General features: G+C 31.0%; 5 protein-coding genes and 2 long non-coding RNA genes across 7 annotated transcripts; 3 read left to right on the top strand and 4 right to left on the bottom strand.

Annotated features, from left to right (window-relative positions):
- Positions 1–1029: 1029 nt before the first annotated feature.
- Positions 1030–6814, bottom strand: LOC8269755 (disease resistance-like protein DSC1). The gene is made up of 5 exons (XM_048374355.1): positions 5989–6814; positions 3643–4735; positions 3157–3456; positions 2046–3059; positions 1030–1944 (listed from the first exon to the last, which is right to left on the bottom strand). The coding sequence occupies exons 1-5, from the start codon at positions 6474–6476 to the stop codon at positions 1153–1155; spliced, it is 3687 nt and encodes a 1228-aa protein (XP_048230312.1). The 5' UTR covers positions 6477–6814; the 3' UTR covers positions 1030–1152.
- Positions 6815–6965: 151 nt separating this feature from the next.
- On the bottom strand, positions 6966–11478 carry LOC8269756 (protein LEAD-SENSITIVE 1). The gene is made up of 2 exons (XM_002530514.4): positions 11204–11478; positions 6966–7916 (listed from the first exon to the last, which is right to left on the bottom strand). Exons 1-2 carry the CDS (start codon positions 11295–11297, stop codon positions 7210–7212), a joined length of 801 nt encoding a protein of 266 aa, XP_002530560.1. The 5' UTR covers positions 11298–11478; the 3' UTR covers positions 6966–7209.
- A 49535-nt stretch (positions 11479–61013) lies between these two features.
- On the top strand, positions 61014–71801 carry LOC8276592 (probable LRR receptor-like serine/threonine-protein kinase At1g07650). Its single transcript, XM_048374626.1, has 24 exons — positions 61014–61306; positions 61520–61694; positions 63967–64038; positions 64160–64228; positions 64299–64370; positions 64710–64781; positions 64883–64954; positions 65348–65419; positions 65506–65577; positions 65665–65736; positions 65842–65913; positions 66074–66145; positions 66233–66298; positions 66602–66667; positions 66763–66801; positions 66961–67013; positions 67628–68013; positions 68089–68284; positions 68862–69005; positions 69560–69678; positions 70136–70346; positions 70451–70691; positions 70786–70936; positions 71139–71801. The coding sequence occupies exons 1-24, from the start codon at positions 61186–61188 to the stop codon at positions 71559–71561; spliced, it is 3108 nt and encodes a 1035-aa protein (XP_048230583.1). The 5' UTR covers positions 61014–61185; the 3' UTR covers positions 71562–71801.
- Positions 71802–82219: 10418 nt separating this feature from the next.
- On the bottom strand, positions 82220–86730 carry LOC8276591 (probable 2-oxoglutarate/Fe(II)-dependent dioxygenase). The gene is made up of 4 exons (XM_002532940.4): positions 86127–86730; positions 83326–83573; positions 82770–83094; positions 82220–82690 (listed from the first exon to the last, which is right to left on the bottom strand). Exons 1-4 carry the CDS (start codon positions 86397–86399, stop codon positions 82430–82432), a joined length of 1107 nt encoding a protein of 368 aa, XP_002532986.2. The 5' UTR covers positions 86400–86730; the 3' UTR covers positions 82220–82429.
- LOC125370063 lies at positions 84192–85537 on the top strand. The gene is made up of 2 exons (XR_007215742.1): positions 84192–85192; positions 85336–85537. It is a non-coding gene; the product is annotated as an uncharacterized LOC125370063 (long non-coding RNA).
- A 27170-nt stretch (positions 86731–113900) lies between the features above and the next one.
- LOC8276598 lies at positions 113901–114831 on the top strand. Its single transcript, XM_002532938.4, has one exon. It carries the CDS (start codon positions 114064–114066, stop codon positions 114667–114669), a length of 606 nt encoding a protein of 201 aa, XP_002532984.2. The 5' UTR covers positions 113901–114063; the 3' UTR covers positions 114670–114831.
- A 5270-nt stretch (positions 114832–120101) lies between these two features.
- LOC125370225 lies at positions 120102–122229 on the bottom strand. The gene is made up of 3 exons (XR_007216196.1): positions 121580–122229; positions 121107–121171; positions 120102–120340 (listed from the first exon to the last, which is right to left on the bottom strand). It is a non-coding gene; the product is annotated as an uncharacterized LOC125370225 (long non-coding RNA).
- Positions 122230–144179: the final 21950 nt, after the last annotated feature.

The following is a 144179-nucleotide window of genomic DNA, read 5'->3' as shown; positions in this document are numbered from 1 at the left end:
GCTAGACTGCATCGATAAGTACACTATCTTAGATTGTAGCTACATAGATAGCAACCATCATTTTACATCATCTATACCACTACAAAAAATTGATAGTTTACCGACAAAATTTTCCATCAATAAATTCAACAAATCCGTCATATTTCTATTTACTGATCGATTTTTAATTGGTAAATTGTTATTTAGTTGTCGGTAAAATGATTGTAATTTTTTAAACAATATAGACAATTTGGCTAGGACTTTTTTGTTAGTAATCTATGAGTAAATTTTTAATATTTTTTAAAAATTTAAAAATACATCGATAATTCTTAAATATTTTTCAATGAATTGAAAAAATCCATCGGTTTCTCCTTTTCAAATTCTTTGTTATATTCTTATGAGAATCAGTTGAGATATAGTATAATCAGTGCCATTTAAAAGAATAACCATTTATTTTTATTTTCAATTTTAAACTCTTTAATATAATTTTTTTAAACCTTTTCTTTTTCAAACTTTTTGTTATATTTTTTTTTAAATATTTTTATTTTTATGAGAATTAGCTCATACTTAATTGTCTATTTAGTGCAATTTGAAGGTACAATTTTTCTATTTCTCTTCATTCATAATTTTTAATTTTTTTTATATTTTTATGAGAATTAATTACTTTATTAATTAAATAATTACTTTTCAATTTAATGGTTATATATTCTCTTATTCATTTTCTGTCTCTTATTTCATTTTATCTCACTATTTTATTTTTTTAAATTAAAAATATTATAATTAACGATTATTAAAAGTAATTACATCTAGTAGTGATAATAATATTTTTTTATTTTTTTATTTTTTTAAATTATTATTTGTTATTTATAAATATATGATTTCATTATTATTAAAATAACCCAACTTATCGGGTAGTAATCTAGTTTTAAACGAAATTAATATCAAATTAAAAAAAAAATTGTAATATCATTTAAATAATTAACAAGAAAAGAAATTAAATTCTTCTCCTACATATTCAAGTTAGGATGGAAAGAAAAAAGAAAAAAGGAATTAAAAAGGATAAGATTTCATAAATAGTGGCGACATGATGACTAGGATTATTACATGCATAAAAGAGCAAATTAAGATACAAGCAATTCTGTGCAAAACCAGCGAGTATGACTTACCAGTGAGTTAAAGAGAGAAAGCAAATCCATGGAGAGATAGAGAAGAAACAAAGGACAGCAAGTTCATACAGACAGTGAGCATCATCAGAGTAAAAAGAATCTGGGTTGGATGGGGTCTGTCTTGGCTTGACGTAGCTAAGCAGGTATTTACCATCAACAGAAGCCTAAACGAGGCACTGAGATCGGAGCAGTTCAGCTCTCGGCTCTCTTTCCTTTGCTGAACTTCTTCCTCATTTTCATTTCTTAGGAGACACTTCGCGAGCTTTAGTACGAGCTCATTTACTTGTTCTTCGCTTTCTTTCAATCTCTTACGAGGAGGTTCCTCTTCAATATCCATCTCATCGCCTTCCTCATCCTCATCATCTTTCCTCCTTTTGTCTTGGTTATAAATTGGATGAACCCCGCACTTCATTATCATCACCTCATTGGTTGAAAATTTGAGGAAGAATTGTAATGAGGCCTTGTTGAATCGGAATCTCGACGTGAAATCAAAGATTGGATCGCGCCAGAGGAATACATTTTCTGATTGGAAATCCATTTCGCGACCTTCATCTCCGAACAGATAGAAATCTTCATTACGACTATGTCCAATATCATCTGAGAAATTTGCTGTACATCTAATATCAAATAAACCGCGACGAGGATACTCTTTCGATGCTACAACGACGCAGAAAGAGAGACCGATCAAGTCATGCCGCCCCAGTCTGAATGACAAAGAAGATCCACTATTATTCTGATACCTCATCCTCTGCAGCACTTCACTTCCAGTAATATACAAGGCAATAACTCCGTAGTTGTCCTGTACAAGAAAATAAACAAAAGCTGTATTAACTACTGCATCAAGTCTGCTTAGAAAGAATACTCGTGACAATTTAGTAAAGCCAGAGAGGAAATAAAGACCTGATGTGTTACCAATACATCGTCCATAATTTTACTGCATGATTCCTCGTTTAAATTGATGCAGTTGCTGAAATCTATAATGCCTAACCACCTCCGCTCTGTCACTGCTGTCAGTAAGAATGAAGTTGATACTGATTCCAGAGACGTGCAGTTTCTTGCATATAAATCATCTAGAGAAGATGGAAGCTCTTGTAAATATTTAAGTCTCTTGCAATTTCTTATATCAAGCAAACTCAATCCACTAAGTCCTTTGATGCTGGCCGGTATGATCTCAAAATCATTTCCATCTAAATATAATTCTTCCACTGTCTCAAGAGAGCAAAGGCTTTCCGGAAATTCTAACATACGACAGTCGCTTAGACGAACACGTTTTAGACATGGCAAATCTGTTAAAGGAGGCAATAGTAAACCTTTACACCTCGAACAGTTTAAGTACCTCAACTGCATCAACTGATTCACGGAGAGTGGTAAGCTTCTAATACCAGAAGATATTACACTCAGCTCTTCCAAAGAATCTAAATATCCCAAGTCCTCGGGCAATTCATTGAGAAGCACACAATTTATCAAAGCAAGTTCTTTAAGAGATTTCAGATTGCAAATGGTGTCCGGGAGACTCGCCAATTTTGAGCATCCAATTATACTGATTTTTCGGAGACATGTCAATTGACCAATGCTACTTGGAAGACTCTCCAACCTCAAGGCTGGAAGACTAACTAATTCAAAAAGTTTAGAGAGAGATCCAATTGATGAAGGCAATTCCTCTATAGCAGTTCCACGTAAATGCAGTTCTTTTATATTCAGAGGAAGGCAGCTTGGCAACTTCCGAAGACTTTTGCACCCCGATAAAATCAATCGAGTCAGTTTGCTCAGATACTGGATAGACAGGGGAATCTCAAGCAAACTTACACAGCCATGCAAATATAAAACCTCAAGATTTGGGACTCTAGACAAATCAGGAATACTGATAAGCTCCGTAGAGTTTCGGAGGTCAATGAGTTTCAAATTTCCAAAAGTCTGAAAATGAAAAGAAAAGGCAAATATAGATTATTACATTTGAACTTCAAAGGGGAGATAATCTAAATTTAATAAAAGAAGCTTGCTAAAAGTGTACCTGATCTTCAGTCCAAAATTGCCTGATTTGGCTTTTGGGCATGTGAAGTTCAACGAGATTTTCAAGACGAAATTGTAATGGCAAACATTTTAAAGGATATTGATCCCAATGGAGAAATCTCAACTCTTCAGGAAAATATTCAAGGCCTTCAGGAAGGAGTACTTTATTTTTCTTAAAGTAATTTTTCTCATAAAACTTGAGGACTCTAAGATTACACAACTTCTCAAAAGCTGTAGAACTTAAATGTATATACCTGATTTGGGACATGTTCAATAACATTCCTTCAACACTTTTAGTCCCCTAATAAAAAAGAAAAACAGAAAATAAGCACAGGAAGAAGCAATAGGCATGTTGAACCCAACAACCAAAAAAAAAAAAAAAAAAGAAATCAAAAAATATGAGCATTGAATTTTATTTCATATGGAGAGATGCATTTCTTTTGAAGTTTAAATATAAAGAAGAAAGTCAAAAGCACTTGGCTCTTACCATATCTTTTGCCAATACTTTGTATACATCTTCAGAATTCCACAACCTAGTACGTCTACCAAGTTCTTTCTCTTCCGAAACAATGTCCTTACCCATTGTTTGTAACAAGTCATGCATGCCTAACTTGTTGTCCCTTGAAATGGTTACAAGAGACTTATCAATGAGATGGCTTATTCCACTTTTTGCAAAGAAACCACAGCCATTTAATACATTTGTGACAATATCTTTATCGTACCCTTTAAAGAAACACGCAATATCAAGAAATATTTCCTTCTGCTTCTCATCCAATCCATCGTAACTTATTCTTAATATTTTTTTAACTTTTGTATCAGAAGAAACTTTGAGTTTCTCCAACTCATCTTCCCATTCTTCTACACTCTTACCATACAAATTGGAACCCAAAACTTTAAGAGCTAATGGAATGCCTTGAGCATAATTAATCGCCATGCGTAACAACTCCATATATTCTTTCTTCGGAGGATTTTGTTTAAAGGCATGCAAGTTAAAGAGATGGAGAGCTTCAAAGTGATTTAATTTCTTAACTTCATATACTTTGGCACCCACATTCTTGAGCAATTGTCTGTCCCTGCTCGTTATAATGATTCTGCTACCTGAACCATAAATAACGTGACTTCCTACTACATGTTCTATTTGATCCAAATCACTCACATCATCAAGAACGATAAGAACTTTTTCTTGAGAGAGCCTTCTCCTCACAGAAGAGTTCAACTTCATGGGCATGCCTGTATTTAAATTGTCTTTGCCTAGTAATCCATAAAGAATTTCACTTTGTAGACTACACTTCGTAGAATTTTCGAATTTTTCTCTTACATCTGCAACAAAGCATTGACGTGGGAATTGTTTATGAATCTGACTGAACAGTTTATAAACAATAGTGGTCTTTCCTATACCACCCATTCCCCAAATCCCAATAACTTGCACATCTGTTGACTCAAGGCACAGTAATGAACGAACATCCTTACTGCGTGAATCAATTCCAAATAACCCATCCTCGCAAACATCACTTGGAGTCAGATGATCTAATTCCTCTAGAACATGACTTACAATTTCTCTTATCAGCCTAGAATCAGGCCTGACCTTACAAACAGCACAAGAATTAAGTGGTAAGTCGAAATCAGTATAAGCATCAGCAAAAGACAAAGCGAATAATCGGCTAAATGCATATTTGACATCTGAATTTTGTCCATTTGATTATTTTAAAGCTTTAACTTTTGACATAATTTAATAAATATTTTAATTTATTTTTTTACGATACTTAAATATTTTTCTGACATATGGCTTCATCAATACGTCCACACATGTACTATTCATGACTATTTAAATATTATTTAAAAAATAAATTTCTTATATTTATTAAATTAAATCAAAAATTAAAAATATTTAAGAGCTTAAAAAATATAATTTAAATATTTATTAGGTTAAGTTGAAAATTACATTAAAATGATTAAATGAGCAAAATGATAAAAAATAAGCGTTTAAATATGCATTTCCCCTATTAAAACTCACTAGTGTTTTCCATCTTCCGTTTTAAAGTTAGCATTAGTATCAACAAATAAAACTTAAAGTGATTAACAAACTTTAGGAGTAAGTTTATTACTAATATTGAAGTACAAAATAGTATAATAAAACCAGTATCTAGAGTACTTTAGATCTTTAAACTATGTATAATCTGTTATCATTTTATAAATTATAGTCATACATTTGAAATCAAATAAAATTTATAATTATGAAGAAATAATTAACTTAATAGAGGTTTGAACACTAAGTTTTTTTTTTAAATATTTAATTTTATTGGTAAAATAATAGCAACCAGAGATAAAATACTTTAATATCTTATCATATTATATAAATAAAATTGATGCGATAAAATTATAATATAATTGAATATATCATAATATATATTTTTTTAAAATTATATATACAAATATTATTATATAGAGGAATGTTTTCTTAAAATGTGATATAAAAATTTACAACTTATTAAAATAGAGAATTTATTTCTATTTACAGCTAATTCGTATTGAGATCGAAATTTTTTATAATTATAGAAAAAATATTTTTTTATAAAGTATTACTATTCGGAGTTATTACTATATCAATTACAAATTTAGATTTCAAAAACATCAATTGTAATCATAAGAAAGGCAGATTAAAGTTATATATTCTATTAAAATGAAAAGAGGAATTAGTGTTTGGGCTGGTTTTAATTCTAAGTTCATTACCAATAATCGAACTAATTTTAAACTTGCATAAGATAAAAGCTAAAAGAGCATGGAATTCATCTCTTTTAATTGTAAAGTTAATAAGAATTGATAATTGACTTACTTAGTAGTCCGTGAATCCCAGCCTGATAAGTTGGAAATTTCCATCAAAGCATCACTCCAACTCTTCACCTTGTCCAAACAGTCACTAGATTCTTGTCTATGCTTATCAATTGCATCCCCATAATTGCCAGTCAACTCTTGAACATGACTTGGATCCACACGGTAAAAGACCGGTACCACAATCTGCTTCATCTTTTTGTAACATTCAAATATCTTCACAAGCTCATCCAAACACCATGGAGAATCTGCATAATTCTTGGAGAAAATGACAATTGAAACATATGATTTTTCAATTATTTCCAAGAGAGATGATGTGATCTCCTTTCCTCTTTTAAGTTTTTCATCCACAAAAGCATTTACTTGGTTTCGATCCAATGACTGATGAAGATGGCTGAGAAATCCATCCCGGACATCTGCACCTCTAAAACTAATGAATACATCATATATCTTTGCTTGATGAGTGGTTGAAGAAGAAGAAGAAGAAGCCATGATTAAAGGCTGGTAAATGGAAACAAGTCTTGAATCTGGAGAATAGAGAGTGAGAAGCTAAGCAAAAAGGTATACTCAATAGAAAATGAGAGGAAGAAAATTGGTAATTGTTGAGAACTTCATAGGAATTTCTTGTGCTTGACAAGTTCAATTTAAGTTTAACCATCCAGGAAGAATGGTGATGGGTTGACTTCTCAATCTGAGGTTGATTCCTACTTTATTGACTTTAAGAGGTTATATAAAATTTCAGATTAAATTTTACATTTTACCCTATCATTTCCCGTAAAACATAAATATGATATTTGTAAAACCAAATTTTATGCATAATATTTTCTTTTCTTAGTGTATTATTAGTTTCATATGCTTTCAAGGGATGCTGCCCAGCGGGCAGGAATGGAAATGGCAAAACCTGTCACACCCGCCTCATTGCTATTGTCATTCCTAATTATTTTCAACAGCTGATTCAGAGAAAGCCTCTATAAGCAAAAGTTATGATAAAACATGATTTTTATTGCTAATTTGACCAAGTACAGAAGGAAGCACAAGTGCAACATAAACTGTTAGCAAAAGTAAAGTCCATGAATCAACAATACAGGTAATAAGAATTGATAATATAGGCTATGCAATTTACCCACCGAAATTCATAGCCGAATTGCTTTTCTGCATTTAGTATCACAACTAATGATTTTCTGCACTTGTACTAGTCCACACAATTTGCTGTTGGTAAATATGATTACTGTTCCTTAGCCACATTGGCTGGAACTTCCGACCATTCTAAGGTGGCCACATTCGCGGGAACTTCCAGCTCTTCTAAGGTAAGACTAGAAACAAGCCTCTCAACTGGCACTTTGATTACATCCCGACGTATTCCAATATCAGAAACATATCGGCTGACACAATACATACCACAACCCACAACTGCCAGCCCACTAAAGCTGGTTGTTAAAAATCGCAACGGTGAAGAAATGACAGCACTGACAGCAGCTAATAAGGATGCTGCCTGCCCACTTCGGCCAACGCTGATGCTCGTGAATACTAGAAGACCTGTCTTACAATAGATAGCAAAATCCTCGCAATTGTTCTTGAAAATGTGATAGACACCAAAGCCATTTTCAAGGAGGTAAAAAACACGATAAAGGACATCTTCTGGTGGATCAGATTTAGCAAGTGTGCAGGTCCCTCCTCGGGCTTTGGCGAGAAATATAGCTGGTGAGACACCATATTCAAATAGGTACAGATTCCCACCTGCAAGGAAACAATCTAGGCAGGACGAGATGACACCATCAAGCTTTGACTGGTCAATACAGTTTGGGCATGGATTATCTGAAGGATGAGAAGGAGAGGAGCTAAAAATAATTCGGTCTAGCACAGTTCCTGTCCCAGTTTCCTGACCTGCTCCACGAGTGAAGTGGATCACCTTTCCATCACCAACATATATCCCTGGCATGAAATCAAATGCACATAAGCTAGGGTGAAAGTTTTCAGGTTATTATTTAGGATAGCAGTACTGAGACAAAACACATGCACAATGCAAAATGTTGATTATGCAAGAAATACATCAAACATTCAGTTTTAAGAAAAAAGTTGCCATAAACAATTTCTAACATACTGCTATCAACAAAACGAAACAACAAAGTTCAACTAGTATAAAATGGTCATTAATCACAGAAATCTGAAAAAGAATCACACATGAGCTAAACTTGATTTTTCACAATTTCCTACATGTAATCTAATTTCATTGCATTCTTTAAATTCTCTTCCAATCCCTGCCTCACTTTAATAGATACAGACACATTGAGCACTTTCATTCCAAGAAATCCACAAAATACCATACTCAAAATTAGAAAATGTAAATCACCTGGTGAAATTGATTGTTTTTATTTTGCAACATAAATGTAAAATTGGCCTTAGACAGAACAAAATGGAGGAAAAGAACCCAACTAACTAGCAATGGAATCTTAGGGGCATTTAAATTATTACTGTTATTATCATTAACAAACTATTTAACATATCTCTCAATTCAAACAAGTTCTATATGTTCCACAGGATTCAGCCCAAACATGCTTTCATGAGATGATGATGGAAACAAGCATTTACAGTGACCAAAGTATGTCTTCCACTAAAATGATGAAACATTCCAACCATGAGATTCTTCCATTCTAGCTTGGCAAAACAAAAGTGAAAATTGAAAAGTGTCATTTCATGGTATTATTTATAGTCTAAATCTTTCCAGAAATCATAATTATGTAAAACACAATTAACTGTTCCCTTTGGTCTTTTTGTTGAATTATTTCAGGGGATATTCTTATTAACAAACTTGTCCTTTTTACCATAGTTAATACTCAATGAGCTTTAAAGAGAGCCTTTTACATCATATAGAAATATATTTAAGACCCTATAGCCTTTGTACAAAAATATCTTCAAATCAACCCCTTTCAAACGAACATCCAAACAATCTTTCAATATGATCAAACAAAATCATTCACCTCTTTACCAAACTGTTTCCTATATTAGCAAAATATACATTTATGATCTTATCCAATCTAATTGTGCAATAATTAAGCTTTTCTATGAAAATGATCTTCAGCTCTATCTCTCTCTCTCTCTGTGTGAGAAGAAATTCTGTAACAGGGATAGTGAACCAATTCTGGGTCTACCTTGAAACAATTTTGATCCCTTATTTTGAACGATAGCAATCTGGATATTATGCCAATTGTAGGTTCGGATTTTTCAGATTTCTAATATGCAGTACTGATTTAAAACAGATATCCATACTGCATCTGTTCTACTAACCACAGTTCCCTATTAATATAAAATTATTCGCTGTTCTGTTTGATTTAAATGGAAGGAAATTGCCGGCAGAAGAACTATCACTAAAAAAAGTTATTCAAGCAGCTTTGAAAGTTTTGCAGAGCACATGAATTCCTACCTTACTATGGAAGCGCTGGGTGCAACTGCAGGCACTTTTTTTACCTTCTTCCTTCTTGTTTTACAGTTTCTTACCACATAAGAAAGACATATTTGTTATCTATATACCATCTCCAAGATATCTAGACAGGAATTACTGATTCATGTGACCATAACTCTCTCGTTAAGAATTGACTGCAGCTTTCTGACAAAAAACGAAAGGCAGAGCACCAAATTTACTAATTAAAAATATAAATAATAAGGTTATCTGCAATAAGAGAATCTACAAGTCAAAATATTTTAACCACCAAACAAAAGACTTCCCAAAAGACCAAAATACATTCAGTAGCCATCTTTCTCTGCAAGATGGCCTGCTCTTTCCTTGAAAACCTGTATGTTCCATTTCCTCCATCCAAATTCCCAAAAATTATGGCAACGGTGACCAGATACACTTTTCCATTCACACAAGAATGCCTTCCCAAGCCCATAATTCCTTCTCCACTCACTCTGCTTCCACCCACAGAATGCCCAAAATCACATATACCTAATTCCATATTAGTTTAATCCAATTACAAAACAATAAGATGAGTTTCACTGCCCCAGCAACAGCCCCAGAAAGCAGGCATATATTATCCAAAATCTAATATTTTGATGTTTCTCAGCAGTTATTACTTTCTCTAGCTGCTTCAAGTTCATAACAACCTACCTCTAAAAGAGTTATCGTCCATTTCTATGTAAGCTTTGACCATTGATCAGCAGCATCTCATAAATGGTACTGAAGCTCCTCTTTACTACCCCAAAAATCACCTAGGATCCCCTCTGCCTCAAAATAGTGTAGCAACAAGTTAAAACCAGACAAAAGCCCTGCTACGATCAGCTACCAACAATTTTTTCAAGGACTGTCGTTTCAAGAGAAGCAAGGACAGAAAAACTCCAAGCCAGAGGCCCTGCTAAGGATAATAAGAAAATAATTTTAAAAAAAAAAACGAAAAGGTTGAAACTTACAGAGACTAGAAATCATAGGGAAGAAAATAGATTTATGGATGGAAAATGTTGATGGAATAAGTTCAACCACACCTTAACCATTGCAAGACCTTTATGTCCAATTAACTGTCGTCTTACTGCCAAAAAGAATTCAAGACCTAAACCTTTTACCTAGTGGACCTAATCCATATTTCCATGCACAACCATGCCGAAGGCTCTAGTTTCCTGACCCCATTCCTGAAGCTTAAAACCAGAAATTAAATCCTTTAAAAATTATTCTCAGATTTTAGAGATTCAATGACACATCTTAACCACTCCTAAAAATTCCAGAGGACTTTAAATGGCCCTAACCGCTGTATTGTACAACTTAGCTCCCTTCTGATCCAATTTCACGTAACATTGTACATAACCACAAAACTTGACAAATGTAATCAGTTATGCAATGATGTTTCAAACACAAAGATATTGAAAATAAGAAAACACAAGGTTAATCACCAAGATTGACTTACAGATTAAAGGTCTAGATTTCCTCAAATCCCCTCAATCACTACACTCCAGCATTTAACTAAATGCCAGTCATAATAAACAAAAGTAATCACAAATGCTAAAGATACTTATCCTGGTATAAAATTAATTAAGATTCATCAAATGGGTAATCTCACATTTGATTCAAAATCCAAAACCCACAAAAATAAAATTGCTAAAATCTACAGAGTAACAACTCAGATTTCTATTAACTACCAATTTAACATTCAAATGCATGTATAAATAATCTGGAGAAATTTAAATTAAAAAAAAAAAAAAAGAAGGTACAAACAAGAAGTGGAAACACAGACCGTGATGAGCGTAGATATAAGCGTGTCTCCAAGAGTAGATGTGATCGCCTGGCTTCAGTTCATCTCTTTGGATAATATTTGATAAAACTCCCATTTCTTCTTAGTTTCTTTCTCTCTTATTGATTAATATTTTACAGACTGAATAAGTTTTAAGTTTCAAACTTTTAAAAGAGAGATGCAATGCGGATTGTTCCCTTCGGTGTTAAGGTGTTGCCACACGCCCATTTTATTATTCTTCCTTCAACCAAAAAGAAGCGTGCAGTGATGGTTCTTTAATTAAATTTTGAGTTATAATTAGATAAAAAGAATTTGCCCTAATCACTACTACGAACATACTTTGAAAATTACTAGCTAATCCCTTGAATATACTTCTTTATATTATTTTGGACAAATATATATTTAGGTCTTTAAATTTGTATAAATTAATCAATTTAATATTTTTATTTTTATTTTAAGTTAATAAATATCTGAATTTTATCTTTGTTAATATCTAGACGTTTTTAACTTTCAATTTAACATGATATACACCTGAATTTTATTTTCTTATAATATTTAAGTACCTTCGTATAATATATGTGAATTTATTAAATGAAACGCATATATTAAAAAATGTTAAAATATTATAAAAAATAAATTAAATTATTTATTAGATTAACTTAAAATTAGAATGTAAAATTGACTAAATGATCAAATATATAATGGTAATATTATAAATATAATTTCCTTTTTAGTTTTAAGAAAATAAAAAGCAATTCAAATATCTAAATTTATTAAAATTATATTATTTTCAATTATAATTAAATATAAAAATATATAAAATAGCAAAAAAGATTTTTTGATAACTGATTATTAATATATATATTTTAATTAATATATTGAATGAATTTTTATATAAACTCTTTTTATAAACAGTTGCTAAGTGGAGAAAAGCAATAGCAAAGAATAATGGATTCTTACAATAAAGTTAAAAGTTTGAGACAACACTTAATAATAAGACTTGCCTAAATTTACCATAAAAAATAAGCACTATTTAAAAAGAAAAATATAAGTAAATAAAAAGCAAAAAGCATGTAAGTCAAAGCTAAACTAATTTAAAGATAGAGGCAAAAAATAAACATAAAACAGGGCTAGTAGAACTTCAAATGAGTCAAGTTATTCACGAGCTACTCAAAATCTAGTTCGATAAAAATTCATTCGAGCTCGTTTGTCAAGATAAATGAGACGTGCTTAAGTTTTATTGTCGAGCTTATTTAGTGAACGAGCCGAGCTTGAACTTCATTTTCGAGCTCATTCACTGAACGGACCGAGCTCGAGTTTAGTAGTGCTCGACTCATTTAAGCTCGGGAGTGAGCTCGTTGATGAGCTCACAAGTTGAATTCATTTTTTATATAAAAGATTTAGGCTAATTATTTTAGGTTTTGTGTAATACCCGAAATTTTTATATATTTAATAATGAGTTTTTATTTAAGTTAATTTTAGCTTTATTTTTATTCGGTTTAATTAGAATGATTTAAATATAAATTTTGAATTTTAATGTTAGACAAATAAATGAATTATTTTTCTATATCCAATTAGTTGAAATTTTAAGAATTAATTAAGTAAATTATTTGAAGAGTAGAATATATTTTTGGTTATTCAAATTTTTCCCAAATGCATATTTATATAAGTAAAATTATATATTGGAAAAATTATGGTAGAAATTGTAAAGGATGTTTATAAAAGAATGTTGGAAAAAATTGGTATTATAATTGATTAGTAGTATTAAATTTTAAGTTGGAAATTTATTATTTAAATTAATTTTATGTTAGGACAAAATTAAAAATTTATTTTTGGATGAGGATTAAAAGTATAATTTCATTAAGATGGGGTTTTAATGGAAATTTCTTGTAACACCCGGAATTTTTATATGTTTAATAATGAATTATTTTTCCATATCTAATTAGTTTGATTTTTAAAGAGTTAATTAAATAAATTATTTGAGGAATAAATTATATTTTTTATTTAGTTATTCAAAATTTTCCCAAATGCATATTTATATAAGTAAAATTATATATTGAAAAATTATGGTAGAAATTGTAAGGGATGTTTTTATAAAAGAATTTTGGAAAAAAATTGTATTATAATTGATTATTTAATTTAATTTAATTGTGTGTAGGATTTAATTGGAGGATTATTTTGGAATAAGGATTAAAAGTATAATTTTATTTTTATGGGGTTTTAATGGAAATTTGTGAGCTTGGTATTTTTGTAAATAAATATGTCGGTCAGGGGTATTTTTGTAATTGTGTATTTTCAATAATTCGGATTTGACCCAAATTAAATAGTTAGGGGCTTATTTGAAAGGCTAAAAAGAAGTTTGGGGGTCAAATTGGAATTATGCAAGATGAAATTGTAAGTAATTAAGAAAGTTGAGGGACCAAGTTGTAATAAGGAAAAGTTCAGGGGTCAAATGTCGATATTGAAAGGAATGGGATCGGGGAGAGAGAAAGTAGATCGGGAGAGAGAGAGAGAGGGTGATGGCCGAAGAAGAAGAGGAGGAAGGCGGCGTAGGTCAAGTAGCGGCCCGGAGGCCGTTCCTCCGACAAGGGCTCTCTTTTGGCACTGTGGTGGCCGGGAGACGGAAGATCCGGTGGAGAGAGAAAGTAGGGGGCGTACTTTTCCCGAGCTCCCATGAGGATGGACGATCGGAGGACGTATCCCGACTCTCCTCACCAAGCTTTGCATTGGCACCGGTTTCGTGGGCGATCGGGCTTCGTTCGCGAATCGACGGTCGAGATCGTCCGCAAATCTCTCCCGGATGATCGGGTGTCGGATCGAAAAATCGGGCGGGGATCGTCATCGGTAGCGTCGTTGTGAGTCCGATGGTGTGTTCGGATCGTCGATCTGACCCGGGAAGTCGGCCGAGCGTCTCGGTAATTTTCTTTAGCCGGTTAATTTTAGAAATTCTTGGTTATTTGTGTTTATTGGATTATATTGAGTATTTGATGTTATTTGTGAGTTAAAAATAATTGTATGTCAGTTTGCCTCGTATTTTGTCTTTGTGTGGCGAGTCGGAAATAGTGAAGTTCGGGGACCCGACTCCTATTGTTTGAATCGTTAAGTATTTGAAGTGTTCTTCCGGCAGTCCTGGACCCGTTTTACTGGGGGGTAATGTTCGTGTTGTAGGGGAGGTTCACGGATTTTCGGTAGAATTCTCCCGAGTCGAGATTCTTAGGAGTCTAGACCTAGGATTAATGATCGATTGTCTCGGTATTGATAAATTATTTTCCGTGATTAGATGATCTGTCTGTTCGGCTCGCTCCAACCGAGGCACCGGAGCAGAGCTAGGAGGTCGCCCAATCCTGTGAGTTAAAGTCATTTAATCATTGCACTATTGTTAAGTCCGATTTTAATATGCTATTTTGGAAGTTTATGTTTAACATGGTTACTAATATCTCAACGTAATTAATTTCTTTGGATTATTAATTATTGAAGATAATATGAGTATTATTATAGTAATGTTATAATAATTCCAAATATTATCGATTTTCCACCGAATTTCGATGTTTTACTATTAATTGTTAATCATTAATTTGATATGGTTGAATGACTTCATTATACAATGATATTTATTAAATGGATGATTGTGTCTTGGGAAACGTGGCTTGTAGAACATGCCGCCTGATGGGTTACATCGGACGTAATGATCATGGACATGTAATAAGATTTTCATGGGTTTGCCCTGGTCGAGCATGGCTCTCTAGTCGATTTGTGTAAATTGTCGGAGGTAAGGTCCCCGGTCGAGCATTGCTCTCGGGGCGCCGACTTATTTGGATACTTAAGTGACTAGACTGGAGGTAAGGTCCCTAATCGAGCATTGCTCTCGGGACGCCAATCTTATTGGATTAAGAGAGCCGAATGGCTACTAGATTTCTTATTTGGATATTTAAGTGACGGTGGAGGTAAGGTCCCTGGTCGAGCATTGCTCTCGGCCAGTCTTATTGGATTAAGAGAGCCGAATGGCTACTAGATTTTGGGGTTTAGGGTTCTACCGAGCCACTCGTCCCGTAAAAGTAAAAATATATTTTTATTTATTCATTTATTAATTTATTGTGGTATGATTATAATATGGATTGTATTTACGTGCATGGTTGATATTTTGATTTGAATGATTAATATTTTATGTGAAGGAAATAGTAGGGTATGATTATAGTATGGTTTGATATATCGATTTGAATAATCTATGTTTTCCGAGAAGAAGCAATAGTCCATAGATTATTTGATTTTAACTCACTCTAGACCCATACCCATTTATGTTTTTTCGGATTCGTGATCGTTAGTTCTCCCATGACTCTTATTCAAGAATCCGACTCCTTCATCATCGGGTGATGTATTTGATTTGGTATGTAAATTGGTAAATCTTAGATTCTCCGCAGTAGTAATAGTAAATGTATCAGTTGTAAATTTTCTGAGCTTCGGGTCTCGCCTAGTTATTTTGGTAGACCGAAGTAATTTTGTAAAGTGTAACTATTAAGATAAATTATGGCTTTAATAATATTAATTTGAGATGAGATTTGTTTAAATCCGGTGAGTGTCGGGGCTTACTACGGGTTTCGGTGGCCTTAAGCCTACCCATTCCTAGTCGCGACATTTCTGAGTTTGGTATTTTTATAAATAAATATGTCGGTTAGGGGTATTTTTATAATTGTGTATTTTCTATAATTCTAATTTGGCCCAAATTAATTATTTAGGGGCTTAATTGAAAGGCTAAAGGAAAGTTTAGGGGTTAAATTGGAGTTCTGCTGGATGAAATTGTAAATAATCAAGAAAGTTGAGGGACCAAACTGTAATAAGGAAAAGTTTAGGGGCAAAATGTCGATATTGAAAGGAAAAGAATCGGGGAAGAAGAGAGGAAGAGAGAGAGAGAGAGAGAGGTGTCCTTCCCTGGACGACGGTGGGCACGGTGTGCGATGTCAGCGGCGGAATCGCACGACGTGTGGCAGCAGCTTCCGAGCGTCGTTTTGGCCATTTCCGGCTGCCTTTCCAGCCGATCTTGGTGGCGATCGGCTCCCCTCGAAGAGAGCTTTCTTTTGGCAGCAGCGGCAACGCCTGTGGTGGCCGGAGACGGAAGATCCGGTGGAGAGAGAAAGTAGGGGCAGCCGCATTTTTGGGCTTTTCCGGCGAGCTCCGGCGGAGGATGGGCGATCGGAGGACGTATCCCGACTCTCCTCAGCTCAAGCTTCGCAATGGCACCGGTTTCGTGGCAATCGGGCTCCGTTTGCGAACCGGCGGCCGTGATCGTCTGAAAATCTCTCTGGATGATCGGGTGTCGGATCGGAAAATCGGAAGCAGGGATTGTCATCAGCGCGTCGTTGTGAGTCCGATGATGTGTTCAGATCGTCGATCGGACTTCGACGGCTGGAGGCGAGTCGACCTAGCGATCGAGCGTCTCGGTAATTTTTCTCTAGCCTGTAATTTTAGAAATTCTTGGTTTAATTGTGTGTCTAATGGTTTATATTGATTATTTGATGATATTGTGAGTAAAAAAATAATTGTCTGTCGGTTTGCCTGCCTTATGTTTTGTGCTATGTGACGGAGTCGGGAAAATAGTGAAGTCTGGGGACCCGACTCCTGTTGTTTGAATTGTTGGGTATTGGTAGTATTATTCTGGCAAGTCCTGGACCCGTTTTTTACGGGGGGTAATGTTCGTGTTGTAGGGGAGGTTCTGCCGAATTTTCGGTAGAATTCTCCTGAGTCGAGATTCTTAGACAGTTAGTCCTAAGAGTCTAAACCTAGGATTAATGATCGATTGTTTCAGCGTTTTGATAAATTGTTTTCCGTGACTAGATTGTCCGTTTGTTCGGCTCGCTCCAATCGAGGCACCGGAGCAGAGCTAGGAGGTCGCCCAAATTCTGTGAGTTAAAGTCACTTAATTGTTGCACTATTGCTAAGTCTGAATTTAATATGCTATTTTGAAAGTTTATGCTTAATATGGTTATTAGTATCGCAACGTAAATAATTTCACTGAATTATTAATTATTGAAGGTAATATAAGTATTATTATAGTAATGTTATGATAATACCAAATATTATCAGTTTTCCACATGAGTTGCATGATGTCTTACTCTAAATTGTTAATCGTTATTTTGATATGGTTGAATGACTACTTTAAACAATAATATTTATTAAATGTGGTGATTGCGATTTGGGAAATGTGGCTTGTAGAACATGCCGCCTGATGGGTTACAGTAATGATCATGGACGGGTAATAAGATTATTATGAGTTTTGCCTTGGTCGAGCATGGCTCTCTGGGCTGATTTGAGTGAGATGCCGGAGTAAAGGACCCTGGTCGAGCTTCGCTCTCTAGGCGCCGGCTTATTTGAATATTAAGTGACCGGACTGGAGTTAAGGACCCTGGTCGAGCTCTCTGGGCGCTAGTTCTATTGGAATGAGATGCCGGAGTAAAGGTCCCTGGTCAAGCATTGCTCTCTGGGCGCCGGCTTATTTGAATACTTAAGTGATCAGACTGGAGGTAAGGTCCCTGGTCGAGCATTGCTCTTTGGGCGCCAGTCTTATTGGATTAAGAGAGCCAAAATGGCTACTAGAATTTGGGGTTAGGGTTCTACTGAGCCACTCGTCCCGTAAAAGTAGAAATATATTTTTATTTATTTATTTATTTATTTTGGTATTTGATTATAATGTGATTTGTATTTACGTGCATGGTTTGATATACTGATTTGTATAATCTATATTTTCTGAGAAGAATGCAATAATTCCCAGATTATTTGATTTTAACTCACTCTCGAGACTGACAGTCTCAATTTACTTTTTTCTTCAGATGCGTGACTGTTAGTCTTCTCGCGACTCTTATTCAGTAACCCGAGTCCTTCATCATCGGGTGATGTATTTAATTTGGTATGTAAATTGGTAAATCTTAGATTCTCCGCAGTAGTAATAGTAGATGTATCAGTTGTAAATTTTCTGAGTTTCGGGTCTTGCCAAATTCTTCTGGCAGACCGAATTAGTTATGTAAAATTTAATTGTTGAGATATTTGTGGCATTGTTACTAGTAAAATTTGAGATGAGATTTGTTTAAGTCAGTGAGTGTTAGGCTTACTACGGGTTTCGGTGGCCTTACGCCTACCCATTCCCTAGTGCCGGTCACGGGCCCTCGGGTCAGGTTGTGACATTTTAGAATTTAAATACATATTTTACTTTGTGTACAATTTATTTTAAGATATTAAATTTACAATTGCATATTTCATAAGCTTAAGCTTACTTAACGAGTTTTACTCCGAGTGTCAGTTCGAGCTTAAATACAAGCTCGAGTTTAGTTTGTTTATATACAATACCGAGCTAATTTATGAGCCAAATTTAGATTTAGCTCGTTTATATAATATATCGAGCTAATGAGCCAAGCTCGAGCTTATTAACATCGAACTCGAGTCGAACTCAAACTCTAAAATAAATAAAAAATTATCAAGTTCAAACTCAATTAATTTTACGCAAGCCAAATTCGAATATTGAAAAGCTCAACTTGGCTCAACTTATTTGCACTCCTAGACACTAGCATGCCTTAATATTGGGTTTTGAGATAAAACAGAAAAAGAGAACACCATCCTTTTAGAACTAAAAACTATGGAATGGTTTTTAACAATGATAAATACAAATATCAATAATATAAAAAAATCACAAAATATAACATTTTGTTATGATAATATTAAAGTATGTGGGTTGTATTAGATATTTATCATTATGTCAATGGATAAATTTTCTTATATAAATAGAACTTTATCTTTGAAACTCTTTATACCTATAAATAGATATTACAATTAATGGAATGATAAAAATACATACATACATATATACACATCAGCAAATTACTCTCTTCTCTCTTTATTTTCTTTGTTCTTAATTTTTATTTTACAACACTCTTTATTGTTCTTATTATTTTTTATTTTAGAACATGTTATCAATACAATTGTTTAAAATAAGATTCAAGGTATAACTATTTTTAAAAAAAAAATTACATGAGGCTATACTCTATCTTTATTGAGTTCATTATTGAATTGACATGATCCATTTTGGTAGTCCCAATGAGTATATAGCACATATTTCTTTATTTTGATTTTTTGCCTTTTAAATCTCTACTAAACTTTTTTATCTTAGCCAAAAATAGTTTATGTTGTAATTGTAATTTTATCTACATACTTCGTATGATCATAGTTTAATTTTATTTTTATCTTATTTTATTTATTTATTTCTTATAGATATATTATCTGATATTAGTTAATATTAATTAATTTTTAGTCCCTAAAGAACTAGTGTTATATATAATTTTTGAAGAACTTATATCATAAATTTTAGTTCCTAAAGAACTAGTACTAGTTTTAGTTCTTGAAGAACTAATTAAATAAATAACTAAAATATAAATTCCTAAAGAATTTTAACCATAAGTTCTTGAAGAATTTGACATAAGTTCATGAAGAACCAAATATCTTAAAATCTAATATCTCAATTTATTAAAGAATTAATATTTTTATGTTCTTGAAGAACTAAATATAGTAGTCTCTAAAAGATTGATACTAATTGACATTTTTTTTTTGTATAGAAAGGTAAAATATTATGGATCTTACTCAATCATTAGTAGGATTAAGAACAAATAATGCAGATTTATGTCTTGTAGACAGTGCTACCACACACATCATATTAAAAGACAAGAAATATTTTTCTCACTTAATAATGGGAGAAACTTATATCAATAAATTATCTTGTAGTAAAAGAATAATTGAAGGCTTCGAGAGAGCAAATATATTACTATATGGAGGTACATATTTCTTTATTAAAAATGTATTGTTCTCCCAAAATCTCATAGAAATTTATTGAGCTTTAAAGATATTTACCGAAATGGATATCATATTGAAACTACAAATGTGAAAAATATTGAATATCTCTATATTACAACCCTAATATTGGAAAAGAAATATATATTACATGCTTTCTCATCTGGCTTATAGTACACATATATGTGTACTATTGAAACAATTGTAGTAGTAAACTAGAAGTTTACTGATCCAAATATTTTTCTTATTTGACATGATCGATTAGGTCATCCTGGATCAATAATAATGTAAAAAAATTATTGAAAGCTCATATGGTCATCCATTGAAAACGAGAAGATTCTTAAATCTAATGAAATTCTCATGTTCAGCTTGCTCTTAAGGAAAGCTGATTATTAGGCCTTCATCGAGCAAAATTCAAAACGAATCACCTAAATTTTTGGAACGTATATAAGGTGATATTTGTGGATCAATTCATCTACTATGTAGACCATTTAAATATTTTATGGTGTTAATAGATGTTTCAACAAGATGGTCATATGTATATTTATTATTAACTCAAAATTTGGCATTTGCTAGATTACTTGCTCAAATAATTCGATTAAGAGCAGAGCTTTCAGAATATGATATTAGGACAATTTGTCTTGATGATGCTAGTGAATTTACATCTAAGGCATTTAATAATTATTGCATGTCAATTGGAATAACTATTGAACATCTAGTAACTCATGTTCATACTTAAAATGATCTAGCGTAATCTTTTATTAAATATCTCCAATTAATAGCCAAATCATTGTTTATGAAAATAAACATTTTAATAATTGTTTGGGGACATGCAATTTTACATGCAACAACTATTATTCGCATCAGGCCAAGTAGTTATCATAAATTTTCACCATTACAGTTGGTTTCCTGCCATGAACCAAATATTTCTCATTTGAGAAATTTTGGATTTGTTGTTTATATCCTAATTGACCCCCCCCCCCCCCCCCCCCACATCGTATAAAAATGGAATCTCATAGGAGATTAGGAATATATATTGCATATGAATTTTCAGTTATAATTAAATATCTTGAGCCATGAATGAGGGATGTCTTTACTGCTAGATTTAATGATTGTCATTTAATGAGGCTTTGTTTCCTAAGTTGGGGGAGAGAAAAGGCAATTAGAGAAACAAATTGTTTGTAACGAGCCAATATTAAATCATCTTGATCCTTATTCAAAATAATATGAACTAAGATTTCAAAGGATAATTCATTTGCAAAGTATAGCAAAACAATTGCTAAATGCATTCTGTGATCCAAAAGAGCTATTAAATCTCATATACCAATTGAGAATGCTCCAATTAGAGTTAATTTCCTAATAGGACAATACGTTAATATTATAACAAATGAGTCAATGACATACCAGAAGCATGGTAGACCACCTAGTTCTAAGGATACAAATCCAAAAAAGAAAAAGGAATAAAATAAACCAAATGACATTCCCAAAATTGATGTTCCTAAAAAACTATAACATAAGATATAGATGAACAAGTAATCCTATAAGAGGTTCAAGTGTCTAAAGATTGTGAAAAAAAAATCAAGCATTTCACTTCAGGTCAAAAATGGAACCGAAGTAAAATTGTTATTAACAATGTATTTACATATACAGTAGCAATTGACATTGCAAAAGAAAGTGAGGATATTGAACCTAAGTTTGTCATTGAATGTTGACAAGAAAATGATTGGCCTAAATGGAAAGATGTACTAGGTTTTTGTGTATATACACAATAAGAAAAATGAAATTGTGACATATAAAGCACAACTTATAGCACAAGGGTTCTCACAAAGACCTAGCATTAATTATGAAGAAACTTATTCTCCAGTTGTGGGTGCAATTATATTTAGATTTTTAATTAACATGGCAAGTTTAGAAGGATTTTGTATGCATCTTATGGATGTCGTTACAGCTTATTTATATGGATCACTTAATAATTACTTTTATATGAAAGTTCTTGAAAGACTAAAAATGCTTGAAGCATGTAGCTCAAAACCATAAGAAATGTATTCAATTAAGCTACAAAATTCCTTGTATGGATTAAAACAATATGGACAAATATGGTATAACCGCCTAAGTGAATAGCTTTTGAAGAAATGATATATTAACAATTCAATTTATCCATGTGTTTTCATTAAGAAAATAGATTCTGATTTTGCTATAATTTCAGTTTATGTTGATGATTTAAACATCATTAGAATTCTTGAAGAGTTGACAAAAATAATAATTTATTTAAAAAATGATTTTGAAATGAAAAATTTGGGATGGACAAAATTTTATCTCGGCTTGTAGAGCGAACCTCTATTTGGAGGGATTTTTATTCATCAGTCAACTTATATTGAAAAGATATTAAAACGTTTTAATATGGATAAATACCTGAATATGAAAATGGACCATTTTCATTTTGAAAAGATGGTGAAGAAATACTTAGTCTAGAAATACCATATTTTAGTGCTATTGGAGTATTAATGTATCTTACTAATTATACAAGATCTTATATGTCATTTTCTATGAATTTGCTAGCAAGATATAGTTCCTACCAAATTGAAGATACTGGAATGGTGTAAAATAAGTTTTTCGTTATTTACATAGTACATTAAATATGAGCTTATTTTATCTACAATACTCGAAGTCAGAATTAATTAGATATGCAGATATTATATATTTATTTGATCCATATAAAGCTCGATCACAAATGAGTTACTTGTTTACATATGATGGCACTGCTATAACTTGGTGTTCTACTTAGCAAACTCTAACTGTCGCATCATCTAATCATGTTGAAATATTGGTAATGCATGAGGCTAGTAGAGAATGTATATGATTGATATCTATGATCCAACATATCAAAGAAACATGTAATCTCTCATTTGATAAAGGAAGTTCAATAATGCTATGTGAAGATAATAATGCTTGTATTGTACAACTCAAAGGAAGATATATTAAAGGAGACAGAACCAAGCACATTTCATCAAAATATTTTTTCACACATGAACTTCAAAAGCAAAGAGTTCTAAATGTTCATCAAATTCAATCTATTGATAATTTGGCAAATTTGTTTACAAAAGCACACCCTAAAATGAAATTTGAGAAGTTGGTGAACAAAATTAGCATGTACCGACTAAGAAATCTTTGTTAGAAGTTATGTTTTCATGAGGGGGAGATTTTGATGTATTATACTCTTTTTTCCTTAACTTAGGTTTGTCCCATCAGGTTTTCCTAGAAAGGTTTTTAACGAGGCAGTATTATGGTGCAAGTTTCCACATGAATAATATACTATTTTTCTTTCACTAAGATTTTTTTCCATAGAATTTTTCTTAGTAAAGTTTTAACAAGACATATTCATTATAATAGACATTCAAGGGGGAGTGTTATGATAATATTAAAGTGTTTGGATTATATTGGATGACTATCATTATGTCAATGGACATATTTCCTTATATGAATAGAACTCTATCGCTGTAACTCTTTACACCTATAAATAAGTGTTACAATCAATGGAATAATAAAAACATATACATACACATATACACATTAGAAAAATTACTCATTATTCTCTCTTTATTTTTTTATTCTTGATCTTTATTTTACAACACCATTTATTCTTCTTATTCTTCTTTATTTTACAACACACTTTATAAAAAGATTGAATGTGTTATTAATTTCTTACTTGAAATATGAAAAGAATTGCATATACACTTGTTAATCATTAATTTGTCGTATATTATATCATTATTATTACCTTGATTGATTCAGGGATTAGTACCACCCAATGGATTTTATCAACCTCTATGAATGATAATCATAGATCTAACTGTCTAATCGGAAAACTTGAGTCTTATGTATAGCTTTGTACTAGTTAGGTTTACAAGTTTGAGATAAGCATACTCGAACTATTAACATATGCTACAAGAAGACCATTGCCTCTTGCACTCCTGATTATTCAATCATCGAGGCTCGCGATAAATAATAACTCCCCCTTTTCACTAATTCTTTAGTTTTAATAATGCTCATTTTAAGAATGAATGATTGCCTAATTTGCTATTATTTTGATTATAAATCACAATATAAAATGAATTTATAAGAAAAGTTAATGAAATTTTCAGTATTTTATAATTATTTACTGTATTTATAAAAATAGCAATAATTTAAAATAATTGAATTTTTTTAAATATCTTCCTCAATAAAAAGTTTAATAATAAATATAAAATTATTTCAGATATATAATATTTATATTATTTCTATTACAATTATTATCAACAGGCTATTTTTTAGGATTATAATTATTATATAATTAAAAAAATTGACTTATTAATTAATGTAATATCAAAAATATAATCAAAATGTTATTTTTTTAAGATTTAAATCATTTTTTAGTTAGGCATATAACTTATTAGTTAATATATTAATATGATAAATATAAAAGTTAAATATTAGCATAATATTTATATTCGAAAATAAATAAAAAATAAGTCAAAAAATTTATATGTAAAAAATAAGTACAAATATAAAAAAAAATTATATTTTAATTTATTAGTTATATGTATAATTTATATATTTTCTAAAATTAGAAATCATAATATATTTAGAAAAGCTAATTTGTTAATCATACTATTTATATTATAATTAAAATATTATTTTATAGGATTAGAATCATCATTTAATTAGAAAAGTAACTTATTAAATAATAAATTAATAAAAATAAAAGATTACACATTTTATATGTCAAAAGTAAATAAACATATCAAAAGAAAATTTCTACATGACATTATATGTCAAAAACTTTTTGTTTAGAAAGTTATATATATATATAATAATTAGCTATAAAAGTCTAAACTTAATTTAGTATCGATTGAGTCGAATATAACTTTTTTATTTTTAACATTTATCTTCTTATATTTGATTAATTCTTATAGTTGTTCTTTTAGGAAATTTTTATCATTGTAAATACAATATTTAAATAGAGTATTATAAGTCTCAACATTTTAACGTTATTTCATTATTGTAATTTTTGTTAATTATCTGTTATTTAAAAAATTAATAGATTTTTTTTTCAATGACCGAATTCTAATAAGATTTAAATTTAATTTTTTTTTCTAACTTAATACTAAACTAATATAAATTAAAATCACAAAATTAAATCAGAATTTGCATGTACCCTTTTCATTTTTATATATGTTATAATATTATATATATAATGTATTATATATAAATTAAGTTATAAATAGTTTTCTGACACTTATCAATAACTTTAACTCAGAAACATAGTGATGAAAACATAGTGATGAAATGTAACTTCTATATGTATTGTATGGCTAATCTGTTAATTAATAAATTATTTTTGAACAAAATAATAACTCAAATTTTAAAAGAATAGCACCTTAATTATATTAATTAATAAGTTACTTTTCAATTATGCAATAATTTCTAACTCTATAAAAATTTGTAATAATTGTATTATTAGTATCAATTTTACAATATATAATTGATTTATTAATTAATAAATAATTTTAACTTAATTCTTGTATTTATTGTGTTAATAGAATCTTAAAGTATAAAAAGTTTTATTAAAAAAGACAATTAGGGATGGTTCGGCATTCCAACCTCACTTTTTACTTTATTTATTTCTTAAAGTTTTAAATATTGCTTTTGAAAAGGTAATTTATTATTACTTTTTTCAAAAAAATGTTAAGAAAAGCAATTTATAAAAAATTGAAACATCAATTTAAATACTGCTTATGAAAAGTAATTATAAAATATTAAACATTCTATTTAACTTTTTCTACTAATTTATATTATACAGATTTTTATAATATAAAAGTTTAGACACAGTAGATGACTTGTTATTTCTTTGAACTCAGTAGATGACTAGTTATTATATCCTATATTTCATGCAATATTAGATGTTAATTTGGAAATCAAATTATTTAAAATAAGGATTTAGGGAGATAATGAAACATATATGTGGTATCTAATAAACCTTATTCAATTAGGATATCGATAAGATTAGTCTTCTTCATTAAGGAAAAAAAGGAATATGACTCCACCTTGAATTAAGTCTTAACAAATGATTACTTATATTTAGGAATATAAATAACTCAATCTATAATCTTTAGCCCCAAGTTTGAACTCAATACTTGCTTTTGCCTCTGGTTTGTGAATAATATATTAACGCAAAGTCTCATAGCCTCAAATTTGACAGCGCATTTACTTGCAGAATCAGATCTGAAGGCACAAATGGAGAAGGAGAGTAGTGTAGAGCACAACCATGTAATCATGGTTAACCCATTATTCATGGACTATGATGAATGTAATATATTGACTACAACCCCAAAGAATACGTAACTACATTTGTGGTTATGAGGGAGTGAAGAAATGAAGACAAAGTAATGCTGGACAAATCTCAGCTTAATGAACTGAGGAAGAAAGCTTTCATTATACAAACATATACTCATTACAAGTGTTGCCCTAAAGGGATAAGAAAAGAATTGGTACACGTCAATACATCAACCGACTACATTGGATCAAGGGACAAGAATAACTAATAACTTCCACCAAAAAAAAAAACTAATAACTAATAACTAGAAGACAAAACTATACAGCTAATAAATGAATATTCCATGATGCAAGGAACAACAATGACTGTCACTCTAGGAACGGCATGTAGCTTGCTCATGTACACTGTCGTTTCTTGTTCTAACAGAGGGTCATTCTTGGGTGCATTGGGACTTCAGGCTGCTATAGATTGTAAGTTCCATCTGTGTGATTTTTATTTTTTTGTTGGAAGCTATTTGGGATGTTTATCTCTTTATATTATCTATTTTTCTGCCTAAAATGGTTAGTAACTACTCTGGATTTTGTGTTAAATTTACGGAAAAATATATATGAGAATTTAATTCCATTTATATATTACTGGAAAAGAGTCGTGGGGACATATTGATGGTACTACTTCAGGTATAAGATATGCTACTCAATTGGCTCAATGGAAGATCAAAGCTTCTAGGGTGATGTCTTGGTTTACTGGGTCATATGATTATCAAATTGCTCTTAATTTACGCCCCTTAGAAGTGCTCAAACCATGTGGGACTATTTTAAAAAACTTTATAATCAAACAAATTCAGCTAGGAGATTTCAATTGGAGTGTAAAATTGCAAATTATACACATGGGAGTCTCTCTATTCAAGATTACTATTCTGATTTTTCAAAATTTATGGGCTAAATTTCCTGATATAGTGTGTGTTACAATGTCTAAAGATTCTCTTCCTGATGGTTTGGCTATTCATGAGATTAGCAAGTGTGACCACTTTTTGATGAAGCTACAATCTAATTTGATGAATCGTCATCCTCCTCCTATCTTAGACGTGTGTTTCAGTGAATTACTTCATGAGGAATGACACCTTCTTACACGAGCCACTCTTGAACAAGAGAAAATAACTTCAACACGCATGACATTTTTAGCTCACGGAAAAAGCAAGGTAAAGATATGAGTAACATTTAGTGTTTTAGTTGCAAGAATTATAGGCATATTGCAGGACATTGTACCCAGAAATCTTGCAATTATTGCAAAAGGCATGGGCACATTATTAAAGAATGTTTAACTCGCCCTCAAAATCGTCAAAACACTACTTTTCAAGCAATAGTTGGCATTTCTTCTATACATCAGATTCAAACAGAGCCCTCAACTATGCCTGAAATGTGCAACAAATGATTGTTTTAACCTTCTCAACTCTAAAACTCCAAAGTAATAAATCAGCGCAAGCAAGAGATAGGGACAAAAAAAACCAGTGGTGGCAGCAAAACCTGCGAATCAATTCTTTAACTAAGATGAGTATAAACCTAAAGGAAAGCAGATGTGCTGAAGCTGAAAGTTTCAAGAAAAGTAATTTTAATTTTCACAAGCTAAAAGTACTTGTTTGTAGGAAAATATTATTTATTTATTTGGTTATCAACAAGAGGCCGATCTTAATATTTTTTTTTCTTTATTAGACATACTCTGTTGAATACTACTTTCTTTTTTCTTCTTCTTTGTGTGTAAATTATTATTCAATATTGTTTATCATAGATATCTATAATTTTTATTATTGTCTTGTGATAGATTTAAGTGCCAACAAATAAGCTATTAAATAAACAATAAGTAAAGGAACACCAAAACTTTAACGAGCTTCGGCCAAAATTATACTTACTTCCTCGGGCACTACCAAAATAATATTTTTTTAATTTAAAAGAATTACAAGGAAATATTACTAAAAAGAAAAAGAAAAGAAATATAATTTAACCTATAGAAATATAAGATCAATTGTTTTTCTTGATAATGGAAAAGGAGAGAAGGCCTACTATTTATAGACTTGGTACCACTTCTTCCTTTTCTTAGCTATAGGAAAGGAACTAAAAATAACGGATGTTACAGTGTCTGATAATGGTTTGTGTGAGACTGTCATGCATACTAATGCGGGAGAAAGAAAAGGTGGGTGATCAGGGGTTTAAGAAAATCATAATGTCAGGATTATTTTTTGCTTTGAAGAGATTAGCCATAATAGAGAAGGTGTTCAGGACTATGCAAGCTTGGTTATGTTAACCATGTATTTTATGTTTCTGATTTTTTTAGCAGAGTGTTGTGGCTTTGTTGCCAACAGCTTCGTTTGTTTTTTCTGGTGTACATATATCTTTTTTTCTTTTGTACATACATCTAGAGTTAAAGAGATAGCATGTTGGATAGGACTTTTACGGAAGCATTATTTCAAGTTATACTTGCAAGATAGATAGGCATGGCTGCTTTTGTAAATTTGTAATGCAGCAATCTCTGAAGGAACTGAAGGTTTACTAGCTCCGCTTGCCATTCTTATTCAGTACAAATATGCACTTTTTCTTCTCCAAGATTATATAATTTCTTTGCCCTTTTTATTGGCAATGCACATTCCTTGTAGGTCAGAGATTTGGTGTTCGGAACTATTGATGGCTCTCAATATTATGACATATGAATGATACTAGCTCCACTATGTTGTGCCCTCGATGGATTCATCACTTTGAAGCAGTCTTAGGAATCCAATTGCAGGTTCTGAATTTAAAAACTCCTGTAACATTGTACTTTCATGTTTTGCAGCGTCAGGAGAGGATACATGTGTCTAGCTTTTCTTTCTCCAGATACACACATGGAAACATCAAACATAGCATTGACGCTCATGGTGCTATATAAAAAACCATCTTTGGTATGATCCAGATTTGATTGGATTGGTAGCTGGAGTATTTCTTTCACCATATTCTTTCCTTGTAATGCTTACCTTCTGCAAGGATCTTTGAACTTCTAGACCAAGTAGAAAGATTGCAGGCTTTACAATAACAAATCAAAACTTGTACCTACAGAAAGAAGCCATCAGGAATACAAAATATGTATTGGTGGCTATAGTATAAGGTTTATATTGTTCTTTCTGAAATGTAGATGCTGCTCATTATTCTGATACAAGAAGTTTATTTCTGGGTCCAGGGAGCTGCTGATCAAAGTTCTTCCTCTTTCCCCTCTACTTGCAGATGTTATATCCTCTGTCCATAATTGGGAACATGTGCAAGGTGATCAGGTCATAATGCCACAATCTGCTTTCGACCGTGCCCTTGATTTGCAAATTGATTTTCCAATGCTATCCAAAATCCTAAAAGATAACAAGGCTTTAGCATTGCGGAATTTATGAGTTCACTGCAAAAGAAGGTTTGGTGCTCTTGCCGAATTGCATGATGAAAAACTTGCAACTGCAAGAAGGTGAAAATCGTTATCCTGAAGATATCTGGCCTGCAAATGGAACTTAAATGAATCTACAACCTCATTCTTGGGAATTCCTAGTCCAAAAGCAGCCTAGAAGCTTGAGTTCAGGTTTTCCATACCATTGGAGATAATGTTATGATCAACAATAACTATAAGGATCGTGTTATTGACATTATCAACCAGGCCGAATTCTGCTGTTTGCATTCTTGATACAGATTGTGAGGTTGATTTTGCTACTCCCCTGGATTATAAAGAGTCTATAAAACCTGTGGAACAGATAAAGAAGAGGAAGACGAGGAGAAGTCGAGCAAGAAGGGAGCCAAGCTGAATCTTATTGCATTTACAGGTAGAGATAGACGTTTGGATGAGAAGCCTGGAGAAGGTTTGGTTTCATATTTTGTTCAGGAAAAGAAGCAAACAGTTGATGCAGGCGCTAACGTGGCAACTGAATAAGTGTTCAGTTAAAGGAAATTGTCCAGGGAAGGTAGTTTTTGGTTCCTCTGATGCCAAGAACAAATCAAAGAAGATTATAAAAAATGAAGCTGCAAAGAAAGAACAGTTTCGGCCTTTCACAGGGAAGAAATATTCATTGGCAGGATGGGCTTCTATTTTATGCTTATTTCACAGATTTATTTACTGCAATGGTGTGGAAGACATGGTTCAATTTTAAATACCTCTTCCTTTAGCAGCATTATCATTTTCCAGACTTGTTACTATGATATTATGAGCAAATTAACTTACACTAGATTTCATTTTTAAATCCCTTGTCCCTTAATTGTCTTTATATTCCTTAGATTGATTTGTTTTGCATGGATCTAGTCCTATAGGCCCTCGCAAGAAGCTGGATAGCTAGAGCTATTTTATAAAAAATAAATTAGAATCTAAATAAATATTTTATTTTAAATATTATATCAATTTATAACAATAGAAGTGGTTATTTTTATTTACAATTAGTAGTTGCTTTATTTTCAATTATACATACAATAATCATCACGAATAATTACCAATACAGCATATAGATCCAAAATTAATATATAAACTAGTCGTCTATCCGTATATTGACTTAATTAATTGTTCAATATTTAATATTTAATTTATTATAATTTTAAAAATAGCAGACTAACTATTTTAAATGTTTTTAATTTTTTAAAATTTTATTTATATTATTGCATTATTAATATTATTTTTAAATTGATACTATTTATTAACTCTAATATTATATAAATTAAGATTATCAATGTAATTAATATTACTATTTTTTAAAATTAAAAATTATTATATAATTAAAAATTAATTTATTAGTTAATATAATATTAAAATATAATTAATGCTATTTTTAGAATAATTATTATCTAATTAGAAAACTAATTATTATTTAATTAGAAAACTAATTTATTAGTAATATGTTATTTCTTAGGATTAGAACGAGTGTTTAATCAGAAATATAATTTATTAATCAATAAATTAATAGAAAAAATTATAAAATTATATAAATTTAAATTTTATATGTCAAAAATAATACACATGTCAAAATAAATATTTTACTTGTCAAAAATTAAACATACGTGTTAAAAAAATTTTAAAACTCAGAAATTAATAAATAGATATAATTATGGATGAACATTTTTTTAATAATAAAGCAACTAAAATTTATTAAGAACTAATAAAGATAATGTCCTCTAAAATGTTTGACATAAGATAAAATATCTGTCTACTCTAAATTTATAGTTTTCTTGTACCTTAAAATCGATCCATTGTTTAATCGTGTATTCAAATGGTCAGATTTTATTTCTTAATGTACCACATGATCTATTGTTGAGTTAAATATAAAAAGAAAATAGACACAGCTCAAAAATAGTATTTTTATTAAAATAGTGTGGCTTTAACTATATTTTCCGTGACAAGAACCTGACCCTTTGTGGGAGTATTGATTAAAGTTTGAAAGAACGAGTGGAGCGGTACGTCCGAGTCAACGTTTTTTTTTTTTTTTGAAAGCAGTCAGCGATTTAAATTGGACCAGAAGATAAGAGCCAGCTAGCAATCACACAACATTCCTCCCATCAACGCCAAATATTAGAGCCCACAAACGATACGTTTCTTTCGTCCAGAAATGTCATTATTATTATTATTATTATTATTATTATTATTATTATTATTGCTATTACGATAATTATTATTTATTTTTATATTTTCTATATTATATTAGTTATTTTTTATATTTAAAAATATATTTTTATTTTTTATTTTATATTATTTGCTCTCTAATTTTTTATATAACATACAAATTGCTTCCTATATTTTATTTATTTCACTAAATTTTTTTAAAATTTTAAAAGTCAATATAAATAAGAATCTATATTGCTAAAATAAATATAATTTGATCTTTAAGTTTTTATCAAAACTAAAATTCTACTGTAATAAAATTAATAATAATAATAATACTATCTATTTTATTTTAACAATGTAAAGTTAAATTATATGAATTTTTAATATTTTGATTAATATAAATACTTTTAAAATATTTAAATTTTATTAAAATTTAATTATGCTAAATATTATAGTAATTAAAAAATACTAATTAATTATTTTTATACAAATACTAAAATTAATTTTTATATAAAAATCAGATAAGAGGATTTTAGTATAATAAATAAACTATAAGGAGCAACTTATATATTACACCAAAGATCAAGAAGCAAATAGTATAAAACCAAACCTAGTTAACAGTTGTTTAACGGAAATTCTAACGTAATGGATTTTTAATATAGAATTACAAAATAGAAAAATAAAAAATATATTTTTTAAATGTCAGAAAGCAACTAATATAATATGAACAAATATAGAAAGTAAATAGTAATTACCTTTTATTATTATTATTATTATTATTATTATTATTATTATTATTATTATTATTGTGTTCTTTCCATTAATCATAAGCCAGCACCAAAAACATCCATCAAATTGCTTATGAGAGTTGAGCATTTTATTATTTGTTTTTGATGAAATTGCCTCACATTTAACAAAACTCTTTATTACTAAAAATCAAATCGATGAAAGTAAGAGTAAAATAAATATATGAAACATAAAATTTATTAATAAATTTTGATACAAATTCAGTTAATATCAAATGACTAGAAATAGTCACTTAATTGGATGGAATTTAATATTTATAAATTGATTATCAAAAATTAAATTAATAAAATTGAGCATAAAGAAAATAGGTAAAATATTAAGCCATAAATAATTAGAAGTAGCTATTTGATTAATTGGAATTTAATATCTATAAGTTACTCATAATTTCTTTTTATTATTTCTTACAGAGAGAACCCTATATTGTACCGCTGTATCATAATATTATAAATTGAATTGAATAAAGTGATACTTAAAGTGCTCAATAAAAAAAAAAGAACAAAAGCGGACTTTATTAGAATTGGATCCATCCATAATAATAATAATAATAATAATAATAATAAAAATAAACAAACTTTTCCATATACTAAATCAACAAAAAAAGATTTACTTTTATGGTGTAAATTCTTTTTTTTTTTTCTAAAATATAGTTTTTCTAACTTTTTTTTAGTTATTTTTTAATAGAATAAAATCTAATTTGGCTACTGACTTTATTGTTTGGGTTCAATTTAACTCTTTTCTAAATTTAAGAACATTTTAACTTAAATTTTTGTATATTTAGCTCGAATTAATCTATTTTTTACAAAAATGAAAAAGTAGTTATACATTTTCTAGAAAAAGAGTAAATATATTAAAAAATATAAATAAATAATTTCTTACATTAAATGAAATTATTTAAATTAGAAATTATATATTAATATTTAAATAAAACATAATAAAAAATAAATATTGCTACTTTTCAGTATTTTTATTGTGTTTTTCTTAATAATGATAGTGAATGAGACGATTACAATGGTAGTAGTGCCGAAAGCAATGGCGGTGAGAGCATTTTCAGCAAGAATAATAGTGGTAATAATTACTTATTGCTTAATTATATCAATTGTACTAAAATTATTAAACAGTTTATAAATATTATTATAAATTTTTTAATTATTTTTTATTTTCGAGAGAGAGTGACTTATAATTTTTTTAAAATAGAATTAATTTAAGTCAAATATATAAAAATTCAGGCTAAAAAGTCATAAATTTAAAAATTGACTAAATTAAGCCCGCGGGATAAGATCGCTCGACCAAATTGAACTATATTTTTTTTTAAAAGTTTTTTTCGGTTAATTTTCCGTAAAACAGTTAAAAGAATCAATAAAAATCATAAATTTAAAAAAAATTAAAAAAATCCTATTTCCGATTTTAACACAATAAAAACATAAAGAAATCTATAAATTTTGATAAAATAATTAAAAGCATGGGAAATTTAGTATTCTTAATAAAAAAATTTGAAATAATTACTTGATTAGTTGAACATTAGCATTAATAAGTTATTTATATTTATTAGCAACCTGAAGTTTCTAACAATGTCATTTATCAACAATGGTCAAACTTAATTTGTTCCTTACTAGCTATGGATTGAGATAATTAATTTTCAAAACTAAGACAAATAATAATTCACTGCATAAGATCAAGCTGTTTCGTTTGAAAAGGATGCTCTTGTATTAACTGCAAGAAACTTCCGAAAATACAAGACCAAACAAGAGATGGCACTTTCTCCATAAGAACTTGCTCTGTTAGTTGACCTAATTCTCATTGAGCCATGAACATATTGAAGAATCAAATTTCCCACTAACATAATCAAATCTACTTTAAATATACACTATAATAAATAAATAAAAATGACACACATATATGAAGTGTTCTTATCTTATCAAAAAAAGAAATCAAAGTCTTTAGATATAATTTATATTTCTTATTTCTTTTCACATATATATCACCAGTTTCAAATGCAAAATTATGACCGGAAATCATTTAAATTATACTAAAACTAAAACACATCACTCGGAATAAAACAAAAATGCTCTGGCAAGTTGAAATCAACAGCACAAGAAATTGCAGTAATCATAATCCGAGCATGCAATTTTAGTGACTGGCTCTCACATTTAAAAAAAGGAAAATCAAACTTTTCAATCTGAGTCAATATCTTCATGCAGACTGTCCAAATAATCCAACTACAAAAATAATAAATAATAATAATTAAGTAGTACATTAGGTTGACCTTAATGAAAACTGAATCATATATGTATGTGTTTTAAATATATAAATTCCAAAATAGGTATCTAGAAGAAGGATGGACATATAGACTAATGTCCCCGTCAATAGCTGCATGGATGCTACTGCCAGTACTGCTTGAAAACGCGTAGAGCTTTAATGATAATGAAGAGGACTGTCTGCTATCTTTGTTTTCTAGCTTTACACTAACATGGACGACTTAAGATTGTTGATTGGTATAGGTCATTGTCTTTTATGGATCCCTATAGAAAAGTTCATTAAGAAAAACAAAAAATAGTAATGGCATGTAAATTTTAAATTTTAAATTTTAATATATATTTTAATATAAATCTTAATTTTAATTTTTTATAAAATTTATCGACTGAGTTCGTATTTTCATTATTAAAATATTACCGTTTAAACATATGAGATTAATTAATAAAACCCTAAAATTAAAAAAAATAAAAATTTATGTGTTTAATTAATAATATCTTAATAATAAAATGAATTAATACTTTTAATTTTGACTCAGCTTTTTTTGTTGTTGTTAAAATTCATATTATGTCAGCAGATTAACTGATAATTTTATTAAAAATTAAAGTTAAAATTAATATTAAATTATAGTATTAAAATTAACAATTTAAAAACTATTTGTTAGATTTGATAACAAATATAAAGTAAATGATGTTTTAGCAATTAAACTTAAATAATAAATACATTTCCACAATGTTTTTTATTTAGACACCAAGCTTGAAAGAAAGAAAAAGAAAGTTCATGGAGATTATTAATACCATGTATAATTGGTTGATGCATGTAAAATATATAGTTAATTTGAAGAGGATCGCAATCATGTTTATGATTATACTGTGATTAGCATTAATTTAATATTAAGAGAAAAAGAAGAAGAAAAGAAAAAGAAAAAGGAAAGACCCACCAATGCCGCGTGAGAGAGCGATGGAATGACTTGGATAAATAAGGTTTCAATCTTTGGAAGAAAGGATTTCATGTTCACGTAGTTTTGGAAATTTGCGTTAGTTCTTTATTCGTACTCGTGAATTGCACTGCTGGCGGCTGCAGATGGGATTTTATTGTAGCATTGTGGGACTCACATTTGGATGCAATGGCTGACATGAGAGCCAGGCTACGGCAATCTCTAAAACTGGACATTTAGTAAGTAGACATTTTAAAGGCTCTCCAAAAAAAAACAAAACAAATAGTATACCTCCAATAATGTTATTTTGGCAACTTTAAAAAAAACAAGTCTATATATATACACACACATGAAGAATCAATAAATGATTATATATAATATTTATTTATATCAAATGAATAAAATAATGAAGTTTCAATATTCTTTTAATATTTGGAGCAAAACTTTGAGAGTACACATTAATTATTTATTGATTAAAGCCTTAGAATATAAGTAAATCACTTATTAATTAATATATGATAATTATCACCTCCAACAGTTTCGGAAAAAATAATAATATTAACTCCAATATATACAATTAGAGAAAAAAAAAATAATTAAAACGAATGGCCAAATCAATTTTGATTTAACTGTTCATCAACAATAAAATTTGGAGTCCATCTTTATTGTTTTATACAGATGTGCAATTTCAATAGCTTGTTTTCCTTTCTGACCTTCCAATATTTTGGTGCACTCTGTAGAATCTGTTCTTTTATAATATGGGTGAAATTAAGAAGGAATTAATCCTTTCTCTTTGGAAATCCTAAATGATTAAATTTGATGCATTTCTCGTATTGGGAAGTGTAACAGTGATAGATAGGTATTGAGGACCTCCCAAAGAGAAAGCAAATCTTTTCAAGCTCTAGTTTTAATATATGAGAGAGGTGATTAGACGACTTAAAATAAGTTTAAAGTTAATAACTTAAATAATAATTTTATAAAACAAAACAGAAATTGAACAGTTCAATAAAATAAAACTAATAAATTTAAAGACTTAATAATATATTTTGCCATTTTAAAAAAGAGGCTTTCATATATATGTAGTTTTATAAATATGTTTTAAATCTTCATTTGTATATTAGATAGATCACTTGCACAATGCTGCAGGTTTTATTCAGTGTTTTAAATAATAAAGCGTTTCCAACAAGCTAATGAACCTAATTAAAGACAGTCCCAACTGTAAGATAGCAAAAAAAAGTATTAAAGCGCATGAACAGATTCAGACATGTCTTTAACCTTTGGATGCAGGCAGCAAAAAGTAGTTAATAATACAGTTTAGATTAGATATGCAAATTCGACCTATTGTGGCATTAACCTTCATCAAAATCATGTTGAGTTTCTCATATTTTCTGGTCAAGTTATGAAACTGAGCGAACACATCATCATAGGCCTATTTCACAGCCCTATCTTTTGATTTCATAGTACTCGCAATTATACTTAAACAGAAGCATGTTTCAGTGGTTATAATCAATAAGTTCCAAATTAAAAATAGTAGTTAAGCGATCAAGACCCCTCATGCATCAATGCTTTTAGCATTAGTAGCACAAGCAGGAATGATCCCAACTATATAAGATATATATTTTCTTCCATCAAAGTCATAGTAGGGATAATACACAATGCATGTAAAAAGATTTTGCTCACTTTGTTGAATGTCATATGTAGCAGAAAGGAGGCTCAAATTATGTAAGGCAGCTTAATAGTTACCAACTTACAATATGCCAAAGTATGCAGAAATCGATATTCATAGAAAGGGAAACAGAAAGCAAGATATCCTTTTATTGCAAAAGGTTTTGGAAAAATATTTGACCAGGTAAAAATAAAAATAATATTAAAAAAGAATAAAAATGACTTGCAATATTTTAAGATTTTAAAGAATGGAACAAAAATACAGAGAACAAAGGAGGACAATATAGTCACCTTGCAGAGACCCATTGATAAGAGGAGAAAAATCCACATCACACATGCAATAAGACCTCCCAATAAGAGCCATTTGCACGTGCACATTTAAAGAGTAAAGTTAGACATTTTGAACATATTAAAAAATAATAGAAAATATTTTAAAAAATTAAAGTCCTAGGATTCTATAAAATAGATAGAAACATGAGATTGAAGCACAAAGACTGCAAATCGCTCATAAAATTATGATCGCTTTGTAAGATAGGAAAAAAAAACATGCATAAAAAGCACTCTCTCATGCGCGCTAAATCTACAAAGAAAAATAGAGATCTTAAAATAGAAAACTATTAGATCCGAGTAATTACTAAATTCAAATACTACTCTAATGATAATGCAAGAATGGTGTTTAGCTTTTTAAGGGAGAGAAGAGTGGCATAAGAAGAGAGAACAAGAAAAAAAAAGTACCAGTTAGCCTAGATGCTTTGTCACAAGGTTAAAGTCCCTAATTTTGATCTTGACAAATAAATAAAGGTCTTGATCTAATATTTATATAAGTGTTGTTGTAGCATTAGTCAAAATTAAGAACTGAAGATTGCCTCAAAATCGCGACTGCACCTCCTATCATACAAGCATGAAATTAAAGTATGAAGGCAGAAGGAATTGAAGTCTAAAGACTGAAAATTGCAACTGCACTATAAGAGGCACGACTGCAAAAATCAATATTTTCAAGGCAGAAAGAAAAGAGTTACAAGGGTAATATATCGCGACTGCACCTAAGGAAGGCACAATTATGAATTTCAAGAAGCATTATGACTGTTACAATCTGTAAAATCCTAATCAATACGTCGATTTGTCAATTGAAATAGATAATTAAGCAATCAAAGGAACAAAAAAACTCATAGAAAAGACTAATTTCATTAACTTTGAATCAATCCATACAAAACAAATTAGGGTTCATTAAAACCTAAATAGCAAGAAAATAAGTTCCTAGACATTACAATAAAGAAATAAAAATTAGGGAAAGAACATCTCAAACTAGTCATGGAAGAGTACAGATGAAAATCTTCAATCTTCAATCTTAAAAAATAACGAAGGAATTGATGTTCTTCCTTAAGAAATGACCAATCAAAATTGTAAAAATGAAAGAAAAATGAAGTTTCTAAGTGTTTCTCTCTTTAGAAATAAAAATATGACGGAACTCTCTAAAGCAAACCTAAAAGTTCCTTTAAATAGTGTATTTTATAATCCACACAGGGGCCGGTACCACACGGTCGTGTGGCACCCTTAGCTAAAACTCGTTCTTGAGAAAATCCTTTGGTCATACGGAAAGGGCACACGGGCATGTCCTTTTCCCATGTCATGTTTTCGACAATCTGTCATTTTTTCCATCTCACATGGGAAAGCCACATAGGTGTGTGCCTCCCGTGTCTTGCACTCCTTCATTTTGCCAATTTTTGCACTTCACATGGGAAGGTCACACGGGAAGGTTCTTCCTGTGCCGTGCCCTTGTGATACTATATTCCTTGATGAACAAATGCTCCTTGGTTGATTTTTCTTATATTTTGAAGCTAAAACTTCCTCTTATCATGCAAGCTTGCTAAGTACCTAAAAAGGGCTGAAAACAAACTCTAACAAATAAATTAAACTCAATTTGATGTGAATCGAGGTAAAACAAGACTCAAAAGTAAGTGCTTCTCGCACTTATCAATGGAGATGTTTTAAAACATATTAATAATATCCAAATGAATAAAATTATTTATTCTAACTTGGATGGTTATGGGGAACTTACTTGGAGTTTCTAAGTTCATTAAAAGTGAGCAAGAGACATGGAGGAGCTTTAGGCTACTTTGGCATCTCCTTCAATCTTTTTGGACAAAGATACTCCTTTACAAGAAGTAACTTTTGAAGTATATTAAACCTTCAAGAATAAGGGATCACCGCTTTAGGAGATTTACAAGTAAGTCTGGTCACCTTTTGGAAATCTATTTCTATCAAAATCAAACTTGACAAAAACCCTAACTCCAAACACATCAAATCTCTTCTTCATTAGATCCTCCATAGACTCATCACCCTAACCATCCATGGAATGTGTAATAGGAATGAGAAGATAACCCAAAAGTATTTGTGCATCCTCTATTACATGATCCATAATAGACCTATCTAACTTTCTTATTTTCTTATTGATCATTTTATCCATCTCGTTAAGTCTTCCCGTGGATGCATTCTTGTTTCCTCCTATCTATCCTGATATGTGCTAAAGGCACATACTTTTGAGCTTTATTTTATATTAATTTCACTTTCAATTGAGTTTGATTTGTTTACTCAAGCTCGATTTTCAGTTCTTTTAGGTACTTTGAGGATAATACATGTCAAGGAGTCAAATGGAATCGAAAAGTATGAGACTCAGGTAAAGAAAAGGCATATTTATCCAAATTTTTGTCTGATGCGGGAAGCCACACGGGCATGTGGCCTTTCCATGTGAATTGTGAAGAATGGTAGAATGCATGAAGGGTCCACACGGGAAGCCCACATGGGCATGTGCTTCCTGTGTCAGACTAATATGCAAATTTCAACATTATGAAAATTTGATCGCATTAGCTTCAATATAGTTTTTCATGATTTTACATATCTATAATTGAAAAGTTGTCTTCATAAACTTTGTAGAGGACTTCCTAAGCTATAATTCTTATGAATGGCTTAACTTATATTACGTTGCTAAGGATGAGAAAACTTGGATTGAAGTCAGATGTTGTGCAATCTGTCTATATTTGGGTCAATCTCAGTGTTTGGGCCTTATCTAGAGCTATAGAGGTTTGATTAAGGTGATTCAAAATCCTAAAATGAACTACTCTTCAAGAGCTATAACTTTAATGAAGAGCGTAAGCTTAACTCAATTTTGAAGATGCCTTAAAATAGCTCACTAACTAAAGAACGGATGAAGACACATATTTAAGCTACAAAAAGATAAAAGGACGTCACATGGCTGTGTGATGCCCATGTGGTCCCTGAGTAAATCATAATAATAAAAGATTTATAGGAACTTTTAGGGTTGTTTTAGGAAGATTCAGATATATTTTCATTTCTAGAGAGAGAAATACTAAAAAACTTCATTTTTCTTTCATTTTTAGTGTTTTGATTGGTATTTCTCAAGGAAGAACATCATTTCCTTTATTGCTCTTCAAGATTGAAGATTTCCATTTCTATTCTCTCATGATTAGTTTTAAATCTTATTCTTCTCCTAATTTTTATTTCTTTATTGTAATGTCTCGGAACTAATTTTCTTGCTATTTGGGTTTTGATGAACTCTAATTTGTTTTGTATGGATTGATTCAAAGTTAAACAATTAATATATTCTATAAGTTGTATTGTTCCTTTGGTTGCTTAATTATCAGTTTCAATGGATAAGTCGATGTATTGATTGGAATTTAGAGATAGCTTTTTATGAATTGATCACATCTTAGGGATTGAGAATTAATTGGGATACTAGAGATAGATCTACAAGATCCTTTGATTTAATAGTTTCTTAATCTTAATATATGACCTAAGTGAGTGGGTTTGAAAAGAGATTCATTTCCCTCCTCTTAGGAATTAGGGTTTAATCATTAGAGAAATGTTTAAACCTAGTTTTGTGGAATGCCAACTCAACTCTTGATTTGAATTAATTGCTGTTTGTTTCATGAAATACTTAACTTATTAGAGGAATTCACTGCCTAAATAGGCTTTATCCTAGATAATTTTACCAATTGTTTTAATCTTTATTTTCTAGATTGTTTTACTTTTAAATATAATTATACTCAAACAACATTTTAATTGCTAAACATTAGTGTATAGTCGAAAGTAGTACTCACAATTAGGTCACCAGTAGAACGATACTCTTATTCATAATTATATTATTTAATACGAATGGTGCACTTTACCATGTGCGAATAGCGCGCATCATTATTCATGATTATCAACTACTTCAAAATTCTTACCTTCACTAACCTAGCATACTTGAGACATCCTTTATCTATTAGCATCAATACCATCATCCTTCATATTTTCTTCACTCGAAGATGATAAAAAAAATGGTGATGATTCCTATGAAGTTATTTTGGATGCTATTGCTATCTCTACCATGGAGCAAGCAAGGAAGAAGAAAACGACAAGGCTAAATATTAGAGAAGGGAAAGAAGAGGAATAAGAGGTTGAGGACCCTTAGTGAGAAAGATGATATTTATGACCTTGAGACATAAAATGATTATCTTTATGACCAAGCAAGCCAAAAGAATTGAAAAATTCTATAGGCTTCTCAAGCATGTTATAAAGACCTCATTGAGATCCAAAAGCATCATGGGATTCCCCCTTGCCATCTATATTCTTGGCAATTTTCGGATGATAAAAGTAGCGAGGAAGATGAAGAGAAGTCAAGTGGATCTCAAGACATTTAGAGTCCCTCCTCTCTTCATTCACTTTATTCATATACATTTTTTTTTTATGATTTTCAACTTTGTGTGTTCTTTTCTTTTTGTTTGCTTTCTATATCCTCCCCACTTATTGTGTAATTCTACATTTATTTTAATAAACCTTCATGTGCTTGATTGTTCTATTTATCTATCCTTATTTATTTAATTCTTTTTGATATTGACAAAGAGGGAGAAAATTATTGAGGAGATATTTGGAAGACTAACCATACTTAATATGTCCCATATGCACACATTCACACTTTAAAAGTACTAAGGGGGAGCAACAACAAAAGAGAACCATACCTTTGAAATTCTCTTTTACAATCTTCTATTTTTAATAACTCAATTTGTTTATCAAAATTAAAAGGGGAGATTGTTAACCTATATGCTTTGTCGCAAGGTTAAAGTCTCTAATTTTGATCTTAACACACAAAATGATGTCTTAATTTAATATTTCTATAATTGTGTTGTAGCATTAATCAAAATCAAGAACTTAAGATTGCTTCAAAATCGCGACCGCACTCCTATGGCGCAATCACGAAATTGATAAGTTTGAAGGCTGAAGGAATTGAAGTCTAAAGACTGAAATTGCAACCACACCACAAGAGGCGCAACTACGAAAATTAATATTTTCAAGGCAGAAAGAAAATAGCTACAAGGGTCAGAAATCGTGACTGCACCCAAAGAAGGTACCACTGCTAATTTCATGAAGTGTTATATAATTGTTACAACCCGCCAACGGTTATATTTTAAAGCCGTCAATACCTCAATGCTACATCAGTTAGCCATTAGAGTATTTTCAAGAAATGCGACTGCGACACAAGAAGTGCGACCGCGATTTGCACTCTGATATTTCATTTATTGCACTGTCTAAAAGCAAAATCTGGTGAAATTTTTGGAATACATGAGCAACGACTCTTTAAGATTTCTAGGATATAAAAACCATCTCATATAGTCTTTAATGGTTGATTAGCAACCTCTAAAAGCTTTCATTATTGTGCATTCAATTTTTTTCTTCTTATAAAAACTGTCGTTTTACGTCTCAAATTTAATTTTTCTTGCCAATTGGGTCTAAATTGATTCTAGAAAATAATTTTTGGTTCAATTATTCTCAATCCTAACTTGGATTCACCTGTCCTCAATCTTTTGAGACTCAAGAAAGGTAATAACTTTCATCATATAGGATTTTTCATAATTTTCTCGATATCTAAATCCGAAAAATAGGAGCTGACAGCATCATCTTATCATTAGATTCAAAGTTATGAGTTATCTCATCACTAATGGATTCCTAAATAGGCATGAAGCAAAGGTTTGCAACTTCACCATTCAAGTCACGATCATCAGAGTTACTTGAATCATCTTAATTAGTTTTGGATGCTTTCTTCTTATCCTTCTTAGGGAACTTCTTAAGCTTGGGGCACTTCGATTTAATGTGTTCTAGTGATCGCTTAAAACTTCATTTGTAAGTGCATAGCGCAATTGTAATATAGAATTATCGATCAAAGTTGATTCTATGAGGATAAGATTTAATATATAAGTATAAGAAGTGTGTAAAATGGAATGTAGAGTACATAGTGAAAATTATAAAGATTAAGAAAACAATTATAGTAGATAGATTAACAAATTTAAAATACTAGAGAGATTTCATCTAATGAATTTAGTCATGGATTATCAAGTCTAGAGTTTATTCTTGAATTCAATCACTCCCAAGATATATTAATTCTCTTCCAAGCTGTTAATCTGTATTTAACGAAACAATTATCAATTCTCAAGGACAATTACCTAATTAAACCTATTAAACAACAATTCTTACCTCATAACAAACAGATATATTTCTTTAACTAATTTGTCATGTCTATTCCCCTAGATCTAGATATATAATTCTCCTTATAATTCATCTTACAAATTTCATAATAAAAATACTAACAAGATCAACTAAAATATTCACAATAATTTGAAGAAGAATAAATTAAGAATTAATAAACTCTATATTGAATATGTAATTGAAATCAATCGACTACATCTTGACTATATCCTTCTCTCTAGAAGGAGAGTCTAGTTACTCATAGTTATAAAACAATTAACACAACTAAAAATTATCCAAAGATAGTTAAGGTAAATACTACTCTAAATCTTAAAAGTTGGAAAGCTTCATTGGATCACGTAGCTAACAAGAGAATCTCCTTTAAAACAGTGTGGTTCTTTATCTAAAAACTGTCTAACCCCCCAAATATCATAAATAAAGAATATATATATAGTATAGGGTTAGGTTAAACCTAAAAACCCCCTAAAACTCTTAATTAAAATGCTCAAAATATGTGCAAAATAACCTTTCTCGATCGAATCGGTTCATGAATCGAATCTTGCATCTCCATGGTAGTGAACCAGTCATAGGACGGGTTCACAACAACCTCGTTTCTCCTTTCTTCGCCTCCAATTGGTTCTCCAACTAGTCCTAGTTGTATCTTGCTAGAGAATCAATTGTAAAGCCAGGTCATGCTAGTTCCTCTCTTTTTTGGACTAGTGCTCCAACCGGCTCTTGGTTAATTTCTTCAAATGAACTAGTTCAAGGACCATTTTGCAACAACATATCAAAATCTTATAGTTCTATATCTGGTTCTCTGATCGATCCTTGCTTCCTTGACTCCTCTAAATCGACTCTAAAGCTAGTTCAACTTAGAACTCCAAATTTCAAGACTTGACTCCTTCACATCAACGTTATCCTAAATCGAACAGAGAGTTGATTTATGCTTCGAAGAACTCCATAATTGCTTGGTTTTGCTAATATACCTTAAAAACAAGTAATTATCAACTCAGTAATAAATCAAATAAAAATACTATAAAATCATAGGTATATTGATTAAGAACACACAATAACAATAATAAAATATCTTTATAATTTAGGGTTATCAAATTCCCATACTTGAATTGTTACTTGTGCTTAAGTAATGACAATCTAAGACTATCAAACAACAACTTACTTGGATAATTAAGATAATAAAAAATTATGAAAACGATCTCATAATTGTCAACCAAAATAAGTTAATACAATCAACTCATTTCATATGGAACATGCAATTAAAGCTTGAATGTGTGTGTGACCTTGACATAAAATCAATACAAATAATGAATTAAATCACTAATGAAATTATTTTATCATATTACAATGGTTTCTAAAGCATTCATCTCAATTATATCTTTTCATTTGATCTTTTTTCATTACTAAGAGATTACTTTCTATCATCCAAATAATTTTTTTGAGTACTTGGATAATAACTATCGCTTTTACTTAAGATGTTTATAGTCTTTTTTTACGTAAATACTAACACTTATAATGAAAGTACAAAGTTACTCAACATATAACAACCTTAGGTAGGTTTGTTTACTCATATTGATTAATTACTTTTTGACACAAAGATCAACACTTATGATGAAGACTCTTGTTTACTTAGTAACTAGACAACAATAGAGTAGAATTTTCCAGCATAGTCGAATTATTTTCGATTTCACAACATAAAAGAAGAGATAGTCCAAAAATTCCAAAATAGTATAAAAGAATAATTTATAAGCAATAAATTCATCACACGTACATTATGAGATTCATAGATTACAGTTTAGAAATTTATAATTTGAAAAACATATTCATATTTTAACTAATGAATTTACAGTTTAGAACTGATAAATCTACAATTTATATTTGATGAACTTATAAATATTACTTAATGATTTTGTTGTTTATAACTATATTTAACAGTAAATCTTCAATGAACCTATACTGTACTACCAATGAACCTATAATTTATGTTATAAACCTACAATCTACTACCAATTGAATTATTTTCGATTTCACAACTTAAAGAAAGAGATAGTCCAAAAATCTCAAAATAATATAAAAGAATAATTTATAAACGATAAGTTCATCACACGCACACTATGAGATTCATAGATTATAGTTTAAAAATTCATAATTTGAAAAACAGATTCATATTTTAATTGATGAATTTACAGTTTAGAACTTATGAATTTACACCTTATATTTGATGAACCTATAGATAATACTTAATGATATTGTTGTTTATAACTATATTTAACAGTAAATCTTAAATGAACCTACACTTTAGTACCAATGAATCTAGAATTTATGTTTATGAACCTATAATTTATATCTAATGAACAATGCCTGATAGTGAAAACTCAATGTCTTATAAAAAATAAATATGATATTTTATAAAAAAATAAGAACTATCGTTGAAGTCATTAACAAAACTACCAAAAAAATGTTAGATTTTGTAAAAGAAAATTACATTAAGATTTTAAATCATAAAACTACAAGTTCGTAAATTACCAGTAGGTTCATAAATTATAAACTATAAGTTCATTACAAGTATACTTGAAGTTCATGTATAATATCCTAGAAGTTCATAAAAATATACAAATTCATATGTAATTTATAAATGATAAGTTCATCATACGTACACATAAGATTTATAGACTATAGTTTAGAAATTTATAATTTGAAAAACAGATTCATACTTTAATTGATGAATTTAAAGTTGAGAACTGATGAATCTACCATCTTATATTTGATGAACCTATAAGTAATATTTAATTATTTAATTATTTATAACTATATTTAACAGTAAATCTTCAACGAACATGCATTATACTACCAATTAACCTACAATTTATGTTTCATGGACCTAATGAATAAACGTGACAGTAAAGATCTAATCTCATATAAAAAATAAATATGATATTTTATAAAAAAAATAGAACTATCTTTGAAGTCATTAAAAAGACCACTACCAATGTTAGAATTTGTAAATAAAGATTACATTGAGATTTTACACAAATAAAATTTTAATTATGTATTATTTCTATTAATATTTGTTATACTAATAAAAATATTATTATAAGAATCGACTATTGATAAAATTACTAATTTTAAATAATAAAATAAAATTTAAAATTTAATGCTTAATAAAATGATTAATTTATCAAATATTAAATATAACATTATATTGTAAAATTTATAATTAACTAGTTTGGGACATGATTATTTTGTTCTGCAAAAGACTAAGAGAGCAAATAAAAAAAAAAACACATTTAGTACATACGTTGGTTTAAAAAAAAAAGTATTATAAATTTAACTATTAGCGACACATGTTAAATGACTCAAGTTTACATTATTGCGTGTACTTGGGTTATGATATAATTTACCTCAATGTATTTTATAGTACCAAAATATCTCCTTCAATTTTATTATTTTTATTTTACTTTTTCTCTCATGTTTTTTCTCAAATAAAATAAATTCTTTAAAGAATTTCAACCAAACAGAATAAACTATTTGGAAAAATTGACAAGAAAAGAATAAATGATTTTTCTAGAATATATTACAGATTTGTATAACTCTCATCCTCTCTTTTTTCTTGTGACAGAAATTCTGTTTAAATAGATCAATAAGAGTGCATTCTTTTAGCACTATATCTTATGTGGACAAAATTTATTCTAAACATATAATAAATAAAATGTGTACTTTTCTTTAACACTTAATTACAGAATAAAACTCTAACACATTTTAACATATAACATAAAAAGAAAATTAAATCAGCCCATGATTGAATTAATTTTAATGTTCTCTCCTTTCATATATAAACTTTTGGAATAAAGTCATTGATATTGCAGTTTGGTATAATTTAATATTTTTTTAAATTTATAAATATTTGGAATAAAGTACAATTTGACTACTAATTTTGTCACACAGACCCAATTTAGTTATTTTTTAAAACTAGATTTTCTAGCCTAAATTTTTATAAATTTGGTTCAAATTAATCATATTTTGAAAAAAAAAGACTATCTTGAAAATAAAAAATAATTAAAAAATTATAATACAATTTAAAAACTATTTTATAATTTAATACAATTAATGTAATTAAGCAACAAGTAGCTATTGCCACCATTATTCTAGTTGAAACCGCTCTCACCTTTACCGCCTCGACACCACTACCACTATAACTATCTCTTTTACTATCATTATTAAGAAAAGAAACAGTAAGAACACACTAGCAATATTTATTTTTTTCTTGTGTTTTAATATATATTTTTTAATTTGAATAATTTAGTATAAAAAATTAATATTTCTTATTTCTTATTATATCCACTCTCTTATAATTTAGTATAAGAACACTCACTCTCTCTCTTTTTTTTAAAAAAGGGGTTAATTTCAGCTAAATATGCAAAGGTTTGGGCTAAAATATTCAAATATTTAGAAAATAGCTAAATTGAACTTGAACAATAAAGTTAGTAGCTAAATTGGATTTTATTCCTAGATACTTTAACTCAAACTTTTGCATATTTAGTTCAAATTGAACCTATTTAAAAAAAATATTAATATTTAAATAGAACGCAACAAAATTCAAAATTGCTATTTCTCATTTTTCTTACTAATTTCTTTCTAAAAATGATGGTGAAGAAAACAACTACAGTGATGATGCTGAGGGCGATGACAACGGTGGGGATGAGAGCGGTTTCAGCGAGAATAATGGTGGTAATAGTTACTTATTGCTTAATTATATTAATTGTACTAAAATTATAAAATAATTTTTAAATATTATTATTAATTCTTCTAATTACTTTTTATTTTCAGAGAAAGTGACTCTCATTTTCTCATTTTTTTTTTCAAAATAGAGTTAATTTTAGCCCAAATTTTAAATTTGGGTTAAAAAATCTATATATATGACAAATGGCTAATTGAATCCAAATAATAAGACCGCTAACCAAATTATAATTTATTCTTAAACTTTTTTTATAATATATATGCTTTCCTATAATCCGATTATTATAGATCGCTAAATATATCAGATTACATCATGCACTACATAGCAAAAAAGTTAATATATCAAAAAAATGAATTCTAAGAGAAATATTTACCATTTTAGAAGTAAATGTTATATATACCACTTTTAGTGTCAGTTAAAGAATCGGGCATAATCTTATAATTTAATGCATCAATTGAGAAATTTGACATAATCTTACTAATGTGACATCTAAGTTCGTTGAGATACTTCACGTAAACGTCAACAATCATACCTTCTTCTTAATTGTAAATAAAATTATGAATTTCTTTTTACAATTTTATCACGATTTCTTAATTTTGGCAAATTGATATACAAAATTAAATATTTAATTATTTAAGATATTGTTCAATTATAATAAATAAATAAATAATTTAATTACAATTATAAAATAATAGAAATCAAAATATTTAGTAATTAATATAAAATTTATTTTTAATAAGAGAGTTATGTATTTAATTAGAATAAAATAAGAGCTTTTGCTCTTGGAGTTATAAGTCCCAATTTTAAGACATTCCTTCGCCCAATACAGGATTTATCTTTCATAGAGTAACTAGATAAAATGTGAGACCCATAGTAACTCACTCGAAATATTCTCCTACTCTACTAACACTAATAACTAACATATTTAAATCATATTTTTAGACAAAACTAGAATAAAATCATAAAAAGTATTTATTCATAATTTTTTTAAAAAAATTTAAATAATGTTAAGTAATTAAGCATCGATCATGCAATATAAATATTGATTAATTGTTAAATCAATTAATATTAATATTAAAATCATATTTATAATTTCTTATACAATTTTAGTAATTCAAAAATAAAAAAATTATCACTATTTCACGCCTGTTATATTATTATTATTTATCATTTACGTGAACCAATTTGTCAAAATTAAAATTTGTGGTAAAATTGCAAAACAAATCAAAATTCATGATGTTATTTGCAATTAAGCAAATGTAGGATTCTTGAAGTGATATCTATGTGAAGTAGTTCAGTCAACTCCAGCAGCCCATCAACAAGATTATATCAAAATTTTTAACAGTGTTTTAAATTGCAAAGATTATAAAACATTTATATATATATATATATTATCAAAATTAAAAAATCATGTTAAATTGGTAAAATAACTCTAAAGGTGATAATCATTTTTACAATTAATATTTTTCTAAAATAATATTAAATAAAAAGATCGTGTATATATATATATATATCCGTGTGTGTGTGTGAATTCAATAATACCTATTATTGGTTAATATTCGAGGGATATATTTCAGTAAGAAAAAGACTTAGAACGGTGAAGTAATTTATAAGCTAAGATTAACATAGCTTTAACTTGGAAGATGAATTCATAACTTCTAAGCTAATATTGACACAATTCATAAGCTAAAATTTATAAGATTATTTTAATTTGGACCTTACAAATATCAACATGTAACCTAATGATAAAGGTATAATCTTTCAAAATGAGCGTTACTGTTTTTCTACTTCCGATTAAAATCTTATTCTTCTTCTTTTTTTTTTATAAATTTATAGTGATTTGATGTGTCTAATTTAGTACTTGCAAGTGCACGAATTGTTCCTATAGTAAGGGTAATTCACCACGAGGTCAATATCTCAAGGAACTATGAGATACTTATTATAAAGACTAATTATCAATAAAAAAACAATAAAAGTAAATCTAAACACTCCAAATTAGTATGTTGAGAGGATAATATTCATAAAATAAAGTAACTAAACAGTAAATAAATATGCAAATGCTTATGATTTAAAACTATATGCTAAAGATAATATTTAGTCTAGCTATTTACTTAGTAATCTCCTTATTTTACTTTAAGCCTAGATCTAATGAATGAGATATTGATGTGCCTTTTCCCTAAGTCACTCAAGCTAATGATGCAACCTAGATTTCTTATACCAATATAGATTAAAGTAAAGATGATGTTTCTAATACTTTTAACCTAAAAATTTTCATAATAAATATTACTACTAAATTGATATGATGGTCAACCAATGATAATAGATGAAATTAATATATATATGAAGGTAAATAAATCATTCATTAAATAAAAAAAATAATAAGATTCGTATAAAAATAAAAAGGCTAAACTAAACACTTATGAAAACTAGCATAACATATTTAACCTAATGATCATGGTATTAGATAGAAAGACATAAAACAATAAAGTAAAACTCCCTCTAGATCTAGAATTTCTTCAAGCAGGAAGATGATTGGTCCTCACTCTCTACTTCTTGAAAAGCTCCTTAGATTTTAAAAAGAGTAATAAAAATAAAACTAAAGTGTTTATGGAAGAACTGTAGAGAATTATGGAGAAAAAAATGGTGAGTGGGTGTAGAGAGCAGATATGAGAAAACTCTCATCCTCCTAGAATTAGGTTTTGTAGAGATATATATAGAGAAGAGTCATCCTCTAATTAAGTCTCTCTAGAGATGTATACTTAATATAAGTCTATCTAATAGATAAGATTTTAAGTATTTTTATTTTCACCAAATACTATCCCATATATAACTCTTAATATAAATCATAATACTTATACAAAATAACTAAAGTGTCCCTTGAATCTTGTAATTAGCAATCTATGCGTCTTAAACTTGGGTCTTGACACGAACATATCCAATTAAGCTTCTTTTTGAGTTTAGCTCTATATTTTTCTTTTTTGGCTAATACTACCTGAAGATAGACAATTAAGTTTAAGTGAGGTAAAAGCATAGATTTTCGCTATATTATATATAAAAATATATCATTAAAGCTCTAAAATACCTTAAATATCTATATATAATTTGGACAAATCATGATTACTCTATCAGTTATTGAGTTATATAAATTTGTAAAAATACCATACTCAAAATGACTCCATTATAATGTGTTTGTAAAGTTTAAAATGCAAGAATTTAATTGAATAAAATTTTATTTCATTGCTTTTCGAATTTGAAAAGTTATAATCACTAAAATTTAACATTTTTCCTTCTAAAAAAATAAACAAAAATCAGCTTAAAAATAAAACCATTCTAGAAAAATTAAATCATGCCAAAAGTAATTAGTTTTACAAAGTCAAGTTCCTGTAAAATGATTTAATTTCAATCAATTCACCTCTCCCGCTTGCAACCATAGTGATTTATGAATGTCATGTGGTTGTCGTTTTACTATTAGTCATGTCGTTTACTCATTAATGTAAGATATTAATTGTTTATTATGAGAGACACATATAGAGTAGTGCTATTTAATTCCTTTCTTTTAGCTGTTAGATTATGTGAGTTGACAGTGAAAACAGAGACTGCAACAGTATATTGCAGCTCGATGTCAGTGTAAAGAGTGTGAAGTTATCATCGAGTAATCATTTCTTCTTTTGGATTCTTTTTCTTTCTTATTTTCTCTTTTCTTATTTTATTTTTCAGCAACCATTTGCTATTAGAGCAATTCTGATCCAAGCTTCTTCTCTAATTCTTCTTTTTCCCATCAAATCTAAAATGATATTCACCGTGTCTATTGCTAATAATACTCATTCCTAGGAGATGAAGAAATTAGGGAGAGTATTAGGAACATGGTGAAGGAAATGCTGCTAGAACATAATAAACAATAAGAACAAATTCTTATAGAAATGACAAAGAAGCAATAAAGCTCAATGTTGAATGAGCTAAGGAATCTTATGACCTATATATTACTAGGAACACAAAACCAACCTTCTTCTTCCTCACTTGAGGGATCCACCCACCATAGCTCACCAGTTGACCCCCCTAATGTATTTGTGGATTTAAGCCAAAATAATACACGAGCTCAAAAAAGTAGCTATCAACTAGCTAGTCAATTTACTAAGATTGAATTCCTTTGGAACAGATTCAAAAGGGTGATTATTCAGATGTGATGGTTTCTTCTAGATTGATTACACCCCTGTCAATGCTAAAATGAAGCTTGCTACCATTCACATAGAGGGCAAAGCTTTTCAATGGCACTAATCACTCCTTAAAACATAAACAAGCCGAAAGAACCACCTTGGGAATAATATGTGGAGGCACTCAAGGGAAGCTTTGGAGAAACGGTCTATGAAGAACCTATGGCAAACTTGAAGGGATTAGCACAAACAGGGTCATTGTAGGAATAATGAAGGAATTAAATGTCCTCTCACTCAAGATAACATAGTCAAAAGAATATGCATTGAGTTGTTTTCTTAGTGGCCTAAGAGATGAAGTACGTGTACCATTGAGAATGTTTGGACCTAAAACACGAAAACAAGCCTACCCCCTGGCTGGTATGCAGGAATCTTACCTCACTGCGACAAGAACCGACAAATTCGTCAGAAGAATATGTCTTGAGTTATTTTCTCAATGGCCTTAGAGATAAAATATGTATACAATTGAGAATTTTTGAACCCAAAACACTAAAACAGACCTATGCCTTAGCTCGTGTGCAAGAATCTTACCTCATTGCAATAAGGACCAATAACTCTTACTATAACAACTCACCAAACACTACACCTTCAGCCCCACCAACCACTTAAAATAGACCTATAGCTTCACTACCTCCATTGTTACTAACCTCTACTTTTCCTGCTAAGCCTAGCAACTCCTTCCTTACTAATTCCTCCACCAGGCTTTAACCATTCAGTCATACTAAAGCATTCCAATCTAGAACTAGAAGATTCACATATGCATAAAAGGATGTGAATAGAGCCAAGAATTTATGCTTTTGGAATGCTAAAAAGTCTACACCAAGGCATCAATGTAACTAGAATAACCTAACAATTTATCGATGAATTAGTCAGTAATGGAGGAAAACTCGTCGGTAAACTTGATTAGTTATAGTTTGGAAATAGAAAAAATATGTTAATAAACCTATTGTTGAGAAAATATAATCAATGGAACACCTGATCGTCAGTAATTTATCGACAACAATTAGTTAAAGTGGCTGTCGCTAAATTGTCTTCCTTTTGTAATTAGAGACAATAATCGCTGGAAAAACGTAGATACATTGTTATAAATTAGCGACGGTTCTGTTTGATGGTAAACCATTGATAACTAATTTATTCGTTTTATATAAAAAAGAAAAAACTGTCTAGAATCAGTCAGCAATCTATCGGTAACTTGGTATTTGTAACAATAATTTTTTTCAGTAATCTATCAGTAAGTAGTTAGATTTATAATATAATAATTTTGATTGAATTTTTTGTATAGTTGAATAATTTTATTAAATGATAATTATCAATTAATGCTAAATGCTTGAAAAAACTAATTGTATATTAGAAAAAAATTTAAAAAAGTAAACAAGTGTGGAAACATATACATTACAACAATATAATAAATGATAAGTGTCAAAAGTTGTAATACAGTCAAAATGTTAAAAATAAACTAATGAGTTGGTGACTCATCATCACCAAGAGACTAGGGAGGATGCTGAGGCTGAGCTAAGTGCATCTTTTGGATCTGGCAGGCAAGGTCCTGTAAATGTTGTTGTAAGTCTCAAATCTGCACATTCTGCTCCTGAATCTGCACATTTTGCTCCTACAACTGCACATTCTGCTCGGATACTCTCATTGCAAGTCTTAAAGCTCGGTGAAATTTGTACTACCATCAAGAGGATATGTCATTAAAGAAGAGGCAGAAATGCGGCCATAAAGCTTACTAGCCTGCAAGTCGAGATTGTAGACCGACTCTTCTTCTCCCTGCCGACAACTGAAAGAATAAAGAGTTGTCATCCACAGTCTCAGAACTCTATATAAGCTGCTTTCCCCTCATCTTATACGTATCCTGAAAATATTTTAAACATTTCAAGACATGTCAATAAATTACAAAATTGAATTAAAGACATTTTACTATAAGTACGTAACCGTACATGAACAACTTTAGACTTTAAGTCTACAAAAGTCTAGCTGTTACCCTTTTTGATATGGGTCTGTAAAAATAACTCTAGAGCAGTAGATGGGCATATTAGAGATTGTGCTTGATTAATAGAAAGTAAATATAATTCATAAAAATATATACTATACTAGAAAAATTCAAATAATAATACTTATAGTCATCTCTGATACTCGTGATGGGTTGTGCCTCCTATATAGCTAGATGGTCCAGAGCCATCAGAAGCATGTGACAGACGATTATGGAATATTGCTTCGATATCAGCTTGGCTTCAAGCATGTTCCATTACTGTTGCCATCTCTCCTAGACTTTTGGTTCCATTAACTCCAGCTTCTTGCCCACTTTCTTTATCTCACATATCATATCACGATATCGAGTTGAAACTTTCTTCTTCCACGCCTCTCGAACAAAGGCATCTACTGCTTCCTCCCACAAGCACTATTTATGTTATAATATAATGAATTATAATTTAGAAATGTTATATATATTCTACACTTTTTTAAACAACATTTATTAAAAATACCTTAAATTCATCAAAGTAGAAATCCTCAGTTTCCTTAGAAATGACTTCCACATGATCCTTTTCATGTCTATCTTCTCTTTAAAATTTTTTTGAGTCTTACCGAGCAAGGCCAAGACGGCTCCAACCTATAACAGAAGATATAAAGTATAACACATGTTAGTGCATACGAATCAATAAAGTAATATTTACAAAACTTATACATAATAAAATAAATTATATATTGCTAACATATTATTGTGCAAGTGAACTTGTAAGCTACTATGAGTCGACCTAGAATCAGTATGGGCTACGAACCCAACTGTAGATGGTGTTTAAGACACAGTAGGCATTAATGGAGGTAGAGCTGATACATCCACCGATATAGGTGATGATGGAGAGTGCATACTAGGAGGGCAAGGTGGATATGATGATGAAGATTGTGAAGTCAAGCATGTGTAACAGGTAGATATGGAGGTATAGGAGGTGGTGGTGCAGTATGTGCGATAGGAGGTAGAGGATGTATGGTGGTAGGTGGAGATGGTATAAATGTAGTAGATTGATGTCCACTAGCGCCTCTTCCTACCTGCCATGTGTAAAACTTACATACACTTACAACATTTTAATTAGAAAACTAAATATAAACGATCAAAAAATATATATCATATAAATAAATTATATCAAAAGAAATTGTTTAAAATTACAGTCTTACAAACATACTTAATAGATAATTTAGAATAAATATAAGAAATACATAATCAAACTAATCACTATCATTAGCACATACATCCTCGTCTTCATCTTTATCTTCCGAATTTGATTCAAGTATTTGTTCATCTAAATTTTCATGTTCATCATTAACTAAATTAACAAATGCTCCTTTAACGTCATTCATTAATGATTGTAGATGTGTCATTGATACGCAGATTTATTGGCTCATCTTCTTGAAAAGTTGTATTACCGATTATTGGTGGCTTAATTTCAGTAGGAAAATCAACAATCGTCCTCGTCTTGATTTTGCACCCAACATTTGACTTATCCCTTTTTAAGCTGGGATAAGGGACATAATAGACTTGTGCAGCTTGCATAGTGAGAATAAATGGTTTATACTTATTGAGTCTGCGCCTTTGGCTAACATCTATTAAAGGATATAATCTATGCACCTTCATCCCGACATTATTAATAGGATCAAACTATTCACATTTGAATAGTACAATTTGCTTAATTAGGAGCCTTATATATTTAAAATGTAGAATCTCTATTGATAGTCCATATATTCATTCTCAGTTTTCATTGTGATTTGAACCTTTTATACAAACTCTATGGTTGGAAGTTGATGTAATCGAACCATGAGCCTCCGTATGGAATTTATAATTATTAACAAAATATACTAGATAAGATTCAACCATATGTAAAGCAATAGGAATGAACTTCTGCATAAAAATATGGTAATCGTGGCTTTTCATCCCAAACATCTTCAATTTTTCATGTACATACATCATCCCATGTTAGAAACATAACCATCAAGGAATTTTAAATTTTTTACCCACTCAAACAAAAATTGATTGGATGATTTTTCTAATGTGTAGCACGACTTTCGGATATTTTCCTATTGCTTAATTTTTTTCCAACTTAGACTTTTTGTATAATTTCTTCATGTCTTCTCTTGCCTTCTCTTTATCTTTAGTTTTCTCCTTAATGTTCACAACTGTGTTAAAAATATTCTCAAAGACATTCTTCTAAATATGCATCATATATAAGTTATGTTTAATGATATTCGATCTCTAGCATGGCAAATCCCAAAAGATACTCCTTTTCATCAAACCACAGTCCTTATAAATATGCTCATTTATCTCTTAAAATACTCATTTTTTGAAGCATAAAGACGTTGAAACCTCAGAGTTAAGGGAAAAGTAATACATAACCTTAAAAATAAAATTTTTCACTGATTCCCTATTCTTTCTGAAATGAGGCTGGTTACAACTTTGCAACTAGTCAATTCACTGTCACCTTCCCAGTATATCATACCTCCATTCTTGTAACAATCAATTTTTTCTACTGGACGACCTAGTAAGACCTGTTTGTAAAAATAGACTTAGTATGAAGTCATCAAAACATCTTTCCAAAAAGGTGCTCCGACAAATGTGGTTCAATAAGATTATAAGGAAACCTGACAAGCTTGCTTAGGATGATGTGTTTGTATGGATAAATGTGGCTCAATAAGCTTTTGAGACTCTGAAAGCTATATTAACTTCAGCACTAGTGCTAGCAATGCCCTCTCCAAACAAGGAATTTATCATTGAAATTGATGCTTGCAATGTTGGTATAACGGTAATATTGATGCAGGAAGGTCATTCCATGCATACATAAGTAAAGCATTAGCCGTGAGGCACTAATCCTTTTTCTATGTATGAAAAGTAACTTTTGGCAATAGTATATGTAGCAAAAAAATGGGATGATTATGCCATACACGTGCATTTTCTCATTAAGATTGACCACAAAAGTTTGAAATTCTTACTGGAGTAGAGAATCACCATTACTCATCAACAAAAATATATAACTAAGTAGTTTGGCTATAATTTTGAGATTTCATACAAGAAGGGGAATGGAAAATGTAACTATAGATGCCCTGTCAAGAATGTCTGCTTCAAAATTTGTTGCCTTGACCATCTATACTCTAGTTAGTAGTTTACTTCCTAAGCTAGAAAGTAGTTGGAGCAAAGACTAATATTCAGAGCATAATTCAGGCATTAAAGAATGGAAAAACTGAATAACAGTCGTTTTACTTGCACTGGTGACTTGCTTAGAAGGAAAGGTAGATTAGTAGTGGGGCATGATCCTCAATCAAAGTATAAATTGCTCAATTTGATGCATGACTCAACTCTGAGAGGCCATTCTAGGGAACAAGCTACATTTAAAAGGTTGGCATAGAAAGGGATGTCAGGAACTACATGAGGGGTTGAAGTTTTTGCCAAATATGTACACCATAAAACATCAACACTCTTGGATGACTGCAAGAGTATTTGGATGAACATCAACATGGATTTCATTAAAGGTTTCTCCAAATTAGGAGGGTGAGAGGTGATCATGGTGGTGGTAGAAAGCTTAGTAAGTATGTCCACTTCTTAGCCCTAAGTCCTCCTTATACTGCATCTACTATTACTCAGTTCTTCTTGGATAACATCTTTAAATTACATGGGTTACCTTCCATAATTATAAGTGATAGAGATTCGACTTTCATTATTTCATTTTAGAATGAACTGCTTAGGCTGTAAGGAGTAAAGTTGCCTAAGTCCACTGCCCACCATCCTAAGATAAATGGGCTAACTGAGGCGGTTAACAGATGCCTTAAGACTTACTTAAGGTGTATGACAAAAGAGAATCCTAAGCAATGATCGAAATGGCTTCCCTTGTCTCAGTGATGGTACAACACCAACTACCATTTATCTACTCACACTACTCCATTCGAAAGTGTGTATGGAATTCCACCTCAATTAGATGTTCCTTACTTCTTTGGTGATTCTCGAGTTACTGTAGTGGATCAAGGCCTCAAAGGTAGGGAGCTAGCTTTGAAAATTATGAAGCATCACTTTAGTAAGGCATGGAATAGAATTAAACATCAAGTTGATGCCCATTGTACTGAGAGATCATTTTACATAGGTGACTGGGTGTATGTTAAGTTGCAGCCTTAAATGCAATAAGGTGTGGTCCTTCAACTTAACCATAACATTGTGGATAAGTAGGGATAGTTGCATACATGCTTAATATACTGTCCAACTCTAGCATCCATCCAGTGTTATATGTCTCTCAGCTCAAGAAGACAATTGCTCCAGTTGTAGTTCCCTCTCTTTAGCTGCCAATTCCTCTTGTTGTGCCACCAGTTCAAGTTGCAATATTTGATAGAAAAATGGTCAAGAGGGGTGATCGAGCTGCTACTAAAGTTTTAATCCAATAATCAGACATGATTCGAGAAGAAGCTAAATGAGAATTTTTATTTGATATTGAGCAGTGGTTCCCTCAAGTTAATCTTGTGGACAATGTTTCTTTAAAGGAAAATGATTGATATATGGCAAATGTCTTATGGTTGTCATTTTACTACTAGTCATAATATTGTTTAGTCGTTAATGTTAGTTATTAGTTGTTTGTTATGAGAGACATGTGTATAGTACTCTTTAATTTTTTTTTTTAGCTGTAATTTTATTAGATTGTTTGAGCTGATATTAAGAATAGAGATTGCAATAGTATATTGCAGCTTAGTGCCAATGTAAATGGTGTAAAGTTATTATTGAGTAATCATTTCTTCTTTTAGATTATCTCTCTCTCTCTCCCTTCTCTTTCTTTTTCTTCTAATACGTAGCAACCAAATAGTCACCATTAACGTTTTGATTTTGTTATTCTATTATATTTATCTTTCTTTTAAGTTTTATTGTGTTTAGTCTGTATATGTAATATTTGTTTCAGAGCTCTAGTGTCTTGAAGATTATTTATCAACTATCATTTATACAAATATTTAACTTGTCTTATCTGATGGTTCAAATTATTTCTATGTATTTTTTTTTTATTGAAGTTTTTAAATAGAAAAATTTTGTAATAATCATCTATCTTCGGAAGTTTGAGCTTTATCTTAATATATACTATGCATACATAGAAGAAAATAGAAAAAGAAAAGAGAAAAGAATAAAAAAGAATATTAAAATATTTTAAAAGAAAAAAAAATAAAAAAAATACTCATGTCCGTTTCTTTTATAAAAGTCAAAATTAATTACACCTTAATTTAGAATGTAAAAAATTTCAATTCATAAAAAAATTACTAATTTAATTAATTATTATTTTAATTTCTATGATTTCAATAAAAAATAAAAAATAAAAATTTTAATTAATTTTTATATTTTTTCTTTAATAATTATTTATTATATAACTAAATATAAATTAATAAATATTTATTTCTTTTACTTTTCTTTTAAAATACTTTCCGCTTCCCTTCCACCATTATTGCCATGCATAGCATTAAGTTTGTTCTCTCCGGTATTAATGTTCACCGACAATTTAAGATAGAAATCTAAAGTCCGCACCGTCATTTTTCTTTCTCTTGCGAGAGATTTTAAACTTCTTAGACTTGTTCTCATTTGTAAGAAGTTGTACCTTAAAGATTCTCTTTTCTTTTCTTTTTCGTGTACTCTGATTTTACGAATGAAATTTTATTCAATAAAATAAAAAAATTAAAATCTGCTAGCTTGCCAGCCGTAGAAAGTAGGTGAAGTGTGCCTCCTTTTTTTTATTTATTTTGAAAGGAGGTAAGTGTATACTTAATTCCAAGATTACTGAATAAAAAAACAGCTTGGCTAAGCAATGAAGGGGAATTTGACCACATTTTAAATACTATTGGAACATAAAGAAAAAAGAAAAATCCCTTTGAATACAAGTATTATAAAAATTGTACTATAGCTAGATGCTGTCATTGCCATATTGGATTAACTTATATATACTCATTATTTTTATCAGTCTTGAAAATCAGTAAGTGTCAGAGTTGGTGCATTTTGCACCACTTTCTATAATAAATCTTCTCTCTCTCTCCCTCCCTCTCTCTCTCTACTGAGACAAAGAGGAGCTTTTAGAGCAAGAAAAGAAGAGAAAGGAAAGGAAAGGAAAGGAAGGGAAAGAAATGGGAGCAGCTGATTTGTCAAGTTCAAAACTAATTTTGCTACTCATCATTTATTTCATTACATTCTCTTCTTTTGCTTCCTTTGGATTTGCAGCTACTGCTAAGCTTCATCCAGCCGAAGGTAACTAAAATTGCCAAAGAAACACAGAATAATAGCAGCTCTCAACTATAAGTTTCCTTCTTTTGGTATTTTATACTCAAAATGGTTTCTCTCTTCATTGTTCCTTAATTTGTTAGTTGAATATGAATTCAGTCTTGAAGCTTAGTTGAATATGTCAGTGATTTCCCATCTGGGTATTCAAGATTGTGGAATTTTTTTCTTTTTTGGTTGCAGTGCAGGCATTGAAAGATATAGCAAAGAAAATAGGGAAGAAAGATTGGGATTTTGGGAAGGATCCATGCAGTGGAGAAGGGAATTGGAATGTTTTGGATGAAAGGAAAGGATTTGAAAGCAATATTACTTGTAATTGCAGTTTCAATAACAATTCCACTTGCCATATAGTAAGCATGTATGTATACACACTCTTCTTTAATTCCTTTTTCTTTTTACTCATGTTTTCTTGTTTTGTTCCAATTTGTTCCAATATTTCTTTTTTTTTTTTTAAATGATGTGATCATAATTTGATAGGCAGGGGGTGGAAGTGAAATAAATATTTTAAGGGTCAAAATTAGACTATATTATTATGATGGAAATTATTTTTTTTTAGTAGAAATAAGGAGGGCTAAAGTAAAAATGTGAAGACTTTAAGGGGCTAATATTTTTTTTTCTTAAACAAAGTACCTCAAAATTATAGATTAACGTTTTTAATCTCAAAAACTTTGAAAGGGATGGGCCCCACACCCTTTGCACCTAGTTTTGCCCCTGGTGATTTTAAAATATTCCTGTTAAGAGAGAAAGGGTATATAGTACATATAACATGATTATGCAGGTAAGTATTTATCATTTACCTATTATTTTATTTATTTATTTTAGGAAGGGCAAATTTGGGGGATACAAAAGAACATGGTTGTGCTGATTAGGAACAGCATGTGGGTTTTTGAATAAATGGCTATACTTAAGTTATTGCTTTATTTGAGTAGAAGGGAACAGGGTCACTTCCTTTGTGGGCCCACCAGATATTTGGAGTTGAAATATTATTTATTTATTGTTGTTATTAATGTGGGTTTGAGATAGAATTTCATCTTTGTAAAATTAGTGGTTAGGCATGAGTTAGAGGTTATCATGTCTCTATTACTCAATAAGCTCATGATTGATAATTTAAAAAAATGTACTGATCATGTAGTGGACTTAATTATTTTTAGACTTTGGGAGCTTGTCCAAATAAATAAATAAAAATATTTACAAATCATTATATGTTAATTCCTACTTTCTTTACATATAATATTTGATTAGTATTTTACCAAATTAGACTCAAATGGATAAATAAATTCATCAACAATTCGATTAGGACCACTAGTTGTGTAATGATTTGACTCATTGTTGACTCTTGCAAAGAGTGCCAAATCATCACTCACGAACAACTATTAAATCCAGAAAATTATTATTCTTATGAATTATTACTGAAAATTGAATTTAGAATATTATAGAGAATTATATTACTAATTAAATTATATCTAATTAGTAATATCTATTATATACTCGAAAAGTCTAATTTCAGTGATAAGAGCATTTATTATTTTTGAAAATAAAATTCTTAAAGCCTTCTATTAACAAAAGAATAGTAATAGTTTTTTCTTTTTTCTTTTAAACATGCCCGTGGGGGTGACAATTAATTTGGCTGATAGGTTAATCAGTTTATTTGTTAATAAACATTTGGCTCTTTTATGGTAAATAAAAAAATAATTTGTCAAAGAGAAGCATCTATCAAATAAACTAAAAGGAAAGAAAGATTAGTCGGTGGTGGAATAACGCGTAAATTAGACTTTGTGGAGTAGTTGACTTCTTCTTTCACAGTAAATGCAACAAATAATTTTCCAATTCTGCAGGTCCTTAAAAATTACAATTCAGTAATGCATTCTTTTAAATAAAATAAAAAATTAAAAAATATACTATGAACTTTTTGAAATTATTGTTTTAGTTCCAACAGTTTATTATTAATTTTTGTCTTGAATTGTGAAGAGAAGATATTACCTTCAGTCCTTATAATATTTTAAAAGCACAACATACTTTAATTCTTTTAAAAATATTTAATAATTCCAAATTAAGTATAAAGTTTGAATTATTTGTGTACCAATTAATTATTTAGTCCTTGAGATTGTATAACTGGTCTTTTATATGTTTTAGTTCACATTCTTACACTGCACAAGACTGAAACTGAAACTGAAATCTTTTTCTGCTATAATGTTATCTTGTCTATAGCTATTATAAAAGAGGGCAATTGGCTATATATATAAATAAGCTTAGTTCAGTAGCAATGGCCAGTAGTTGTCATTATGCGTTTTCATAACTTGTTTAAAGTATGTGCTTCTCAATCTAAATGATCTCTTTAGCTAATGATGTTGATAGGAAATAGAGCTTTTTTCTTTTCTTTGAAAGTCTGCTTAAATGAGCTTATGGATGAGCAATGTACTTTTCTGTTAACATTTCTAATGGTTAGTATTACATGAAAATATAATGATTGGGCTCCAAATGAGGTTACAACTAGTAGCTTCATAGTTCTGAATACGTATAGGAAAGTTTGGAGTTATCATATATTTTGAAGAAGTTAGAAAAACTGTTTGTTCCATTGAGTTCTTGAGGATTCTTAGTTTGGTTTTGTAATTTTCTATGAATGTCGGCAGTGCTTTGAAGTCTCAGAATCTATCAGGAATTGTCCCACCAGACTTTTCCAAGCTGCATTACATCGAACTACTGTGAGCATATCTGAAACATTTCTTAAAAAGATTCAATTTCTGAGTTATTTTTAGATTTATAAATGCCTTGGCATAGACATCATTCCCATGTTGGTTAACCTTCCACTTAATTGTCAAACAGGGACCTCAGTCGCAACTGCCTCACTGGTTCTATACCTTCCCAATGGGCTACTATGCGCTTAGTCGATCTGTAAGGATCTTAGCCTGTTTCATCTATTTAAACAATGGTAATTGATCTCAAATTATATTCTTTCTTGCAGCTCTTTTATGGGGAATCAATTGTCTGGTCCATTTCCAAAAGCTCTCACCAACATCACAACCCTTAAGAACCTGTACGTTCATTTATCTTTTCTCTGTCCTCATTCTAATCTTTAATGACCATTAAAACTGGTTATGGACTGGTACTGGTGTTCGGCTGGGGGTCTATTTACTCTTTTAGCATCTCCAAGTGTGTGCAGACCAGCTACTTTTTAAAGGTTAAATAAACTAATGTACCAAGTGAATCACACTAATAGACTGGGAGTCTCTCAAAAGAATAAAAGAACTCCAAAATTATTTAATAGTTTTAGCTGAGGAAGCGAATGGGTGAAAATGACATGTATGATATAATGATACATGTATGTTATTCAGATTGTTTTGCATGAAGTGAGTTCAGCACATTCATTTTGCAGGAGCATTGAGGGAAATAATTTTTCAGGGCCCATTCCTCCAGAAATTGGAAAGCTGATCAATTTAGAGAAACTGTAATTTCTTATCTTCTTCAGACTCATTGATTCTTGATCTTGTGCTGTCAGATTTTGCTTTGCTATTGTTAATGTTATAATCATTGTCATCTTTTCTTCAGTACCCTCTCATCAAATGCATTCACAGGAAAATTACCTAGAGAACTTGCCAAGTTGGTCAACTTGACTGATATGTAAGTAGAAGTTTTTTCTGTATCTTTTTAGTTGAAGTGACATGGGATGAACCACATAAATAACATATATATGACCTTTTTATTGTCTGTGCTTTGAATTGTATTTGACAGAGAAATTAAGTCAGATTAGTAACCAGCATTTTAATTTGATGGAATTTCACATATAGTGTGCAATATTTTTTTTTGGTGTGCATATATCTAGAGTTAATATAAAGCGTACCGAGCAGGACCCTTACAAGTGGTGTATGCAATATTTTAATACTCTCAATGTTATTAGAATTCCTTCAATCAGTGTCTTCAAATTTTCAATTTTCTTCTATGGTTTACTTGCAATCTACTAGATTATAATACTTCCTGAAACAACATTTAAGTCTTTCCTTTGACACCATTTAGGAGAATAAGTGATGCTAATTTCTCGGGGCAGATACCTGATTTCATCAGTAGATGGAAACAAATACAAAAACTGTGAGTTTTCTGAAGCTTTTTTTTTTTTTCACTTTGCTCTTATTTGGAGATAATTAAAATATTCTTAAATTTTAATTTTCTTACAGGCATATACAGGGTAGCTCGCTTGAGGGACCTATACCTTCTAGCATTTCTGGCTTGACACGCCTAAGTGATCTGTATGCTATTTTGCTGGCTTAATATAATTTTTAATCATGGACGAGGAGTTCGTTAAGGTTATGATTTTGCTTTTCTATGGTTTACAGGCGGATCAGTGACCTGAAAGGCCAAAGTTCAAGTTTCCCACATTTGGATAATATGGAGTCCATGAAAACACTGTAAGTTAGAGATATTCTTATCGAAAACATTCTTATTCTTGTACTATTTCCTTCGGTGTTCTTGTGGTGTAGTTAATAAATATGTACATCAATTGTCAAATGCAGGATACTTAGGAAGTGCTTACTGTCTGGAAAGATCCCAGAATATATAGGGCACATGAAAAAGCTGAAAAATCTGTAAGTGATGAAAGGCTTTAATGAGTCCTTAAGAGTGGATGATGCAATTTGCTTCTATTGTTTACTTACTTGAATAAAAGCTCTTCTAAATCCTTGCTGTACTATTAGAAGTTTTACTGATTTTAAAATAGTTGACCATCTGTTTTCTTTACCAATGCAGAGATCTCAGCTTCAATAACCTGACTGGAGAAATTCCTGCAACATTTTCCCATTTGGCGAAAGTAGATTTTATGTAAGTGAATGTCCCAAGTAAATGGCATAAATATTTTCCTGTATGCTCTTGAGTTAACATTACAATTGCTATTTATTGTTTTCTTAGGTACTTGACGGGAAACAAGCTCACAGGACCTATACCTGAGTGGGTGCTTGAGAGGAACAAGAATGTGTATGTTTATTTCCTTTACATTTATTTTCAAGCTTAAATTTTCACTTCTCCCCAGCATAGTCCTGTTCCAACAACAATCACGCAATGCTTCTTTTTCAAAACATTTGCTTCTCAAGCACCTTAAATATGCGATCGTAAAGACGTGAAAATGGTGTCAGATAATTGAATATAAACATGGTAATTGTGATGTCAAATTAAGCACACACTGACATTGAAAATTGTATGAATATAGTGTTTGCTACAGCTAAACATTTGGATTCTATAGATCATAAATGTTGATGCTTTTCCGGGGTTCTTCTGTAGGGATATTTCTGATAACAACTTCACTTGGGATAGTTCAAGCCAAATTGAATGCCCTCGAGGGAGTGTGTGAGTATAATAAAAATGTCTTCATATTCTTCTTTATCCTTTGATCTTATTCCTTATTTATCAGAAACTTACTGAAGCGTTTCCTATTTTTGCAGGAACTTAGTGGAGAGTTACTCTTCATCTACAAACAAATTGTAAGAATCTTGTGTGCGCTATATCAAATGTTTGCACCTGAAAAAGAAACTGTTATTGCCCATTTCTATTTTCCTTTTCCCTTTAGATATTCGCTTTTGAAGTCCTATATAATTTCAGCTGATGGAGAGTACTTGATATCACTTTTTCGTTTGTCACAGAAGTAAAGTCCATTCATGCCTGAAACAGAACTTTCCATGTTCAAGTAAACCAAGTGAGTAAATAGTGTTCATAAGGTTATGCATATACATATACAAAATGCACTGCATTTGTTAACTGGCAAAGTCAGTTTATTATTGGAATTAGGGAGGAGAAAGGACTTGAATTGGAGTAGTTGAATCTTTACATACCTTAATTCTCTACCTTATCCTCAGGCGTGAATACTAAATTAATACAAGTAGATTTGTGGGTTTGACTTGATATTTCTTAAATTCTCATTGAAGAATAATGGTAATTTTCAATTGAGGAATCTCCAAGTATTTTTAACATCATTTGATTGTAATATAAAATGCTCTTTGACCATGCATAGTCCAGGAATGATTGAACTGCAGGACATAATTACGATTTTACTCATTAATAATATTCAATTGCTGAAGAAATGGGAATTCAGGATTTGGTTTAATCATGTTTATCAATGCTGAGAAACTAAATTAAGCAGGAAAGAGGGGAAATTGGGCTAAAAAAGCTAGCTAGTCTACAGTTAAACTGGATAGATCCTGTTAGCTCTCATTTGATTAAAATAGTTTTTCCACTTTGACTTCATTTCATCTTTGTCTGACAAATATTTATGCATCTTAATTCTTATTTTTATTGTCATTTTGTTATCAGATAATTATGCCTTGCATATAAATTGTGGAGGCAAAGAGATAATTGCTGGTAGTAACATCACATATAATGCTGATTTGGAAGCAAGAGGTGCTTCCATGTATTACTCAAGTCAGAACTGGGCATTTAGCAGCACTGGGAATTTCATGGACAATGACATTGATGCTGATCCCTATATTCAGATCAACACTTCTGCTATATCCAATGTCTCTGCTCTTGATGCACAACTATATAAAACGGCCCGCGTTTCTCCTCTCTCTCTCAGCTACTATGGACTTTGCCTCATAAATGGAAATTATACTGTAAAGCTTCATTTTGCAGAGATTGTCTTCACTGATGACAATACATTCAATAGTCTTGGGAAGCGTATATTTGATGTGTACATCCAGGTAACTAAATTTCATTGTCAAAGTATGAACTTTTCATCCATAGATGTTTATTAGTTACGACTTGTACATATGCAGGAAAAGTTGGTTTTGAAAGATTTTAACATTGCAGAAGAGGCTGGTGGCACTGGTAGGCCTATTGTAAAGATGTTTACTGTGGCTGTAACGAGCCATACATTAAAGATTCACTTTTATTGGGCTGGAAGAGGGACAACAGGCATACCAGTTAGAGGAATTTATGGGCCTCTTATATCAGCTATATCAGTAGATCCGAGTAAGTGCAACTGAAGTTTCTTCTGGTTTTACTATTTTTGCACTCAAATAGCCTGAGCTTGAAAATGTCTAAAGATTATCTGGACCAGTAATGTCCCGTCTCACAACCTACATTGGTAGCATGAAAATTGCCATACTAGAGATGCTTTGCATCTTGTGATATATTCTAATGAGGTCTTTTTTTTTTCTCTCAGATACTATATTTGTGATATTCATTTTATATCCATTGTGTGATGTGCCCATAGAAGTGTAACGAAATCTCACTAATAATTTCCTTTCTATTCTTTTTTCCCCATTAGAACCTCACTATCTACTTTTTGTTCGCATAGTCAGTAAATAGCATAGTTAGCAGGTATATACCCTCATGTTTGGAATTTCCTGATGACAATTTACTTTCAGCAAGGTGTGCTGAATATGCTGACTGTAGACTGGTTTAGAAAGAACACAAGGGACAACTAGTGATGACATCTTAATCATGACTTTAGCAATTCTAAAAATCAGCTCTTACCTCTAGGTGAACTTTGTGTTACTATCTCCATAAGATTCATTGATCAGCAGTAGTTCATCTTCTTTCACAGACTTCAAACCACCTTCAGATAATGACAAAAAGAATGTCATCATAGTGGCTACCACTGTGTCTGCAGCAGTATTTCTTGTCCTTCTGATCCTGGGCATCATGTGGAGGAAAGGCTGCCTAGGAGACAATGTATCTGCAGATAAAGGTATTAAGAATTCCACTTGAACTATTTGTTTGGATGGGTAAAAGAATGAAACTTAACCGAACCCTTCCCTTCAAACTTATACCTTTCAGGTTTTCTGCTTTCTCTGAATTCTGAAAGTCTCTTTTGTACATTGCATTGCATGCTTAATTATTATTTACATGGAATTTGTGTGTCCAACATTACATAAGGTCAGTTTCTAAATTCTCAATCATTGTTAATTTTATATGTTATTGAACTTTCTTGAACCAAAAACAGTAAGAAAACCTCCTGCGAGCCAACTCCAGACAATTATGCATTGAGTGTATGTAATTGGACAATCACATGGATTCATCCAATGCAATATTTTTTCCTATCCTTTTTCAATTTAATAAAGAACCATTTCGTTTCCTCTTGGGAGCTTACGAAATAATTTGCATCCACAGTAAAATAAGTTGTAATAGCGCAGAAACACTGAAGAGAGTGGGTTAATGGGCATTTGCTTTCTTTATTTGCAAAAGATCACATGCAATAAAATGATATACTGTCTACTGACTTACAAAAGTGCCTTCTGGCAGAGCTGAGAGGTCTAGATCTCCAAACAGGAATATTCACACTAAGACAGATAAAAGCTGCCACTAAGAACTTTGATCCAGCAAACAAACTTGGTGAAGGTGGTTTTGGTTCTGTTTATAAGGTAACTTCACTATTTTCATCATTTATGTTAAATGTTCTCTCTGAAATGCAAATTTAAATAATCCTCTTTGCGTTGACATTCATAAATTGTCTCAACTCATTATTTGATAACATCTGGAAGTTGTAGGAAACAAAATTGTAAAGAAAATATTGCAGAGTTAATTTACAGAACATATGAATGTTCACCATATTATATTTGAATTGCAAGTTTCAGTTTTGTCTTAAAGTGTTTCAGACAGGCTACAACTCCAAGAAAAATGGATTAAGGGCCTTCTGGATTTATCTCTAAATTAAGATTAGATTCCCCAAAGCATTTTTGGCATATAAAGTTATTTGTCAGTATGAATCTGAATAAAAACCAGAAGTGAATCAGAGAAAAGCAGAAGTATCATGTTCAGCTGAAAATATGCAGTCAACTAACAATTCCAGATTGGAACTTATATAACTATTGAATGCAGGGTCTACTATCAGATGGAACTATAATTGCGGTTAAGCAGCTCTCCTCAAAGTCTAAGCAAGGGAACCGTGAATTCGTGAATGAAATTGGGATGATCTCTGGACTGCAACATCCAAATCTTGTAAAGTTATATGGATGCTGTGTGGAAGGGAATCAATTGTTGCTTATATATGAGTACATGGAAAATAACTGCCTGTCCCGTGCTCTTTTTGGTGAGTTTTGGACTTGTATTTAAGCAAAAATGCCTACAACTTTAAATAATAGTTTTCTTAATGCTACAGGAAAACTAATTGGCTCTTGTTTCAATTATTCACAGGGAAGAATTCAACAAGCAGGTTGAAACTGGACTGGCCAACCAGGCAGAAAATCTGTCTAGGTGTGGCTAGAGGATTGGCATACCTCCATGAAGAGTCGATAATAAAAATTGTGCACAGGGACATCAAGACAAGCAATGTGTTACTTGATAAGGATCTGAATGCCAAGATTTCAGATTTTGGCTTGGCGAAGCTAAATGAAGATGAAAACACCCACATCAGTACTCGGATTGCTGGAACTATGTAAGTTCTTGTGTAAGAATATTCTATGTTATTTTCCTTTAACTGTGGTTAAATATGAGCTCTGTATCATATTCTGTGACTTTGAATCTTGCAGTGGTTATATGGCACCCGAGTATGCAATGCGTGGCTATTTAACTAACAAAGCAGATGTTTATAGCTTTGGAGTTGTTGCATTGGAAATTGTCAGTGGAAAGAGCAACACAAATTACAGACCAAAGGAAGAATTTGTTTACCTCCTTGATTGGGTAACAAAATTGCTTCAAAACCTTTTCTCCATTTCTCCATTGGACCTTTTCTAGTTTCTTCCTTGTTTAACATGAAAAATTCGAGTATCCATCAGGATTCATTTCCTTAATTTGTATTCTATGTTTTTGCTCAGCTTCTAAGGTCGTGTTGCATTGAACTCAATATCGCATCCTGACTTGTTTGGGGTTCACTCAATTTCAGGCTTATGTTTTGCAAGAGAGAGGAAGTCTGCTGGAGTTGGTTGATCCAGAGTTAGGGTCAGCCTATTCATCAGAAGAAGCAATGGTGATGCTAAATGTAGCACTTTTATGCACCAATGCTTCCCCAACACTAAGGCCTACAATGTCTCAAGTTGTCAGTATGCTCGAAGGTCGAACTGCTGTTCAGGACCTTCTTTCTGATCCTGGATTTTCAGCCATCAACTCAAAATACAAGGCTATAAGAAATCACTTCTGGCAGAACCCAAGCCAGACACATAGCCTATCCACAAATGGTCCATACACCGATTCCTCAAATTCATATATAGACATAGAAGAGGTTGATCGAATTTTAAGAGTTAGTTTAGCAGAATCCAATTCACATCTAGAAGCAGAAGAGACTGTTAATCTTTTAAAAGTTGCTTGAGTTAGCCCAAAATAGCTGTTAGTGTTGTATATCAGACTATCAGTATGTGTCTTGGGTACGCCAGAAAAATTTTCAAAGACAGGCAGGCGTTGAGCCACCAGGCCATTTGGCTCAATGGCTGTACCAACTGTCAAAAATGTATAGTAGTTGGGAAGGGCCAAGTAAATTATGGACTGTATATAATTACACGTTTACCACATTACATGAAACCAAGCAATTAAGAAAGTGTTGCTTATATTATTGATTTCATAGCCAAAGAATACCATTTATTCCTGATTCAGTTTAGCATTATTCTCATTTCTTCTTCTTTCCCATAAAATATCTGTAGTACTAAGCAAGGTCTGACTTTAAGCAATTGCCTCCTTTGAAAAGGTAATTAACTGTTACTAATAAATTTATGTCTTAGCCGCACAAACAAGTTCATTAGTTATGTTTAAGTGGCATGAAATTTAAGATGCCTATATAGGTAACGTGAATGGAATGTAGATTAATCTTTTTCCTCAATTTGACGGAGCATGTAGTTCGATAAGAGTAGGGGTGGCCACGGTTCAGGCCAGAATCGGGGGTTCACAGTTCTTTCTATTGAACTAGAAGGGAACCGCCCTTTGGGTGCTTTAGGGCCAGTTTGGAACAAGCTAGTTTCGGTTTACGGATTCGGTCCAGCTAGTTCAAGTAGACTAAATAAAATATTTTTTTTTAAAATAAGAAAAATAGAATTTGAATTTAATTTTTTTTATCAAAAATTAAAGTGTCTACCTATATCCTCTTGGAGTTTAAAGGAATCAAAACTCACAGTTCTTTCATCTATTTTTTAAGAACTTATTACCTCCTTAATTATTTCATATGCTGGAAGTTGAAGTCTCTTCACTTGTATGGTCGAATAAATATTCATTTTCTTCGTTTATAAATTTTATTTATTTATTATTATTGTTAACTTTTTGTTCATTATCATTTTTCATTCATCAAATATTTTTTAATATTATTTATATTTATTATAATTATTATTATATGTGTTATTATTAACATTTAAAAGAAGTCAATTTATTCTTAATTAAAATAATAATCAAATTATATTTTAATAAGTACTTTTATTATTTACTGTTATTAATTTTTTTAAAACTGGCAGTTCAAGATCAGGATCGCCAGTTCCAGTAAGTATTGAACCGGCCCTGAACCACCCCCTCTAGTTTCAGTTCCAGTTCGAGCCTGTTCTAGATTTGACTGGTTCTGGTTCTGAACCGGCCCGAGGCCATGTCTAGATAAGAGATCGTCATACGACTAAAACTTATGGTTCAAGTTAAAAAAGAAAAACTCATAGAGAATTAGGCACCAAAAGGTTTGAATAATATTTTATAAGAGTTGATAAAGTCTTGGTACAAACCCTAAAAAGTAAAAAGTACTTATAGTATTCTTGTCAATAATGGCAAACTTGTGAAAAGGAAACAACTTAAATAGGTATAGCCATAACTAAAATATATCGTAAAAAGCATAGTCTTCATGCATAGGACCAGCATTGAGTCATTGGATGCTCAAGGCGTTTCATTACCAGCAATTTCGCTCCCTTCTCCTTTTCCACTCAGGCCGAGTGGCAATGGACACTAGAACTGGTTCACAAGCCGGTTTATGCACTAACTCCATCAAAATTTGATGCACATTGTTGCTTTTTTGGTTTGACATGGTTCTGCTAAGTTTTCTTTTATAGATTGGTTGTAAAAGCATATTTGAAATGTTAAAATCTTTGCATTGTCAGCCTATTTGGATGGAAGTTCTTCAAGATTTTTTAGGGTTTTATAAAGTACTGAAAACCTCTGATCCTTGTTTGGGAATGAAGTACTATTTAGAAAGTAAGATTTTTGAAATGCAGGATGTGACTTATAAATTTATTAGTACTCCTCCTACCCAACTAAAAGAAAGCACGCATTTGTTTCTTTATAATATTAGCATTTGACGTAAAAGTGTTAAAAATGGGTAAAACATAGAAAGGTAAGGAAACATCTGCCAAAGAAAGAGTTTCTGTATGTCTAGAAAAGCTAAAGGTTTATAATTTTGTTTATGATAGAGTTCCACCAAGTAAAATTCTATGAGGGGAGGCACCAAGAAGGAGACTGTGGTAATTGCAGGGCTTGCAAGTGAACAACTTTACAAAATAAAGTGGAAGCTGCTATAATCATGAAACCAAATGAAACTCTTATGCCAATAATAGAAAGAGCTCTTATAAAAACTCACTTTAAAGCCCGAAATTCAGTATTCTAGCTAAGTCTGCTAACTCTCAATTTTATAGAGTGATAAGTCTAAATTATACATAGTTTATTTAGAATTTTTGGAGCTTAAATTATGTAATTCTATGTTTAATTTGATGAATATTGGAAAAAAATATCTCACTTAGATGTATTTATTAAATTTCAAGTGATTTGGAGTGAAAATGAAGCTTTTGGACCAAAACGAGAAAAAATGAAAAGTTGAAGGACCTAAATTAAATCTTGTAGTCAAGTCCCGCTACCTAGCAGGAGACACAAGCCTTCAAGCTGCTGCTAAAGGCGCGGGAGGCATCGTAGATGCGGCCCGCTAGCTAGCAGAAAATTTCAGCTTTAAGGAATATCGAACTCTAGCATTCTTTTTGAGTATTTTAGTCATTAGGAAATTGTAATTAGGATTTTCATCATGCTCTTATTTAAGGATTGATTAAGGAGGCTAGAGAGTCTCTTCGCACTCTCTAGATATTTTTCTAAACATTTTTCTTCATTTTCTTAGTGAGTTAGTTTTCGTTTTAGGAAATATTTTTCATTGTCTTCTAAGGTACTCCCTTTGAAGATTAAAGACTCTTGAAGGTTGAAGATTGAAGATCATCATCTCTATTCCGATGAAGATTATCTTGGATCTAGAGGGAGTTTCTCATTTCGTTTCTTTGACTCTATGTTTGATTCTTTGATTACCATGATCTTGGGATTTAAGATGTTAGGCTAAATTCTCTTAGGTATTTAGTTAGCTATTCTATTTTGTATGAACCTTGTTGAATCTTTTGATTAATAAATGATTTTCATTTCAATATTACTTATTAATTTCAGTTATTATTTATTTTGTGTCCACCAATATTGATGATTGGAATAAAAAAAAGTTCGAATTAAATCTTAAAAACATCATCTATGTTTTAGCCTAATATTGAAATTGGACTCTAATCATTTCATTGGTTAGAGTAGTTAGGGAAAATGAACATTACATCTCATCTATTTCTATATTCTTAATTTAATAGTCAAGCGTAATATAAAATAGATAGTGAAACTAAATACTATTTTTTTCATATAGTTTTTATAATCATTTGCATCTTTTATTTTAATTTTATTGCTTAGTGTTTTATAATTCTCAATCTCATCAAAACTTGGATTAGAGTGTTTATATTTTATTTAAGTATTGTTGATTTGATGATTAATTAGTATAATAGATTTACTACAATCGATTCATTGCGAGATCAATCTAAGAGTGTCTTTTCGCTATATTCTTATACGGTTTGTGTACTTGTGAGTATTACTTTGAGTTCATCAATTATTAAGAGCTACTTATTTTTTTAATTATATTCATTGTATTAAATCTAATTTTAAAATTTATTATAATTTTTAATTATTTTACACTTATCAAGAGAGAATGACTCACTCTTTTCTTTTTTCAAAATAGACTTAATTTGAGCTAAATACCTAAAAATTTAGACTAAAAATCAATAAATTTAAAAAAATAACTAAAATTGAGCTCGAATAATAAAATTAATAGCTAAATTGAATTTTATTTTTTTTAAAAGAACTCTATTAATTTTTGAAATCTTCATGTAGCATCTATTATTCCAAACAAAGTAATTAAAAACTCCATTTTACCTTTTCAAACCTTATCTTCATTTATTTTATAAACCTTTACTCTATTTAACTCTCATATTTGCTAAACATAATGCCAGAAGTAACTAATTTTTTTTGAAATGGAGGATGGGACTTATAAAATTATTAGTACTGCTCCCGCCTACCAAAAAAAAGAAAAAAGCACTGATATGTTTCTTTATAATATTAGCATTTGACATACGAATGTTAAAAATGGATGGAAAATAAAGAGCTAAGAAACATTTGCCAGAGAAAAGAATATTTGCCTTTCCAAAAAGTTAAATAGTTTTTAACTTTGCTAATGATAGGGTTTCACTAAGTGAAATTCTATCACGAGAGGCACCAAGACGGAGACCTAGGTAATTGCAGGGCATGCATATCAACAATTTTATAAAATAAAGTGGATAATTATATTTTTTGGTGTTTAAACTTATTAAAAAAATAATATTTAAATGATTGAACTATTAAAATTAATAATTAAGTGAGGTAATTTATAAATGAAATATTATAATGGTGTTTTTAACAGGTTATATATTATAAATGCTAATATGAATTTTTTTATGTTAAATGAGATAGAAATTAAGAGACATGTGGTAATGATATATTGTAAGAATAATAAAATTATAAATTTGTCTATCATATACAAACACGTTTTTACCAAATCATTAGAATTTTATAGTAAGTAAAATATATTTTTTTAAAGGAAATATATAATACAATAAAATATTAAAATTTATGAATTGGGAATTAAGGATTATGATTATTAATTTGGGATTAGGATTTGGATGATTGGATTTCTAATAGTCTATGATGTTTTCTCCACACAGTGCTTCTAACGCAAGAAAATATCGCCATCAATCCCGTAGTCTTTTTCTTACAACAAAAATAGAAAGAGTGAAATGAGAGATATGGAAATAGAGGTTAGAAAAAAAGAGTTGAGAATGGATACCAATTGAATTTTTATAGAATAGAAGAAAGGAAGTAGAAGAAAGAACAACACACTATTTATAGTGATTCAAGTATTAACCAACCCTACATCCACTCCCCAACCTCCAATTGGATGTTTCATTAACTCTAACTTATTTTCAAATAGAGTTTTTCCAAGCTCACTCCCTACTTAGTGTTTAGGGTTCCCACCAAACCTTTAAACTTATGTTTTATGGCTCATATACAACCCTTAAAAGAGTTTTATTTAGATTAACTCTCAAACTTAATCCCACATATTTAGACTAATACTCAAACCTCATAAGAGCATTCAAACTCTTACAATAACCAAAGATTGAAGAAATTGTATGCAAGAAGAAAGAAAACTAAAGTACAGTAATTATAGGCTTTTGAAGGTTATTGATTAACCATTTAAGACCTTTTGAGATGGTTTTTATTATTTAGAAACCTTAAAGACCCGTTATAAAACTTTTTCCAAAACACTCAATCTTTTGCTTTAAGACAGTGCATTAAATGCACATTCAGAGTGCAAATTGCGATCGTGATTCTTGAAATGTCCTCGACAGCTATTTGACGTGGCACATGGGGATTAGCTGCTTTAAAAAAATCTATTGGCGATTTTACAACGGTCATGAATCTTCAAGAATGTGGTCCAAATCTTCATGAATCTTCTTGAAATGTCCTCAATAGATGGGTGATCCCAAAGTTCATCTAAAACAATATGTAAAAATCATAGGAACTACTCAGCTGAGTAGAACCTAAATTGTCAAGCTATTTGTGCTGTCCCTTGAAGGACTCGTTGTAAACTCATACCATGATCTGGAAAAATTTACCAAAACTGAATGGCGTGATTTCTATAATTCCTTTATCAAGCAATACGATTATAATTACTCATTTGGAAGTTTTGATTAGAGATCTCGAGTCCACTAAGCAAAAGCTAAATGAGTTGATTTCTTGACCTAGTGGAGGAATAAGGCTGGATTGATAAAGAATAAGCCCTCTTAAAAGGACCACATTCATATGGTGGTCTAAAATGTTCTTCTAGGATGGGTTGAAAACTTGTAGATGACAAACCCGAAGACCTTCATGGATTTGTAGGATAATAGGCTACAGGTCGAAGAGATCGAAAATGATAAAAGAAAGACAGTGAGAACCGGCAGAAGGACAAATTACCAAGCTAGAGGGAGCAGGACCCTAGATGTGAATGATGTGCAACAACCAAGGAACTTCTCCAATGTCAAGAAGCATCTCTTTAAAATCTTCGAGAGGTTAGTTTAAAATGGCATATCCTCCAACCTACTACTTTCAAGAACCTACCTAACCTTAACGCACCCGGTTATAAATCCAACACCTATTGTAAATTCCACCAAGCACCTAGCCGCCACACTAACAACTTTATCTGGATGGAATATGAAATTCAAGACCTTATTGATGCTGAAAAACTGACCGATCCTAACAAACCCAGCACTAAAACCCTTACCAAACTACAATAACACACCACCCCAAACCAAGTGTCCATGTCCAACTCTGATGTCAACAAAGAGGTCATGAACTCTTTTGAAGAAATACCCTGACTTGAGCTAGAAACATAACCAAACCACATACAAAGAACCTTCACCGAGCTAGGAGCATCACTATTTATGGTGTTCTGTCATTTAAAATGGAGCAAAAGACTCAAGTCCTAACTATTAAAAGATAGTCCTAAGCCTCACAATGGCCAGTATTATAAGTATCACTAGGCTTTCAAACATATGACAAACTAGTGCAATCATCTCAAGTATGAGTTCAAGACTTGATTGACTATGAGGAATGGCAAGTTGAGCAACTTCCTCAGTATGAGTGTGAAGACCTGCTAGGGCTTCCTTCGGGCAAATTCAATTTCAATGTCTAATATTCGATGCCTCCCTCGGCCAACATTTTAATTGAAGATATTATGCCAAGTGGTTGGAGGTGAGATGATGATTAAGCAGCTTGTGACTTTTGTCTTCTGGAGGCTTGGAAATAAGGGGAAAGAAGTCGGTCATGGCTATCAACATCTGGTATAACTCTAAGGATGAATGTGAAGTCCAAGACACCGAGGCCAAGGACATTTGAGCAAACAACGTCTCTGATAAGGAAACCAAGCTAGTGGGTAAGGGTAAGGAAGCTAGAGTACAACAACTAAAGCAAGATGAGCAAGCAGCTGAAGACGGGGATACCGGGTTGTTAAAGCAATGGAAGAAAGAGAAGAAGACAACTAACGTCTAGGAGCTGCTAATGCACTTATCATATTATAGAAAGGCTCTAATCCAGGCCTTGTTTGCTATAAGCATTAGCGCAACAGCTACCCCTGAGGAAATGATTAAAATGTTAACTGACAATACCACCGGGATGATCATTTTCTCGGATGAAGACCTACCTCTTGAGGGAAGAGACCACAACCAGACTCTCTATATAGGAGCAAAGGTCAAAGGGAAGAGAACTCCATGTGTGATGGTGGATGATGGGTCAACTATCAACGTGTGTCCTTTTCGCATACTCCCTAAGTTAGGGATGACTGCATAAGACCTGAAACTATCAGATATAGTTATAAGGGCCTATGATGAGACAAAGAGAGATGTGGAAGAAACGTGTTCAATATTGATGAAGACAGGTCCTATCGAATCTTGGGTGGAGATTCATTGTTTTAGACATCCCAGTAACTTTTGCACAGTTATTGGAAAGGCCATGGTTCCGTGCCCTGGAGGAGTTCCTTCCACTGTGCATCAGGAAGTAAAGTTCCCTCATGAAGGCAAGATCGTCATTACCAACGTCGAAGGTGGTAAGGTTATCTCGGCCATCCAAGAAACTGTCAAGGAGTTGGAAGCCTATTGGATTCCAAGTTCCTATTCTCTATAAGGACTACATGGATCCTAAAGTAGCCAGCATGTTCAAGAAGATGAACTTCATTTCCTGGAATGGGGCTGGAAAAGAATCAGCAAGGTATCGTGGAGCTTCTGGACTTCAAAGACTAGAAGACTCGACACAGATTGGATTATTCTGAAGAGGAAGACGAGGGAAAACCAAAGGATAAGACTCTTAAAGACATATTTGTCCAGGAGTTCAAGCCCTACTCTGGGGAGCCTGAACCTACCACTTTAGTTAGGACTGAGGTACTGGGATTTAAGTTCTTTAAGAACCTGATCATCGATAGGATGGTCGAGCTGAGTATCAAGGAAGTTCGAGAGATGGTCACTACCAAGGTAGTGGAGTTAAAGCTGAAAGAGTTCATTACTCCGCCAGAGAAAATGCGTCAAGAGGAGCTAACTACTCTTATAGAAGATAATATTATTCAAGTCTTTTAAATGATGTAATAACGTTTGTCACGATCCAATCTATGGGCCTGTGACCGGTGCTAGGGAATATATAGGCATAAGGCCATCGAAACTCGTAGCAAGCCTGAGTCAAATTATAATTTTATCTATTATAACACTATTTCATTACTAATTTTTAACCATCCAAATACTACATATTTAAATCAGTCTGTTAGTACAATTAGGTAATACCTTCTCGGTTGGTTTAACATGCCAAAACAAACTAATAAAGTTTAGAATCACTACTGCAGAGGATCTATAATTCTAATAATCAGACATACAAATAAAGTTAGTTACATTAAATCTGAATATGAAGAAAGTCAGGCTGCCAAAGAAGAACTAGGGAAAACCTAATAGACACCTGAAATATAAAATTTAAGACTGTGAGTCTCGATAGTGAGTTATAATCATATAATCCAAAAATAAATACAACCATCTCAATAAAATATTTATTTAATCAGAATAGAGTATTATATCATATTAAAACGTGTGTCATGTCAAGATTCATAAAAATGCAATTTAAACATTTATGGGACGAGTACCTCAACAGAACCCTAAACTCCAATCCTATTAGCCATTCGACTCTTTTATTCCAATAAGACTGGCGTCCAAATAGAAGAGCTCGATGTAGACCTAGTGGTTTTTTTTCATACTTTAGTTAGGGCAATTAAGCAATATTAGATTTAGAATCATATAATCAGGCATTATCATAATATGTAGTCCATTAGGCTTTAAAGGTTGGCATTCGAGAGCATAATTGGTAATTGGCTAGAGCAGGCCTTCTATATAATTGATTTAGTAAGCTAGATAAATAATTTAAACGTGGGTTGAGCTTAATAAATGGGCTAGACTTAGGAGGGCTTTATGTACTGTATGGTATGCTTGTATAAAAACTGCTGTGTTTATAGAAAATAATTTATTAAACAATAAAAGTAAAGACTGAGATACACAAATAAGGAAGTTAGCTTCCAAATCCATCTCTAGGTTTGTGGCATAAGCTTCCTCGTGAAATTTGAAAAATGTTAGTCATTAGTAAAAGTGTCCTGGTGAATTATTCAGGTGGCGGCTTCCATCTCCACGCTAGTCTCAATGACTAGTTAGCATGTTCCCGATTAGGTTAAAAAGCCTTGCATTGCTGTAGTCACTAAAGACACTTGGGTGTGTGTCCGAAACCGCCGCCCACAACTCTACAAGAGACAGTGTACATGAAACAATTGGTTGGCTTTAAAGATAAGAGTAAGCCTAGGTTTTTAGAAGCTTCATAAAGCTCTATATGGCTTGTAATAGGCCCCTAAGGCCTGGTATGACAAGCTTAAGATCACTCTGGTAGATTAGGGATTTAAGAATTCAAAATATGACACATCTATATTCTTCTATAGAGACAAAGATCAAATTGTCTTGTTTCTCATCTATGTAGATGATATCATCATCATAAGAAGCAATTCAAGTTTAGTGGGGAAGTTTATAAAGGAACTGAACAAATTTTCTCTTTTGAAAGACATAGGAGAGCTTCATCATTTTCTAGGCATTGAAGTGAGAAGGGACAATGCTGGTATGTACCTAACTCAAACTAGATATACAGAAGAATTACTTAAAAAGGTTGGAATGGTTAACATAAATTCATGCCCTACTCCAGCAGTGATTGAGAAGCAACTGTTAGTCATATATGGTGATTCTATGGCAAATCCAACTCTTTACAAAAGTGTTATTGGAGTCTTCAATACATGAATAATACAAGACTAAGCATTGCCTTTATTATCAATAGGCTAAGTCAGTTCATGCTCAACCTCAACTATTTATTAGGAAAGAGCCAAGAAAGTGCTGAGATACTTAAAAGAAACTACATAACTGGGAATTCACATTAAACCCTATAAAAGGGAGCTGATCTTATATGCCTTTTCTGATGCTAATTGGGCATATGTTGTAAGGATGATCGAAGATTAACTGCAGGATACTGTGTTTATGTGGGTGACACCTTGATCTCATGGTCATCAAAGAAGCAACAAGTAGTCTCTTTATATAGTGCTAAATCATAGTATAGAGCCTTGGCTAGGATGGCCTATGAGTTAGCTTGGATTAAATATCTACTGGTAGAGTTATCCTTAAAGGGCAAAACAACCTCTATAGCCCAGTGTGATAACATGAGTGCTGGATCACTAGCCTCAAACCTTGTCTATCATGGTAGGACTAAACACATCGAAATACACGTGCATTATTTTAGAGATAGAATGTTGGAAAAGCAGCTTGAAGTCAACTATTCCTTCTCAAAACCAAATTACAGATTGTTTGACAAAAATTCTGTCCTATCCTCATTTTCAAAATCTCAGTGATAAACTTGGTGCGGTGTAGAGATCTTTACTCTCACAACTTTGAAGACTTTGAAGGGGAGTGTTAAAGAAAATAGTGTCTTAGACGTTTGCAGTAATAGTAAAGAGTATTATTACAACATTAATGGTCCGTGACTTATATCGTACTAAAATATACATTTATTATCTTTAGTTAAGAATTGGGTCCATAATCCAATACTAAAATTCTTTTATCTTTTTATACGCATGTTAAATTGTAACAATTTGCTTGTTAAGGCAACTTCCTTTATTGAATATAAATACAACTGTCTTCTTACCCAACTGATTATGCTGAGAATGGCCCAGCACATTACAGCTACCACATTCTTTACTATTTTGATAGGGGGAAGAGCCAGAAATTTATTACATTTACTGCACGAGTCCATTCAAATGTTATTTGGGTTTGGTATTCTCATGTAGTCGACATACGATTTGCCATTCAATTTTCGAGCAAAATATTCCTCTAAGTACTTCCTTATTGGGACTTGTCGAAACATGGGTGGACTATGAGGACCAATGAGGCTGCCTGCAGGGCCTAAAACAGATTCTAGCTTTGGAGTGTAAAAGGTTGCAATGGAGAGCCTCTCTTTTGTTGAATTCACTGTTGCCCTATGCTCAATGCTTCTGTAAACACCATTGCTCATAATCTGCACAGTTTTCTATTAGTTGAATGACAGTCAAAAAGTTTACATGCAAAAAGAAAAAAAAAAGCCTAAGATTCAAAACCTCCATCATGTCTCCGACGTTGACAACAAAAGCATTTGGAAGTGGTTTAATAGGAACCCATCTCCCGTCTTTTCTTATTTGCAGTCCGTCAGTTTCATTGAGTTGAAACAAGATTGTCAAAGCATCAGCATCAGAATGAGGTGTGAATCCAATTGCCTTCTTTGGTTCAGGGCATGGCGGATAGTAATTCATTCTCATCACCTGGAAGCCATCATTGAATTGTTCTTTCATTTCCTCAATATCCATCTTTAAGGCTTTTGCCATGTGACTCAAGATTTCCATGCCTAGCTTTTTCGTTTCAATACAGTAAGTTTTCAAAGTCTCTCTACAACCAGAAAAATAAAAACAAAAGAAAAGAAAACTTTATATCAAATAACTTTGCTGAAGATTTATCTACTTCAAGAGAGCTGGTAGATAAGTGATAAATATTTATTAATATTAAATAATTGAATATGTTTCAATTATTCATGCTAAAATATAAAACATCGGATGTGCTGTGGTGTATATATTCAGAGGAGGTAAGATTTTCATAAGAGAAAATGGAAGTAATTTAAACCTGAGATTTGGAGGGAGCTGGTCAAAAAGAGCATTGTTCCTAAGATAGGGAGGAAGGGTAATAATACCAAACATGTCTGACCAGTCTAGCTTCTGCTCCTGTGATATTACAAATGACTGACCAAAACCTTCTTGATTACCTGGCTGCTGCCACAGCTCCTTCTTCTGCTCATAAGGAAGTTTGAAAAACTTCTCAATTTCCAACTGTAATCCCTCTAGCAAGCTACTACTGACCCCATGCTTTACAACCTGCTTCATCAGAATTTAATTAATTGATAAAAGTATTATTGGCTTCATAAATGAAATTAGAGTTTCTTATTCTAGACGAATGAGGTTAGATTTTCTGCTGAAATCATAAAATGTAACCATGGGCATTTTGTAGAGCATTTTCTTTCATCCTTTATTCATTTTGAATATTAGACACCATAGTATTTTTTTATCTTCATACCAAAGAAAGATCTTTTGTATTCATCAACTACTGATATAATAAACTCCCATTAAACACTATTAATATGAAGAAAGTAGAAATAGCTATTCAATACAACAATAAACACTTAACTCTCACGCAGTTAATATCATCCTTAAGTATTCATTAAGAGGTAATTAAGAAATCCTAAGTAATGTATTTTAGATGTTCATTGCTTTTGTTTTTCTTTTTTCTTTCATGGATATACATTACACGTTTTCTATTTCAGGAACTAAACTACAAGTATGAGTATAAGAAAAATATTTTGAGTGACTGTGAATTAACATATTATGTCATACAGGATTAATGAGAAACTTAAAAGTACTGCAGATTTATGAAAAAGAAAAAGATAAAAGTTCTTACATGCAAGAAATGATTGAGTTTTCACTTCTTTCATCAAATCTTTTTTCTTTTCAAAGAAAATTTCTATTTTGAATTCTAAACTGACAGTATCTACCTAAGAATATCAACTCATTTAAATGGTGTCAAAGATTTTTACACTTCTTCCCTTTAAAAAGAGTAGTACAAGTATTTAATATCTGTTAAATAAAAAAGAAAAAAAGGAAAAAGCTCATAAATTTAGCCTCCCTTTTGTTCAAATAAGTTGTTACTTAAAAATTTCACCATGAAATGCACGTAAATTAACTATAAAACGAAAAATAAATAAAGAATTAATACTATAAGAAAAAACTAAACTACATTTTTTTCAAGAAAAAATAAAAAGTAGAGAATTCTTGTTATAAATCTGTCAACACGAATTAACCTAAAAGTGCAATGTACATACTTGGATGCTAACAAATTAATGCCCGTCTTAGCTCAAGTAGTATGAGGAAACGGATAATTTGCTCCAATGGTTCTAAACCTTTGCCATTTATATCGGATTTGTACCAAACCAGTACCGCACCTATTATTTTTGTTACAATTGGCGGTACCAATTGAGGATTTTGTGACATTTTTGCACAGGTGGCAGCTGACAATCCACATAAGCTTAAAGAAAAAGGACATATCACTTGCTTACATGTAAAACTTATCTTACTCACTCAATTGGGTTCTACATGTTTTCAATTCCACTACTTCCTTCAACCTATGCTCTTTAGAAAAAGCACTAATCATTGCAGACTCGGTGTACAAGTTCGTCTCATGCATTTCAGTAAATAATTTACGTGCATCACTTAAAGACCCACATATTCGCGTACTGGATAACTAGCTTATTCTCAAGAAACGAGTTTTCTTCCTGGACCAAGTGAAAACGAGCATGGACCTTGCGACAGATAGTAACAAAATTACAGTTGATGCAGGATTGGAGTAAATCGATGAAGGTTTTAGGTAATACCTTAGAGCCATATTGAGCTATCAATTCAAGAGCAGATACGACCTCATTTAAACGACCATTTTTGCAAAGGTAATTCAAATGCGATTCTGTAATTTTTTTAGTGAAAGGAACATATGATTTGGTGGGTTTTGTTGAGAATGAAACAAAGATTCTCCCGCTGATAACATCTCAAAAAGATTTGATTTTTCTTTTGGCTTTTTTCCTTTTCTTAGGAGGTTATACTTAGCATCTTAGTGCCTCGTAATTGATTGGAATTGGACGGCTAAAGCCAACTTGAGTTAGTAAATTCCCAATTGTAGCAAGATTACGGCAAAATACGCCTTGAAACTAATTGATTTGTCGTTCCTGAAGGTATTTTTGTTGCCGCTACTATAATTTCAGTTGAATTGATTCATTGAGAACTGGATTTCTCCACTTTAGTTGTGTTGATTCAGGTCTAGGATTGTGAGTTGTTAGCTGATGAACCTGAATTGCAGCTTGTGCTGCTTGCAAAGCAACTGCAACTTTCTTTGTTTCTATGTTACCTCTTCCTCCGTGATTGTAGCCATTAAGGTTGAATAACCCTTTTTTAGCAATCAACAGTAACAATGCAGACATTTTAGCTTTATCTTTAACGAAATCAAGCTCTATCTTTTCCAAGCAAGTCCTAGAAGTTTTCTATCTCTCAAGATTGAATTGTATAAGAATTTCAAGTGTTCAATATTGTGTAAACAATCAAGCGAGAGAAAAGAATGACAGTAAGTGAGTAGGATTAGTTATACATGTAAGCAAGTGATGTGTCTTTTTTTTTAACCTTATATAGACTATCGCCTGCCATATATGTAAAATGTTACCACATCCTAAATTGGTATGTCAATTATAACAAAAATAATAGATGTGATATCAAAAAAGAAATAAATTAAAGGTTTGGTACCAATGCGATATAAATAGCAAAAATTTAGTCCTATTGGGGCAATTTACCCAGCAGGAAGCAGGAACCAAGATTTACAAGTCCCATAATTACCTGGAAGAAACCCCACTCTATGCAAGCAGAGTGCAACTTCTCCAACACTGAATCCATGGGATCTCCAGCAACCAGTCTTTCAAGATCAATGACAGGAACTGACAAAAGAGACGACCCATCATCAGCAATATTCAGAGAATCCTCCTGATTCAGTCTTTCATACCGAGATGGGATCTTGACAAGGGACTGATCTTTAGCCAGTTCTTGAACACTAGGTACTAGAATAGAGTTCCCTAATCCTATGTGAGCTCTTTCTCTTGATGGCTCCTCCATTTCCAGTATTTGCTAAAACAGCTAATACCCTTTTATGTTTTCTTTGTTTGAAAGTGAGCTCTTGAGAGAACAGTGAAAAGATCAATGAGCCGTCCTTATTATGACAAAACCCTAGCTTCAAATGTTTGCTATATACACATGTACTGACAAGAATAGAGATACTTTCATATCCTACCCCTATTTTCTAATCATAGTGGACCTTCTTTGTAAATTCAAACCCAACAGAAAGAGGAAAATGAAAAAGTTATTAAGCAAAATGTCCTCAAGATATGGAAAGATTTGGCTTTGTTAATTCAGAGATTAAGGCTCTTGAAAAACAGTACTTTTCCTTAAACCTAATTGCAAGAAGTTCTTAATGGGATTAAGAGTTGGAATCCACAGCAGGGTTAAAATGTTTGATATAGACTTGCATGGCCATTATCGATACTTTATCCCAAATGCGCATTGACAGCCAATGTGGTAGCTCTTTCTCGATGACAGTGATATGTTCGTTAGAAAGCTATTCGTCTTAACTTCCAATAGTACAATTTTGCAGGCTCTTGAGATCTTAATTAATTATTTGTTTATTGAAAAAATGCAATTATTTCTGTAAAGTTCTGGAAGAACCCTTCTTTATAACTACATCTGTTTCATGTGTAGTTTGTTTTGATTATATTAGGCACAAGCGAAGAAATAGGAGAGTGGTTACTCAACGTTTATTTATGGGCATAATAATTGATGCACTAGAGGTATTCTCTCAATGCTCTATATTGCAAAGAGGGACTAAATTGTCTCATCACACTATGAATTCACCTTACGTATCGCTTTAATAGGTTGAGAGGTGGCCACTGAGCCAAGTGTAGCATGCATGAAAGAGTCATATATTATTCTATTCTTTTCTTTAGTGTAAATTAAATCCTCATAAAATTGAATTAGAGACTTTACTCATGAAATAAATCATTACATATAAGGTCCAACCAATTAAAACAAAATAAATACATTCCTTTTTAGGAGTGATTATATATATATATAATTGATGTGTTTACGAAATTTATAGATTTGTATTTAGCAAAATTGGAAATGAAAATAATAAATGGTACGGATTAAAATCATAAACAGAAATCATCTTTATAAAATAAAGCATAAGGTCATCTTTATAAAATAAAGCATAAATTCCCTTATGCTATGTTTGGTTTAAATCCATAAAAGAATTTATTTTATTTAAGGAAAAGACATGAGAAAAAAGCTAAAATAAAAATAATAAAGTTAAAAGAGATATTTGGATGTTATGAAATGTATTAACTTACTAATGTAGAATATATTTAGAAATTCTACCTATTATGTTAGAATTTAGTTTAACTATAATCAATTCAATATAAATTTAATTATATAGAATGAAAAATTAGTTTTCACTCCATTTAAAGTATATAAATTTAGATTCATAAATAAATTCTATAAATTTTATAGATTTTAACCAAACACTGTGTTAGTTCTTAAAGAAAAATTGAGAAATAGTTGTTCTTTCGTTTTATTAAAATTTATGTAACTTATTCTTTGAAGGAGAGGGAAATTATTTTTTTTTATATATAATCTCCTCATATATCATATAGAGAATAATTATATTGGCAGTTAATAATAACTACTTTATGGTAATTATTTAATTAGTTCTAATTAAATAGTTATGAGTGGATTTATATCCAATTTCTAACATTTCCAACTCTGCAAAATGAATTTCATGATGCCATCATGTTTCGACTAAAACAATATCTTTTTTCTTTATAAGATTGATACAGGAAAACAGGTTGTGCGACCAACACACCTTAATAGCTCGTTATTATACGACTGTTAGGTGTATATAGTAGCTCGAATACTATATTTAAGTATTCACAATATTAAATATTTAAGTACTTCATAATTGTTGTTTTGTTGATTATACAATATATAATTTTGTATTCACAATTATATTTATCAGATAATAATATAATTGGTCAGCTAGTAAATATAAATAAACGTGGCACTTGATGATCTCTCCTCTTTCTAGGATCTCTATTTCAATTTAACTGCTTTTTCGAAAATGTCTCATTAGATCGAATTATCCATGACTACTGGTAGCATTTCAAGATAGCAAGTGTCAAGAAACATATAAAATTCAAAGGGAATGAATTTCGAGAAATTTAAAATCTCAAAAAGGCTCTGACAAATACAAAACATAGATCAACTCTTTGGTTACCCTCATAGTCGAATAATAATGCACACATGGTGTAAAAGCAAATGTTATACACTTCTCTTTTTCCTGTGAAATGTATGTCTTGGGTAAAAAATATGTACCGTACATGTGATAGATCAAATAAATTCATTAATTAAGTTCATTTGACAACTCTACTTTTGTTTATTATAGAACTCCACCTAGCATATTAAAACAGACAATGTAAATTCTGGGACTATTGGCCTTTGATCATGTAAAAATCATTTTCATGATCTTATCTTTTTTAATTATGAAGGCGATTATATTTTACGAAAATGGAGCTCTTGAAAATATACAAATTTCATTGAAAACTATCTCCTTTTTGAATATCACAAAAACATAGATGCAATAGCTTATGTGAAAAGGTCGATCTGCTGTCTAACATACTCTTTCAAGAAAAAAGAATTGCATGAATAATAATAACATGTAAAACATCACTAATGGGAGATGCCTCGTTAAAAAAAAAAAAAAAAAAAACCTTCATTAAAATCAATAAAGGAGAAAGAGTGCATCAATCTAAAAGTGTTTAAAAAAGCCACCATCTCACACTCTACAAATATCATAAAGAAATAAAGATATGAAGCCACAGTGGCCTATCATCCTCTAGTTAAAGATGTTCCATAGGCGCCTACACAGTATACTTTGCCAAACCATAAGCCGCTATGTTACATAATCTCTTAGCATGAATAAAAGTTGAAACCTGTGCGAAACTTGCCAATGCCAAAATATCTGCAACAATAATACCTCAGCCAAAGAAATTGTAAAAAGTGAATCTGACTCCACCAATAAACCGTTCACCCTACACTCTCTCTCTAGGCAAACTTAAACTTTCAGAACTGCCTACAAGTCAGCCATCATAATGGAAAAAACACAGCTAATAGACTCAGCAATAGAAGCAATATGCAGACCTTGAATATCCCTAATGACAACAGCCACACTACCTAAACTCTTACCAACATCATAAGCAGCATCCACATTCAGTTTATACAATCATCTATCCGGCTTAGTCCACTTTCTATTTGAATAGGTATATCTATTATCCGCATCAACATCCTTATTACTTCGAGCCATAACTACTAGCCTATACTCATTAGGAAATAAGTTAGCCCAATCATAAATAGATGAAGGGGTGATATGCAAACCATTATGAATATGAAAATTGCAAGAGTACTAGACCATCCAACAATTTATGCAGAACAACATGCCTTAAAGTTCTTGGAACAATGGGATAAAAAGGCATTAATGATAAAAGTTACATCCTAATGGTAATTAGTGATGGAGGTTATTTAATTTGATAAAGAAAATCATAAAAGATTTTAAATTTTTGTTAAGTTACATGTATAACTTCACTTTTATTTATTAAGTTTAAATTTAAAAGTCACTTTCTAAATCTTATAAATACCTATGTAAGCAAAGCTAATGGTATCAATTCATTATTTAAATTTAATAAAATTCCTTTAAAGACATATTTCTCTTCATTCTCCAATTTTTGATATTATTTTGAATCAATGAATTTTAATTCTTATTTGTTTGGAATTTCTGTGTAATTCAAAAGACTATTAAAAAGTTGAACTTCAATTTTTCATGATATCTTTTCATTAAAGCTTCTATTATGTCAGTTGGTATCAGAGCTGCGTTCTTTCCTAATAGCCATACCGCTTAGGATATGGAACACCACACTAGTAAAAGAAGTTTATGAAAGTGCTAACATAATGCAATTGGAGCAATGAATGGAACAACACATGAAATAGATGACGCAAAGAATGGTTGATTTGCTTGCATATCAGAATCGGGGTAATCCTAATCCTAATCAAAGAAGGAATCATCGTCAGGATGATTTTGATGATGTGTTGAATATAGGCGATGAAGACGAAGACACTTATGAGAAATCCCATAAAGAAGACTTAGAAAACTTGCTGAAAACAAGGTGTTGGGAGGTGGGCTTGAGAATAGAAATACCAAAATTCCATGACAGCCTTCAGCCGAAAGAATTTTTAGATTAGATGGCAGTTGTTGAGAAAAATTTAGATTTCAAGGGAGTTCCTAAAGATAAACTTATACCTTTGTACAACCAAGCTTTACAATAGAGCGATGGCATGGTGATGACATTTGAAATTGTCCAGATCGATTACAATGTAGGAAAAGATGAAGAAGCACCTATATTCTGACTACCATATGATTTTCAAGGAATAAGTACCAACATTTATAAAATTTAAGGTAAGGAACCAAATATGTCGACTTTTATACAACTGAGTTTTATCAATTAATAGTAAGGAGTAAGATTCATGAGATAGAAAATCAATTGGTGACACGATACATTAGTGGCCTTCCGGTTCAAATATAGGAGACCGTCAACCTTTTGAACATGTATCTATTTCAGCTGCATATTAGAGAGCTTTGTTGGTTGAAAAATAGACATAACGTATTAATGATGGTGGTACAGGTAATTCCTTCAGTGTAGGAAATAATAGCAATGTTATTGGTAGCAATTTTAGTCATGTAAGAGGGAATGGTAATAAGGCGGCTAGGGCTATCAATAGCAGTAGCACTATGGATGACAGTCAAGCGGGTATTTTTGGATACTTGACCTGACCGAACCCTACTAAGAAGGATTCAGATAATAGTAAATGAGTTTGGGTCGCATTTAGAATTTAACTTTATTATCTGTATTGGGTTCGGGATGGGTTCAGATTTGAACCTATAGGTACCCGTTACCTGAACCCGAATATATTAAAATTTATTAGATTATATTATATTTTTATTATTTATTTTAAACTGTACTAAATTTATGTTTAGATTATATTAATATATTGAATATTTAATGTGAATATTTAGATTTTATTAATTTACATTTTGTACTTTTTTTTTGTTTACATAGATTTTGTTAATATATTTTAGAATTTAATTATTATAAACAGATTCGGTAAACAGGTACCCATATAAAACAGAGAAGTATCCCAAACCTTACAAGTTAGCTTGGCCTATGAAGGATGGTGAGGTGATAATCTCAAAACGTGCTCTTGTTTCATTTTCTATTGGTATGAAATATAGAGATATTGTTTGGTGTGATGTGGTGGCCATGGATACATGTCATTTACTATAAAGTAGACCTTGGTAGTATAACAAAAAAGTAGCTCATGATGGGCAAGCCAATACTTACAATTTTATGTTTAATGGTGTCAAAATTGTATTAGTTACTAGCAAACAAGTAGAAAAGTTTACATTTTTAAGGACTAGCACTAATCTATTATCTTTAGTTTAGTTTAATGAGGAGTTGTAAGAGTTTAAGACAGTATATGTGTTGATGGGGAAAGAGGTTGCAAAGCCTATAATAATTCTAGATGTAGTAGTTCCATTGATTGCAGAATTTAATAATGAATTTCCTAATAAGTTACCAGATGGTTTACTACCTCTATGTGACATATTAAAGAAAGTATGAGCCTACGTGTTGTACCAACTCTCTTAATACCAAAGGAAGAGGGTTCTTAGCATATGTATCTAGATAACAGAGCAATCAATAAAAAAATACCTTAGCCATTTGAGTTGCGTACAGATGCTTCGAATGTGAGAATTGAGGCAATGTTGAGTCAATATAGCAAACCTTTATCATTATTTCGTGAGAAGTTATGAGACATTTAGCTATGATGTTAAGTTTTATACAATAATGCAGGCTAAAGCATTAAAGTCATTATTTGTTTCACAGGGATACCATAATGTATATTGACCATGATTCTTTGAGGCATTTATATGGGCAGAATAAGGTGTCTCCTGCGCATGCGTGAGCTGCTTATTTGGAGAGGTTTAGTTATGTGGTAAAACATAAGGCAGGGTACTTGGTAAACCATCATGTATATTGACCATGATTCTTTGAGGCATTTACATGGGCAAAATAAGGTGTCTCCTGCGCATGCGTGAGCTACTTATTGGGAGAGGTTTAGTTATATGGTAAAAAATAAGGTAGGGTACTTGGTAAACCATCATGTATATTGACCATGATTCTTTGAGGCATTTACATGGGCAGAATAAGGTGTCTTTGCACATGCGTGAGCTGCTTATTTGGAAAGGTTTAGTTATGTGGTAAATGCTTTCAGTCACTAAAGTAGCTTGCTGATTAGTATGAGACTTGAGGTACTTGGCTTTAACTCTTTTCATGATTCACTTGCTACTAATCCCTTTTTCTCTATAGTTTTACAAGATATACAAGCTGCGAAGAAAACAAATTTCTTGTTGCATGACGGGTTTCTATTTAAAGGGAATCAACTTTGTATTCCCAATTGTAGTTTACGTTTGTAAATAATTAGAGAATTACATGGTGAAGCACGTGTTGAGAGAGACGAAAACTTGTAACTAGTTCAAGCTTTTTACTTTTAGCCTAGCATCTGCAAGGAGGTAGAAAAGTAGGCGTAGAGATGTAGAATTTGCGAAGTGTCTAAATGGGTAGGTACTAGTGCCAAACTGTACATGCCTTTACCAATCCTTCTCAGCCTTGGATAAATGTCTGTATGGATTTTGCGCTGGGATTACCACGTACACAACAGGGTAATGATTCTATCTTTATTGTGGTTGATCGTTTATCTAAGATGGTCCATTTTATTCCTTACAACAAAACTGCAGATGTTGTTAGTATAGCGCAATTATTCTTTCATAAGGTGTAGAATATACATGGGTAGCCTACGTCTATTTTTCTAATAGAGACACCAAGTTTCTTATTCACTTAGTATAGCTTGTGGAAGATGGTCAATACAAGGTTGAATTTTAGTAGTGCATATCATCTTAAATGGATGGGCAGATTGAGGTTGTTAACAGGTCTTTTGAAAATCTATTGGATTGCTTAGTTGGGGAACATGTCAAGAGTTTGGATTAAAAACTGTATCAGGTATTTATACAGTGCAGCCTAGAGGACCACTTTGACTTGATAACTTTATTGAGTAAGATAAAGATTCATAAAAAAGCAGCAAATTTTATGAATGGTTTGTAAGGTGTTCATAAGGTAGTGATGAGAATTTCTCTTTAGTTAATTCTCAATACAAGCATCATGCAGATTACAAACACATGCATGTGGAATTTCAGCTGGGTGATTTTATGTGGGTAGTTCAGACCAAGGATTGTTTTTCAACTAGAGATTATAACAAGTTGTCAACAAAAAAGATTAGTACTAGGAAGATTATTGAGAAAATCAACCCTAATGCTTATTGACTTAAGTTGCCTAGTCATATTCGCATTGCAGATGTGTTCAATGTGAAGTAATTAATTCCCTTCCATGGCGATTCTTCAGATGATGATGCAGTTGGCAATTCGAGGGCGAATTTTATCTACCCCGAAAGGACTAATGCAAAGCAGCAAACTTTAAGTTCTTGGAATAACGGGATAAAAGGCATTAGTGATAAAGGTTACATCCTAATGGTCATTAAGGGTGGAGACTATTAAATTTGATAAAGAAAATCATAAAATTTTAAATTTTTATCAAGTTAAATGTGTAACTTTCACTTTTATTTATTAAGTTTAAATGTTAAATATACTTTAAAAATTCTATAAATATCTATGTAAGTAATGCTAATGGTATCAATAAATTTTAAGAGTTAATAAAATTCTTCGAGATCCTTATTCTCCAATTTTTGATATTCTTTTGAATCGGTGAATTTTGATGCGTATCGTGTATGAATCAACAAACAAATAAAAGGTGGAACTTCAACCTTTCATGATATCTCTTTATTAAATCTTCTGCTACATCAACAATAAACCAAGAAAACCTCAAAATCACATTTCAATAAAGAATCCTGAAACATAAAAGCATAAAAATAGAAGAGAATGTAATACTCAAAATAATATCAACAAAAGTATTACACTCCTAAAACTCCATTGTAGAAGGACAAAACAATAATGCATGTAGAATTGATTCAACATGGAAATATACCTAGGACAATTGATAGTGGAAGTAACATGATGCTTTAGTAGATTGCTCATGGGAGGGACAAAAACAAAACAAATATGCCATATAGAGATTTTCACTTTTTGAGGTAAAGGTAGAGCCAAAATGAATCTTAATTGTGTAAAAAATTGAAAGCTAGATTGAGAAAAATCCAAAATTGCATTTCAAGCTGGTGTGTACTTTTAATAGAATAAGCACCCCCATTAAGAATAATGCCAGTAAAGAGAGTTTGAGCATTAAAATTCGGGGTTAACAATGTTCATCAAATTGAACCTTATAAGGAAGAAAACTTTCTACAATCAGTATAAAATTATCCTCCCACGATAATATGACAACAATTATATTATTAGGAAGACCATGAGGGGAGGTTACCTGAAAAGATTATGTAGTCGGAAACTACTTATCATTATTCATAATAATGGAAGAACACATGATTCTAAGGATGTGATGTTTGCTAGGACAATGTTGTGTGCATTAACTTCTTGATATAAGCATCAATGAATGTGTTCCTCCTTTGAATTTCTAACAGCTCCTTATATTATGACACCTCGGTAGGAAGTTCATAAAAATCCCAAAATTCCATGAACCTTGAAATTTTTTCTCAGTTTGATATCTAGACTCCTTTGTGTCATCTTCACAAACTCTGTGTCCGGTAAGAAAATCTTGCAACAATCTGATAAGTGCTAAAAGCACTTACTATTGAGCTCTTTTCTATATTGATTTTATCTTCAATTAAGTTTAATTTGTTTGTTTAAGCTTGGTTTTTAGTTCTTTTAGGCATTTTGAGGATAATACATATCAAGAAGGTGATTGAAATCAAAAAGCATGAGAATCAGACAAAAGAAAAGACATTTTTTATCCAAGATTAAGCTCCATATGGGCATGACATGGGAAACTACACTCCCGTGTCACATTTTGAGTGAAATACATTAAAATGGTTGAAATTTTTTTATCCTGACAAGAGGAGCATACACCCATGCAAGTTGGTAAAGTTGGCAATTTTGAAGAAAGCTTAACACAAAAAGATAGCACACCCATGTGCCTTTCCGTGTCATTTATTCCATATTGGCTGAAGCTTAGAAGGGTTCACACGGGAAGCCTACTCGCCCGTGTGACCTCCATGTGTGACTTAGAAGGAGATTTCAAGCTATGAAAAGTCAAAGACTTTGCATAACTGTGTGGCTACCCATGTGGTCCCCATGTGGATTGTGTTATTTCACTATTTAAGGAACTTTTAGGATTATTTGACAGGAGATTCCATCATTACTTCATTTTTAGAGAGAGTAACCTTTAGAGAACTCATTTTCTTTCATTTCTTAGGGTTTTATTGGGTATTATTCAAGATAGAACATCAATCCCACCTTTGTTTCTAAGATTAAAGATTCATATTAGAATTTCATTACTTCTCACTCATGAATAGTTTGAGATCTTCTTTCTTTATTCTTTATTTCTTGATTGCAATGTGTAAAGACTAATTTCTTGCTATTTGGATTTTGATAAATTCTAATTTATATTGTATGGATTGATTCAAGTTTATGCAGTTAAATATTTCTTATGAGTTATCTTATTCCTTTGATTGCTTAATCATCTATTTCAATTAATAAGTCGACGTATTGATTAGATTTGTTTTCATAAATTGATTAGAGATAACTGTCATGTCCCAATCTATGGGCTCGTGACCGACACTAGAGAATGGGTAGGCGTAAAATCACCAAATCCCATAATAAGCCTGACCATTCACTAACTCAATCAAGGTATAATTCAATTTCTAACCATTACAACACTAGTCCATCACTAACTTTTAATCACCCAGATAGTACACCTTTAATTTGATCTGCCAGCATAATTAGGCAAAACCTGAATTTATATGAATTTACAAAATGATAAGTCTGAAATTTCTACTACGGAGATTCTAGATTTTTAAAAGTCAAACATACCAAAAATCAGTTACATTAACCCAAAGATAAAGGAGTTGGGCTGCTAGAGAAAAATAACTACAGAAAAACTAACAACACCTGAAAAACAGTAAAATTGAAACTGTCAGTCTCGAGAGTGAGTTAAAATTATATATTCAAAATGGATAAAACACTTCAATAAAATATTTTTTAACTAAAATAAAATACTGCATCATGCAAAAACACGTGTCATGCCATATGCTTCTATAAAATAAATTTTACATACTATGGGACGAGTACCTCAGCAGAACTCTAACTCCCAACACTAGCAGCCTTAGTCTTTCAGCTCTCTCACTCCAACAAGACTGGTGCCCAGAGAGGAAGCTCGACCAAGGTCCTTAAATCCAGTCTTGTCATTTAATTTCCAATAAAGCCGGCACCCAGAGAATAACGCTCGACCAGGGGCCTTTACTCCGGCAAACACACTCTACATGGCCTAGAGAATTGAACTTGACCAGGGCAAGTTCCAAATTTACCTTTTACTACTTGTCTCATATTCACAGCGATATGCACGGGGTCCTGATGCAACCCATCAGGTGGCATGTTCTACTATCGTATCATCCCGAGTCAACAAGCAATGATGTAGAAAATGATACATATATGAATAGTAATTAAAATAAATAATTAACATCTTAAATCATTTAATCATAATTGCTTATGTAAAACTTTAGCATGACACATGTAGCAGATATATGACTTTAACTCACAGTTCTGACGACCTCCTAGCTCTGCTCTAATGCCTCAGGTGGAGCGAGTTGAACTGACGGATTATCTATTTACGGGAACAATTCAATCAATGAAAGTAAAACATTTAACAAATATTCCTAGGCCTAGACTCCTAGAATCGACTGTCTAAGAATTTTGACTCGGATCATTTTCACCGAAATTCAGTGAACCTCATCTAAATACTGAACGTCTACCTCCCCTCCCCCCTCCCAAAGATAACGGGTCCGAACGCCGGAAACACTTCTAATTTTCAACAATGAAATAATAGGAGTTGGGCCATCAAAACTATATCATTTATTCCGACTCTACGACACATCACAGATCACAATTATTGGCAAACTAATTATTTCAATAAACAAACCTCACATAACTTTTATGGTGCTTAACACAATAATTAATCACATAGTTTTTATCAACAAACTCTAAAATCAACGGGCTATAGGATTACCGAGACGTTTGACCACCCGGTCGACTCACCTACAGCTGCCGGAGTCCGATCGACAATCCGAGCATGCCTACCGCTAGCTCGCCTCGACCTCGATGGAGGGCAGCTCCTCTTCTCTCCCTCTTCCTTCTTCTCCGACATGTCGATATCCCATTTCTTTCTTTCCTTCTTTTTCTTTCTTTCTTTCTTAATTGAAATTTAGTCCCTCAATTTTTTCTTAATAACCATTTAGTCCATCATCTTCTTTTAATTACTAACAATTTCTACCTGCAAAATTTTATTTTAACCCTCCAATTTTTCTTTAGCTTTTCAATTAAGCCCCTAACTACTTAATTTGGGCCAAATTACAATTATTAAAATAGAGAATTACTTATTTATCCTTCCTTTTGAAGGTGAAATTACTAAAATGCCCTTACTGACATATTTAATTATAAAAATACCAACCATGAAAATTTTCATTTAAACCCCATATTAAGGAGATTATACTTTTAGTCCTTATTTCAAAATTAATTCTCAAATTAGTCCTAACACTTAATTAACTTAAATAATCAATTTGCTAACTATTATCCAATTTAAACCAACATCATTTTCTAATTAAAATTTGTCATTCCCCAATAAATTCTTTTATAAAAAATATTATCTACTAATTCTTTCATAACTTTCAAATATAATATTTAATTCATATATTCATATTGGGAGAGATATATATATATATATATAATTTATCTCCTAAGGAATCTACTTAATTAATTTTTTTAAAAATCAAACTAATTAGATATAGAAAAATAATTCCTTATTTTTGTCTAGCATTAAAATTATATTTTAAATCATCTCAATTAGATTAATTAAAATAAAGTAAAATTAAATTAAATAAAAACTCGTTATTAGTTATTACTAATATTATTATTATTATTAAAAAAATTACGGGTATTACATAACTATTTATGAATTGATCACATCTTAGGGATTGAAGATTGATTAGGATATTAGAGATAGATTTATAAAATTCTTCGGTTTAATAGTTCCTTAATCTTAATGCATTACCTAAGTGAGTGTGTTTGAGAAGAGACTTCTTTCCCTCCTCACAGGAATTAGGAGTTTAATCACTTAAGAAAGATTTTTACCTAATTTTGTAGAATGCCAATTCAACTCATTGATTTGATTTAGCTGCTATTTAATTCATGAAGTATTTATCTTATTAGGAGGAATTCATTACCTGAATAATCTTTGTCTTTGATAAATTTTTCAATTGATTTAATTCTTATTTTTAACATTAGTTTACTACATTAGTTTACTTTTAATTTTCACTATATCCAAACAACATCGTGTTTGCTAAATATTAGTATATGATTGAAAACAGTATTCACAATTAGTCTTCAGCGGAATGATATCTTACTTATCATTTTATTACTTGATATGATCAATGCACATTGCTGTGTGCAGATAGTAGCATCAAATTCTTCAACTTCTTGAATCCTACAATGGACATGTCATTACCTAATCTATAGGCCTGTGACCGGCTCTAGGGAATGGGTAGCGTGAGGCCACTGAAACTCATAGCAATCCTAACTAATCAATCACTCAATTAAAATATAATTTTATCTATTATATTTCAATGGTAATATTTAACCATACAAACATTGGTCCATCAACACAATTAGTTAATGCTTGATCAATAGGTTTAATATGCTGAAATAAAATAATAAATTTAGAATTATTACTACGGAGAATCTAGATTTTTTAAAACTAATAGAATTCAATTACATTAAGTCTGAAGAAAGAGGAAGTTGGGCTGCCAAGGAGAAGAACTGTCGAAGATTTAGCTGACATTTGAAAAAATTAAATTAAGACTGTTAGTCTTGAGAGTGAGTTAAAATTATATAATCCAAAACAAACACAACCATCATTATAAAATAATTATTTAAATAAATATAAACTATCATTAAATAATTAAAGTGTCATATCATATTTTAAAAAATTTAATTTAATAAATACAGGACGAGAGCATTAGTAGAACCCTATACTCTAATTCTATCAGCCAATCGACTCTCTTATTTTCAATAAGACTGGCACCCAGAGAGCAAAGCTCGACCAGGGTCTTTTCCTCCGACGAATCATAATTTTTGTAAGCCTAGATAGCAATGCTTGACCAGGGCACACTATATAAATATTCTTATGTTATGTGTCTTTGAATTATATCGATTTGCACGCAGTCCTAATGCAATCCATCAGGTAGCATGTTCTATTATCGTTTCATCCCAAGTTACAGTACAATCTTAGCATCAATAATATTAAAATAACGTAAATCATAGACAATCATAGAATTACTCAATTTAATATTAAATGCTAAAATTGAATAACATCGGTTTAAATGAAACTATGGTTATATGTAATATTCATAGTAATATAATAATAGTGATAAAAATAGTGGTAATTAAGATGATGATGATGATAATAATAATAATAATTATTATTATTATTGTTATTGTTATTATTATTATTATTATTATTATTAATAATAAATAGTAATAATAATAATTAAATAACATTGCATTAAATAGTAACATGACACATGCACCGTTCATTATACGACTTTAAATCACAGTGCTGTTGAATTTTTTTTAGCTGCTCCTACGCCTCTAGCGGAGCTAGCTGAATCATAGGAATATCTATTCATAGAAATAATTAAATCAGTAAAATAAAAAAATAAAAAAAAATATGTATTTCTTATAAATAACCCTAGGCTTAGACTTCTAGGATTTGACTGTTTAAGAATCCCAACTTGGAAATTCTATCGAAAAATCGGTAGAACCTCCCTAAAATACAGATATTTACCTCTCGTATAACTGGTGTAGAATCTGCTAAAAACACTTCTAGTATTTATTAAATATTTAACAGGAGTCGGGTCACCCATATCTACATCATTTTCTCTACTCCGCAGCACAATATAGTTCACAACTAATAAATAACAGTCCGGCATTAATGTTTATTTCACAATCCAACTTACAAATAATTTCTCAAAATTTCATTTAATTATTCACAGCCACAATTATTACAAATTAAAATAATCTTTTTTTTAATTTCATTAATTAATCCATAATATTTATAATTAATCTAACAATCAACTTAATTAAATTTATTAATTATTTATAATTAATAATTAATGGTGATAATATTTTCTAAAATCTTTAATTAATTTATTGATTTCAAATAAAATTTTATCGAGCCAAAAATTCAATGTTACACCGAGGTCCAAAAGTCGGTACAATCAACAGTGTCGGAATTCGAAACTGGAGGTGCCTATGCGCAACTTGAGATGCGTAGAGTACCAAAATCACAACCTAAATCTTTCCAGAGAATGCCAAATCATGGTGGAAAAGAATCTATTCGGATGAGATGAAACTACATTTGCCGACAAGGATGACTGGCGGAGGAGGGCTCGTCTTAAGGTTTTGAGGGATGGAGAGTCCAATTTCGGCATTAGTTTGGACAGAAAACTCCGGTAGGAGGTGAAACAATAGGAGCAGTTTGTGGTATCCTTCTCCCTTGCTCCAACGATATTCCAGTAGGAAAAAGAAGGGGAGTGGGTCATCGGTGAGAAGAAAGGGAGGGAGGGGCATTTGGTTGGTGATATGGACGGCAAAAATGGAGAAAAATAGTAGTGTGGGACTGTTATATAGATGGAAAAAGAAGAAGGAGAGGGGAGGGGCTGATTGTGTAATTTTTTAAAGGAAAAAATACACTTTTAGCCCATCAACTAAACCTAACTAGAGAAAAAATCGCCCAATCTAAGTAGTTGCATATTTTCTCTCTTAATTTGTTTGTATAAATACACATATATATACTTCTATACTTATTTATTCATATGAGCCTATGCCTAAGCACCCATTGTAATAAAAATATAACACAGTTAATTAATTAAAAAAATTGAATTTACTTTTAAATCACAAAGTAAAGTTATAAAATTACCAAATTCAATCCAACATAATTAATTTGTGAAATTTAAAATTTGGTATTTATTAAAATAATTAGTTAGTATAATAAATTAAATAATCACTCAAGCTTAATATTGAAAATACTTATTTACTAAAATGCCCGTAAAAGAAACTAATGAAATTAATATCTAAAAATTGAGGGTATTACATCACTGCCCCCTTAAGAAAAATTCATACTCAAATTTGAAAAGGACAAGGCTTACCTTAAGACTGTAAAAAATAGAGGTAGGAATCTCTCATCTCCTACTCCATTTTCCACGTGCATTCCTCAGTCTAATGATTTTGCCACAATACTTTTGCCATCGATATAACCTTAGAGCGAGGCTGACAAACCTAAGTATCCACAATAATGGTTGGCTGCTCCTCATAAGTCAAATCTTCGCTTACCTCTATACACTAAGGTTGCAACACATGCGAGAGATCTGAAATATACTTCCTTAGTGTAGATATATGAAACACAGGATGCACATGTGAGAAATTCAGTGACAAATTTTAGGCTACCTCTCAAATTCTATCTATAATCTCAAATGGTCCCACAAAATATGGGGCTACCTTGCCCTTCTTACCAAATTACATCACAGCTCTGCTCCCCCCCCCCCCCCAAAAAAAGAGACTAATTCTTGCTCTCCGGAAGACTACAATCACCGGTTGGGTTAGTCCAACCAAGAAAAACATAGGAGTCTTTGGGCATTGCTTGGGCCGAGTAAAGAAAAGACTGACTACTTATCAACTAGATTCTCCCTTTTCTTACATGCAATTCCCCTCTTTCGGTAAGCATCCAGTATCTTCCCGTGCAGGTTGTCGCCTTTCTTGACAGATTTCCCTTTTTTTTCTTATGTCATCAACTATAACCCAAAAAGAACCCGATTCCGTAAACAACATAGAGGAAGAATGATCAATCAAAACCTCTTCCCAAACTGTACAAGCTTCTTCCAAAGCATTCGACTTTTTGGGTATAGATGATGATATCTATACAGATGGATCTTTTTTAGGATCATCCTGGTCTTAACCCTTCAAGTGAACATATAGTAGAGATTCGATCTAATATACACGATAAATTGGGGGAGTTAACTCTTCTGCCTTCTAAAAGTTGTCTTTAGTCTCTTGCAGATGATAAGTATCTTTTCCGAAGTAATATGAACCAACTCTGGTCCTACTAATTTCCACTCACCAACTTCTGCCCCACATACAGGAGATATGCAGTTTCTGCCATATAACGCCTCATAAGGAGCAATCTTGATGCTCGCATGACAACTTTTATTATAAGCAAACTCAATCAATGGCAAGTACCAATCCCACTGACCACTAAAATCCATAGACACTAGATTTTGAAAAATTGATTTCAGGCCAAATCGCGAGTGAGACTTGTATCTCTCAAACGCGAAAATTGGATTTCTGACTGTTACTCGGTATCTAAGCTTTTCGCACACGTAAAGCACAAACTCCTAACTGCGATTTTAGAAGTTTTATAACCGTTAGACACATTTTATAAATATTGTGGATGTATTCATCATATCGCGATCACGGCTATTATTAAAACTACATATTAAAAAATGAGATGTTTTTAATTTCAATTTTCAATGTCATAATAGTTGTTTCTTTTGATTTCTTTGCCTATGAAAACTCTAGAAAGTTATTCTCATAACTTTTGATTACTTTCTAAGCTTCATTATTCAAATTTTTCATCTTTCTTCTATTTTTTCTATTTACAACTTCAAACCTCTTACTCTTCTTGTCATCCCAATTCAAATGGTACTAAAGTTTAAACCTTCAAGGGGTGATAAGGTGAAAAGAGTTGTACTGGAAGCTATTCAAGATGATGTTACTCAAATAATTGAGAGAATGGGGTTAGTGAGAAAGAAAGAAAGAGATAATAAATAATTACCTCCAAAGAAGTAGTTGCCTATAAGGTTCCATCTAGACATTCTCTTAGGTAATTAGAAATTGAGAAGGAAGTAATGGATGGCATAAATGTAGTTAGTTGGGAAGAATTTGTCTTTCCAAATGAAGATAGTTATGTAATAATGTCAAGAAGAAATTAAGTGATCCGCTAGGATATTATGGCATTACTTTTAGTCTTTTTAGAAAGCAATTTAGTCTAACTAGAGATTAAGTGGTCGAAGTCTTTGGATTGTATGTTGATAGGTACGTTCACATAATGGACATGGAAAGCTACTTCAACCAATTTTGGTCCTCCATCTCCACTGAAGAAAGATTTGATCCCAGATCCTCCCTTGCTAAAAGTATCAAAACCCTTCATCTTTAGTTCCTTCACCGAATTATTAATTTCACCATTAACCCTAAAGGTGATGGTAATGAGATAATAAGATAATACATTATTCATGAGACGTTGTGAATTGTGGTGTTAGATTACTTTATGTGATTAAGAAGTCCATTTGGCAATTAGAAGTTTGAATAGCAAGAACTGGTTAATAACACTTAGAGATAAGGATAATTAACTAGCTGGATTAAGAATTAACAAAGCTTAATAGAGGTGAATTTAAGCTTAATGCTAATTTAAGAATCAATCGTTAGGAAGAGATTCCAACTTTAGGTTATTAGGTTTAGGAATTCAGTTATCTCAAAAGAGAAACCGAATTCAGTTAAGAATTCATCTATGGGTAGCATAATTGGAGTCATCAATCCTTTATCTTTTGTTTGATTGCCAACTAGTTTAGGTTCCCTTTGGGTTTGCTTTCTTGTCTTGGTTATTTCATTTATCCATTTATTCCTGCATCTCCCTTAGAACTTAGCTTGTAGCTATTAGTTAGTGTAGAAATTATTCATCATTCATTTTAGGTTAATATAACAAAGAACAAAGGAGTAACTCTAGGCTTTCACTTTCTCGAGGAATACGACCTTGATACTCGCCATTAGTGCTATACTGCATCGATAGGTACACTGCTTTAGATTGTAGCTGCATAGATAGTAAACATCAGCAGCACTCTAAGGTACGATGTTACATGAATGAATCGAGTTGCACATCGAAATAGAGTGGGGAATGGTTGATAACATATATGTAAAGAGTTGGAACTAATTATATGAGGTGCCTTTTGGTTGTTTGGTTGTGGAGTTGTAGAAACTCCAAAGTTAAACGTGCTTGGTTTAGAGAAATTCCAGGATGGGGGACCTCTTGGGAAGTCCTCGAACCCGCCAAAGGGATAAAACCATGAGGCCAGTGGGGGACCAAAGCGGATAATATCTCATATGATATGGTTTCGGATCGTTACATTTTGCAAAGGAGTTTTCACAAACTCACCCCAAACTTAGAGTTTAGGGCTCACACCAAACCTTACAATTTGTGTTTTATGGCTAACAAACAATCCTTATAAGAGTTTTATCTAGGCTAACTCTGAAATTCAATCCCTTAGTGTTTAGGCTAACACTCAAATCTTGCTAGAGGATTCAAGCTCTTACAACAACCAAAGATTATTAGAATTGATTGTAAAAAAAAAGAACTAATGCACAATAGTATAAGTTTTTGGTGGTTTGCGATCAACCATTAAATAGCCATTTGAGGTGGTTTTTATACCCTAACAACCTCAAGTAGCCATTACTCATTACATCCTAAAACTTCACCAAATAATTACTTTAAGATAGTGCATTAAAATGCATTATCAGAGTGCAACTCACAGTCATGTTTTTTTGGTCATAGTCGTGAATCTTGAAAAGCCTTCAATAGTTATCTGATGTGGCACTGAGACATTAGCTGCTTCGAAAGTAACCGTTGATGGTTTGTAATGATCATATCATTTTATGAAATTCGCTGTCGTGTCATCCTAGCATGCGATCGCGATCCTCAATCTTTGAAAGCCTTTTATCTCTACCTTAAAAGTCTCCCTTTTACGGTCACGCCTTTCGTGGTGCAGTCACGATTCTCAAGCAGCCTTAGGTTCTTTACTTTGATTAATGCTACAACAATAACACTTGAAATAACATGATATAGCCTTAATTTGTGTGTTAATATCAAAATTAGACTTTAGCCTTATGTCAAAGCATATAGGCTAACACTTGTCTAAAGATGATATCATAAATCAAGGGAGAGTTTAAGTACTTTATATGTGTATGAACTTCTTTTATCTTGTTATTTTCTGTCACTCAACTTTAATAGTCAAAAATAAAAAATGGGAAATTATTAGCCTAAGTTTTTTATGACAAAAAGCATCCTTGATTTTAACATTAACTATTAAATTAAGTGTCTCTAACCTTGGTTTTCAAGTGTCTTTCTTGAAAGATTCATCTAAATCTTAGAAAGATCAAGAATCTTTTCTGCCCCCTAAATCACGACTGCCACTAACTACTCGTGATCGCAATATTCATATTCATGTGACCGTTGAAGCTGAAGGGTACATCGCGACCATGAGTCAAGTAATCATGCTCGTGAAAAATGGCAATAGTAGGTTTAGCAGATGGAGTTGCGACCGTGATGCTATCTAAAATGGTTTATCACTGGTAGATCGCGACCACACCAAAGCCCTCCCAACCGCAAAGATCATATCCATTAGGAAGGCCACTAATGGTTACCTCTAACATGATGAATCACCATTGCCACTTTAAGAATCATGACTGTAAAATACAAGTTGCGAGCATGAATAAGGTATAGCGACTATGACTATGCTCTGATAGTGCTTTTAATACACTATCTAGAGCTTAAAGCAACAATATGGCCTATATGCATAGAGTAACGCCTCTCTAGTCTTTTAAGAATAAATACCCCCTTTAAAGGACTTCTATGATTGATTAACAACATCCTATTTTGTCATATTACTGTTCAATTCTTTCACATCTTCTTTATTATTTTTGTGAGTAATTAACTTTGGAAAGGTTATTGTAGACCTTTAAATGCTCTTGTAAAGGTTTGACTGTTAGCCTAAATATTTAGGATTGGATTTGAGAGTTAGCCTAGATAAAAATCTTGTAAAAATTGTGTGTTAGCCATAAAACACAAGTGGAAAGGTTTGGTGTGAGTGAATTTGGAAAACTCCAATTAATTATGTAATTGAGATAGTGAAATATCTAATTGGAGATTGATGAATGGATGTAGAGTTGGTTAACACTTGAACCACTATAAATGTGTATGTTCTTCATTCTTCTCTACTCTTTTATTCTTTCTCATTAAATTTTTAATTCATCGTCGTTCTTGTATTCACCAATTCAATCCTCCTTTCTTACTTCATAAGGGCAAACATGTTTATTGAGGAATAATGACAGCTTTAGTGTACTGGAATTAATGACTATTGCTATTCTATTCTAAGGATAAAGTTATAGACTCTATGTCTATTTTATTTTTTATTTGGTTGATTAAGATTTTCTCATTAGGAGGTCATTGCCTAATAATAGACATCCATTTATTGGAAAATATTTTTGATGTATTCTTTATTCTTAGCTTGATCCTTAATTAACTTCTCACTTTGTGAGTACATGCCGATGACTTTCACATTTTACATATGTAGATTAAGATGGAACTTCAATGCTTCACTTCTTACTTCTCTCAATTTTCTTTTCACATTACAAAAACATATTTCATTCTTTTAGAATATGCTTCAACATCTACACTTCTTTCTCCTTGTCCTCCACCCATATTCATTCTTTCCTACTTTACAAGAATATACTATAATCTTTTAAAAGACGCAGTAATTGTCTTTTCACATTCTTGCAACCTCATTTATATCCAACTCATGGCTAATGGATTAAGCTTTATTAACGGGCCATAAATCCAACAATGGACCAAAAAATCTATGGGCTTTCAAATTTGAATAAAAATTAAATAAATTTTCTTTATAAATTTGACCAAATTATTGGATTTGGACCAATGCTAAATTTAAATATAAATAAATCCAAATGATGAAATCTTTAAAATTCATATATTTTAAAATCACGAATTTTAAATGATTTTAAATAAATTCACGATCTTTAGAATCTTTTCTTCCAAGTAAGGCCTTTCATTTTTGTCGTGCATTTATTAAAATAAAATACATAATGTAATTAAAAAAATAGAACTAACTTTTTACTTTATGTTTAAAAAATAAATATTTTATTTTATGTTATAGAATGACTATTTATAATTTAAAAATTGACATATATGAAGAATGTTTTTAAATATTCTTATGTGAAGTGGTCAATTGTCTTAAAAATATAAAAAAATTATAAAAATATACTTTATGATTATATGTTTTTGCATTTAAAAGACTGTAGTTATTTTTATAATCAAGAAATACATATGATTTAGTTTTGTTAAATTTTTACTGCCTTGCAAATTAATATCTTTAAATTTCTATGCTTTAATATTGATATAATTTTTATTTTAATAATAAAATTATTTTATACATAATTTATCATTCAAATAACTATCAAAATACTTCAAAAAATAATATAATTTTATTTTAAAAATTATATGTTTTTATTTTTAATAAGATTAAAAAATATAATATTGATTTTATTTAGTATAAATTTAATATGATTAATTATATATTAAATTATATAATAAATTATTTTATTATTAAAAATAAATATTAGATTAATATTAAACTATGATGATTTTAAAATATGAGTTTATAAAGTAATAAAAATATAAAAAAAATTAAGTTATAAAGTACTTTTCATCATAAAAATATTTATAATTTCTTAAGTGTAAAAAGTGAAATCATAGAGCATTCTTTTACTTTTTATAAAAAATATTACCTATTTTTCTATAAACCCTCCTTTAGGGAAGACTGAGAATAAGAGATCGGAAATCCTTCCCTCAAGGATTACTCCCTCCGGATCTATAGAACCCCTCACACCACCAGAAGAGGTTCTGAACTGGCAAACTTCAAATTCCATTGTCCATAATTTCTATCTAAAGAAAATAGATGGAAAACTGGATCAAGCTCTACATTTGGCTCATAAACTGGACCACAAGTTGGATATATTCTCTCAGGAAGTACTCCAACTCTATTCAACACTCATTGCCAAATATCAAGCTCTGGACAAAGAGCTTCGAGTTCCTCAGCCAATCACTCCAGCCTTCATCTAGAAGGAAAAGGAAATTACCAGGCTAAAAAGGCAAATTGACCAGATTGAACATGATCTTCGAAGAGATCAGACTGCTACGATCCCATCTTTTACATCAGCAGCTTCTACATCTTCTGCTATTGCTCCCTCATACTATTTTTCATTTCCTTTTCTCCCACAGCCAGAACAACAACAAGAAACTCTCTAACAGCCCTTTGGCACTTTCTCTCATCTTTACCCAAGAGACTCAAGAACCCAGCCAAAGAAAATCTCCCCTTCTTTAGTCTCTAAAGAAAAATTACCAGAACAATCTCTCATCAGTCCCTATGATTCTGATTTCTCCTCAAACACCTTAGAAATGGCGGATATCACTGAAATTCTGATGAATACTTCTACTACTGATCCCAGCCCAGAAGTAGTGGAACCTGAGGATGAGGATGCACAGTCATTCTTTGCCCCTACTGGAGCTTCATACCCAAGGTCAAAACCGACAACTGGTACGGGACCTTGGTTCTCCTTTGATGACCTGCCTCCATCAAAATGGAAAGACAAGCTTTCTGAATTCTTGGCATGGATCAATCTCCAAATGACCCTTGAAGGGGCCACACTTAAAAAAGTTCTTGCTGAATTCGTCACAAAGTTCACAGGAAGTTTGAGAGATTGGTTTCAGTCACAGCCTGAGTATACCAGGCTTCAATTTGTGACACTGCCAACTCCATTAGCAGCAGTTACAGTCCTCCATAACCAGTTCCTTAGAAGTTATGATCTTATCATACGACAACAAAAACAAGAATTCTTTGATCGAAATTGTTGTTCGTTAAAAATGAAAGATCTAGAAAGACATTATTCTGCTATGTCTAAACTTTATTATGTCATCAAAGGACATGATGGTGATGATACACTGAAGTATACTTTCATCGCCTCATTACCAGATGAAATACAACTAGAGGTCAACAACATGATTGCTGCAACAAAGAAACCGGTCACCTCCATCACTCTTGGAGAAATTTGGCAATTCACTCTCTCTTCCATCAAGAGACTCTGTGACCAACAGGATTTGTTCAGAAGGCTATCTCAACGAGATTTAATAGTTCAAAAAGCCTGTAATAAAAATCATCTCAAGATCAAGTACAAGGCCTCAACCTGCGTCTGTTCCAATCATAAGAAGAAGACTGGGTATCATTTCCAAAAATACCCGCGCAGGAATAAGGAGTTCAGACAAAGAAAGACGCGCTCAAAAGGGTTCAGATATTTCCGAAAGAAACGGAATCAAGGTCACAAATCTAACAGATGCTACATCTGCAGAAAAAAGGGACACTATGCTAAGAACTGTCCCCAGAATCCGGAAAAATCAGCAAAAATGATTCAACAAGTCAGTATGTCTATGTCCATTCCAGACTCATTTGAAGAGGATATAGAATCTCTCCTCTCATAACAGGATAATCTTACTCCAGAAAGTCTTTTTGGGATTGAGGCGGAATATTCAAATTCCACGGAATCCTCAGAAGGATCCTCTTCAGACTCGGATGATAGTGAGATCCCAATCTTGATGATCAGTCTCTCTTTGAGAGAGGAAAAAGAAGAAGACATTCTGAGAGATGTAATGCAGTACCCGTTCTCTCCACATCCACTCCCTTAGTTAGCTCAGTTCGCTACTCCCGAATTCTCTCAGCCTGTGACCAAAATCCCTCCAGTACCCTATGTTCCTATACAAATCCTACCCTCAAAATATAAAAAACCTGTTCCAGTTATAGCTTTCTTTGACACTAGAGCTCAAAGAAGCATGATGAATCCAGAGGTCCTTCCATCTGAATACTGGAAGCCCCATGATCAGTTTTTCAGGGCAGCCAATGGTCAAACCTTCAAAACTACTATGATCACAAAACAGAAAATCGGGATACAGTGTTTCCCTGATTGCGTAGTATGGACGCATATCATTGGTTCGGATCTTCCAAGCAAGGACATCCTAATAGGGTTTGATGTTTATCATTAAGCTCAGAAGCTCCATATTCTTCCCACTGGCATAAAATTCAAAAGACAATTTCGGCCATACACAGAGACCTCAAATCTGTTCACTATAGCAGATATTGGTCCACCATTCTTGCAATACATAAAAAAATTCCTTCTCTTTTGTCCAGAATCTCATTCACATTTACAGCACCCTCTTCCACTATGGAAAAATCCCCAGTTCTATATCAGTCTCCCTTTCAAGCTCAATGAGGATATCAACCCCACAAAGGCCACACATTTGGGAATGTCTCCTACAGATCTAGCCCTTGCTAGATCAAAGTGCCTAACCCTGTTACAGCAAGGTCTCATTGAGCCCACAACCTCACAATGGGCTTGTCAAGCCTTTTATGTGGAAAAACGGTCTGAAAAGATACGAGGAAAAAAGAGACTTGTCATAGACTACAAGCCCCTAAACCATTTCTTACAAGACAACAAATTCCCTCTCCCTCGAATCTCAAACCTCAAGGTCCATATCCAGAAGGCCCAATTCTATTCCAAATTTGACCTGAAAGTGGACTTTTGGCAGCTGGGTATCCAGCCCTCAGAGAGATACAAAACAACCTTTTGTATCCCTAATGCCCAGTATCAATGGACAGTCATGCCTTTTGGGCTCAAAACGGCCCCTTCACAATTTCAAAAGACCATGATTGAGATCTTTGGGCCTATCCTTTACTCCTCTTTGATCTACATTGATGACATTCTTCTATTCTCAGAAACAGCTGAGGAACATCATCAACTCCTAAAACAATTCCTCGCCATTATTCAAAAATATGGCATCATGCTGTCAGAAAAGAAAAGTCTTATTGGCCGACAAGAGATAGAATTCCTTGGCATGCAATTCAAAAATGGCCAATACACGTATGGTCCCCATCTGACAAAGGAACTTGATCACTTTCCAGAAGAAAATCTCTCAGTAAAACAAATTCAACAGTTCCTTGGGATTCTGAATTATGTCAGAGAAGCCATACCACACCTGTCCAGTTACACGTGCCATCTCTCAAAGATGCTCAAAAAGGACCCTCCTCCTTGGGGAACAGATAAGACTACAGCTGTCCGAAAACTAAAAGAGCTGGCTCGCAATCCTCCACCTCTTACTATCCCATCCACAGGAAAGCTCATTCTCCAGACAGATGCGTCTGATTATGCATGGGGGGCCATCCTCCTTGAAAACCTCAATGGCAAAGAACAACTGTGTGGTTATGCATCTGGACAGTTTTCTTCCTCAGAAAGACATTACCACACAATCTACAAGGAGATTTTGGCAGTCAAATATGGGATAAAGAAATTCGAATTCTTTTTGATTGGACAACACTTCCTGGTTCTGATGGATAATTCTTCTTTTCCAAAAATCCTTGAATTCAACCAGAAAGCCTTACCAGAACCTTAATTATTGCGGTTAAAATCATGGTTCAGCAGGTATGATTTTGAAGTTCAGCATATAAAAGGGACGAGAAATCTAATTCCAGATTTCTTATCCAGACTTTCAAAACCACAAAATCAACCTATAGTCCTCCTCACCTCGACAATAAATCTTTCTATAATCTTTATGGCTTCTTCATCTTCAAAAACCACTTTGCAACCTCCCTCACCATCAGATCTTCCCACCAACATCACAACTAAACAGGTCACTGATTTTGCCAGAAATATGATGTTCCATTATTTGGCAACCTTTCAACAAACTTTTTCACTATCCATCCAACCCAACTTCTTTTGTCCAGATTACCCTTGGTGTCTGATTTATCACCTGTCTCCTACCCATCCGCAGATTGAAAGTGAATTATGGTTCTTATGGTGTCTCTCTACAGTTTGTCATCATGCTATTGAAATTCCCATCATGGATCTCTTACATTTCTTCAATAATGAAACAAATTCGGGATCATATCCATGGAGATACCTCACTTGGTTCAAAACTCCGTACCAATGGACAAGGGAACTCCTTAAGCTTATGCATGAGAACAGATTATTTACAGATAATAATCCCAGAGCTTCAGAATACCATGCCATTTTCATCTTCCACAGGCCTTACCTTCAGTTCTCGGAAGACACTTATGCAACTCAAAATATCTGCCATTATTGGAGAACACTTGATGTACCTTTGCATCTTGCTCCTCCACCAATCACAAAAGATCTGAAGCAGGCCCTCCAACTAAGAAATGAATTAGGAACGACTGATGTCTCTACACCATTAGTCTGCACTTTCAATGGACATCTGTGGTCTGAACACCCCATTGGACATTTCAACTTTCCCATACTTCCGACCCCACTGGATGATCCAAGCCTGACCAATGAACAGAAGGATGCCATCATGCAAGATTCTCAGCCAATGGATGATTATCACTATGACAGTATTTTTTTAAATACGTGGTGTGTGCTGGACATCAAGACAAACACTCTACTCAATAATTCAAAAGATAATGGTTGTGTGTGCTGGAGATCAAGACAAGTTTTTCTCTTCCATAATAATACAATAAAGAAGATGAGATGTCAATTTCATCTTTCGGTGCATTATTTTCCACATGTGTATAGTAGCTGCATTATTAAGATTTTTGTCTTAAGATGCATGTGAAGCTGTCGGTGCATGTATTATTAGTCTTTGAGCTGTCAGTCAGTTTATTATGGGTTTTCACTTTTGTAAGTGGGAAATCAAGATAAGATTCCCACCTTGTCTCTCGCTGTCGTTTTGTATTATCACTTCTCTATATAAGGAGAGGTCGGTTGAGAATAAAATCAAGCAAGTTTTCCCTTTCATCTATGACTATCATACTCTCTCTTATGGCTTTCTAAAATTTTCTTCATTCTCTTCTTCTCGATCCATTGGCAATGAACTAATTGTTGCACGATCTGTTTCTTCTATGATCCAAAAGGGCTAACTCGGCTATCAAAGTCCAAAAGAGCAGAAAGACCTCCCATGGCGAGGTGCCTCTTTATGGTCTTAGCTTGAGGACATTCTCCTGCCTTGAGTTTACAGCACGAAGATTATAGAATGAACAACTCTCGGCTCCCAATAATGAGAAATAAAAAGGAATATTAAAAATTCGAATGGCTGAAGCTGATTCTTTGAAATTTCACTTAATTTATTTACTTAATCTAATCTATTTCTAATCTATTTAGATTATTTTTCCCCCCGACCAAATCCACCCACGTTAGGATTACTCGTTAATGGTTGATGAAGTTTGATGGATTCTTCGTCAGATTCGACCTCGTACTCATACTTAGTATGCCCAAAACCTAAAGTGGTTGGTAAAAAGGACAATTCTCTGATTGACTGACACAAAGTCCACCTGTGGTACTTTCATATTCCTTTTCCTTTCCATCAAACAAGAAAAACAAGGGACGAGGAAAAAAAAAAAAAACCTCTTCTGCGAGTTTCTTTCTTCTCCAGCAGCAATGGCATCTTCGATTCCTAAGCTTCTGCTTCTCCTTTCACTCATCGCTTCCCTCTTAATCTCCGTGTCTGCAAGACCTTGCAAAACCCTTTTCATCTCTTCCTACACCTTCTCAATCCGTCCTCTTAACCCTAACCCTAACTCCAACAACCCATCTTCCGGATTCGTCACAATCGTCACTGAAATCACCCAGAAACAACAACGCTCTTCGGAAGTCTTCCTCGATCCTCGCTTTTTCCGGGCTGTCGGTGATGACAATTCCGAGTCCCAACAAGTCATCCATCAGCAACAACAACAGAAGGAAGAAGGTGGCGTCGTCTTGCCTTTTGGACTTGGGCTTTCTTCCTACGACATCAATTCTCTTCGTGATCGTACCAAAGACATTCTTAGTGTTGTTGTTGCTTTGCTTTTCGGTGTTGGGTGTGGCGCTTTAACTGCTGCTACTATGTACCTGGTTTGGTCTCTGTTCTCCACCAGATATAATTATCACTATGGTGAATTTGACGATGAGGATGATGAAGATGAAGATGAGGATGTTAGTCCTAAGAAGATGGGTTACGTTAAGATTTCTGAGGTTCATTCTGTCCCTAAGCAGGCGGCGGTATGAAGAGATTAACCTTGATTTGTGGTTTTAGGCTTTTATCCTTATTACTACTGTCAATTGGTGTTTTTAATTGTGATGTTTATTAATATTATTATGTCTTGTGGATTATTGCTGAACAAGTATTTCTTATTGTCAAGAAGAATACGACTCTTTTATGTTTTATTACTTTAATTTCTTCTGTATATTGATGGTCGTTGTTTGTTTGCCTTGATTCTACTAGTTGATAATATTATATAATATATACTAATTCTTAATTTGCAAAATCCAAATCATCATTGTGATCAGTAGGATGTTGATTATCATATCTAGCAATTATCTGCATGTGGAAGAGATTGGCCTCCTCTTTTTCTTAAAAGTAAGTTTTTCAACTGATTTTTATTTGTAGAAGAGTGATTATAGAAGTGGCAACATCCTTTATATTGCTATGCTGGCTAATGTCACTAAGCTGGCTTCACTATTTTTGGTAATTATGTGTAGAACATTAGTAATTTGTTGAGTTTTGCCTGTGCATTCTCCCTCGAACTCGATAGAGGACTCCATATCAAGTTCATGTGTCAAATATTGATATTGGGGAATTTACTTTTCTTTAATTATTAACTTTTTGCATCTTTTGAGTAAGATTTGACAGTATTTGATATTGGAATCGTTGAATTGAGAAAGTCAAAACAGGGGAATGGGGAGACACAATCTTCTGAAGAGTTTAAAGCTTAGGTTACTGTTAACGTTGCTGCAACATATACATGTTCCTCAATTTTCATTTCATGAGCAGGCAAGTAACTGAAAATGCAGCTCTTAGAAAAAATTTCCCATCCCACTTGCATGATGTAAATCGAACTGATATCTATATCTTGGACCAGAATGTTGCCTAGTTTGCCCCAAAATACTGATTGATTGATAAAACTAAGTTTCTCATCATGGTTAAATTCATAAACCCTGAAACTTTCTTTCCCTTGGTGCTAATGACTTAATGAAAGTGGCTGCTGATCTGATAGCTCTCACAATTTTCTTATGCTTCTTTGATGGAGATCTGATCTGTCTTAGACCACAAGTAGTAGGATTTAATATTTAGATATGTCTTATCAAGTTGTGGTTTCTGGTATTTCTCTAATGAGATTTATTTCTTGTGGCAAAATTAGAAATTAATTTCATCCTACACTATTTTTAATGTGATAGAACAAATTGATAGGCATATTTCTTTGAATTTTAGAAATTTCATGGTGAGATTGTTTTACCAAAAAAGAGATGGGAGCCAAAAATTATGATTGAGAGATCATGTCAACTTATGCTGTGGTAGAGTTCTGCCATAAAGTGGTTGACTTATAAAGGACTGTGATAAGTCTGGGATATTAATTCTGTCCAGATATTATAAAGTTATAATTCTCTAAATGGTAAAATGGTTCTTGAAATGTTACTTGCTAGTTTATAATTTTAGCTGCATGTTTTCTATGATCTATTATTTTTCTTTAAGATTTCAGCAATTCTATGATCAGATGTTACATTTTTACTGAATGTAAATGCAAATTAATATTGTTGGCAGTGGCATTTCTGGAACCATGGTTTTCTGCCTTTGTCGGTTTCTCTGCCCAGGGATTCATAGTTTTGGCATGAAAACAGGTAGGAAAGGTTTTCTGTAAAAGAAATTGAAGTCAGCTTACATCCATTGAAAAACTGACAGTTAGAGTTTATGTAGGATGCATGTTTCATGGCATTTACATAATACTAACTTATGGAACAGGTAACTTGTGGAGTGGTTTCTTTAATGGCCCGCATCTGTTTAATGCTGATCTGTTTACGCCTCTCTTGCCTTGCTAGACACATGCATTTCATTAAAAGTAACAGTAATAACATAATATTACATTCTTCTTAGAGAAGAGCGTTGCAACTGTTGCATAACAAATCTGAGCATACTTGTGGAGGCATAAGATCTGCACACTGGTTGCAATTGCATAAAGGCTTGAAGAAACTCCGTGTTTAAAAGTTGTTGTGAAGGAATTTTCAAAATGCAAAAGGCTGTATTTGAGGGGTGTCAAGTTGAGATGAAACTGCAGGTATTTGTTTAGGACATGCTAGTATTATACAGGCTGTAATTACCCTAAGGCTCTTTCTCCTCTTGAGATTAGACGTTCTAGTATTATACAGGCTGCGGTGTAGTAAATATTAGTGGGCTCGGAGTGGTTCGGACTCGGGTCTGATCTATTCATGCTAGCAGAAGAAGAAAATGGTTTCTACATTAGGTGATAGGTTCAGGAATCAGCAACAGTATCATTTGAGTTCAGGTAGATGGTCAATTGTAAACACCATAGTCATAGTTTAGGTTGATCACTTATGACGTTTTAACTTGACAGGTGACACTGCTTGTGCTTTGTTTAGTTAAAAAAGGAAGTGAGATCTTGTTTCAGGGGACAACAAGACCAAAGGAAGAGCGTGAGGCATGGAGTTTTTGGAACTGTTCTGAGAGCAATATGTAAACGTGCTTGTTGGGTTCACTAATTTCATCATATAATCGAATTTGAAAACAAAACAAAAAAAAAAAAAAGGTTTGATGCCCTTTAATTTTTGTAAGATGAAGAGATCTCAAGTTAGAATTTTCTGTTTCAGTAGGAATTGGTCATATTTGGGGCCAAAATTCTAAAAGTGGATAAAGTTATTTTCAGATGTGCAGAGCAGTTGATAGCTTGTTTAAGCTCTTTCTAGGTGAAAATAATGATAATTAGCTTCAATGTATTTGATGGTACGATAATATGTGAGTAGGATGCGTGTGTCACAATTTTTGGAAAGCTTAAAGTAAGTTGGAATTGGTTTAAGGAAATGGAGGATGATAGCATTGGTTCAAAGTCAATGAGCACTTGACATGGTAAGGATAGTAGTAGTGCTCTAAAGCCTTTCGTAGTGGATTCTCCATCAGGTGCGGTTGAGAATTTCTTGAGATATTACCTTTTATTTTCATTCGTTTTCTATATCTGAGTTTGTGTTGATTTCAATTTAATACATTTGAATCTTATTTTTTTAATATCTAAATGTTTTTAATTTTAATTTTAATTTAACATACATTTGAATTTTATTTTTAATAATACTTAAACGTTTTTATGTTATGCAATACATATATACATGATCAACAAAGACACATATCAAAAAATATTAAAATATTATTAAAAATTAAATTTTAATATTTTATTAAATTAAAATATTAAATTGACTGAGAGATGAAATTTAAAATATAAATATATATTTGAGCTAATTTTTTCATAAAAAGTATCATGAATGAAATCGATAAGGTATAAATCTTTTCTTAATTAATATGTTAAAACATATTTTATTGAATATGTGCTGGCATGTTATATTTCAACAGAATGATAACTTGTATTAATGAAAGACTTGTATTAATGAAAGATTAGTCAAGTTTTCATTTACTATTTTTAGGATTTAAATATTATCTAATTAGAAAAATAACATATAAGTTAATATATCAATAATTTCAAATAAAAAGATAAAACTTATATATTAACATAATGACTATGTGCCAACTATAAATATATGTCTTTTTTTCTCTGTGTTTAAGACTTTTTAAGACTTTTACATCTCAGGATTTATTAATATGTAGTCGTTCATCCAAGCATGTTTTTATTATTTTAACTATAAATAATAATATAATATGAGTTTATGGAGTATAATAAACATAATTTTTAATATTTTAATTTATCACATTTTTTAAAATGATAATAATTTCAAATATTCTTAAGTGTCTTTATCAATAAAATTTCTAATATTTAAGAATTTTATAAATACAATAAATATAAAAATTATTTGAAAATTATTTATTAATTAGTTTGTAATCATATATAAAATTAGTTCTATAAATATAGCTTATATGCTATTTTTATGATTAGAAATTAATATTTAATTAAAAAATTAAGTTATTTGTTAGTATAATACTAAAGATATAATTAAAATGATATTTTTTAGGTTTAAAATTATCATTTAATTTAAAAATAATTAATATATTAATATATTAATTATACTATAAATATAAAAATTATATATTAGTATATTTAAATGTAAAAATAAATATATATATATATATAAAAAAAGTTTTATATCATATCTTGATTTACTAACTATATATATATATATATATATATAATATTTTGCTTCAATCTCGACTATACAAAACAAAGAAAATATTAAAAATTTAGTTACGATAAGAAATATACTTCGAAAGAAATCGAAGAATTTCTTGGGAATCCCCATTCGTTCTTTTTTTTTTAATAGATTGCCAAAACTTCATCTGGATTTAAATCCTATTAAGAGGTTTACTAGAGATCAGAAATTGTTGAAGAAAGGACAAGATGTTTCTTTTGTCCCTTCTAGGCGATTGGACAATAAAAAAATAGTTAATATATTCAAAATAATCACGTATTTACAAAATAATTAAGGGAAAAGGTGCATTTTAGCTCCTAATGTTGTGTGAGGTGCATATTATTATTAGCCCTTATGTATTTTTAGATGCAGATAACTGAAAAATTCAAGGTTTTGTTGACATTTGTCACCTAATGGTGCCTCTTTAAGATGGAGACAGCCGATATTTGAGGAATTATGTGGCATTTTTTATTTTTTTTAGACTTTTAATCCTCTTCTCCTTCTCTACAGAAAAAAAAAAAAAAGCAAAATAAACACTATCCATTTCTTATTCTCTAAAAAAAAACACTACCATTACGTATTAGTCTTAGTCAATAATGCAGTAACCTCAAAGCAACAACACCATGATGTGATTCCATGAAGGAAATATTATATCAGATCCAACCCTTTTTCCTTTATCGATAATCAAAATTTCATTGACCACCACCCCCTCTTTTATTATTTAAAAAGCATATCCAATTTGAATGTAGCAATGGAAGGGAAAGGGAGAGAAGGAGGGTGAGGAACGGTGGACTGAGTATATTTGAGTGCAATAGAGAAAGAAGCCTCAAGAAAATAAGCGATGCAATTGATTGCCCTCATGCATAATCGAGGAAGTTATTGCCTCTCTGAAACTATCCCTTTCACTTTTAATATCTTCGCCGAAGAAGTTATTGTTCCTCCTTCTTTCTCTATAGAGACATAAGCTAAAAGTGCAGAGGACTTTGTCAGGAGGAAAAGCTTTCACAGGTCTCTGCCTCCCCTTCCTCCTCATCCTCTTCCACCACCACCACATCCACAACTGATTCGAAAGTCAAGGTTAATGAAGTCGGGTTCTTACGAAATTGGTAATGGAGATTCTGTTGGAAAAGATTTAAAATGAAGTTTCACAAGTGAGCTTAAAGAAATTAATTAGGTTTGTAATGTCACGGCCCGACCTGTGGGCCCGTGATCGGCATTAGAGAATGGGTAAGCGTAAGGCTACTGAACCCCGTGGTAAGCCTGACCATTCACTAACTCAAATAAATTGAAATTCGGACTCAGTCCAAAGCACTGATTCACAATTAACCTTAACCATCAAATTCTACATATTTAATTCGATCTGCCAGCATAATTAGGCAAGACCTGTATTTACATAAAATTACAACTAATAAGTCTAATATTTCTACTGCGGAAAATCTAAAATTCTACAAGTCAAATATATCAAAATCAATTACATCAACCCGATGCTGTAGGAGTCGGGTTGCTATATGAGGACTGCGGGAAGACTAACAATCACCTAAAAAACAGTAAAAATGAGACTGTCAGTCTCGAGAGTGAGTTAAAATCATATATCCAAAAATAATTTCAAACATTTCAATAATACATTTATTCAATTTGAAATAAACATTAAGTCATGCAAAAATATACGTGTCATGCCATGCTTAAATAAAAATATAACTTTCACATACTACGGGACGGAGTACTTCAATAGAACCCTAATCCCAACACTAACATCTTGACTCTCTCATTCCAACAGAACTGGCGCCTAGAGAGTGAAGCTCGACCAGAGTCCTTAACTCCAGTCCGGTCACTTAACTATCACTATCAGTCTTAGCCTTTCGACTCTCTTACTCCAATAAGACTGGCGCCCAGAGAGCGAAGCTCGACCAGGGTCCTTAACTCTAGTCTGGTCACTTAGGTTTCTAAATAAACCAATGCCCAAAGAGCAATGCTCGACCAGGGACCTTTACTCCGGCAAACTCACTCTACTCAGCCCAGAGAGCAATGCTCAATCAAGGCAAGTCCTAAATTTACTTTTTAAAAATTTACAAACCTTTACACCTTTATTTTCTATCTCTAATTCATACCGGTGCAACTCATAAAATAACATGTTCTATAGTCGTCCTATTCCGAGTCAATATGAAAACACAAACTATAATACGATAAATGAAACATATATGAATAGTAATTAAATAAATAAATAAAATATTAAATTATTTAATCAGAATTATCATGTAAAAATCTTAGCATGACAGGTGAACAAATATATGACTTTAACTCACAGATCTGACGGCCTCCTAGCTCTGCTCCGATGCCTCGAGTGAAGCGAGCCGAACTGACAGATTATCTAATCATGAAAACAATGTAATCAGAAAAAATAAAACATTTGACAATTAAACCTAGCTTTAGACTCCTAGGACTGATTATCTAGAAATTTTTGACTTGAGTAAATTCTATCAAAAAATCGGCAGAACTTCCCCTAAAAACGGACGTCTACCCCCCGTAAAACGGGTCTAGAACCTACTAGAAAACACTTTAAATATTTCAACAATTATTTAATGGGAGTCGAGCCACCACATTACATTATTTTTTCTGACTCCACTACACAACACAAAACACGATAACTAGCATATGGTCCGACAAACTATTTATTTTAATTAATAAACCTCACATAATTTTTCTAATATTTAACACAACAATTAAACATATAATTTTTATCAAAGAATTCTAAAATCAATGAGTTAGAGAAAATTACCGAAACGTTTGATCACTCAATCGACTCGCCTCCAGCCGCCGGAGTCTGATCGACGATCCGAACGCACCAACAGACTCGAAACAATGCGTTGATGACGATCCCAGCTTCCTATCTTCCGATCTGACCCCCGATCATCCGGAGAGATTTACAGATGATCTCAGCCGTCGATTTTTAAACGGAGTCCGAACGCCACGAAACCGGTGCCTTTGGAAAGCTTGAGCTGAGAGGAGTCTGGATATGTCCTCCGATCAGCTCAAGCTCGCCGGAGCTCGCCGAAAAAACCAGAAAATGCCGGCTGCCACCCATTTTCTCTCTCCACCGCGACTACTAACTCCGAACACCATTTGCTTCGCCGTTGCTCCCAAAAGAAAGCCCAATCTTAGGTGAGTCGATCGCCACCTGACTCGGCCGCCATTGCCGCCGGAAACGCCCCACACGGCGTCAACAGCCGCTGCTTCCTCTCTCTCCTTTTTTTCTTCGCGCTGCCGCCGCCGCCTGCTGGGGCTGCTGTCGCCGGCACCGGCTCTTCTGCTAGCTACTGCCATCGCGCCTCGAGCTCGACGGACGGCAACTCCTCCTCTCTCCCTCTTCCTTCTTCCCCGACCGATTTCCTCTTCTTCTTCCTTTATTTTCCTTTTCTTTTATTTCTTTCCTCATCGGAAATTAGTCCCTGAACTTTTTTTCTTTACCATTTAGTCTCTTAACTTTTTTAATTACAAACAATTTCGTCCAGCAAAAAAATTTCGATTAACCCTTAAACTTTTCTTTAGCTTTTCGATTAAGCTCGTAACTATTTAATTTAGGCCAAATTAGAATTACTGAAAATATAAAATTACTTATTTACCCTTGCTTGTAAATGTAAAATTATCAAAAAGTCCTGCCGACATATTTAATTACAAAAGTACCAAACATACAAATTTTTATTAAAACCCCATATTAATAAAATTATATTTTAAATCCTTATTCCAAAATAAATTTTCAATTTAATACTAACACACAATTAATTTAATTAATCAATTTGCTAAATATTTTCCAATCAAAATTAACACCATTTGCTAATTAAAATTTATCATTCCTCGATAATTCTTTTATAAAAGTATTATTTACTAATTCTTTCATAACTCTCAAATATAAAATTTTAATTCATATATTCATTTTGGAAAAAATTGAATGACCAAAAATATAATTTATTTTCCAAAGAATTTACTTAATTAATTTCTTAAAAAAATCAAACTAATTGGATATAGAAAATAACTCCTTTATTTGTCTAGCATTAAAATTCTATTTAAATCATTCCAATTTAAATCAAATAAAAAAAAGTAAAATTAATTTAAATAAAAATTAATTTATTAATTATTAATAATATTATCATTTATTAAAAGAAAATTCTGAGTATTACATGTAATTTATCAATGAAAAGATCAGTTAGGACAACTAGAAGTAATGATTCTTTTGCTATGGCAAGAAAGGAGAAAGAATTAGATGATGTGATCAAGAACAAGACAGAGAGGAAAAATTGATTAAGCATCATTCAAGACAAATCACTATAGAGTAACTTTTGGCAATGTAAGTGATGACCTATTTATGCTATGTACAATTCTTGGAAAACCCTAAGACATTTTGTTATTTGCAAATTTTCCTTTTTCCATAATGCTTATTCTCATTTATAGCTATAATGGATAACCAAATGCCATGTTGTCTACCGTATTTGAGTAAGATATAGAAAGAGGCTGATTTCTAATTTTAGTGTACTTAGACTACAAGCATCTAATGTTAGTGTTGGATTTGGGAGCTACAAAGGTAGAGAGGAAAAAGATAACCAAAACAATCTTGTTAATGGTCCATTCAGTGATAATTCATCAGAAATGTGAGTGATGCCTAGTGATATTGTATTAGTACTTGAAGGTGATTAACGTTTATTTGTTTAAATTCTTTTGGTGCAATATCACTACTACAAAAGTAATCCTTTGATGCATAATTAAAGTTTATTTGGTAAAACTCTCATCACGCCTTTAGATACACTTCTTCAAATCACTTAATCTCTTCTTCAGAGGAATTCTAGTGATGAACTAAGCTTTGAATAGTTCAGCAAGTATAGCAATATTATATATAGAGCCATCTGGCAAGCTCTGATTCCACTTTTGAGCACTTTCTTTTAGGATTGTGGGAAAGATCCTGCACTTGATAGAATTCGATACATTATGTAATCCTATTTTAATATTAAAGTTATTAATATGGCCTAGTGGATTTCTCAAACCATTATAACAATCTAAAGGCGGTAGCCTCAATTTTTCAGAAAAATGCTCGAGCATAAAGGGTTGCCCTTAAAGATGACCTCTTCTCTTATTATCCTTCCTACACGATACTTCTTCAGGGCATCGTTAATTCTCTTATTGATAGCATCCTCAATCCATGCAGAATCATGGATTTGAGAACCATGACTTTCCTTTTCTGTATCTCTAACTCGGTTATTTCTCCTTCGATATCTATTACCCTGTGTCCGAGTATTTATCATTCTCGGGATCTGTATGGTCGGTAGTGTACTAATGCCTATAGTATGCTCAGTTGTTGCAGGAATGTGGCTGGTGCTTATTATCGTAGGCTGCCTTGCAAGTGTCTGAGCTAGAACATATTCATAATACCTTTTCATCTCTTCTACCCACCGATTATACATAGGGATGATGTCCTTTGGCGATGGTTGCCAAGAACTCTGAGGAACACCTACGGCTGGAGGTCGGCTTTGAGGCGTGACAGGCAAAGCGAAAATCAGAGCTTAAGACAAAGGTGCTGGCGGCCTTTGTTCTATCTCCCTCTACCAAGCAGTCGAAAGATTTTCGATGAGAGGTGGACCTCTACAAGTGTAATTTTCATTGAAAATTTACTCTAGTGTGAAATCGTTGAAAAGATTTCTCCTCCAAGCTGGGAGGTCGGGATGACAGGTCTAGACGGACCTAAAGATGATTGACTGATTTGCGAGGAAATTGGGGTCCAACCAGGAAATTGCTAGCTCCATCCGCAGTTCCTGTTGGATGAACATCTCCATACTAACCTTGATCGATTGTCATTTAGCTTGGTTAGGTGGGGAAATAAAGATTTTACACTAAATTTCCTATAAATTGCGTCAATTAATAACTCGGTTGGTTGAGACGAGCTATCAACTAGGATATTTAAAAGCTGACCTCAATCTCCGAAATACCTGTATGGAAAGGTTAGAAAGCACCAGACGGAGTTGTCTAGCCACTCACTCCGATGATGAAGTGATTAATTTGTGTAAGAATGACTAAAGTGTATAAGTATGTAAGATTGTATATACTTGTAAGTGTGATGCCCTCATTCCTTATATAGATGTTGAAGGTCTTTTAGTCTATTTAGAAGAGAACTCCATATTTGTAGGTCGTTCTAATCGTATTAGGATTTGTACTCTTGTTCATCTTCAGAATTCTAGATTGGGTCGGACTCTATGATTAGAGTCCTCTTAAGATACATTCTCTTAGAGTTCCAGTAATAATGGATATCAATCTCTAGTCAACCCAGCCTTTCTTGGGTGGAACAGGTTGGCTCATGATACTCGGTTATCAATTGATATTATTAAGACGAATTATCTTAATAACATATTCTGAAAACTGTGCTCTTAATCGAATTATTTGAGCAAGTAATCTAGCAAATGCTAGATTTCGAGTTGCTAATAAGCATACATGTGTCATCTTGTTGATGCATCCATTAACACCATAAAATATTCAAATGGTCCACATGATGGATGAATTGTTCCACAAATATCACCTTGTATACATTCTAGAAATCTAGGTGATTCATTTTGAATTTTTTTCGGTGAAGGTTTAATAATTAGCTTTCCTTGAAAGCAAGCCAAATATAAAAATGCATTAAATTGAAGAATCTTCTAGTTTTTAATGGATGACCATAAGTGCTTTCAATAATTTTTCACATCATTGTTGATCTAGGATGACCTCATTGTTGAGTCAGTAAACTTCTGGTTTACTCCCACATTGGTTTCAATAGTACACATATATGTGTAATATAAGCTAGAGGAAAAACATGTAATCTTTTCAATATACATTTCTTTTACATTATAAGGGTTGTAATATATAGATATTTAATATTTTTTATAGTTGTAGTTTCAATATGATATCCATTTCGGTGAATGTCTTTAAAGCTCAATAAATTTCTATCAGATTTTGAGGAGAATAATGCATTTTTAATAAAAAGATATGTACCTCTAGGTAGTAGTATATTTGCTCTTTTAGAGCCTTCAATTATTTTTTTACTACCAGATAATTTTCTCCTATTATTAAGTGAGAAAAACATTTCTTATCATTTAATATGGTGTGTGTGGTAGCACTATCTGCAAGAGATAAATCTGCATCATTTATTCTTAATCCTACTAATGATTGAGTAGGATCTATAATATTTTACCTTTCTATAAGAAAAAAATAAATAACACTTCAATTAGTTTCAATCTCTTAGAGACTAATATATTTAGTTATTCAGGAATATAGAAATATTAATTCTTTAATAAATTGGGATACTAGATTTCAAGATATTTAGTTCTTCGGAAACTTCGAGTCAAAATTCTTTAAGAATTTATACCTTAATTATTTATTTAATTAGTTCTTCAATAACTAAAACTAATACTAGTTCTTTAGGAACTAAACTTTATAACACAAATTTTTTAGGAACTAAACTTTATAACACAAGTTCTTCAGGAACTAAAATTTATAATACAAGTTCTTCAAGAACTAAAATTTATAATACAAGTTCTTCAAAAACTATATACAATACTAGTTCTTCATGAACTATAATTTATAATATAAGTTCTTCAGAAACTATATATAACATTAGTTATTTAGGAACTAGAATTAATTAATATTAATTAATAACAGATATCTATAATAAATAAATAAATAAAATAAGATAAAAATAAAATAAAACTATAATTCTATGAAGTATGCAAATAAAATTATAATTGCAACACAAACTAGTATTTGGTTAAAATGAAGGAATTTAGTAGAAATTTAAAAGCCACAAACCAAAAATAAAAAAATAGATGTTATATACTCACTAGGACTACTAAAATAGATCTTTGTAAATTCAATAATGAATCCAACAAAAATAGAGTATAACCTCATGCTTTTTTTTTAATTATGAAAAGAAAAAAAACAGCTCTACCTTAAATCTTATTTTAAGCAATCATGTTGATAATATGTTGTAAAATAAAAAACAAGAATAAAGAGTGTTGTAAAATAAAGAACAAGAACAAAGAAAATAAAGAGGAAAAAGATAGTAATTTTTCTATAGATATATATATGTACCATTTTATTGATTGTAACACCTATTTATAGGGGTAAATAGTTACATAAATAGAGTTATATTCATATAAAAAAATCTATAAACATAATGATAAACATCCAGTATAACCTAAATACTTTAATATTATTATAACAGTTTGTATATAGTTCAAATTATTATTTTATTTAATTTGGATTAGTTATAAATCAATCAAATTAGTTGTTAAAAATTTCTTTTGTAAACATGCCAAATCAAACCATGAATACCCCGAAATTTGAGTCCTTACATTTGCTAATAGTCATGTGAGAAAAAAACATCAACCTATTTTGACTTTTCGGTTTCCAATTTTATGAATGCTATTTTTTCTGGTAGGAGTTTTATTAATGCTTGGTGACAATAATTGGTGACATTATTTTATAAGACTTCTTTATATTTTTTTTTTCAACTATATATATCTAATTTAAAATAATATTTTCATTAAAAAAATCATATTTATTTCACGTTTAATTTATATTTATTTGAAAAAAAGTTTGTTGGCACTTTGCTTTTATTTTCTTATTATTGATGTTGTTATTATTATTTATTTTAGGAATAACTAATCTATCTATATTGAACTTTATACAATTTTGGAGTTCTATCCTAATTTTTCATTAGTAATAATTTAGTATATGAATTTTTCTAATAGTTACAATTTTATCCAGCTCTTTTTAAATATATGCTTTTATTTGTATCTTCTATGTATAAATAAAAATAATAAAATAAAAATTACATAAAATCAATAAAAGAGTTAAAATATTAAAATTTACTATTTTTGATAAAAGAAAAAGAGAGAAAGAGAACAAATAAAAAAAAATTCAATTAAAGACAACTCAATATTTAGATTGAAATATCAATATTACTATTTTTCACAAAATTAAACTGATGAGTTTTACTTTTTAGATCAAAACTCACCATTTGTCATTGAGTTTTAATATTTTAAAATTATTTTGGTATTATTTTTATTTTATTATTATTAATTATATGTAAAAATTATTATTATTATTATTATTATTATTATTATTATTATTATTATTAGAAATTAATATTTCTAAATTCAAATCCATGAATGAACTTGATCATTCCCCATGAGAAAAAAAATGATTTTCTAATTAAATTTGAGTCTGTATCATTTGTTTGAGATGTGGAACTTTATAATTAATCCCATTTGATGTTTTTATCGATTGACCATTAGTTGGGTTTGAGGCAATCATTGGATTGGAGACAGCAACCTGTTCCTATCAGATACGTATACACTGGGTTGGCCATGGGCCATTCTCTTCATATATTAATTCAACCATTGCCCCACCATATCTTAATTAATCTGTAACCACATAGTGTTGCATTGTGGATTATATCTGTCCTCAAGGATTTCAACTATCCTACTTTTTATAAAAGATTCATAAAAAAAGTAGATCCTAAATCGTAATAAATGACTAAAATAAAAAAAGTATAATAATAAATATAAAAATACAATTCCATTTAGTGAAAATTTATATTTATAATATTACTTAATTACATTAATAGAATTTTTTTTTTGTTTTTAATTCAACGACCAATATATTTTATTCGGTGATTATTCTCAACCACAAAATAAATCTGATTATAAAAATATTAATAAAAGAACTTCTACCTATTAATAGTTCAGTTTCATTAAATTTTAATAAATATTTTTATTAGAACAAGTATTTAAATCTATTAAAGATATTATCAAAATTTTCATATAAAAAGGATTTAACAAACTGTACAAGGAAGATTCACAAAATTCCGATAAAAATAAACAGATGAGATAATTTATATTTATTAAATTAAATATACTAATATAAATTAAAAAGAAAGAAACTATAAGGAAGATTCAAAAAATAAATAGATGAGATAATTTATATTTATTAAATTAAATATACTAATATAAATTAAAAAGAAAGAAAGACTAAAGATGATTAAGATCCACCGTACCTAAAATAAAATATTTTGATGAAAATAAAAAAAGTCTAATTATAAATTAAATTTTATATTTTATATTTTTTAATAATTTTATCTAATTATTTAATATTTTTAAATAAATATCTATACTTTCAATTTATTTTCAAAGATAGTTTTCAGTAATAATTTTTAAAATTTTATAATGAGAAAAATAATGTGGCAAGTCAATTTTGCTTACTAACATAAAAATTAGTGAGTCAATAAGAAATTTTTTATCTTTAATTGTAAAAATATGTAATAGAATGCATATATATGAAATTTTTAATGGTCCTATTATTAAGCCTAAAATAAATTATTTTTTACTTATTCATAATTGTTATTCTTTTAGTAAACATAATTGATTTTTCACATAATCTCTTTTACTTTGAAACTTTAAAAATTGTCATAGAAAAATATTCTTAAAGATAAATTAAAAGAATATGTGATATATCTAAGTAAGTATTCGCAAGTGTACAAACCGTTCTTATAGTAAAAATAGTAAAAACTCCGAGATCAATCTCTCAAGGAATCATGAGAGCACTTATTATAAAGACTAATTAGCAACACAAAACAATAATAGTAAATTTAAATACTCTATACCAGTATTTTGAGAAATAGATTAGTCATAAAGTAAATATAATAAACTATAAAATAAATATGAAATGTAAATGCTTTTGATTTAAAACTATATGCTAAAGACAATATTTAGCCTAGCTAATTACTTAGTAATCCCCTTGTTTTACTTTAAGTCTAGATCTAATGAATGAGATAATGATGTGTCTTTTTCTCTACCTACTTAAATTAATGATGCAACTAAAGTTTCTTCTACCAACATAGATTAAAGAAAATTGGTATCATTTAATACATTCAACCCAAATATTTTCATAAAATTACTATTATTAAATTAATATGATAGTTAACTAACAATAATAATTGAAATTAATAATGATATAAAGATAAATAAAGCACTCATTAAATAAATAAATTATAAAATTCATACATAAGTAAAACTAAATCAAACACTTATCAAACTAGCCTAACATATTTAACCTAATGATCATGGTATTAAATAGAAAGACATAAAACAATACTGAAAATTAAAGCTCCCTTTAGATTCAGAATTTCTTCAAGTAGGAGATAATTGGTCCTCACTCTCCAATTTTTAAAAGCTTCTTTAATCTCTTGAGAATAATGAAAACTAAAAACTAAATGTTTGGAGAAGATAAACTATAGAGAATTGTGAAGAGAAAAGAATTGTGGACAGATGCATATGGAAGATGCAGCAAAGCGCAGATAGAAGAAACCTCATTCTTTTTAGAATTAGATTTGCGGAGATATATATAGAAAATGGTTCTCCTTTAAATATATCTTCCTAAAGATAAGTATATAATATAAGTCTATCTAATAGATAAGTCTATAGATATCCTTAACTCCAAATAGTATCTTATAAATAACTCTTAATATAAATCCTAATAATGATATAAAATGACTAAAATGTCCCTTAAATAAAAAGTAATTTTCAACTAGGCCTTGTAAATAGAAGTCCATGCGGATCTTTGATAACAATAGTCCTATTTAAGCTCATTCTTTAATATTTTGTTCCATATTTTTTCTTTTGGCTATTATTATCTGAAAATAGACAATTAAACTAAGTGAAGTATAAATACTTATTTTTACCATATTATATATAAAAATATATCACTAAAACTCTAAAATATCCTAAATAACTATATATTATATGAACCTAGCAATGCATATTTATTTTAAGATTTTGAAATAATTAGATAAAATTGTTAGAAAATTTAAAATTTAAGTTTAATTAGTAATTAGGCAAAAAAAAAAAAAAAGAGCTGCCATGTTCTTTTTCTTTCTTTTAAGGGTCCTTTACATGAATCTCCATTTTTACAACAACTATTATATTTTTATCACATAAAAGAAAATCTTAAACAAATCTCCTTTTATGTAAAAATTATTGCAAAAATATGTCTTTTTATTTTCTGAATGCCAAGTTATAACGTGAGCCACTTTTTGTACCCTTTATATCTAATAGAAATAAAATCATGAAAATGAGCCATGAATAGTGGATTTTTTAATTTAAAAATGATTACTTTTATTTTTATTTTAGGATCTAATTCTCATGTGAGTCTAATTTCTTTTTTTATCTTTTCAGAAATATATATATTACATTAACTAATTAATGAATATAGATGATTTTTTAAAAAAATTATTATAAATTTAACATTTTACGCCACGACTATGACATTTAAAAAAATATTTATTCTCTATAAGTTAAAATCTAGAACCTGTTCACTTTATACTATATAGTTGAATTATTTGTAGCTTGTGTTGAATATATATTGAGCTAATGTGACTATAAATGTCAAATTTTTTATAATTTTATAATTCTTTAGGCCTATCTATACATGTTACTTTGCTTGATTTTTTTTTGTGTAGCTTAATTTTGAAAAATTTACAAAATTATAAATTTAAGAATTTTCCAAATCAATAAGATTTATACCTCAAAAAAATACAAGCTCAAAAAAATTTCTTATCAAACTAATTCTTTTTTATAAAAATATGATAATACTATAGATATTTCAATTTAAGAAACTTAAAAAGAAAAACAATGAATATGAGTATTAGGTGTGAGCTTCTTTTTAATATTATGCATATATTTTTCTTATTTTTATAAGAAAATTTACTTGCTTAATTATTTATATACTACTTTTATTTTTTATAGCATATATATATTTTTCTTTTGTTTTAGATATTTTAAATTTTTTATAAGGAACGTCATTTATTTAATTATTCATATATTATTTTTGTCTATAACTTAAATCTTTTTCTAATATTCTTAATTAAAATTGAAAGTAATTATTTCCACCCTATGCAAATATTTTCACTTCATTGATATTAGTAGTTTTCTTTCTTTCAACATATTATTATTTTTTAGAAATGATGAAAATTATTAATGTGAAATTGAAACTCAATTTTTAATATTTTTCAACACTTAAATATAAATTTTCAATAAAAAGATTTTAATATTTAGAATTTATTCAAAAAGTAAATAACACTTAAAGAAAAAAATTAAAATAAATCCTCATATATCTAAAAATTAACAAAACATCAACCAAATAGTTTTACCTATAAATTAAAAGACTTCAAACTAAAATAATTTATTTTATACAAAATTCAAATAAAGTTGAACCTTTTATAGAGCGTGAAAATCAATAAAATTTAAAAAAATCAAGATAATAATATATTTTTTCTTTTATATAAAAAAGTTAAAATGATAGAAATCAGAGAGAAAAAGAAAAAAAAAAAAGAAGTTGAAATCCAAAAGAAAGGAAATAAGGGTTCAAGAAAAAAATTATAGACAATTCTTCGTAGATCTGAAAATCAACCAAACATCAACTAAATATCAACCACACAAGTCATAACTTAATCACATATCAACTAAACATCAACCAAAAATCAACAAAATCGTTCAGTTATAAAAAAATAAAAATCAATGAATAGAATTAAAATATAAACAAATATAGATTAGATAATTAATTCCTTCTTATCTTGGTTCTAGGTTCACTACAAAAAAAATATTTTTAGCGATGAATAAAAATTGAATTAAAGATAAAAAAATTAGTTTAAGGAAAAGAATTGAAGTTTATTTTTTTATAACCTAAAAAATCAACCAAACATAAACTATATCATCTCAACATCAACTAAGTATCAACCAAACATCAACGAAAAAAATTATTCAAAGTAACTATATTTTTATGTGTACGGTGTAAATTTTTCTTCTTTTAAGAGGCATAGATGTAATTCTTTTAAAAAATAAGTTGATATTTTATCAAGTTGCTATCATACATATGCTCAAATTTAATTTATATATAGAAAAATATTTTTCAATCATCTTTTATATTCTGAAAGATCTTTAGATAAATCTAATAGTATAAGGAATTATGCTTTTCTGGCCAAGTAATTTTGATGGGCTATGTGTGGTAGCTAAAGAAAGAAGGGAACAAAAAGAAAAAGAGAAAAAGAAAAAGAGGAACATAATGATATGAGAATTATTTTATGTAGGAGATTTGAGCAATGGACAATATCATAACATATCATAAAAGTAGGAAGGTAGAAGGAATAGGCGAATTTTACTAATAAGATTATATTATTTTTTAATTAATTAGACTAATTTAGTTATTCTTAATTTAATAATAAAAATATTAATAATTTATAAATCATCAGTTTAAGTCGAATTTTAGAAATCCAATTTTATTTAGACTTTTAATAAGTTAAAAACAAATCAAAACAATTAAAGAATATAACTATAGTATTTTTATAACTAAAAATTATTTGCTTCCTGCCGTTCTTAAATTCTCACAAGTTACCAAAACAAGAATAACTTTTCTCCACACTTCTTTTCATTGTAACACACTGATTTTACCAATTCAAAGGATTTGATTATTATTATTATTATTATTTAAGGCTAATTATTGTAAAACAAAAACCAACTTTGCTTTTGTTTCTCTAATTTTATTTAATATTTTTCAAATTTTCAAATAATTTCTATACCATATTTATAAAATTTTCAAATAATTTCTTAGACCGCCTTCACATTTTACAAATAGGCTTATATAATAAAAAGTTAGTATCAAACTGGAAATAATATATATTGCGCTAATATATAAGTTATAGCTATTTAAAAATATATATATATTAAATGGATAAATATACTGATAGTGCTTTATTTATTCTTTAATTAATTAAGTTAATTTGATCATTTTTTAATTTAATAATTTACTTAGTACAATGCTATTTTTAGAAGTCTAACTTTATTAGTATTTTGAATTAGTGGAATTTTAGAGAACACATTAATTTCTTTATTTTCTTTTTGTATTTAGTTTATATTTAAAATTATAATTTCAACAAGTAGGCTTTAATACTCATAGTAATATGAATTATTAGTTACGTAATTTGAAATTATCTAATGATTTATAATTATCCCTATTATCTACGTTTTTATCTATGAGTAATAATATAATTTATAATATTAATTAAAACATAGTTAATTTAGTTCCATATGTTTAGGTCTATGTTATCTTATAATAATAATAATAATAATAATAATAACAATAACAATAATAATAATAATAAATTAATTACAGCAGTAGTGCTCTAATTGAATTATATTAATTCAAATATTACTTAATTCATTTGAACTTAAATATAATTCTAGAATTATGTAAACATGCCTACAATATAATAATACCTAGAATTTAAGATTATATGGATGATGGTAAACTCATAATGAAATAAAATTGAATGCAATATTATCTTTTATGTTTGTATTCTTATATTAAAATTGTTATTACAAATTAAGAATAAAATAAGAAAGAAGTAGTAGTGGTATGTAAAGTATATGTACATATAGTCTTAAATTATTATTTTAATATGATATAAGTATATTTGTTTCCTCATATATATATATAAAATAAGAGTATTGTGTATTAGTTTTTTTTTATTAATGCATAATATAAGTTATACATACTTAATGAATATATCATTAAGCAATTAATAATAACAATTTACTTTTAAAACACAAAAGCCTTGTAAAATTCAAATAATAATTTAGATGTTTTGTTCTACACTTTACTAATTTTCTTGCTATTTGAATTCTAATTTGTTTGTATAGACTGGTTCAAAGTTAATATAATTAATCATTTCTATGAGTTGTTTTGTCCATTTGATTACTTAATTATCTATTTCAATTGATAAGTCAATGTATTAATTGTGATTTATTTTCATAAACTGATTAGAGATTATTTTTTATGAATTAATCACATCTTAGGGATTAAGGATTGATTGGGATACTAGAGATAGATCTACAATATTCTTTGGTTTAATAGTTCCTTAATCTTATTGCATGACCTAAGTGAGTAAATTTGAGAAGAGATTCCTCTCAATCCTCTTAGGAATTAGGGGTTTAATCACTTGAGAAAAATTTAAGTCTAATTTGATGGAATGCCAGTTCAACTCTTGATTGGAATTAATTGTTGTTTGTTTCATGAAATATTTAACTTATTAGGGGATTCACTACCTAAATAGATTTTATCCTTGATAAGTTTACTAATTGTTTTAATCTTTGTTTTCAAGATTGTTTTACTTTTAAATATTATACACTCAAACAACATTTTGATTACTAAACATTAGTGTATGATTGAAGGTAGGACTCACAATTAGGTCCCTAGTGGAACGATACTTTTATTTATCATTGTATTACTTGATACGGTCGGTGCATTTTTCCATGGGCGGATAGCGTGCATCACCTTTCAGGTTAACAAATTTGAGATCTTCTTTCCCTAATCTTTATTTCTTTATTGTAATATTTAGGAACTAATTGTTTTGCTATTTGGGTTTTGATAAACCCTAGTTTGTTTGTATGGATTGATTCAAAGTTAATGCAATTAATTTTTTTTATAAGTTATTTTATCCCTTTGATTGCTTAATTATCTATTTCAATGGATAAGTCGACGTATTAATTGGGATTTATTTTCATAAACTGATTAGATATGACTTTTTATGAATTAATTACATCTTAGGATTAAGGATTGATTGGGATACTAGAGATAGATCTATAAGATCCTTTAGTTTAATAGTTCCTTAATCTTATTGCACGACCTAAGTGAGTAGGTTTGAGAAGAGATTCCTCTCCATCCTCTTAGGAATTAGGGGGGTTTAATTGCTCGAGAAAGGTTTAAGCCTAATCTGGTGGAATGCCAGCTCAACTCTTGCTACGAATTAATTGTTGTTTGTTTCATGAAATATTTAATTTATTAGGGGGATTCATTACCTAAATAGGCTTTATCCTTAATAAGTTTACCAATTGTTTTAATCTTTGTTTTCAAGATTGTTTTACTTTTAAATATTATTACACCCACACAACATTTTGATTGCTAAATGTTAGTGTATGATTGAAGATAGTACTCACAATTAGGTCCCTAGTGGAATGATACTCTTATTTATCATTGTATTTGATACGATTAGTGCACTTTTCCATGGGTGGATAGCGCGCATCACCTTTCAGGCTAACAAATGCTTTAGCAGCCTTTATGGATATTATAAATAGGGTGTTCTAATCTTGGAAATATTTATGATTGTATTCATTGATAATATTCTAGTGTATTTTCATAGTAGGAAAGAGCATGAGCAACATTTAAGGATTATGTTGAAGACTTTAAGAGGTAGGCAGTTGTGTACCAAGCTTAACTAGTGTCAGTTTAGGTTTGACAATTTGGTCTTCTTGGAATATGTTTTGTTCTACACAATGGGTTCTTGTTAATCTTAAGAAGGTTAAGGTAGTGGTTAATTAGGAACCACCTACAAATCCTTCTGAGGTTAGGAGTTTATTAGGTTTAGCAAGATACTATTATTGTTTTGTGCAAGATCTCTCCATTATTGTAGCAGCACCATTGACTAAGTTGCTAAAAAATAAAGTGAAGTTTTTATCAACAAAAGAATGTCGAGAGAGTTCTTACTCTTCCTTCATGAAGTAGTGGTTAAGTTGTGTACTTTAATGCTTCAAGGAAAGGTTTAGGTTAGATTAAGTTCGGTTAGAAGAGTTTAAAGGGGTTAGTTGTGTGCATGTAGGAGTGTGAGAGGGTAATGGATCAATATTAGATGTATTATCATGTGTAGGAGTGTGAGTTTGGAAAGGAGAGAATAAATGAGTTGTTTGTATATAGGTTCAGAATAAGTTAATAGGGCTGTATAAGGTGGAAAGGACGGGCAAGAGATGATAATGGTGGGATATATATAGAAAAATTGATGTTTGTGGGACTTATTTTAGGATTAGAATTAGAAAAAGATAAGTAAATTAAATGAAGAGTCCATACCTGAAGATGCTCGTGATACTAAGTAAGATGAATGAGATGATAATTGAAGCCAAGGATAAGATAAAGGAGAGATGATACCTGTATGAGAGTGATGTGTTTTGCATGAGAAATAAGACTCTAAAAATTTTGCATGTCTAGCTAAGTATACCCAATTGGTAGAGAGATCCAAACAGTAATAACCATAATTAGAAGGACTATGACCCAAGTAAACACACACAACAGTACGAAATGAGATTTTGTGTTTATTAAATGCTTAATGGAAAAGAAAAATTGCACAACCAAATGTCTTAAAATCTAGAAAATTAGGATTGTCCAAATAATAATTGGAATGGTGACTTATTGTTTAGCACTGGACTTGGATGAGTGTTTATAAACATTATACCTATAGTAGATGCATAATTTCAAAATTTAAGAGGGACATCACTACGAGCTAATAAAGTAAGCCTTGTGTCAACCAAGTGCTGATTTTTTCTCTCAGAGATGTCATTTTGTTTATGGGTATAAGGACAAGCTATTCTATATACTATTCCCACTATCTCAAAACACTTGTATAGTGTTTGGTATTCACCACCCCGGTATGAATGGATAGCTTTAATCTTAATATTGAATTGACGTTTTACAAGAGACTTAAGATTTAAAAAAAAGTAGAATAAATTTCACTTTTATTCTTAAGAAATAAATTCATGTAAACCTTGTGAAACCATCAATAAGCAAGATGACATAACAATGACCTAAACTAGATACAACCGGAGTAGGGCACCAAACATCAGGAAAAAAATTATATCGAATGGAGCTTTACTTTTGTGTTCAACAATAGCTAAAGGCAAATGAGTTAACTTTCTCAAATAACAAGAAGAATAAGGACTAGAAACATAAGACAAATACCATAACTGAAATTCTTTGACATTTTAGAAAAAGTCCTCATATTTAGATGACCAAGACATTTAAGCCATTCATTGGGAGATGTTTTTAAAGAAAGAAAAACATACTTCAATGGAGGGAGAAGAACGTAAAGTCCATTCTCATTGGGTCCTTAGACGAGCACCTCCTTAGTTGTCTGGTCCTTGACAAGAAAGTTGTTAGGATAAAACTCAAAAATCAGTTATTATCACGAGTAAATTTTGGAATAAATAACAAATTTTTAACAATTCTTGGCACATGAAGCATATTATTTAAATGCAAAGAACCATTAGAAAGGACACAGATGCAGTACCAATATGGGCAATAAGAGTCCCTAACCATTATCAGCTTGAAGTTGATTCTCCACCCTTATAATTATCAACAAGAGTTAAGGAAGACATGTCATGAGTGATATGATTGGTGGCTTTAATATCTAGAAACCAAACAAGTTGTTGAGAATTACCAAAACTATAGCCAGTAAATTGACCATTGAGGAGTCAGTTCATCATAAGACCTCCATAGGCAAGATGTGCCTGGGGATTGTAATTTTTTATGCAAAATTCTATCTAGAATAACGCTTTCTACATCTATTAGCAGTGTGATTTATTAATCCATAAATCTGACATGGCTCTTTTTGTCTCTGATTTTCATAACCAGAATTACCGTTAGCATAGAATGACTTTTGAATTAGGTGTTGGCAACAAAGTTGTAGAATTAACTTTCACAGCAATGTTAGCAAGGAGTGGCTCTTGAATGCCTTTAAGGAGGATGTCATGAGCAAAAAGTTGTCCATGAAACTCATAGAAAGGAATTGGATCAGATTGAAGATTTAAAGCAGTGATAATGTTATGAAATTCACTATTAATGTTTTGGTATATTATGACATTAAACTTAAGGAGAGAGAGGTCGGCCAATAACACTTAATCACCTAAGAAAGCTTTTGCTCATTATAAATATACAGAGATAGAAAGATCATTCTTCTTTAGTCTTTGGAGTTCTATCTGAAGTTGAAGTTGACAATTTTAAGAGATTGAGCCAAAAGCATTAGCTAAAGCTTACCTTACCTCTCGAAAAGAAGAGAGGCCTAAAGTTCTTCGATAAAAGAAGATAAACTCCAAGAGAGAAGCATTTGGTCTTTTCTTGATCAAGTATCATGAGTAGGATTTAAAATTTGTTGAGTAGCCTTATCAGGAGAAAGAATAGCTTATAGAGGAGTTAAAGATGTGCCTCAATAAATTTATGAAGACTTTAGTAATTAAGGATACTAATGAATTGTTACTTTCAAGCAAAATAAATTTTATTGTTAAGTTTAACAACAAAGGTATGGTAAGGTATGGAAGAATGAGTATTGATAGTTGTAGAATGAATTATTTGATTTTTCATTTTGAGACTCTAATACCATGTAAGTATTTTGAGAAAATTATATTTTTTGTATTGACTTTTGAGAAAAGATAATATAGGTATCTATACATGAGATAAAAAACTTAAAGAAAAGGTAATTAAAGTAAAATAAACTACTTAAACATATAAGACTGTCTCTTAACAAGAGTTATCCCTTAATAGTTATTAATGCAACATAGGAATGTGATAGCTTATACTTCTAAATAGCTTAGGCCTTATGAACTAAATTACCTACCCATGATTTGGAGTTGTGTAAAAATAGTATTTACACTAAAGACTTGGAGACATTACTTATATAGAGAGAGTTACCATATATTCATAAATTACAAGAGCTTAAATACATTTTCCCTAAAAAGGAGTCAAGTCTAAGACAAAGGCGATGGTTTGAGTTGCTTAAAGATTATGACCGCACCACCAGTTTTTTCTTTTTACAATCCTATTTTTTTGAAGAGAATTAAGGCATGTGGTTTGATGGATTACACCATGTTGTTGGTGGAACTGTATAAGTTCATGATTAATAAATCTATCTCAATTATCTGTCCAAAGTACTTGAACTGAAGTTTTATATTGAGTTTGCACTATCAAATATTTTTTTTTTGAATAATGAGCAAACCTTCTACTTATTTTTCAGTAAGCATATCTATGTCATATGACTATAATCATCAATAAAAGAAACAAACCACTGAGCTCCATTTAAGGTCAGTACCATTGCAAGTCTCCAAACATCAGAGTGTATAATTATAAATAGTGTTAAACTTTTATTTAAACTAATCGAAAAGAGACTCAATAGTTTTTTGCCAGTTCACAAGTTTCACATTTGAATTTCAAAGTAGATATTTTTGAAAATAACTTAGGGAAAAAATACTTCAAATATCTAAATGATGCATGTCCAAGATGCTTATGCTATAACTGAATCGTATTTTCTATACTTAAGGATACCAAACTACTATTCCCCGAACTCGATTCAGTCAAGACACTTAAACTAGATGGTGCAAGGTTAAGATAATAGAGCTTCCATTTTCTAGTACCACAACCAATCCTCCTCTTTGTCTTGATGTCCTTAAGAACATAATAATCAAGCCAAAATATTACTACACAATTCAAAGAGGTGGTTAGTTGATATACATACATTAAATTAAAATTTAGAGATGGAATTATTAAAACATATTCTAAAATTTAGATTATCAAATGAAAATGACCTTTTACCAGTAACACTAGCTTCTGTACTATTGGCTGTACACACAACAGATTGTTCAAATGGTTTTAGCTTGGTAGGTGTGTTAGAAGATATAGGATCAGTTGATCCAGAATCAATAAACTATGTATACGATCTAACAGTAGCAGAATTATAAAAAGACTTACTTGGTAGTTCTGAAGATATGTGTAAAGCAACAACATCGAGGAAAGTTGCTCGGCTACAACTGTTGATATTGATGCAGTTTTAGACTTTCGTTTTAGGATTTTAGAAGGATCCTACTACTGAGAATATCTAATCAGGTCATAATATTTGCTTTGAGTATATCCTGTTGCACCATAATGTGTACATTGCTTTATTGAATTGGTATGTTTATTACCAATATTAAAGCTCTGAGTTTTATTTTATAGAGTTATTTCTTTTATTAAACAATGCAGTTGACTTTGAGGAATCTTGTTCGCCAGTCAAGATTTTTCTGATTTGCTTCTCGAAAAACATATGCATATGTTTGTTCAAGATCCAAACTCGAATTCTTTCGAAGGATTTCTCCTCTTACTTATTCAAACTCAGCATCAAGTCCGTTTAAGAAGATGTCAATTCTCAATTTTTCTACAACTGCTTTATACATAGTGATGTCATCAGGATATTTCATTCTTACTTTATCCCCGATAATCAAGTTCTTGGAATATTTCAATCAAATCACCATAATAATTCGGAAGAGACCTGCTAGACTGCCGATTTAGGAATGCTCGTTGATTTAGAGCAAAAATCTGTGTTTCGTATGATCCATCATAGAATGCTTTTACAAGAGCATTCGAGATTTCACGGGCTGTTCGGATACAGAGATACCTTTTTATGATATATGATGTCATTGATGTGAGTAACCGGCTTTTAACTTTCTAGTTTTCAGCATATGCCACTTAGAATAAAAAGGATCAGTTGATTTGGTTTAAGGAGAATCTTCCATAATATAATCTACTTTCTCATACCCAGCAATATGCATCTTCATGATTTGAGACTAAGTGTCATAATTAGTTTCAGTAAGGGTTATTCCAGCTTTAAAGCTGGAGTTTTCAGAGGAAATATGAATAATTTATAATAATGGTACAATGGTTGATTTAGTAGAGGTTTCGGATGGAGAAGAAGACATATTTTTTCTAATAGAGATTTTACACAACCTACTTTGATACCATGAAGAGACTTGATTCAATATATTTTCTTATTGAATTACTTACGTACAAGGATTTATATAGATTCTTCTTTACAAGATTCCTATTACAATACAAATCAGGAAAAAAATAAAAATATTTTTAAAAGATAGAAACATATATAGTAAGAGATAAATACAAGAGATATATACTATTTATGAGATAAATAACAAATTAAATCTTTTACACTACCTTCTCAGTAATAAGAATGCAAAGATGAATGTGCTAGCATATAAAAATGAATAGAGGACATATTGAGTGTGTTAGGAAAAGGTGGTTGGTTTCCATTAGGAAGTTCAGAGAATGTTTATTATTTTAACTTACTTATTTTAATAGAGTAATACCTTTACTTAATAAATTATTAATATTTTTATTAATATAATTAATTAATAAATAATCTAATTAATTAAACAATCAATAAGGTCATTTTAGTAAATCTGTTTATCTTTTTCTTTTCACACTTTTACATATATACTATGATTATACATTTTAAAATTACAATATTATAAATTTATCTACTCATTTCATCACAGATAAAAAAAGAAACTCCTAGCTGAGATAATGACAGTATCTCTTTTAAAAGTCGAACTAATTCTCTTTGTAAGATGGGTCTATTTCCTCCAAAAACACTTCTATAACTATCTCAAAATCAAGTACGCCTCCAAACTATGCTATGTGCCAAACTTGAGTAAACTCACAATAGGCATATGTAAATCTAATAATTACCGTACCTTTAAAGTACATAATCAATCTGATCCATAAAATATATATGTATTAAATTCACAACTCTACCATGCAAGTTAATTAACTCTTTAAAATGGATCAATTACTCAGAAATAACCAATTTAATTAACTAAAACTTAATCCAAAATTATATATAAACACCATATTTGATTAGTCGAGTCAAGTTTAAACAAATCAATACCACATGAGGTCTCAAAATTGTATGACGATTTTTGCATCTCAATGCACAAATCGGAGCACCATCGGAAGTAGTGATTGGAAAAATTGAAGGTCATAGAAAATACGAATAGAGAAGCTCCCAAGCAGGGGAGTCCAGCCGTACAACTACCAAACGTTCAACTCCTCACTGTCGCTGCAAATTGGGTAGGCAAAGTCTCAGTACTACTCGTTTCCGTTCATGACCAAACAACAAAGGGAGGTGCTGCCACTTTTCAGGTTAGGGTTTTTGAGGATGGGAAATAGATTTGTGGTGGTGGGTAAAGCTAGTGCCACCTAGACTGGTTGGTACAAAGAAAGGTTGTCGCCCCTCGCTCTCTCTCTCAAGTGATAGAAAGGTGCAACTCTAGTCACTAACAGGTCTAGGAGCTTGAGAACAACATTTTCTCAAATTGTGGAGGTGATCTAAGGAGGAACGAATGGTGGCTGGCGATTTGAGTGGTGGCAGAAAGAGAGAGATTGAAATTGAGATGAGTGAGAGAGTTAAAAAGACTTAAAAAGATATTTGTTAAGTTTTCTAAAAAAAATTTAATACATTAATAAGAAATTACTTTTTATATAAACTGTTATTTTATAATGTGGTAGTTAATTAAATGTTATTACATCTAAATTAAACAATTAAAAGTTTGATTGCTTTAAAGAGAGTTTCTAAGTCTCAAAAATCACTAAAAATACTAAGACACTTAAAACTTAAGTCTAATATGTTAAGTAAAAATTAGAGATCAAATTATCTAATAAATTCACACTTCATCCAAAAACATACTAATTGAGATATATGCATAAAAGTGGGGTTAGTTATGAAATCAAAAGGAAAATGACAATGGTACGATAAAATAATTTAAAATAAAATAAAATAATAAAAGATACAGGTGTTACAGCTAGGATTCATACCTCACCATAGTACAAAAACAGAATAAAAGGGCAAGAATGAGTTTAGATCATCATGCCTACCAATCTGCCACAACTTCATAAATTCATCTTTAAAAATCTATAATTTTGATAAATATAAATATGTACACTCTATATATATATATATAAAATATATTGTACTTATTGTCATTTTCTCTTTTATTCTCTTAAATATTGGTTAGGAATTTTTATTCTTATTTTATTATTATTATCGCTTTATTTCTGTGAAATGTTAATAATATATATGCTATGGTATGGTTGACACGCAGTCCAACCTACACGAAAAGTTTCAAAGACATGCGACAAATTAAATTAGTCTATTGCATCAAGTTGCACGAAATGAAAGCATAAGCAACTTATATAGACCGGGTCAACTGGCCTGCAAGGATCCCTTTCATTACGACAACAATAATAAATGGGTAATGCTACACAATACATTTTTATTTATTTTTATTTTAATCTATTTAATATATGGTATATAATATTTTTAAATTATTTTTTAATATTTTAGAATTAGTATATAATTTTATAAAAATATATATATCATTATCATATGGATAAAAATCGAAATAAATAAAAGTAGAAAGTTTAAATATAGTTTTATATTTCGAAATTTATCCTATAGACAATTTAATATTCTTGGGTACCTGATAATTAAAATTTTAAAATATATAATTTTTTATTAATGATATATATACATTTAGTTGGAGATATGTATCATTATTGTATTTAATTTTTTAATGAAGACTTATACCAAGTTGATTGGTAACATTAACATAAAAAAATATTTATAAAATTAAATTTGCATGATAAAAATTCTATTAACCTACTTGTAA

Source organism: Ricinus communis, chromosome 5 (assembly GCF_019578655.1).
Source record: "Ricinus communis isolate WT05 ecotype wild-type chromosome 5, ASM1957865v1, whole genome shotgun sequence".
NCBI classification, from domain to species: domain Eukaryota; kingdom Viridiplantae; phylum Streptophyta; class Magnoliopsida; order Malpighiales; family Euphorbiaceae; genus Ricinus; species Ricinus communis.
This window is presented reverse-complemented; position numbering and strand designations above follow the sequence as displayed.

Coding starts and splice junctions, on each gene's coding strand:
- LOC8269755 (XM_048374355.1), bottom strand. CDS start 6,476: ATGGCTTCTTCTTCTTCTTCTTCAACCACTCATCAAGCAAAGATATAT. Junction 3,457..3,642: donor AAGTATTGGCAAAAGATATG/GTAAGAGCCAAG, acceptor CTTTTTTATTAG/GGGACTAAAAGTGTTGAAGG. Junction 3,060..3,156: donor AATTTTGGACTGAAGATCAG/GTACACTTTTAG, acceptor TTTCATTTTCAG/ACTTTTGGAAATTTGAAACT.
- LOC8269756 (XM_002530514.4), bottom strand. CDS start 11,297: ATGGGAGTTTTATCAAATATTATCCAAAGAGATGAACTGAAGCCAGGC. Junction 7,917..11,203: donor TTATATCTACGCTCATCACG/GTCTGTGTTTCC, acceptor ATTTCATGCCAG/GGATATATGTTGGTGATGGA.
- LOC8276592 (XM_048374626.1), top strand. CDS start 61,186: ATGGGAGCAGCTGATTTGTCAAGTTCAAAACTAATTTTGCTACTCATC. Junction 64,371..64,709: donor ATCACAACCCTTAAGAACCT/GTACGTTCATTT, acceptor TTCATTTTGCAG/GAGCATTGAGGGAAATAATT. Junction 69,679..70,135: donor GTTTTGGTTCTGTTTATAAG/GTAACTTCACTA, acceptor TATTGAATGCAG/GGTCTACTATCAGATGGAAC.
- LOC8276591 (XM_002532940.4), bottom strand. CDS start 86,399: ATGGAGGAGCCATCAAGAGAAAGAGCTCACATAGGATTAGGGAACTCT. Junction 83,574..86,126: donor TAGAGTGGGGTTTCTTCCAG/GTAATTATGGGA, acceptor CTGATGAAGCAG/GTTGTAAAGCATGGGGTCAG. Junction 83,095..83,325: donor CAGCTCCCTCCAAATCTCAG/GTTTAAATTACT, acceptor TTCTGGTTGTAG/AGAGACTTTGAAAACTTACT.
- LOC8276598 (XM_002532938.4), top strand. CDS start 114,064: ATGGCATCTTCGATTCCTAAGCTTCTGCTTCTCCTTTCACTCATCGCT.